Source organism: Melospiza georgiana, chromosome 2 (assembly GCF_028018845.1).
Source record: "Melospiza georgiana isolate bMelGeo1 chromosome 2, bMelGeo1.pri, whole genome shotgun sequence".
Taxonomy (NCBI): Eukaryota; Metazoa; Chordata; class Aves; order Passeriformes; family Passerellidae; genus Melospiza; species Melospiza georgiana.
The window spans coordinates 56,441,969-56,585,740 of record NC_080431.1 but is presented as its reverse complement, the minus strand read 5'-3'; the positions used below and the strand labels follow the sequence as shown (position 1 = coordinate 56,585,740).

The 143,772-nt window shown below is 41.7% G+C and overlaps 5 protein-coding genes across 9 annotated transcripts; 2 read left to right on the top strand and 3 right to left on the bottom strand.

The window, feature by feature from the left end:
• Window positions 1-409: 409 nt before the first annotated feature.
• On the top strand, window positions 410-53,237 carry LOC131080443 (complement C4-like). 4 transcript variants are annotated; one of them, XM_058018698.1, is made up of 43 exons: window positions 1,647-1,740; window positions 2,065-2,129; window positions 11,557-11,639; window positions 13,115-13,307; window positions 14,324-14,504; window positions 15,153-15,223; window positions 15,536-15,621; window positions 16,293-16,375; window positions 17,493-17,580; window positions 19,996-20,101; window positions 20,300-20,423; window positions 20,740-20,855; window positions 21,600-21,767; window positions 22,519-22,716; window positions 24,346-24,537; window positions 25,874-26,023; window positions 26,442-26,568; window positions 26,941-27,012; window positions 27,871-28,071; window positions 28,843-28,954; window positions 29,181-29,251; window positions 30,089-30,228; window positions 31,044-31,256; window positions 32,493-32,544; window positions 32,962-33,042; window positions 34,149-34,352; window positions 35,885-35,960; window positions 36,380-36,536; window positions 37,897-37,992; window positions 38,320-38,488; window positions 39,475-39,641; window positions 40,077-40,235; window positions 40,820-40,879; window positions 41,345-41,438; window positions 42,183-42,351; window positions 43,983-44,070; window positions 44,714-44,788; window positions 45,409-45,517; window positions 46,484-46,573; window positions 46,947-47,039; window positions 47,755-47,838; window positions 51,624-51,756; window positions 52,904-53,237. In XM_058018698.1, exons 3-43 carry the CDS (start codon window positions 11,575-11,577, stop codon window positions 53,040-53,042), a joined length of 5,052 nt encoding a protein of 1,683 aa, XP_057874681.1. In that variant the 5' UTR covers window positions 1,647-1,740; window positions 2,065-2,129; window positions 11,557-11,574; the 3' UTR covers window positions 53,043-53,237. The 4 variants fall into 4 exon arrangements, with proteins under 4 accessions (XP_057874678.1, XP_057874681.1, XP_057874679.1 ...); XM_058018695.1 differs by lacking the exons at window positions 1,647-1,740; window positions 2,065-2,129 and adding an exon at window positions 410-475; XM_058018696.1 differs by lacking the exon at window positions 1,647-1,740 and having other exon boundaries at window positions 2,016-2,129.
• A 1,841-nt stretch (window positions 53,238-55,078) lies between these two features.
• Window positions 55,079-63,708, bottom strand: STOML3 (stomatin like 3). Its single transcript, XM_058018527.1, has 7 exons — window positions 63,627-63,708; window positions 60,726-60,829; window positions 60,032-60,104; window positions 58,743-58,825; window positions 56,821-57,024; window positions 55,691-55,825; window positions 55,079-55,279 (listed from the first exon to the last, which is right to left on the bottom strand). The coding sequence occupies exons 1-7, from the start codon at window positions 63,706-63,708 to the stop codon at window positions 55,079-55,081; spliced, it is 882 nt and encodes a 293-aa protein (XP_057874510.1).
• A 3,079-nt stretch (window positions 63,709-66,787) lies between these two features.
• On the bottom strand, window positions 66,788-87,644 carry PROSER1 (proline and serine rich 1). Of its 2 annotated transcripts, none has more exons than XM_058045843.1 (13): window positions 87,328-87,644; window positions 84,285-84,350; window positions 83,510-83,578; window positions 82,963-83,057; window positions 80,680-80,773; window positions 80,128-80,238; window positions 79,336-79,419; window positions 78,344-78,422; window positions 76,019-76,114; window positions 75,853-75,897; window positions 71,848-73,609; window positions 71,042-71,189; window positions 66,788-67,100 (listed from the first exon to the last, which is right to left on the bottom strand). In XM_058045843.1, exons 1-13 carry the CDS (start codon window positions 87,370-87,372, stop codon window positions 67,095-67,097), a joined length of 2,700 nt encoding a protein of 899 aa, XP_057901826.1. In that variant the 5' UTR covers window positions 87,373-87,644; the 3' UTR covers window positions 66,788-67,094. The 2 variants fall into 2 exon arrangements, with proteins under 2 accessions (XP_057901826.1, XP_057901825.1); XM_058045842.1 differs by lacking the exon at window positions 66,788-67,100 and adding an exon at window positions 68,145-69,748.
• A 576-nt stretch (window positions 87,645-88,220) lies between these two features.
• Window positions 88,221-97,488, top strand: NHLRC3 (NHL repeat containing 3). The gene is made up of 7 exons (XM_058045316.1): window positions 88,221-88,282; window positions 89,313-89,462; window positions 90,353-90,500; window positions 90,973-91,173; window positions 92,313-92,404; window positions 94,238-94,350; window positions 94,826-97,488. Exons 1-7 carry the CDS (start codon window positions 88,235-88,237, stop codon window positions 95,052-95,054), a joined length of 981 nt encoding a protein of 326 aa, XP_057901299.1. The 5' UTR covers window positions 88,221-88,234; the 3' UTR covers window positions 95,055-97,488.
• Window positions 97,489-115,632: 18,144 nt separating this feature from the next.
• On the bottom strand, window positions 115,633-116,366 carry GPKOW (G-patch domain and KOW motifs). Its single transcript, XM_058045509.1, is given in 5 exon segments — window positions 115,633-115,835; window positions 115,838-116,017; window positions 116,020-116,172; window positions 116,175-116,232; window positions 116,235-116,366. Coding segments are annotated over 5 exon segments (726 nt in total).
• Window positions 116,367-143,772: the final 27,406 nt, after the last annotated feature.

Sequence of the window (143,772 nt, the reverse complement as noted above, 5' to 3'; positions counted from 1 at the left end):
CTGGAAGGGCTCCCAAAGGGGGGGAATGCAGCAGGCTCAGTGCAGAGGCTCCCTCAGTGAGCGTGTGTCCCCAGCAGCCCATGACAGGGGATGCTGCCTGCCCTGGGCCACCTGAGACCTGTCTCCCTGCTCCCTAGACATTCTAAGGGAGTCATTTTCATCTGGTGAAGGTATGAAGTTAAAAGCAAATCCACTGCCCAGGGAAGGAGGGTGCTTGGCTGCTGAACAAAGAAGGGCTGTCTGCTGTCAGACGCTGTCCAAGATTTCTCAAAGGGAACAACAAAAGTGCCGCTTTATTCCCACGGGATGTGAGCCTCAGCTCCTTGGTGGCTCCTGGCAGGAGGGGTCACTGTGGTCCTGCTCAGCCCAGCCCTCACCACCCCCCTGGAGCAGTGTGGTTCTCATTAAAGGAGCTGTGGCTATTCGTTGTGGAAGGAAGTGCAAGGAGAGCTCAAGAAGAGGAGTTTCCTACCTGGTGAGTCCCCGGCTGTACACAGGGCTTTTCCTGCTGCTGCCTCCCAGGGCACAGGGAACCTCTTGCTCCTCATAGAGGGGTGGGTCAGAAAAGAGTGTTAAATCTGTGCTTTAAAGAAAAGCAGGCAGGCCAAGAGGGTGCCCCTGCAGACTAAAAGGGACCTGCTTGTGGTAAGAGTTGCACAAAGCCTGATTAAATATTCAGAAAGGTCTTAATTTGATGACTTGCGAACACACAGTTCTATAATTTATAATTCATTTCTTTGGAGTTTTTGCTTCATAACTCTTTTAGCAAATGTAAATTAATTCTCATTTTTTCTTGGTACTATCTCCCGTGTATCTGCACTTTAAAGGGAAACTGTCAGGGCTACTTTTATCTTCCTTATATGGTTCTTGATTAACTGATCGTACTGTGTGAATTTTATTACTAAAAAAAACCAACCAAACAAACAAAAACCCAAACAAATAAAAGAACAACCCAGGAAAAAAGGCATACCTGCACTTTGCAAATTTTATAAAAATATTACAATGTTATTTTCCAAATTCTAGTAAAATCAGCCCTTATGGCACCAATGAATCACACTGCTAAAATAAGGAACAGAAATAGCCTTCAGAATCCATACAATGATTAACAGCAGAGAATTATCAAATTGAGTCTGGCTTGGGTTTAGCTGTCTTCTTTCTCCTGTATCCTTTTTCCCTTTACTGCAGCTCCTTTCAATTCCTTTACTGCACTTGCTGGATGAAAATGTTGAAAACATGCCACCTTCTGTTCTTTTCAGCTATTGCACAGCCCAAAGAAAATTTATAACCCCTGGAAACTTGTGTAAAACGTGCACACCTGTGCACAGATGCAGGCACACATGCTCATGTAAACCTACATATGCACACTTCTCTGAAATCCCTCTGAACTATCTAAATCTCTTTGCTCACAGCCTTTTCTTTAGTTACAAGGTTTGCACTCCAGCTGTTGGAGCAAATGTGCTCACTAAAGGGTTTTCAAGGAAACCAGAAATTAGGCCAATTCTGACCACTGTCACTGAAAAGTAAAGAGAGATGAGGAAAGTAAGACTTCATCCAGTCTCTTTAATGGCTGCAATGAATGAAGATCTCTATCTGCTTTTTAAAATTCTTAATTTTATCTCCTTTACCTGCAGGTACACACCCACATGTACCTATTTCCCTTCAGAGCTGCTCTGGGAAAATCTCCCTCTTCTCATTTCACTGATGCAGGAATGCTGAAGAGCTTTGGATAGAGCACCCTGGGTATGCTTACTTGCACACCACAACAAAAAAACAGTGGTGTGGGGGGGTGGAAACTGCTCCAGCCACACAGTTCTGCTTTTGTTCTTCTTGACTTTCAACACTAATTTTTGTCTGGCTGATTATTCCTTTTCTCAAAAAAATAAAACTCACAATACCCCAATTAGAAACGCCACAAGGGAATTTTCTATGCCACAACTCTTCCACAAGTTTATCCCATTCATTTAGTCTTCTGTTATTTCAAATACAGCTCAGCATTACGGGTATGAGCAGATTATTCCTCTGCATAGATTTTTTCTACCCATGTTTCTTCTATTGCCATTTAAGGAGTCTTCAGAACTAAAGACAAACTTGGACTTTGGCAAGGCCAGGCTGACTCTCCAAATTCCAAGGTATGAGAAATGCTTTATTTTCTTTTCTCTAATCACTAAGGAATATGCTTCTTTCCAAGCAGCTAGGGCTGTGTTCTGAGGTCCTAGATTGTTTTCACTCTGGAGTCTGCCGTGGAAAAACAGGAGATAATTCTGTGTTAGGTGGCAGAGGTGAGGGCAGGGGGATGCACACAGCAACATAAATGGTGTTTGTGGGCCACCTCTGCAGGCAGATGGGGGGGGAGTCAGAGTACCTCTCGAGGCTGCAGAAAAGGGAGGAATGCCTTCTGCTTTATCTGAATTTGTATGAGGACTGTTTTCCTAAGTGCATAGCTGCATTCTTCTGTATCTACCTACCCCTATTATCTTGCTTTTATATGGTGTTGCACTGCTCCATGTAGTGGATCCTGCCTGTCTGACTCCTTAGAGAGGCACTTTCAGATATCTCAGTTACAGATAGGGTTATTTATTCTTTAAGGGCATGGTAAATATAATTAACACAGTCTTCACTTTTACTCTAACTCCCACCTCAGAAGGGCTATCTGCAGACTGTAAAGAGGAATAAGCAGTAAAATAAATATCCTCAGAAAGTTTTTTTTTTTGTGTTTTCTTAACCTCAGAGATATATGTTATGACAGAGAAGCCAAAGACTCTCTCTGCCTCTTCCTTTTTGCCAGAAAGGTGTTAGCATTGCTAAGCAGCTGGTCTTTTATCACAATACCTTAAGGCACTTTAACTTCTATTAGAAGTGAAGTTAGTCCTCTGCCTGCTGTGAAATAGGGGCATCTTAAAGATGGTTTAAAGTAATCTTTCACCCTCCCTTCTAGTTCTAAGTGGAATTTAGCTGGAACAGAGAATAGGGGCCCCATGTTTTCAAGGCATCTGTTTTCCCAGATAAGCTCTTGACTCTCAGGGAGTGGGAAGAGTGTGCTGCAGTAAATCAGAAACTCCATAAGGTGTGCAGTGGGGTCAAACTTCTGAGTGCACTAATCACCCCAGAAAAGACTCAAATGAGATAAGCCTTGTACTTGGCAGCAAACTGTGGTGGTCAGCACAAACCTTTTCATCTACCTTGCACAATCTAATGCCATGAGGCTGATGCACCTGGGCAGAGCAAGGGGTTCATGACTGGCCCTGAACTGTGCTGCCAACTGAGAGCACTGATCTTGTAAAAACTTACCCTGAAAAGTTGATTTGAGCAACATTGCTTTTGCTGGTTCATTTCTTTGCAAAATGAGAGATCAAGCAAGCTGGACACAAACCTGGACTTGTATCTAAACAAGGTGGTTTCAGAGACAGGTGAGTAAAGGTTGTGATGCCAAGAGGTGGGCAACTCTCAGTATTCCAAAGTGGATCCCAGCAGAGGTGTCTCAAAAAATAACAATTGATTCTGAACTATCAGTGGGTTTCCTGGGACTTGTTTGGAGAGTGTTGTCCTATTTTCTCTTGTTTGTTTGTTTGTTTGTTTGTTTACATACAAATGTTTAGGCACTACTTGGAATGAACAAGGATGGAAACCCTCCTTTCAGTAACTCAAAATGCTTTTTAAAACACACTTAGCTGAGTTGACAGCCACAGGGCTCAGATCCACAGCCCGTGTAGGAGCATCCTGCGCTGTGGAGAGGAACCAGAGGGAGATGTTAATCGGGAGCTGACTCCCCGTTTCTCCAGGCACCAGTGTGGGAGGTGGACACCTGGGGTCTCGGAAGGCAGGGCTGGCACTTGCCCAGTCCTTCAGGAAACCTGCTCCTTGGTGCAGAGCACAGCTGCCACTGGATGGCACCAGGGCTCCGTGCGTGTGTGCTCCCCTCCAGCCTCCCCGAGCCATGCCAGCCATCGCTGGGATAAGGGATGCTTTCCAAACAGGCTCAGCAGGACTCGGGGAGCGAGCTGATGGGGGAAATTATAGATGGGAAAATGCTTGATGCTGTCACAGCTAATATTTTTAAAGGGTCAAATGATCTTTTATGGTGTAACTGAGATGGGAATGTTCTGCAGAGTACTTTATGCTCCTATCCAAACAAGCTGCTATTTCCAAATAATCACATAGAGAACAGGTGTGGAGTACACGGATAGAAGGAAAAGCTTTTTCTTTTTTTTAACTATATTGTTGCAAATCTTCCTTCTTGCTGCTTCAGGCTACAGTAGCAGCAGTATACAAATACTGCAGGATGTGCAGATTGTGGCTGCAAGATTCCATGTCCTAAAGGATATTGACATCCCAAATGTGAGCCAGGTCAGAGGCATTAATGCTGCCACTGTGAGTCAACACTTTTTGATCCCTCAGAGGAGAATGTATGCAGCAAACTTATGGCAGATATTTATAGAATAATGTACAAGTTAATACTCTTCTCCAGAGCCACTGGAGCTGGGCTTGCTGCCTAAATGTGCATCTGCAATGTACTTACTGAAGCCAAAAAGCTTTGCAGAAGTCATCAAAGAAAAGGGAGCTGTTTGGAAATTTAGGGATCCATTACATTATGTTGTAATTCTTAATGATCTCTGATGACTGCATCTTTATTTATTTATCTATCACTGCTTGGGCAGAAGTGTAAAAGCCCATGAAATAGGAGCCAGCCCCAGATATAAAGAAACTGCTGCTGGTGAGGCCGTGCTGATTTTTGCCTTTTTCTTTTGTGTGCTCTCTGTAGTTTTTCACAATATATTTGTAGCCTATAGTATTAGTGGCTAGTTTTTCCAGTAGTTTTCCATGACCTTTCCCTAGGCAGAAAGACAAAACACATTCCAAGGGCATCCATCTTATGTTGGTTCTCCCAAGAACCAAGGTCAAAAAACAGCTCTTCAAGACACATTTTCATCAACAAAGCACAGTTAGTACCAAGAAGGGGGCTCCAGAAAAGAAGGGGGAATTGATGAAAAAGGCATCCCTGGTGGCAGCAAGGGATGAGAAAAGCCTGGAAGGCAGAGCACTGCAGCCCAAGGCTGAGCTGCTTGGTAAGGGCCAGCCGTGGCAGCCCCAAGCTGGGTGTAACCTTGAGGAGAAACCTGCTTCCCCATTTAGGTGAGAGAGGCCAGTGGGCTCCAGGTGCAGGGCTAGATGGTGTCCAAGCCCAGGAACAGCATTAACAGCCAGAGAATTAGATCTTCTACCTGAGTCTTAGAGTTCCACAGGCACTGTCTCTTTCAAAGCTGCCCTTTTTTTTTTTCACTGATCCAGAGACAGATCCCACAGTCACACCCAGTGCAGGGAGAAGAAGGAAAGCGAAGAGAGATGCCCAGATGGGACCACAAGCTGAACAGAGAGGTGCAGATGTGTTTTTAGAGCACATCCTGGTGTGACTGAAAATTCATCTTCCTCATTCAGAGGTCAGGTAAAAATCAAGGATGAACAGTCTGGAAATATATCCCAGGTCATAAAGATATATATGTGTGTTTTTACCCCATGCAACAACTAAGCACAGACAACTGCTCACTCATTGCCCTTGCATCAGGATGGGGAAATAATTGTAAGACTAAAAATGGGACAGTGGGAGCACAAAGGCCATCATTCCAAGTGTCTCTGGTTTCCTCTCTTCTTCGCCCAGCTGTCATGGTATGGTCTGGAATGTCCCTCTGTTCAGCTGGAGTCTGCTGTCCTGGCTATGTCCCCTCACAGTTCCTGGTGCACCCACAGCCTGCTCTGGGTGAGAACCAAAGGCCTTGGCTCTGTGTCAGCAGTGCTCAGCAGTAACAAAAACATCCACCTTATCACCACTGCTTTCAGGCCAAGTCCAAACCGCAGCCCCACAACAGCTACTCTGAAAAAATTAACTCTGCCCCAGCCAAAACCAGCACAAAGCAGCAAGACATGTAGTCACATATTAGCAAGAGCAGATCCATGTGCCTTCCAAGATGTGTTCGCTAATACATGAAAATATCCTTCTTTTTCACATTTTTTGTAGCTTCACCATTTTTTTTATTCTGTGGATACAGCATAAGGTTAACTGTATTATCTGGGCAGGGTGTCTGACCCAAGTACCACCAGCAGGGCTTTGGGGACATCCAGTCAATCCCCTTTTGAAGGCATCAATATTCCCCTCTGCATCTAAGCCACTGAGAGGGCAGCAGAGCTGACTTCTTTTGCATTATTTTGCAGGAGGTGGTTTTCTGTAAAAGTGGGTTTGTGAGGGAAGATTCCTCCTGTGATTGCTGTGTCCAGGCTGCGTACAGTGTCTGTACAGTGTGTCTCCCAGGACAAAGAGGCACACTGTTCATCCAAAGAGCTGCCTAAAAAGCTGAGTGTCACAAAGAGCCAGAGCTCCGTGGATAAATTTCTGAGAAAGACGAGATCAGCATACATTACCTGAACAACTGTCCCACTGAGCTGCTACAAAAGTCATCCAGACTTTTCCCCTCTCCATCAGGATAGCAGATGCCAGGCCTGCCACATGGGGAGGTGCTGCAGCTCCTGACACTGAAACTGCTGTCACTGATCAGCTTCTCTTTTAAATGAACACAAAATTCTCCTGACCCTTACATCCTGTCCCTTTCCTCCTTTCTCTTTGTGTTTCATCCTTGAACATTGAAACCAAGGGATCCAAAAAGTAGGGCAGCTTCCCATCTGCCAGTGGAGCTGACCTAAACTTGCCTGAGTGTGATGGAGGTGGGAGCTGAGTTTTCTCCCAGCCTGGGGGAGGAGATGCCTTCTCCTCTCTGGTGTCCTGTGTTCCTCCAAGTTACTGGGTGAAGTGGATGTTTTACGTTTAATTTTCAGATCAGAGCAGGGCAGGCTGCCAGCGGCAGGTAGGCACAATGATAGCTGTGGTTGTACATGGCATGGGATTTACTTTCTCCTTTGCTCTGCCTGTAAAACATTTTCTGGCAAAATTGGGCAATTGTCTGAAACCTTAGAGTGTCTCCATGCAGCAAGTCAGGAAATCCTAGGAATGAGGGTCAGTTGTAAGTTACTTCTTTAGAATTTTCCTGCAAGAGACTGGCTTTACTTGATTTCACAATATGCCTCCAAATCCACAGAACTGGATATGTAACCTTTGCTTTCACTCTTCTCAGCTACTTAAAATTTCAGCTTTTTACACTGATATGCTCAAGATACCTTTTGCTTCTTTAGAATTATTCTTACCTTTTGCTCCCTTGAAAAGAAGAAGAGAATTCCCTAGAGAGACAATTTTGCTCATTACAGTCCAGAGGAATGGAGAAGTTGGGAAAGATCAGATTATTTGAAATGCATTATTTTTCTATGTAATTTACAGTTGGTAACAAGGAAGAATTTGGGTTACTTTGGGGTTTATCATGGAATTGAAAGAAAAGAAAAAGAAAACCACAAAGGATGGATTTGAGAATAAGCCTCTAGGCACAGTATCAGGATGTTTGAGTACAAGGGCAGTACTCCAAATATTCTGTATTATTTAGGCCAAGTTATTTTATTCCTCATTTCCAGCAGCTCTGGGGTGAGTCACTTGTATGCTCAGGTATCTCCTCTCCTCCTGGCCAGCTTAATGGCTTCTTAAAGGTGCCAAAAGCACTGAGATCCTTGAAAACATGGCTTTCCAAGAAAACAGGATGCATTATTACAATATGGTGAACTGTTATGTCAGTGGTGTTACGCATTTATTGCTTGAACTAAAATAATCCCTCATAGATCACTTTTGGAAGATAAGAATTTTACAGAAGCAGTGCTGGTTTGGTGTGTTTTTTCAAAAATCCCTATTTTTATTTTTTCAACACAGCACTCAGAAAATCACATAATTTAGAGAATGAGAGAGAAGGGAGGAAGAAATTCATGAGAAAAAACTAAAGCTTAATCCTCTGGAAATGCAGACTTGTTTGCGAGAGCAGAAAATGCCAGGGAAATTCTGGTTTTCCTCCTCTAAATATACTTCTTTTTTTTTTTTTTTCAGTAGATACACATAGAAGCACTAAATGCAGAACTTTTAAAGCATTTTTAGTGGCAAAAGCAGCTACAGCCTTTTCATATCATTACTTCTATTATGGTAAGAAAAAAAAGTATGGCTTTAATTTACAATTCCAATTTGTATTGACACTAAAGAGAAGCCATCCTGCTGTTAAGAGGAACTTTTCCAATTAGACCCACACTTCATGGTCAGCTGTTGAAAAAGGGATTTCAAAATCTAATTTTCAGAAATGTCAGAAGTGAAATATGGCCTTTTGTGTTTGTCACAAGTCCCTGTAACTTGGCAGAGAGGATGTCACTGCAGGGCTAATTCGTGAAATGGGTTTTGTGAAGCTGCCCTTTGTACCCCTCTGCCCGGCAGAGGTGAAAGAGCGCAGGGCGAAAGTGAAAGGAGAGTTTGGCCTCATTAGTATTTAGGCTGATTAAGGGGAAAAAGGCTTTGGGAAGCTCTTCATGCCAAAGAACAAAAACTGCTGCTGCTGCTGCTCAAAACACTGTGAAATCCCACCAAGTTCAAACAAAGGTGCTGAAAGGAGAGACAGCATATACTGAAATAAAGCAATTCTGTCTCCCCAGGTTTGGGGCTCACACACACATCAGTCCCAGGCTGTGCTTTCCACAGCCCACATGCGCCAGCTGAAGGATCAATAGGTGAAATGTGGCTGATGAGTAAACACGAAAGGACTTTGCCTTTAGAAAAAGAAATGACATTTAAGTTATTTTAGAGGGGATTTTCTGTGTTCTCTCTCTCATGAGTGTGCTGGAGACCTTCAACCAAGATTGTTTTATTTTATTTAGTTTCATTTTGTTACATTTTAATCTGGCTTTGGACTGGAATGTTTTACATTTTACTACAAATCACTGTGTGTAGAATCTGCAATACTAGAAAACCAATGATTATTTTATAAAAACCCAGAGACAAAACAATTAAGCATAAGGAATTTTAATTCTCATTATACAGGTGGTTATGCATAAGTTTGCTCTTTTATGTTTGCAAGATACAGTGAGAAAAAATTCTATTTAATTGAAGTCACAGGTTTATATTTTGGTGACAAAATAGCTTTATTAAGAGTCAGAACACCTCCTTAAATTCAAGTATAAAATTGTAATGCAGCATATTGCTATGGACAGCTGTTGTGTATTCACATATATTTATTCATTCTTCACTTAAAGAAGCAAAATTGTGCAAATCCAATTAAAGAGAAGTGAAAGCAAAATAATATCTTTTCTGAGGTTTGCTTTAGAAAGTGATCTGTGAAAATGTCTAGCTGTGAGTTCATACATGGCTGTTTGCATTGCTGTGCAAACAGACCTCGGTCCCTGACAAAAAAGCCAGCCTGGACAATGGAAATCCCATCTCCACCCCTCTGACAAAGATGGGCACAGAGCAGGATTTTGGTGTGACCTCTCACTGCAGAGGTGCCTTTCCTGTGACTTCAGAAGTAGTAAATCCCTGCTGGTTGTGTTGCAGTCTTCTGGAAATTGTTGGCTTTTCAGCTGGGAGAACTCCTTTACATCTTTTTCAAGGAATGAGCAGATGTTGTTTCTTTTCTTACTCTGTATTTGCCTGGAGAAAAGCAAAGGACCCACTCACAGTTGTCTCTTGTCCTGTTTTAGTGACTAGGATTGCTCAGTGATTGCATCAGCTCCAACTCTGGATGGCAGCAGTGCAAGATGGAGCAGCAGAACTGTCTCTGAAGAGGGCAGGAGCCTTAGCATGCTCCACAGCCACTGCTGCTCTTAATTAACTCTCCCCATTATCCTTACAAGAGTGAGAATCCTGATTTTACCAGCTGCAGGTTTAACAAGACTCTTCTGCTCCCTAGGGAGAGCACAAGCCCAGTTCCCAAAAGGACTTTTTTTCTTCCACATGTCTTTGCCTTGAATGCAGACTAGCTTTATGGTGGAAATCTCTACTCTTCCTCATCATCTCTCTTGGGTTTGGGAGGCCAGAAGCCCTGAGGAAAATTATTCTGGCATGGAAATAAATCAGTTTTGTGAGTGCAAAACTGCAGAGGGAATTAGCGGGTGGGAAAGGAGGGCAGAGAGAAAATGACTTTTTTCTTAATGGTTCCCGAGTCTGAAATCTTATAAACATCTCCCAAAGAGCATGGATTTGACTCTGAGGATCCACAGGTATCTTTCCTCAAATTTTTCCTCCCTCCTGACAGCTGAAGTGAGAGAAAAAATAAGAACAGGTGAAGGAAACTGACTGTCTCTTGGGGAACAAAAAAAGCCAAAAACCTATGCCTCGAGTAGGCAAAATGCAGCTTTTCCTGACACGAGTTTGAATCCAGCTACTGCTGCCCACCCTTTCTGTGACCACCAGTGGGCAGAGAGTATTTTCTGTCTCATTTTGTCTCAGAGGGAGTTACCAACTTGTAGCATACTAAGTGTAAAATAGTGAAATGCTTCATAGCTTCTTCTCTTTCCCTATCTCCTTGTCTTGAAGTAAGGCAGATGTCCCTTAGGCAAGTGAGGGAAGGTCCTATGACTGTGGGCAATGAACCTTTGCTGTGAGCATGAATTCACCTTGCAAATAAGGGAGTGCTGATTTAAGGCATTCATTGCTAATGATTAAAGACGCAGACTTAGCTGTGGTGTGTTAGAGGGCAGTTCATCACCAGAGCCTGGAAGTAGCCATGTGATTTCTGGGATTTGACCTGCCTGAAAATCAGATGGGCATGTTTCCATTTTCATGGGTCAACAAAATTGTGTTTGGGAGACAACGATCCAGTAAAAGTTTGCAAAAATGAGACCTGATTATGGTTTCAGTTCTTTCATTTACCTTTGATCAAAACTGGTTTTTGTACAAACAGTTATTCCTCAGATAGGCCTTTCCCCTCTGCTTATCAGTATCCTACTTTTTAAGATGAGCAGTCTGGAATGCCTTAAGCTGATGATTCATCTTACATGTTTATGGTAAGATGAGACTAATTGCCCTCTGGAAAAGCCCAATGTCTTGGGCATAAAAGAAAATTGGGCTGAATGGCTTGGGCAGAGGCATCAATTTCGTTTCCAATGAAGCAAAGGCAGATGAATCCCTCCAAGCACCACAGACTGAAACTGGGTTGTACAGGTAGATTTCCAGCAAAGCATGTTTGGTGCTGTCTAAACAGAAGGAACTTTCTCTCACCTTTGCTGGACCACAGAGATGCCTGGGGTTAAATAAAGGCTTAGAGAAGGAACCTGTCACCTGTATTTGTCCCCATTTAGAAATACTCTACAGCCACTCTGCAAGCCACAGTGTCTTGTTGGATTTTGGGATGCCTTTGCACTATTTGTGAAAACTTCTCTCTGCACTTGACTTTTAGTTGCTATCATGTGAAAACATTGAAGCTGGGAAGAGAATGCATGAACAAAAAGGTATAAATTTGTGACTTAGTCCAGAATGTTTCTCCGTAGGGTATTACTGTGTGCATCACCAGCATGTCCATCACTATTGCTTGCACAGTTTTGCAAGTTATTAATAAATAACCAGGATAGGCAACATCATTTGCTGCAATGTGCTGTCAGCCCATTTCCTACAGGCAGCACCGGGATTGATGGTGGCTCTTTGGTGCTTCTGTTTTGCAGATGTTGTAGACTTTTCCAATGGAAAGGCTGGTATTGTTGGTGAGCTTTTGTTTGCTGCTGCCCAATTCACAACAAGCACCATCGTAAGTATATTTTATTACAAATCCTTCAATCCTAACAAATCCCTTGAAAGTGAAGGTAGGAAATAGTCTCTCTCTCCCAATGGAGAATCAAAAAAGCCATGTTCTTGGACCACTGAAAATTTGTGTAACCTTAAAAAGGAAAGAAGTAAAAGGCTTAAAACTACTCTTTGAAGGAAGAAATATTCTCTCAGGAACCAATAATTAAAAATGTACACCTTGCTCACTCTCTTGTTGCTGTTCGCTCGCTTATCGTTCATGACATTTATGGGATTGAAAAATCTTGGGGAAAAAGAACCCTCTGTAATTGATTTATACATTGCAGAAAGCAAAGGTTTAACTTCTAGGAGACCTTCAGTATTCTATATTTATCCTCTGTCTCAGTGGAGATTTACATATAAGCCAGGCCTTGTGCCACCTTTTGCTAGAGCCAACAGATTCTGAGTGAATGAAATTAAATACCAGCTTTATTCCCTGATTTCTATACCTCACCTTTCATTTTATGCATTTAAGAAAGAAGAGGTGGTTTTTTTTTTTGAAAAATAAAAAAGGTAGTTCAGCCAACCCATTCTGATAATAGAAAATCTTTCACCTTTCATTTTAGAAATGTTCTGCAGAATTATAATTTTCCAAAAGCACCTGTCTTGAGCTCAGAACTGTTCTTTGTCTATGTCACATCATGGGTGAAGAGACAGGACTTGGCTCTTCACACAGTTCTCTGATTTTTGTAAAATTGTTTTGTGTAAAATAGACTTGAGAAAAATGAGAGCAAGTATAATGATCTACATTTTAAAGGTCATGAAATCAATTACTAAGAAGCACCAGAGTAAGTCAAGAATGAAAGAAAATAATAAAGAGGGAAAAAAAATCCCAACCAATTTAGCCTCCAAATCAGTCCTTCCCAGGGACGTGGTCTCACCTTCTGTGATCTCTCATTTCCAACATTTCACAGTGATATTGCAAGGAAGATAGCTACTTGTAACCCCATACATATGGTTATATAGGGAATATATACCTCCTGACACATTAAAGCATAAGCTGGCATAATGTGGGTGCTAGTACATGAAGATGCATAATTTTGTAGCACTAATTGTGTGTTTATTAATATATATTCATTGTTTTTCAATGCATGCCCTTGTTCTGTTTCAGAAATTTGAGTTTATAGAGCTTTCTCTGAGTCGCACCAGGCTATAAATTACATTGGTAGTCCCTGGGATACATTTCAGGCTTTTTCTTGTCTATGTATAGTGATTGATGTTTTACAGGACTTAAATGGGAAAGGTCAGAATCTGGAGATCAGTCAGAGAAAATTATTTTCTTTTAACCTCTACTCTGACTAACAAGGGCAATGGATTAGGTGATCTCCACAAGTCCCTCGCTCCGCTATTTTGTGAGAGCCTGTTTTGTCTTTAAAATTCATATTGTTTGGACAGTCATTGAACATACATACTGGACAATCTGTTCATCTGTTGTTTTAGATTTCTGATTACTGCCCCAAATGTGGTGCGTTTGGGCACACAGGAGACAATAACAGTTCAAGTCCACGGGGCACAGAGCCCTGTGCAGGTTACTGCGTTCTTCAAAGATGAGACGAAAAATCAGCTCATATCAGAGAAGACCTACTTTAACCTGAACCAAAACAATGGCTACCAAGAGATGAAAAAAATAATGGTGAGTCTGACATCAGAGTGATTTAATTTTTTTATTTGGTGATAAAAAGCACATAATCTCCACTTGGAATAGGCTGGAACCTAGACAACATTGATCCCAAGAGGCACTGACAAAACCAATTCCAGTGACAGCAGCAACCTATTCACCCAACCAGCTAATAAAACAATGCTAATGTAATTTCAGTGGTGGTTGTGAATATTCTTTTGCACCCATGTAACAAGCTCAAGTTTTTGTCACATTGGTGATAAATTAAATTTAATTTAAACAAATTTAATTATTTTATCACTGTTGGGTTTTTTGCCTCACTTAAACAATGCATTCAGGCCTTTGGGTTACTACTGGCCATTTTACAATACAAGAGAAACCTTTAAAAATGTGTAGTCTCTGAGACAAAAGCCTATGTTCTTCCTGCAGATTTTAAAGTTGATTAATTCTTTACATCCTATGTTGCATCATTTGCTCCTGGCACCCTTTGAAGTCTGTTAGGATTTATTTCTGTAGCGCTAGTTTGGGCTATTTGGTTGGGAAATAAAGCACACAGCAATATTCAGTTTGGCTCTGGTTGGTTACTCCCAAAGCTAACAGCAGAGCTTTCAAATCAGGTTCCTGTCAAGGGTGATGTTTAGAAGCAACGCATTAAACTGCATGAAGTAAAGCAGTAGTCTCATAACCAAGATTTTAGCATAAATAGTGATTACAGGATACGTGGTAAATGGAAATCAACAGGCATGTAGTCTGAATTCTCCCACCTGGAGTTATTGATACTGGGCAGAAAAAAGTGTATTTCTGTGGTGGAAAATGGATGATTATAGAGGATATTTCTAATTAAAAAGAAATATTCACCTAGTAAGAAAGATATGACACCCAGTAAGAAAGATATAATTGCAAATCTTATGTTGAATGGTGCTAATATGATTATTTAAGCACTTCAGCTGTTGTGGAACCTCTGCTATGTGGTCCCAAAATCACCAAGCTCATCTCTGACTCTGTGGGGTTTTCACTTTTATTCTCCTCAGATCAAGCCGGGGAGTCTGCAGCAGAGCCTGTTCAAGAAGAGCAATCTGCCATATGTTCTGCTGGTCACTGAGAGCAAGGAGCTCCCCATGACTGCCAAGAGCACTCGCATCCTCCTGTCCTCCAGGAAAGGCTACATTTTCATCCAGACAGATAAGCCCATTTACACACCGAGTTCCCAAGGTAGAAATACAAATGCTTCTCTTCGGGTGTTGAATATGGATGTTACAAGGGCAGGATTAGAAAAGTAACAACGAGCTGATTGTTCCAGCAGCCAGGGCTTCTGCAGGGACTGCTCTGCACATTGCAGCAACCCTGTGGAAATGCCTCCAGAGACAGTCACTTTTAAGGGAGACAGAAAAAATCTGCTCCTTTTTGTTCAAAATGTTAATGATGACTTTCCTTTGGAAAAAAAACTCATGAGAAACTGTCAAAAACTGAACTCCTACTGCTTCTGCGTGTAACACCAGCAATAAGTTACCTTTGCTCTTTATGGCCCCTACTGCTTTTTTACTTACCAATTAAATTAACAAAAGAGGGAAGTAAAAAAAGGGTTTGAGTTTGGTTTCAGGCCTCAACTGCAGAAGGAATACAAAAGCAAGTGAAGGTCCCTCAGTAATTTTCAGAATTTTCTTCAAAAATTTATCCAGTCATGTGACATGCAAGGGCTACAGAGGAATGCAATTATTTTCTTTAAATTTCTCATATTTCTTTTCACTAAAAGAAAGTGTTTCATCTTAAATTTGGTAACTAAGTTTACAGATTGCAATGATATGTATATAGAAAGGCCAGAAAGAAATTTGTGAACATATTTATTCTTCTGTTAAACAGTCAGATACAGGATCTTCATTCTGGACAATGCTATGAGGCCAACAGATGACACCATTACAGTTGCTGTGCTAGTAAGTATGCAAAAACACTGTTGATGAGGGCTTCTTCAGCACAGGAGATATGGAAAACTCTTACAAAATATCCAAGAGCACAGCAATAACTGGGACTCCTCTCCAGAAATCTGTATTTGCACATAGTGAGATATCTGTAGTTATTTTTGGCCCATATCAGAAACATGGAGATACGTGACATGTGGATAATGCAGTAGGAAAGTAAGCAAAGCATTTTCTCTTCCACAGCACTAGGATATGACCTTGAGCTTTTGGATGTAAATATTTGACACCTGGTGCATAATTTCATGTTTGCTTCTTCTGTCTCAACAGAATTCCAAGGGAATGGTGGTTAAAAAGTCAGACCGGAAAATAAACGCAGTGTTTGGTGAACACTTTGCTATACCTGACATTGCTGAGTATGTTACTGCTGTGCCTTCTGCATCAAAGCCTGGAGATTAAGATTTTTAACTGCTGAATTTCTTGAATTACTTTTCAAAATTGTCTGTCTTTCACCATAGGACGCATGATCAGTATCTTTTTACCTTTAAGCACCTCATCCTGGAGAGATGAGTCCAGAATTTACTGTAAATATGCTGCAATTAGCAACATGTGTCCTGGTAAAGAACAATTAAACTGCTCAAATATCTGCTGAAACGTATGGCTGCTTTGAAGGGAGCACTTCTAAAAGGGCTAGTCTGCAAAGTGTCATTTATTAAATCTGATTACAAACAGTCAAGCTTTTACTTAATATTCAAGGTCTTTTGGCATGCTAAGTTGATTTTGATATCTCAGTGAAGATGAGCTATAGGAAATATTTGATGAGTTCTCTGTTTCTGTGGGCTTTTCAAAGGTAGTGGTTTGCAAATATGTTATCTTGTACTTCCTCATACTTGTTTTGAGTGTTTCCTAAGACACTTGGAAATATATGTTGCTGGCTCCTCCCAGTAAAAATAAAACCATTAATTAATTATTTAGGGATGAGATCAAAGCAAAGCAAATATTATAATTCAGTGATAATTTATGTGTTTGCATCATAAAATATCTGAGGAATTGTAATTAACTATTTTCTGCTGAATCTGGACTTTAGGCCTGGAATTTGGAAAATCAAAGCCTGGTTTCATCAACATGAAATGTCTAATGTTTCCACTGAATTTGAAGTTAAAAGATATGGTGAGATATTATAAGATTTGCATTAAAAATATAAGGAGTTATCACAATGTGTTAAAAATACACTGCAGTAGTTAAATCTGGCTGTAGTTAGGCACTAAGGACAGCTTTCATGGTGTTTCAGTGCATCATTGCTATTTCTGATGCACAGAAGAAAATTCTAGCTTTGTGTGGTTTATATTTTATAAGGAGTTTTTATACAGATTTAGTAACTTTTCAATCACATTTTAAACATTTTATCACAAAACATTGAATGGGCTCTCCTACCACAGGAAAAAAAAAGTGTGATTAGCTCCATTTTGAAATCATTTCAATTCTGGCTAAACTTTGCAGTGAATATTGGGATGGGAAAAAGAGAAAAAAAAAACCTGCCCATTTTGTCTCAGTGAAATTCAATCTGGAAGTTTATTAGAGTTATTCCTATCCTCAAAGAATCTTTTTTATGGAAAATAAGGGTCCTTTGGATAAAGTAAAAATGTAAAAACAACAATTTGGGATAAGAAGTAGTTTGATTTATTTACACTGAAATTATACCTCCTTGTAAAATTAATGTGGGCTTGTTGTTTCATTGTTTTGATTTTTATTCCTTTAAAGAGAAAACAAAACCTTGAGGTTGCCTGAAAATCTCTGTTTAACGAAACTGATTTTGCCTTAGCTAGTGGAGGTAGCAGAATAGTGGAGATTACGGCCCCCTCTCCAAACAGCTGCAAGCAGGAGCAAATCACTCTGATATACCTGCAGAAACAAATAGGTTGGCTTTGTAGGAGCAAATTCAGAGTGACACAGCTGATGCTGAGGAGCTCAGATCACTCTCCACCCAATTCAGAGTGGGTTTAGCTCGGCCTGCTCCTAGTCCAGGGCACTTCCTGCCCATGAGCAGGCAGAGTTTTCATTGTAAATAAACAGATTTTGTGTGCTTGAAGACTGCTCCACTATGTGAAGCAGAGCAGAATAACTGAAAGTGACCAGTAGATTTGCTTCAGAAGGGCACTGCTCGCTCAAACTAAAACATCCTTCAATGCAGCTGCATTGTCTCAGTGTGTGTTGCCACAACAGGAGTTTAAGGTATGTTTGAAACTCACATGTCATGACCTTCTGTCTTTTTTCTTTTTCCATGCAGAACTTCCAAGTTTTGAAGTCAAACTCATCCCACTTCATCCATACTACCACATCTGGAATGAAAGCTTTGTGTTTGACATCGAGGCAAAGTAGGTGTGCTCAGAGCAGTCTGGTTAAGGGCCAGATAAGCAGATATGAGTTTTGTGACTTTTACCTTTTTCTTGTCATTAAGAGTTAACTAGCTTCTGGCTTGACTTAGATCTGACTTATCCTATATAATCTCTGTTTCCACCACTGACTTGAGACATCAGTGCCAAGTGCTGCCTGGGTCCAGGCCATACTGATCAAGTTGGAACAAGATTTTCTGAATATTTCTGTTTGCTGTCAAAGGTGGCTATTAGGATTCTCCTCTGTGTTCCTATGCAAGGGTCCAGGCGAATTAGTCACCTGGTTTTCTGTGTAATTTTAGTTTAAATATTTAGAAATGTTCTAAAGCCTCCACTGTGCTATGTAACATAATTCACGTAGAGCTGGATTCAAGTTTGGATATGGAATTTTCTCAAAGCACAGTGAAGTCTGTGAGTAATAAGCTAGTGCTTGTTCGAGAGTAATGATTTATGCAGAAAGGCTTCCGGGTGGATAAATACAAATGGTCAGAGGAGTTTCCATGAGCATCACTACAGCATCACATGTCCATTGCTGAACAGCAGTACTCTGGCCTGGATGTTCCACGGCTACAGAGCTCTCAGACTGGCCAGACCATGGGGCAGGGCTCAAAGGCAAATGAATTACACCTGGTCCCATACCAAATTAGAATGGCATCAAACACAGAGCAACTTAGGAAGGCAGACAATGAAAATTTAATCCATCAAAATATTTTTTGGCAGTTGAATTTTCAGTTTTCATAAGAGTAGAAATGCTAAGAAACTGCCTGTTAGGAGAATGACTAAATTAGAACTTGATACTTTTGGGTTTTTTTCTTTTTCTAAAGAGGAATAAATGTTATGAAATGAGAACAGGCAGGTGTAAGCAGCTGTTTACACAACTTTACACAACTTTCATAGTTGGGATAAATCTATTCAGTTTCAGAGGAGTGAGGACTGTTAGACTACTGCCTGCTGTCCTTGCCTGAGCTGGTCCTTCCATTCCCCAGCACAGCTTGAAAGAGCAGACAGAGCCTGTATCCACCTCCTTGTGCTTGCCTGAACAAACTCAACTCTTCCTATCTCCTTAAATTTTTATTTGGTTCTATAAAATAATTACTTGCTTTAATCATGATCACTTCATGTTGTGATATGAAATTATTTCAAATCACTGGCTTGAGTATCTTAATCCTTTCTAAATTTTTCTCTGCGCTATTGCAGCACTCTATTTTGAGTTTATGAACTTTGTATATATTTGACTTCTTATCAGCATCATAATTATTTAAGAAGAAAAATTCACCCTCCATGACTGGATACCATTCCTTTCCTTATTGGAAAAAGTCCTAGTGGTGCCACACAGGCCTGCATGACTTTCATCAAAATCAGCATATGGAATTCCTGATAATTGAACTTATTTCTCTAAACTGGCCATGCTTGTAATGAAGTTATTTGGTGTAATTGACTATTGTTTCCCATTTATTAGCTCTGGCATTTAATGCAGTTTTCATAAAACCTGTCTCTCCATTGGCTTTATTGGTATAGATCAGTGCTGCTGATCAGGTCGATTTGAAAGAGGCTTGTTTAAACAAAAATAAGCCTGAGGTGAAGTGGGATTTCCACAAGCAAAAGACAACACCATGGCCATGGCAGGTCTCATGTAGCACATTGCACACTGTGCTGCTGCACATCTGCCAGGGTTTCCTTGAGCACAGAGCCAGGTGCAGCAACATGCCCCATCCTCTCTCCCCATGACCTTTATTAAATGTTCAGGGGTTTTCTGGCCAGATGCTGATCTGGCAAATATTTCACTCACAAGAGGACTTTTCTGCCATACTGCCTAAACCTGTAGGAGTGACATGGGGCAGAGGATGTCCACTTTACCCAATGCAGGTGTGAGAATACCAGCAGGGAGAGTCTTCCTGCTGTGCATCTTCAGAGGTACCAAATATTTCATATCAGTCCCTGAAATGATTCTCTGATCCTTTATTTTCTATGCTCTGCTCATGAGTATCTCACACAAAGGAAATAGCTGTTCATCCAAGCTAAATGGGATGAGTGGTGTAAGATCTCTTGAAGTCTGACAGCAATGCAACTTAAGTTCTCATTAATTTGTTAAAAAAAAAATAAAAATTATTCTGGTGCAAATTTTACCAGATGATGTCTCCCCATTCAATTTTGCCAATGTGACTTATGCTATAAATATCTTTGCATTTGAAATCACCAGTTGGCACAATGATCAGTAAAAGTTTTCAGGTTTGAGTTATGAGCGAGTAGGACTAAATTTTGTTTTAAAGCTATTAGTTAAAAAAGGGATGCCTACAAATATTCCAATATTTTTTCAGCACAAAATGATTAGTCTGCCTTATGCTTACTTTTTTATTAAAATAATGATCCCTCTCCTCACTTTTCTTCCTTCCAAAGACATTCTTACGGGAAAGAGATTCAAGGTGCTGCATATGTGCGATTTGGCATAATTGATGAAAATGAGAACAAAATATTTATTCCAGGCCTGGAGCAACAGCTATCAGTAAGTATTCAGTGAAACTACTCTGATTTATCCTAATATTCACCTAAGTGGAATATTGTCAAAAGTTCTGGAAACTTAAAAGTCCATAATACTATAGCTGTGATATAAAGATTTTATTTCTAATGGCCACAAACCAGTAATGCTGTCTCTCTTTCCTTTTTTGTTTCTTTTTTTTTTTTTCTCCCACTTTTGTTTTAGATCCAAAATGGAAAAGGAAGAGTTACTTTAAGTACACCACTTTTGGAAGAGAAATTGAGAAAGGGCATTTCCACCCTGGAAGGTTTTCATTTATATGTGGCTGTTACCACTGTAGAAACTGCAAGTGAGTACAGTATGGCTTGGCTGATACAGTCTGGAAGATTCACACTGATCTTTCTCTGGCGTAATCTGCTATGTGGGGAATTTGGTCTCACTGGATCCATCTTTACTGTAAAGCTTGCTCATGCTGTAGGGAATTAACTAGAAGAATCTTGGATGGAAAGTGGCTGCTCAAGCTCCAAGTTGCAGATGACATTAGATAGCTAACTCTCTCCAACAGCTGAAAATGAATACAAAATATTTCAGAAGATTAGATATCCAAGGTATGCAAGTCCATAGTTAGTGCCCCCACAGCAACGCATACTGTTTGATATTAACAGGTGGTGAGATGAGGGAAGAGGAACTCAGCAGTGTGAAGTTTGTGAGATCTCCTTATGCTCTTGATCTGTCTAACACCAAAAAGTATTTTGTGCCTGGAGCCCCCTTCGCTGTTATGGTATGTAGTGTTCTGAGTGTGTCTGTCTGCCTTCATAGCACTGCATTTACACCTGCCCTCTTTCCTTGTCTGATCCACTGTGAGCTCTGTAGGACCAAGACCTTCAACAATAGGTGCAACACAGAGCTGCTGTTTGTGTGTCTGGTTTGTCCCTTTTCTGTATGCTCAGCACCTGAACAGCCAGAAAATGCTGGCTTTCTGCTCTAGAAGTCAATGTGCACTGTTGCCCTACAAAGTTTTATAAAACATAGGAGTCTCTTCCTCTCTTCCATATAAAAATATTGAAACAAGAATATTGTAATAAAATAATCCCACATTAAACTAAAATTCTTAACAGTAAAATGGGGTATTATTGCCTTTTTAAATAAATACATTTGAAACTATGTGGCTTGAAACTTCACGCCTTCAAGTTTTTCAAGTGTTTTCTATGAAGAGTTAAAGTCAGAATATTACCTTATAATAGTTAATGACAAATATCTCTGGGACCTGCTTAGATTAAATAGATGCTAAGTGAAAATCTGAGGCATTTTGTAATCTGTACTTATAGGTTTTTACTTAAACTAAAGTCTAGACTGAGTCAATTGCTATCCCCTTTTCTCAAAACTCAAATTTTTGAATGCTGGTATGCGCAGTTTTATATCTTTTTCTCAGTTCATAAAAATTATAAATTAAATTTGCTTCTTGTTTGTGTGCATTTTTTAAACATAGGATTTCCTGTAAATAACAGAACTATCTTTTCAATAGGTAACTGCCACTTTTGTTGATGGTACTCCTGCTGCCTTCCTATTTATCACTGCCACTCTTACCTTGCCTGGAAAACCCCCAGTGAAGAAGACTGCCTTCTGTAATAGAGAGGGTCTGGTCTCCATCACTTTTAACATCCCCAAAGATGCTCAAGTGCTTGAAATAAAGGTAAAGAAAATGCAAGCATCCATGTTTAAAAGTATCCCACTGAGAATTGCTCACATGACAATTATAAACAACTGTGAAGATGATCACTTTTCATGGAATTAGCGTAGATGCTGGAACATGATTTCTTATACAACCTGCAGATCCTTGTCCAGAGTGTGAAAGATTTGTTATACAGAGCAGGCGCCTGAGGGATGTCTCAAGTGAAGGACACTCCTGTAGCATCATTAGAGCCTTGGCAGTACATGCATTGGTTATAGTGATGCATTTTTGTGTTCTGGATGTGCATTTGCCTGGCATGAAGGACATGCAGAAATGGAACTGTAAGGAATATCACCATACAAAGTGATAGATAATTATCAGAGGAAAGTGAAGGAAAAGATCCTGAGCAATGCAGAGAGTCAACTACATCTGTCCACTCAGAGGGTTCAATTATGTCCACAATATAAAATGGGGGAAAAAAAATGTCTGAGTACAAAATCATTTTGTGATTTTTGACCCATTGATTCTCATTTAGAAAGAGCCAAGGTTGAAAATACCAAATGTAAATACAGCAAGAGGCAAAATGGGGTAAGAGAATAAAGTAACTAAAATCCTGGGGTTTGATGCCACGTTCTGCTAATGAGGGCTCAGCAATTATTCCTTTTATTTCACAGTATTTTCCAAATAACCTTGCACAATGTGATTATTGGTGACACTATACACTGTCTCCTGTGGGACACTTTACTCACTCTGTCCTTTTCTTCTCTGACAGGTAAAGGCTGAAGAGGGTAAAGAAAGGTTAGAAACACCTGAAGCCAGCATCAGAGCTGAAAGATACCAGTCTGCTTCCCCAAACTACCTCAGCATCAGCATCCCACACACTGTTGTGGCACCTGGAGATACCTTGCCCATCACCTTGAATGATATTCATCAACCTGGCAGAGGAAACATTGGCTATTTCTATTATATGGTAAACAGAACAGTATCATATCAGTAATTTCTTTCACAAATTATGCAGCCTGGAACATTTACCTAGTTACCAAGGGAAAACCAAGGGGGTATAGCAAAGGGTAAGTGGGATGATTGGTGTTCTGGCACTCCAGACCCACCAAGACAGGCTGAGGGAGCTGGGCTTGTTCAGTTGGGTGAAGAGCCTAAGAGTGAATTAGTAGCAACCTTAAACTACTTGAAGAGGAATTAAGGCATAGTGGAGACAAGATGTCCTAGGTGGTGCCACACAATCTAACAAGGGACCAAGGTTAAAAATTATGGCCTGGGAGATTCATTTTGGAAAAATCTATTCACTAGTAATGAGTGCAATATTGGAAGAGACTCCCCAGGGAGTTGAGAGATTTTCCAGCCTGAGAAAAATTCAACACTCAATAAAAGAAACCCTCGCCAGTCTCATCTAGTCTTACCCTGGTGATGTCTCATCTTAGAGCAAGCAGCTGGACTAGAGATCTCCATAGGTCCTTTTCAGAAATTATTTCTATGATTCTGCTGGCGTTTATACATTTGCAGTTATTTTTAGGGCATGTAAAATGGAGAGTATTTATTTTGCTGAATGAGACAAGTGTGTTTGTGGGTACATGCCAGGAGTGAATCTGTTGAATGTAAAATGTGTTTAATCCCTTTCTCACTCTCTTTGTCCTCATTTCCCTTGGCAGCCTAAATTTCATAGGATGATAAGTGCCAAGATATCAGTTCCCATTTTTTTTTTAAAGGGCTGTGACATATTGGAATAATTGTATCCCTAGGAGTTAAGTTTAGGTTTGGGGGTTTGTTTTCAATGGATGATGTACCACAGGGCTGGAACTGGTGCTGCCAATCTTTGGGAAGGTGTAGTGCTGGGCAGGCAGGATGTGTGGGAGGGATGGTGACACTGCTGAAGCTCAGCAGCGAGGGTCTCTCCCAAACTTTGGTCATTTTAACAAAGGCAGTGAGGATTTCAGGGCAGGCTGTAGCATGCCTTTGTTACTTCCTGAAACCCTGTATGTTTAGGAAAGCTTCACATATTTTGTTCTGGGAAGAGCACCATCACTCCTGCCGCTGTGCCTGTTTTTTCATTCCTCTGACCATCCATGAATAGAGTTAACATAGTGTAGGAAGGAAGGAGTTAAATAGTGAAGGATGGGCTGAAATCAGTTCAAGATGAGTCTGTGGGACTTTATCCTTAAACCTCCTGCTCCAACTCTTTCCCACCATCTGAAAGATTCAGTACTGATTACAGAGTAAATAATGCTGATATCTTCCTAGGTGTGATGACCAGTCATTGTAGAAGACAAAACTTAGTGTTTTTACTGTCTGGGTAACCCTTCTAAAGCCGTAAGACTGAGTGGAGGGTGAGAGATTTGTGTTCAAACCTGGGCCACAAGACCAGTGTAGCAGAGATCCACCACCACAGTGTACAGGTCTCCTCCAGGTTACTGATATACTGCTTTGGCAATCAAAACTGTTAATGCCATTAGAAGAAAACATATTTTAAACAGAATTTGCCTCAGGAAAAAAAAAAAAAAACCCAAACTGTAAAATTATTCATCATAATGGCCTTTCTGGGACATAGTCACAGTATTTGATTTCAATTGTTTCTGCCTTACAGGTTGTGGCAAAGGGACAAGCTGAGCTTCTGGGAAGGGTCCCATCCTCAAACAAAGTAATAAACCTTAAAATCACCGAGAAGATGGTGCCTGCCTTTCGGTTTTTAGCCTACTACTTCATTGAGAACGAGGGCCAGCAAGAGATCATCGCTGATTCTGTCTGGGTGGACGTCATGGATGTCTGCGAAGGAAAGGTGCTTTCAAAGCCCGTGGCTTCTGTTGCATTCCAAATTTTTTTTTTAAATGGGGTAGTGGCAGAGCAAGCGCAGGCCTGGGATTATAAAGTGAGACATGTCATTTTTATTGAAAAGGAGTCATCAGTAGTCATGACAAAAGGTATAACTTGGAAAGGCTCTCAGGTTGTGCTTCAAAGAGATGAGAAATAGTTTCTTACAGAAAAAATCACCCCCTGTGAGTGTCTGTATTTTAGAAATCCACAAGAAAATGCTGATAGAGTTATTGAGGGGGTGGAATCTCTTTTTAACTTTCTCTTTTGTTAGTGATGTGTGTCGCAGGAAAGAAAGTGAAGCCATTTATTGGGGGAAAAAGTATGAATTTGAAGTAATTTTTCAAACTTTTTAATTTCTTTAAAAGTAATTTTCTGAATTTTGGTAGTACTTTAAAAGCTTTTAACAATAGTTTACATTAGAAAATGAAGTGTAGACAAAATGGGAGGCCCTCTAATCCTTTCTTTCATCTTCCTTCTCCTCTTCTTCCTCCTCGCTTTGGGACCATAAGGTAAAATGAAAAAAAAATGAAGACACAGGAATTTCTACCAATAGCATGAAACCCAATTGCTGAAAATTGTCAGCTGTCTAAAATTATTTTTTCTACTGAAAATGTTTGTTTTGGTAAAAGAATATGGTAGTCCATTGGGGAAAAAAAAAATTTCAAGAAAAAATCATCTGTCTCCAACAGACAAACCAACCCTTCATTTATACATGGACAAAATTCAGTAGTGTTCACAGGGCTTTATAGTAATAATTTCCTATTATTTCATAATCACCACGGCTACTTTATCTTTAAATCACAGAAGTGTGTACATCAGAACCAGATCTGTGTTTTCTCACATATGCTAAAAATTTCAAGTGAATGATAGAAAGCAGGAATTATTATGATGGACTGGTTTAATTTGGTTAATTTTGTACATTACTGTGTAATGACAAAGACATTGTGCTCATGTGTTTCATGGTAATTTTTTTCCACTGGAAAATAACAAAATTCCATTGAAGACCCCAGTTCCAAAAACCCCTAACACAAACTTTTCATTTCCCTTGGTCCTTAAGTGTCATTGAAAGCCAACATCCAAAATTCTGCAGGACACATCTTTCAGCTCCCCATGATTTCCTTCAGTGTAAAATACCTGCACCTATGTGTTCCAAACACAGGATCCCAGGCAGAAATTCCACAAAACAGGAACATCTCACAATTTCTGACTGATGACAATCACAGCTGACAGTGTTCCTGGCCCAAAGAATCTTCACCATAATATAAAAATATTATATTTTTTTTTCAATCCTTTTTATTTAGATTAAAGTGAGAACAGAACAAGACACATATGAACCAGCAGACCAGGTTAATTTGCAGATTGAAACGGACCATGCGGGAAAAGTTGCCTTAGCTGTGGTTGATAAGGCAGTTTTTATTCTGAATAAGAAAAATAAGCTTACAGCCAAAAAGGTAAGACATTTGTAACAAAATATCACATCTACTAGTCAAGCAAGTTTTCCCATGACTAATGAGAGGATCAAAATATAATTAATGGCTATTAATTGCCTAGACAACATTTTGCTAAATTTGAAAATGTTTTTTCTTTTGCAATTTAGGATCTATTTAAGATGAATTGCATGTTTAAGATGAGTGGTATATTTAAGATGGGGATTTCCAACCTATGGCAGACAAGTTTTTAAATTTAAAAAAGCATGGCTCGAAAGCACTCCCTAACTAAAACACCCCTCAGCTTTAATCTGCTTCCAGATGCAGCTTGCACCACCGGTTTCTCTTGTTTCTGCGAATCAAAGGCCACAAGAATTGTTCTGATATATGAATAAATCCTTTACAAGCATGTACAGTCCATCTGTGCCATTTTATTTGGCAGGTATTTAATGCTATGAATTCGTATGACCTTGGCTGTTCTGTGGGTGGTGGCGCAAACAGCATTCAAGTTTTTACTGATGTTGGTCTGGCTTTTATATCAGACACAATTCAATCCAGCATTCGGGAAGGTAAGTGCAACCTGCCCTTCAGAAATTTGTGTGAGACCACTGGAGATCTGGGGAGACTGATTGCTTAAAAAAATCAGAAACATTTTTACTCTTATGATGTAAAATCTCCTTTGCCTTTGGGTTTTTCTTCTGCTCTTCCACCAGATGCTGGCAGCTCAGATATCTCAGGTGGTGGGTGCTGGTCCTTTGGTGACCACCTCAGCTGGGGCAAGCAGCAGTTGGCTAGGCTGGAAGATTTGTGGGACTCTCCCTCAAATTGTGGGTCTTCTGTCAATGAGATGGGTCCTAAGAGAGGTCTTCATGAATGATGTGAATGATCAGGCTGTTCCTGTCATACCATTGTGACCAAGCACTTCTGTTCTGCCTTCCCAGGATATAAATGCCTCCAGGGCACCAGAAGGCAGAAGCGATCTTTGGATTTTCAGAAAAAAATGTCAGGAATTGGTATGTCTGCTCCTCTGGGCGGCCTGAAAATCGTAGCGGGGGAGGCAAAGGGACGTGTCTGGGATCTAGGGGGCAAGAAGTGATGGCATAGTGAAGGATGCCAAGATACTCTTAGTTCCAGCTCTTGCATTACGTGACATAACTTAGCACAAATATGTGTACTATGCTGCATGATGCATCATTCATCAGCATAGTTCAAAAAGCAAAACCAAATAATGTCTATAAATGGAAACTAGTTTGCCTCTTTATAATCCCAAATGTAAAGCAGTTCTAGTAGATAACATGTCGTGTCATCAGTCATGACGTTGAGGTTTTCAAAATCTTTTGTATGGTCAGAAGATGTTTTATAAATCCTGTTTTTTCTTGACATTCTGCTTTGAAACTGTGCCAACTTTGGTACTTTGTGCTTCAATTAAGAGAAGAGTTAGTATAGCATTTGGTATAAAATGTCAATTTGTGAAAAATTTTTTTTTCTCATTTTCTTGCCAGAAGACATGAAGGGTTGGAGTTAGATTCTTCCTTTCTTTTGAAATCAGACTCTACTCAAGAAAGAGAACACTGATATTGCTATTTCCATTATGAATTCCAGCCTGCAAAGAGGATTTAACTTTTAATTCAGTCTGACTGGGAAGAGAGGGCTTAGAACAGAATGTCTAGGATGCCATAGAGCCTATGCTTTCCTTCTGTGTTTGTGGACTGTTTTTAGGGTGGACTGTTTTCAGGGTCCCAGGCTGAAGCTTGGCTGTTGCAATAGAAATTGAGGTTAATGGCAAAAAATTATACGATTGAGCACAATGAACACCTTTACACTAATTTCTTCTTACACAGCACTAATTCTGGGCTTTAATTCTATTGCAGCCAGCAGATACCAGAACACCGCTCTACTAAAATGCTGCCAAGATGGAATGAAATTAAATCCCATGAGGTTTCCTTGTGCAAAAAGGCTGGAAAAGGTGTCTGGCTCCCCAGAGTGCAGGGCCGCGTTCCAGGAGTGCTGCGAGAAAGCCACAGCCCTCAGGAAGCAGGCGAAGCAGAGGAACAGAGTGGGCTTGGCACGACGTGAGGAGCAGGGGCACACAGCTCTGCCACTTTCACCCCCCTCGTGGTGGCTGGGGAGGGCCAAGGGGCACCTCAGTGCTGTGGGGCTGGGGAGGAGGTTTGCACACCAGCATTTCAGAGAGCCCCGGTACAGCGCAGCAGCCGCGCAGCGTTGCGTCTTCACACCTCTGCACCGGGAGATGGGAGTGGCACGGGATAACTCCTTGGGGTCAGAAAAGGCAGGAACCACTTCGGCCACTGCTGGCCCCTCCAGACTTACAGAGGAACTGATGGGCCCTGCCCACACCCCAGAGAGGCCACAGACAGCAGAGAGGGAAGGGGGTGGATGTCGGCATTTACGGCTCTAAGCGGTCTCAGATTTCGACTCCTTAACTAGTGGTACTACTATTATATAACCAAAAAGAAAATTACTTTCCATCTAAAATGATCTCTTTCTGAGTGCAGTTTCTGCTACCATTTCTCATAGATTTCCCCTGTCTGTCACAAGTATGGGACACTGGGAACATCTTTGCTAGCCTTACTACAGAGGTCTGATTTTTCATTTGGTAGCATATAGTTATTGAAGTTGGGAAGAAGAACACTTTGTTCCGTGACAAACTATGGTCATTGCTTCTCTTTTTCCAAGATTTTTGTTTAATTCACAAGATGAAACACAGATTAAATCTTTTCATTCAGAGCATTTTTTGTGCTTTTACAAGTTGACTCTCTGCAAGACAGTGTAAGGTCAGCAGCTGAAGACTTCCAAAAAGAAACCTCACTCCTGTTTTGCAGAATACAGTGAACAGGAAGAATTGTTTGATGAAATCTCTGTCAGCTTGCGCAGTTATTTTCCTGAGAGCTGGTGGTGGAATTTTGAAGAAGTGGAAAGCCCTGGAAATCACAGGTACTCTGTTGCCTGACTAGCTGAATATGTTTAAATTTGTACTCTCAAATGTATATAAATATCAGCTTTATGTAGTATCTGATGAAGAGGACCTTGGAATATTTGCAAGTACTTTGTCTCCACAGCTGAGGGAATATGTTTTTCACTTTAAATACTCAAACTTCATCAAATGATGATGTTTACATTTTATACATGCCTTCTAATACATTTTATTTTGTGGTTTTAGTGTAAAGAACTTTGCTCCTGACTCTATAACTACCTGGGAAGTTCAAGCAATAAGTATATCTCCTGAAAAAGGTATAAGTATTGGATAATTTTTGGTTTTGTGTTTCTTTATATGAAGATGAGTAGAGAATGTGTAATTTTTAAAAGAGAGATACAATATTATGTTGACAGAATAAAACAGTTTGTACTGAAAAAATGCAGTGTTTTGATTGTAATAGCTACTTCTCTCTTTTATGCCATGTTAAAGCCCAACTAGAAGTTAAAGTATAGATTTATATTTATAAAAACAACAGGGAGTAGGGGCTCAAGGATGATGGATCATACAATCAAAATTGTCTTTTATTCTTTCCACTCTTTAAACCACCTGATTTTAGCTTCCACATGGCCAGGAAGCCACATGAGAGGTAGCAGTAGTAACATCACTTTTCTTTGAATAATTCTGGGACCAGGCTCTGGCCATCTCAAAGCATGAAAATCTGTGGCCTCTAAGGCAGAAAAGAACACCAGGAAACCAGCAAAGTTCCAGCCAGAGAGCCCATGTTCCCAGGTGCTGCCCTCTGGGAGTTCCTAGGAGTTGATGAGGACCATTACAGCAGGGACAAAGGGTCTATATTGTACTGCCTACTCCCTTTGAAAGGGGAGGGAAACTGGGTCACAGTTCACTCACAAAACATATAAACACTTCTGCCAAGTTTTAGCCATCAAAAACCATGGAAGTGACTCCAGGAGGCAAACTACAGGCAGGTCTCTAGTGCAAATGAGTTTAAACGAATTCTGAGTATGCCTGTTTTCCTCTCCTGACCTCAGGAGAACCCAGGCACTGAATTTTGATTTGACATTTAACTTCCTATCAGCTGATGTAAAGTGTGTAATTCTCAATTCTAGCTGTTTTTCATTTTCTCACCCCAGGGTTCTGTGTGGCTGACCCCCACAGCTTTGCAGTTTTCAAGGACTTTTTTGTGTCTCTGAGATTACCGTACTCGGTCAGACGACATGAGCAGCTGGAAATAAAAGCAGTGGTTTACAACTACCTGCCCAATGATCTCCAGGTATTGTGATCAACAACTGCTGCACCTTGCATGCCTAGCTAGATAGAGCTATAGTTTTGTAATAATTTAATGGGCATGTCCTGGCCACCCTACAGCCCAGACATAATGCTCCTATCTTGAGCTCTTTCCCAAGCACAAGATCCAGTTCTACTTGGTAACCAAACTTACCATATAAAGCAGATATTATTCACCGTGTTACATAGCCATATCCTTTGGTTTTGGGTACTTCTTCCCCCTCATTGAAGTAATCTGTTCTCTTTTTGCTGCCTGCTGATCTGGGCAATACCCAGATGCTGACACTGACACCTGCTAACACTTCACAAGATACACAAGGCAGAGAGGTAAATGAGTATGAGTGCACCACCCAATGTTGGCCACAAAACTCGTTGAGCGTACAACACAGGGCCACTTTTTCTCTTCATGTGACTTCTATGCAGTCCTGCGTACAGCCACAGTTGTCACTGGGCTAGGGGCCTCCATCATCCAAAGTTGATATTCTTTTTTTTTTTACTTCTTCCCATCTCCCAACCAGCTGTTCAACCAGCATCCTCTGAGCTGCATTGAACTGTGTAGAGCTGGGATGTATAAAAATGCACTATCCTTCTTACTTCACTGTGGTTCAGGGATAGGCCAAAACTCGGTTTCAAGTTCAGTGTAATGAAGAAATGTTGGCTGATTTACCTTCAGAGCCCTAATCAATATAGCTGAATATTAACAGGCCACGGGGTCACAGAACAATTTACATTGGAAGGGGCGTCCAGAGGTATTTTCCCTGTGCCCCAGGACTGCTCTTGGGCATTGCCCTGTCCCCACAGGTGACAGTGAAGATGGAGGCGGTGAAGGGGCTGTGCACGGCGGAGACGACAGCGAAGGCCGTGCAGCTGACACTGCTGGCCAAGGGGAACTCGGCAACACCAGCCTTCTTCTCAGTCGTCCCTCTGACTGTGGGAGAAATCCCGATCACCATCATTGCCTTCGACCGGGATTCTGGGCACAGTGATAGCATCAGGAAGAATCTCAAAGTGGTGGTATGTATTCTGTGGTATGTATGCCCTACTTGAGGGCAGGCACTTCACAAATTGCCCTCAAATGCAATGTTCACTATGTGTGGAGTTCTCGTGGAGGGAGTGAAATGGTACAAACACAAGGCTGGAAGCAATTCAGGAAATCTATTTTTCAGCAAGGACTGAGAGGAAAAAATTAAGCCTCTTTGTCTATTGTATATGGAAAGGTTTGTTCCCTATGGCCAAAAACATCCTTTACCCATGACAGCAACAAATTCTTCAGCAGGTGCATGTTTTAACTTCTCCCTGCTTAATCAACATGTATGAAAATTCTTTTTTCCTTGTGAAGCCAAGATTGAAGATGTCCATCTAGCAAACTTTAAGAAGGAAATGCTCTCTGCTAGTAATAAAGCTAAACCCTTCTGGTCAATGGATCAATCTTCACTCTTAACAATTACATAGCTAAAAACACATGCAAAACATTATAACAGAGATGCTGTATTGATTATTTAATACCTTATTCCTCTTTCAAAATTATAAAATTGAGGAGCCTTTTAGAAAAAAATTACTTTTCAATTGCCAACACAGAGTCATTACAATACCTAAGTCATCCATGGAGGGCTTTTTTCCATCCATACAAAAAGTTCAAAATACGAATCCTTGCCCCCCTGGTGTCAGGTATTACCATGTAGGTAAGGATAAGGCACAGGAAGCTGGGAACCTGCTGTTGTTAAATGCTATAACTTTTGTAGATATAGACACAATCTCAGAGTTCAGTGTTACGCCAAAACACTAGAAGTAGATATAAAAATATGTTTATTAAAACTGAAACTGTAGAAAGAGGGATGTGGGAATCAGAAGGAAAGCATATTTAAGTCTTACACCCAAGATGTACTCAGAAATTCATGGATTTCATACATGAGAGGTTTACTTAAATGAGTCCCTCTGTGAGCTTGACTTGATGGTTCACAAAGCTGAGAATAAACTTTGGGAGCTGGTTTTCGTTACAGGAATTTCATCCAGGGAAACGTTTCAATAGTAACACCAACAATTCAGCAAAATTTATTAGTATTTCAGTTGGGAAACTGAAATTCTGATTTAAAGTTTGAGTTTTACCTAGAGAGAAATCTCCCTTCAAAAATCACTTATTTGTGCCACCTGCTGGCCTAGTGCTTGGGTGGAGCTCACAGGTTTCTTGCAGCTTAATTTCAGGTGTGAGTGCTTGCAGGCCTTTTGACTTTTCTTTCTTTAACTGTGCAGGCTGAAGGTGTTTTACAGAGAGAAGAAGAGACCATTTGCATTAACAGCAACTGTAAGTTATCCAAAAGGATTACATACAGATGAGGTTTGGAGTAAGACTGAACAGTAAATTTATTAAATACTCCTTAATGCGCAGATGTTCCTTTGGTTAACCAGAACTTGTCAGAAATCTCTCCATCCAAAAGACTTGTGAAAGAAAAAAACCCAAGAATTCTAAATTTTTAGAATTGATTTATTTTTCTTTTCTTTTCAAAGGTATCATTCTTTATATAATAACAAGATATCTATTTAATTCACTAATGGGTCTTAAAAGGTATTAAAAGCAAGGTTTTTTCAAGTGCAAAATATTGCTAAAGATTGAAAATTAAATCATTAGAAGAAAGAGAAGTATGTTTTTTTTCTAAAATTACAGTATGTTGATTATTTTTTAAAATCTGGATGCAGATATCTATTTCTTATTTATTTACAGTGAGGTCTCAAACAGTGGACCTGAACAGACCGTCTAATATGGTACCAGGTTCTGATAGCCACGTGTTGGTTAGCCTGAAAGGTAAATGTCATCTTTTTGCCAACAACTTCTCCACAGGTGACAAGGGATGTGCCCCTCTGTGCTCATGCCTGCATGGCAAGTCTCCATTCTCTCCTGGTTTTTCTGTTATGACTCAAATGATCTGTGCTACGTGACCAGGTCATAAAACAAAACATCCTCAGGGTTGAGCCAGTACCTCTTCCTCTTTCTAATTACTCCTTCTTACTTGTGGTGAGTGAAACAGCTTTATGAGATCCAGCCTTCCTCACTGTGCTTGGACTAACATTATGGGAAAGCCAGATGTGAAGGGAAGAGTTCTTCTTCTCTAATAACTTCATACAGGGCTATAGAAATCTGCTTTGGATTCCAGAAATAAGGATGCCAGACTCTGATGTATAGGTTCTGGAGAGCTCTGTATTTCCAAAGAGGAGATATGTTCATATATTCATTTAATCTAATAGAGTTGTATGCATATAATTATATATATATAATTATATATATATATATGTAATTATATATATGTATATATATGTGTATATGTATATATATATGTATATACTCTCATGCATACATATTTTAAAACATCTATAAGCAAATATTGTAGTAGTGATAAATACTCACCCAGTGCCCTGCCCTGAAATGTAAAATATTGAATTTATGGCACAAAGGACATTGGCTTCCATTTCAAATCCCTGTTCTAAAATAAAGGGATCATTGTAAAGTTATAAAATTGTAGAGAGAAAAAAAAAGCACATAAAATGTTTATCATGATTAATGCACAACCTTTTTATTCCTCTGTGGGAGGATCAGGGCTGGTTTGACAAGACTTTTCTAGCCCAAGCCTGATAGACAATCTTTCCCCCTTCTGTTTCTCCTCTGCCTCCTGTAGCCTGAGGACTTGTTCTCTTTCATATTCCTTCACTGTGCCAGCCTCCTTTCTCCAGCTTTCCTGACACCTGGCATCTCATCCTTGCCCCTCTTCATAGAGCTTTATGAAGTCTCGGGTAGCTAAGAGCAGTGCTGAGCAGTGAGGAGCATATGGTGGAATAGTTAGGATCACCTTTCTTCATACTACAGCAATCCATTTTAATTAAGATTCATGCTACGGCTTGTATTTTTTGCAACAGGGAACATCATGGATCAGTCTGTTGAAAACTGCCTGAGTCTCAATGGAGTTGAGAGGCTGATTCAGGTGCCCACAGGCTGTGCAGAGCAAACGATGGTGAAAATGGCCCCTGCAGTCTATGCCATTGAGTACCTGGATGCCAGCGAGCAGTGGGTGAACTTCAACCCCGAACGGAAGCAGGAAGCCGTCAGTATGATTGAAAAAGGTAGGCAGGAAGAAACAAAACAAGGCAAACCAAGCAGAGGCCAAAGGATGGGATCCTTGTTATCTGTTTGCAGTGCACGCTGTCTGCAGCTGCCTCCTGAAGGAGTGCCCACTGTCTCAGCACAGCCTCACAGAAATGCCCCTGGCAGTCTGCAGACAGACATGAGACATGAGGGACATGGGAGGAGAGCTTAGGACACTAATTACCAGCATCTGGCACTGGATGGTATTGGCATTGACAGTCCATTCTCTCTCTTGCCTAATTTAGAAGTAGAAAGTAAAATCTGAGCTGATCAATGAAAATTCTTTTCAGACTAAATGGACAGCAAAGGCCAGTTGTTCATTGCCTCCAAATGTTCAAAATCAACCAAGATAAATCACATCCTAAAAATGCTTATTCTCCCCATGGTTCACAGACACTGCTTAGGATAGCCAGCTGCGATGTAGACATCTCTGTCTGTGGCAGACAAGAGGAGTATAACAAAGGAAATTCCCAGTGCTAATTATGATATTGACACCCTCCTTTGCCCACTCCTGTATTCATCATTACATAAGCTAGAAGGACTTCAGCACCCTTGGGCCAAGCCAGGTATGGAGTTTCCCTAGGGAGAGGACTGCAAGTCTGCTTCTGGAAGACTCCCCTCCAAGATATGAACCAAAACTGGTATTAAACATACAGCAAAGTCAGGACCACAGTATGTGGAAATGTTCCAGCTTACAGGAATTAACACAGGGAATTGTTAGTATTGTAGCAGGTACAGCTGATCTTTCTAAATATAGTGATGTGCTTATGGCATAAAGCAATATGATGTGCTTGTCACTGTGATCTTCAGATATGACAAACAAATTTCATCAATGATAAACAAGTGTATAAATAGAGATTAAAAGCATGCTAGCAGTTGCTGCATGGAGATTTTTGTCTATTTATCAAGCCTGCCAAAACTGACATGAGATCCTGCTAATAAGTATTTAGTATTATCTGCATCATTTAGTAGGTACTGCTATTACTACTACATTATGCTTTTATTTATTCTTATTGAAGTTCATCAGTGTAAACAAGTTCTTTGGTTGTGTGGCTATGATACAAACTTGGTCAAAATAGTAGCAGTCAAGATCTGAAGCCACAAGTCATGATTTTCCTAAGACTGTGTCTGACCCAATAGAAGATGTTTTGTATACTTTTTGATTCAATGCACCATAAAATCAACAGCTTGAAAAGTTGTCAATAATGGAAAACAATTTCCCAGTATTCATTATGCATACAGTGTTCTGTAACCATAGGTTTCTGCAGTTTTCAGGCTATTTTCTTGGCTCAATAAGTCAAACAAGACAGAGGACCTTTTAAGCCCAGCGATTTTTCTGTGTCAAATTCTGCTGACCCAGTCATTTCCTCCTTAATGCCCCAGTGAACATATCCATGAACTCTTCCACCAGTCAATACAAAACATGTCCATTATAATACAAGTGAAGTAGAAAAATGCCCAGTAAATATGGCTGTTCTCTGAATGGTTACGTGCTCTCCTGTTCATGCAGGTTACACTAGACTGCTTGAGTTTCAGAAGGACGATGGGTCCTACGGAGCATTTAAAAGAACCCCCAGTAGTGTATGGTAAGTGATTTTCTTTTCCTGGGCTTTTGGTTTTGGAGTTTTATTTTTGTTTATTTGGTTGGGATTTTTTTAATTATTATCTCTATTATCATTTGATGCATCAGAAGTTTTTCTTTGGTGATGAATTTTGAAAATCTGGTGGTTGTCTAGGTACTTTTTCCATGAATAATCACCCACCAAATTCTCTGAGTGTATTCAGTCCTTGGTGAAAGACATTTATACTGAGCCCACTGAATATTTTGCATTTGCCACAGGGTAGAAATATTCAATCTGATGGTGAACAATAACTCACTAGGTTGCAGTGAGTGCACTGTATTGAATATGAGTCTGTGCATAAAATTAGTATGTTTTTCTTCCTGTCAATATAGTCCACTATAAATATCTGTCAGCACAAGTTTGGAAAATTTTCTTTTGTGCAGGTTAACTGCATTCATTGTTAAAGTGCTCACAAGGAGCAGAGAATACTTCAGTATACAGGACAGTCACATAAGCAACTCGATTTCCTACTTGGTTACTCAACAGCAGGGAGATGGTTCGTTCCACGACCACCACCCTGTAATGGACAGGAAAATGCAGGTAGGTCATCCGTAGTTAGAATAATTTGTTGTGCATTTAGGGCTATTAGGGATTTAAAGGAATGCTGTGAGTTGTTAAATAACAAGAAATGTATTTAAAGAGAATAAATCTGTAATGTAAGTACAAAATTCAAGATTAATTCGTTAAGATGTCTGTTTTGTCAGATGCATAGCTAGTGCTTCACCACCTTTATCTTTTATACGGTCTTAGATACGTTTTTCAACTATGCCTGTGGGGAACTTTAAAAAATTATTTTGGGGAGTCGTATGTTTGGTAAAGATGTAAGCCTTTTGTTGCTTAAGGCAATAGAGTGTAGAATTGTAACTTTGTTTTGAAGGGGCATCCAGAGCTCATCTAGTCCAAATGCTGCTCAAAACAGTTCTAGTTAGATCAGGCTGTGCAGGACCATGTCCAGCTGTGTCTCGAGTATGTCCTGCTCTGTCTAGGTAACCTGTTTCAGCATTTCACCGTGCCCATGATGAAAAAAAGAAAAAATTAACACTTAATCAGAATTTCCAATTGCATATCTTGGTCTACACATTCTCTATAACTGCTCAGAAACTCAAAATTGCTATACTGTCCATTAATTTAATCTAGGAAAGTAATGCACATTTTCCAAAACTCATTGAAAATGCAATGTAATGACCATATCTATGAAAAAACAGGCATTAATATTTTTATTGATCTGTGTCAAATAAGTTGTGAGGCTTTCACACTCTGGCCTCAAAGCTAGTTTCACAGTTGATGTAACACTATTGGGGAAAAAGAAACACGTAGCTCAAGGACTGGTTCAAAGAGTTTTGAGTCTTTTTAACCTGTGTTCAAGCTGAGATTATCTTCTATCCTATATATACTTCAAGAGCTTTCAGGGGAAAAAAGTTAATGAGACCACAGTGCTTACTTTATCAAGAAGAGAGATAAGAAATGATCCAGTACTGGTGTATAAATACCTTTACAGGAGAGTTCTGTCGGCAAGGTAGAGGGCTCTTTAGTGTGTAGAAAGTAGCACAGAAATGAAAACAACCCCACCCTCCTAGTGACTGAAAATTGAAATTATGAATGTCTCAATGAGAAATTATAGATTTTTAGCTGTAAGATAAATAACTAAATATTTGATTATCAGCTGGTTCGGTGTGGTAGGTTCCTGATCTCTTACACTGCTCAATGCAACCTTTAATGCTGCCACCATAGGAGATATACTTTAGATGGGCACATATTATTGGAAAAATTTAAGGCATCAGCTACATAGTACATGGTCAGAGGGTTTGCAGAGAAGGTCCTTGATTTTATGGAAAGTAATTTTCTATATTTAATCATAAACATATGCATGCACATTTAACTTTTCCATTTCATCTTTCAGGGTGGCGTTAAGCTAGCAGAAGACGATTTGGCTATGACAGCCTTTGTAACCATAGCATTGCAACAGACCCTGCGTGTCTTCCCGTCACCTGACGTGGTAGGAAACCTGGCTCTTTAAGTCTGCAGTCTATTGCACTATGGCATATCCACCCTGCCATCTCTTGGAGAACTGCAAATAGGGTTTAAAATCTGCTTACATCTCTGGTGGATAGGAAAAGATGTCGTGGCCTATTATACAACAAGGAGTTTCGAGCTACACGCTCCATCATCAATGACTGTAATCGCTAAGCAAATATTATTATAGTTGTCTTAACAATTACTACAGGGAAGTATTCTAATTTCCAAGTGCTAGTTTCCTAGTGCTAGAAGTAACAGTTAGCAGGTCTCAGTGATCTTTACAAATGGATCTATTCTGTTTCCACAGGCGCGAGTGATTACAAGAGCAGTGGCTTACATGAAGAACCAATTTTCAAGAAATACTGACTGCTATTCTGTAGCCATCACTGCTTATGCTCTGACACTTGTACAGTCTGATAGTGAAGAAGCTCAGTTTGTGAAAGACAAATTAAGGGACTGTTCTTCTTTTGATGAAGGTACTGGTAACCATTCTTAAAAATCCCTTTAAAAAGTACTTTTCCTAATGGAAACACATTTATATGAACAAAAAAAATTGAAGTAAATGAAGAAAAATTAATTTTATACAACTGTGTATGTATATATGTAATATAAGTAAATGAAGAAACGTTAATTTTATACAGCTGTCTATATATATTTAATTATTTGAATTGCATAATTAAGTATTTTAATATTTTACATTTTAATATGTAATTTTAATAATTAATATCGCTATAAAGTGACAGCTAGTGAAGCCTGGATCATAACCTTCTCTGATTTTGAAACTGGAACAAAAATACAGTAAATATTCATTTATGTTTTCTGCTTCCCTTGAGAAGAAAAAAAAAAGTCCAAGCCAAATGAGAAAGAAGAAACTTCATATGAAAAAACAGCAACATACAGGACTAGTTCAGACTGAGTTTGTGGTCAAGAGGGAAGGTGTCTCTTCCACCCCACCTGCTTTCAAAGCCCCACACCCTTTCTGAGTGCTTTGTCCCAGCTCCCCATGGATGTCCCCACTGACCCCCATGGGGTGTGGCAGTGGTGACTGCTGAGTCAGTCAGATGTGTGGCTGCACCACCATCCTGGTTATTCCTCCCAATGCATTTGGTAAATTCAGCCCTGTTCAACAGCCCCAGTTTAAGAGTAGGGAATAGGCTTCTCCTTAATCAAGGCTGGATTTGTGGCCATGATTAATACTGTTATGTCTGAGGGACCACCAGACACAATGCTACCACTCCATCAGATGGACATCACTGTACAATGGGTTGGAGAAATCAAAATTGAAAATTGTGGGTTTTCTCTTCCATTATGTTTGCTTCCCAGCTGATCTGTTGCTCTCACAACAGCATCTGTGTCTTGTGGTTCCACAGTGCCATGACAAGAAGTATCCACTGTGTAGAGCAATAGTGATTTTTGGCAGAAGTCTCTGCCAAGGTGATTCAGGACTGAGTTGTTCTTGCAGCAAAGCAGCAGCGCTACTGGGGAAATGGCAACAACGCAGTCTCAGTGGAAACCACTGCCTATGCCCTGCTCCAAACCTTGCTCCTGGATGACATGGAATATGCAAGGCCTATTGCCACGTGGCTGACAGAGAGAAGGAACTACGGTGGAGGATACTGCTCTACACAGGTGCCTGACCACCGCTTCAGGGGGAGTCTTAAGGGGAGGGAAGGAAGTAAAAGCCTCCTAAAAACTTTTTCATTTAGATCTGAACCAGTGAATTTTCAACTTCTTTGGTATATGAAGCAATAAAGATTTTTGGATTGTTAATTAGCAATGGGCCAAAATAAAATAGTTAAAAGCCAGCAAAGAAAGTTCTTTGTTCTCATGAATAAGTAGAATAATCTAAGGTCAGGACTCCAATGTGTTTACAATTTAGTGCTATAAGAAGAAGCTGGGAAATTAAATTAATACTCTGTGCAAGTAGAAACTGACAAATGCAGGAGAACATCAAAACAGATAAAAGCATAAAACTGAACTCAAAGTGAGTGATAATGTCATCTCACATGTTGTTGAAATAACCTGGCATAACTGCTAGTTTTTTTGCTTTTCTTTCTCACCTAGGACACAGTGGTGGCCTTAGAAGCTCTGTCAGCATACAGCATACAGACACTGAACACTGCTTCCACCGACCTGACTGTCAGACTGGGAACACCTGGGAGGAGAAATTACTACAGCATTGTTCTGACTGATGCCCATGAAGAATTTCAGAAGCAGCTAGAGGTATACAACCATTGGTTGCTTTAAAGGTTTTTTTTCCCCTCAAGAAGGAGAAATCAACTCCTCTGGCCCAGGTTTTGTCATATTAAACAACCATGATGCAGCTGATTTATTATACTTTTAAATAATTTGATCTGTAAAACAACAGAATCTTTTTAAAGTTAAAAAACCCAAACCCATCAGGTGCTTAGCAGCATACTTTAGAGGTGATTTTCTGCCTCTGAGGACTTTGGTGGCATGAATATCTCCCAAAAGTAAAGAGCTGCCAGGAACCTAAGTCCTTCTAGGGAATGAGGAGGAAGGGGAATAATTTGATCTTCACTGTGCCTGAAACTGTGAAAATGTGAAATCCGGGATACTGAAGTTGATAAAATGCATCTACTGGCCTAAAACAGCAGAGTAAGATTCATTAGCTCAGTTAATTTAAAATCTTGAGACATGAGGTCTCATAATTTCTTCCATAGCTGAAAGTTTTCCCTACCCAGGTCTGGGGGGTAAAGGCATAGAAGACTGTCAAGACGTCAGGAAAACAATAGACCAAATTCCAAGCACAAACTAAACATCTTCTCTTTTCCCTTGGTTTGCAGTTTGAACTTGGGAGGAAACTTGAAATATCTGTGAACGGCAAAGGAAATGGGACAATGAGTGTAAGCTGTAATTTCAAAATCCAGAGTCCAGCTGGACTTCTTTAATCTCTTTTTGAAACCCCAGTGAAAATTTACTTGACATGGCCCCAACCTTTGAGTTCCTACCTCCAAAATTTTAAAATTTGGGACCTAAATCCTGCCCTTATGGACTGTAAATTTTTCCTGTCTTTAACTTTATTAAATACATAAAATGTCAAGGGTGATAGAGGTGGCTGGAGTTTGAAAGACCTCTTTGTGGTTGGGAATGGAGAGTTATCTCAAAGGAGTCCCATATAATTTGTGAATTGCACATGGGACCTGCTTATATCTGTGACACTCCTCTGTGATCAGCCTGTGCCACTGGGGGGCTGGCCATTCTCTCCACGTTCCCATGTCCCATCCCCATGTGTTGGAGTCCTGGATGGGTAAATTCCATGTCATTTAAATGATATTTTTAGTGGCTTGCTGTTTGTGTGTTCATCTTAGATATTAAAAATGTACTGGTCACCTGAGCTGAAGAACAACACCTGCAATGATTTGGTTTTGACAGTGGAAGTGGAAGGGAGCCTTAAGTACTCTGGTGAGTGGAGGGGCAGGGGCTGGGTCTCAAAGGGGACAGGTTTGGCCAGCTGCTAATGATACTTCATTTCCAGCCTTGGAAAGTGGGAACTAATGAATGAAACAAGGGAAAGGAGAAGTCCCTGAATTCTACCCAGTCATTGTTTCATTTAGTTTATTATTCTTATCCTTAAATAGTGTAACAACTACAAGTGACTGTAGGTGCGGCAGGTGCTTAGCAGTTACGCAGATACCATTAGAAACTCTTCTTGAGAAAGGGGAGATGAGCTCCCTTCACAGAGGGGAAAGCCCTGCTCAGTTCCCTGGCTAATGAGGGACCCACCATGTGGGCTTAAAATTCTTTGAGGCAGATCTGTCATGGGTCTTTCCTATAAGCAAGAATGTGTTTTGCATCTCCTGAAGTGTGTAGTCATCATCACCTCTGCCTATGTTTGCATTGGTCTTTTTTCTGTTTGAATTGTTAACTTTTGGAGGGAGGGAATTGTCCTTTAAATATTTATGCACAGCCTAAACTCCATTCTTAGCCTGTTAATTATTCTTACTATGGTTATCCCTAGAATTCTAACTCTGAATGAATTGGAAACACTGAGACAGCGTACAGAGAACTGTTACAAAACTCACAGTGATGTGAGTTTGGAATTTATGATTGTACCAATAATAAATTCACTGGAATTTATCATTATACCAAAAAGGAGCCAAACTGCAGGCAAATTTGTTCATGGCTGACCCTGTCTCTCACCTCCAGAAGCTGAATACTCTGATGAAGACTATGCTTATGAGGACTTGACTACAGGAGGAAACAGCACTTTAGAGACGCTGTCTGAAATTGATTGGTTTGATATCCGCAGCAGAAGAAAAAGGGATCTGACCACTCGCAGCAAAACAGAATCCTTGCAATACAAAGTCTGTGTCAGGTAGGTCTGCAAGATCAGCTCCTCATTTGCTTGTAATTCTCCTTTGTCACCCTCTTCATATCCACAAACTCAGCATCCAATCTAGTAATCTCAGAGTCTGCATACACTGTAAGTGTGTGTTCTCTCTCCCATGGCAGGAGAAAAGGTTTCCAAACAATGGATGAGATTTATTTACATGGTTTATGTAGACTTCAAATGTCACTGCAGATTCTTCCCCATCAGATTCTGGGGAGACTCCAAAGCATTTGGCAGACTAAAAATTTGAAATAAATATTTTATTTAAAAAGGTAAATACAGCTGGAATGCATTAGCAACATATTTACAGAATTTCATCACTTTCTGGAGAGAGGCTGTTACTTTCTTTGTGGTCACACTGGCCTCATTAAAAAAAAAGGATGGCTAATACTATCTGGGAGAGGAGACAGATGGGATATTCTGTTGTGACAAGAAGTTGGCAAGGGCAAAGGTAGGAAAAAATAAACCCTCCTATGCAGCATAACACTGAAATACCTGTCTTTTTTCCCATTTACAGTCTGGCATTGGTCTCAGAACCACAAATTTGTGTCTTTCCTGTCTATTCTAGAGAGGAGCAGGATGGAAGAAGCTTGCTCCCCAGTAGAATTTTGGTTTTCCACTGACTTTTGTCAAAGCCTTGAAGATGGTGGTTTTATCTCCTCTTTAAAACAGTGGCATGAACAATAGCAGGGAGGACTGAAGTCACCCTAATTCCCAATTTTCACTCTCCCTCATTAAACACATATTCAGTGAATTTTTACTGGCCAAAGCATCTTCTTCCCCATTAATTGCTATGTAACATTCATCAGCTACCAGATCCACTGTTGTGCATCACTGTGCTGCTGAGTGTTAGGCTGAGGCTTAGACAGTAATGTGAAATTCCTTGTGGTTAAGACATGGGAGAAAACTGAAGGCAAGATTTACATCATCATTCCTCTTCCCTACTCTGTGGTGCATCCTTTATGGGAAATGGAGAGTGCCAAGATAAAAAGTTCTGAAGCTCCACCAAGTGAATGTAAAATATCTCATGTCAAGGCACCTGGTGTGAGTGCAGAACCACTTCATTTTCCAGCAATGACACCACTTCCTGATTTTTGAGATGGTGAAAGCTGAAAGATTGGAAATCCAATACAGATATTTAGTGGATAATTACACCAATGAGGATTTTTGCCTCGGACAGCAAAGGTGATGTAAATTTGACTTAGGAAATTAATTTATCCAAATTTTTCACAGACTATCTCTACTTTCTAAGTAATAGAGAACACATACTTTGTCAGTGCTGTTTACCTCCCTGGCTTCAACAATGCTTTTAAGGTGGGATGAACTGTCATATACAGGTGAATTTTTTCTGCCTATCAGCTCCAAGGAAAGCCTCTATGAAAATCTAAGGCAAGGCACCTGGGGTTTGGATGACCATTTGACTTGTTTAGATTACTCATTTTACCTCCTGACTCTTAATGGATTAGGCAGTTTATTTTCAAATTAAAATCCACTTGGGAAAGTTAAATGGAGCAGAAAGTTTTGCTTCACCTTTAGCAAGCTTGGAAAGCCAGACTCTTCAAAGCAACCTGGCTGTTCAGTGCAGCTGTTCACTGCTGACCATGTCCCTTATAAAGGTCCACAGGTCCCAAAGCACCAAAGATGTCCCTGGTTGATCTCACTCTGCTCAGTGGGTTGGAGCCTGACACAAGGGAGCTCGAACAGGTTAGAAGCACACTTTTCTATGCAACATTTTATAGAACCTTTAGAAAATTTTTCTTTCAAAATCTTTCCAAAAATCTACAGAAGAGACATGGGAAAACAGATAGATAGATAGATAGATAGATAGATAGATAGATAGATAGATAGATAGATAGATAGATAGATAGATTGATTTCCACTACTCTCATTCTAATAAAAATATTTGCTGAATATATAAAATAAATGCAAAGCTTGTGGTGAACAGAGTTCAGATTTCCTAGTCCCTTGTAAAAGAAATTAGGGTGAGGCTTAGCAGGGTAATAATGTGCCCTTATCATATCCTGCTGTCCCGTGGCATGCCGGGACAGGGCATCCTGGGCTTGCAGAGCAGAAGGCAAGTAGTCTTTCAGTGGTGCTTGGTGGCAGGGCACCACTGTGGCAAGGAGATGGGCACAGTGCTCTGACAATGCAGCTTCAGAGTTTGGGGTTCTGGAGCCAGCTTGGTTGAGGGAAGTTTGCTCAGTTTTGTGCTTTCAGGGACAGTCTCCTTTAGGGAGGAAGAAAGAGGGCTGAACAAAGCAAACTAGAATATGGAAGGTGGCAGCAAAGATATTCTTATTCTGCTAGGGGTTTACTCTGATTTGTTTGTTTCTTTGTTTTCCTGCAGCTGGTGACAGCTTCAGACAGGTACATTCAGCACTTTGAGTATAAGGAAGGGAAGGTTTTGCTCTACTTTGGTGAGGTAAGCAAACCCAATGATTTTCTAATCCCTGCCACTTCAGATAGCATTAGACTTTTTAGAAATCACTGCATTTTTCACTCTCCTTTACCTTTCTGTAATTTTTGTCATTTATTATTATTGAATAGCTCAGTGAAAAGACCAGGAGGATGGGAACAGAGAAAGGGAAGAAGGGAAACACACACCTTCATCTTCCACCATTCTATGTCCAAGAAGATATAGTTCATATTCAAGATTTGGCCTTTGGCCCAAGAAAAAAGAGAAATCCTCTCCCTCTCTAGCCAGAAGGGATGCTTTTCATACATGATAACAAAAGTGTTAACTGGTGGTCCTGTAATTTCCACATGGACATGACATGGCATGTCAAGGCCAAAATCCAGATAGTGATTAACAAATGTAAGCATCAGGACCCCTAGTCTCTGTATTTTTCCCAATATTTTGGATAATGACTCCACCCTACATCCACTTAAATTGCTTCACCTCTGCAGCCAAAGCAGATATCAGCATTAACTCATCTACACCACGAGAACAAGTGTTCCATAACTAGCACAGACACAAACATTGAGGAATTGACTGAGGAGAGAGAGTTTTCTCATCAAAACTGTTCTTCCTTTTTCCTCCAGCTCCCAAGTGGACCAGACCCAGATTGTGTATCATTTGGGGCAAAGCAAATCAATCCCATGGGCTTGGTTCAGCCTGCAAATGCCATCCTTTATGATTTTTACAACCCTGGTAAGGGCACAGAAAAATTATACATAACTGGTTAAAGGAGAGTGTCTCAAAAAAACCCTGAAGTCCATAGAAAGTTGATTTTTATGTAGTGTGTGAAACCATGTAATTTTGTTTAGTGATTAAAAAAAACAGCTTTGCATAACTGTCTTCCAGTTACTTCCGATAATCTAAACAGAGATCTTCTTAGGAATGGCCTAGTATTGCAAAGGTACTGAAAATGGGAACTTTAACACTCAGGAATTTTTAAATCAGATTTTCTGAGTTCCTGTTTCACATGGCGCTTTTAAGCATATTTCACTCACATTTTGTTTTGACAGACTGTGTCTTTATACATTTAAGACAGACCATGTTGGAGGGTTGACTTTTGTAGTGTGCTTGCCAGGGAAAGCAGTCTTCTTCCTCATTCAAAGAAAGGTTAAATGCAAATCATCCCCATTTGCCAAAGTTATGCAAACAATATTTGAAAATTAGGTCAAATCTCTACTTTGCCTTGACAGAGGGATCCAAGACAGTTTACACTGGGTTTAAACCACTAACTGAATATTGGTTGGTCCAATCTTCTTCTTCTGAAACAGTGCAGTGTTCACTGTTGTTCTATGGTATAAAGAGGTTTTTAAGATGGATGGTTTACAGAGGGAACAAAAAAAAAAAAGGGGAGGGTGCAGGGAGGGAAGAGTACAACTAAAAGAAATAAATACAAACAAATAAAAAAACCCTGACAACAACAACAAAATGCCCTAACAAAAATTATCCAAACTGAATGAAAATAACCAGCTGAAAGGCAGCCCTGTACTCCAGGTCCCTTAGCTGTAGGTCTTTGGGAATTGCTGATGTGCATCTGATTCCTCAGAGCTCTGCTTTCTCTGGACCAGGGAAAAGTTGGGCTGCAAACGCAGTTTGTGCTGCACTGTCCAGGCTTTTCCACCTGAGCTGTCCCCTACAAGCTGCTTTGTTCCTTGCCCACAGACAGGAGCTGCAGTGTGTTCTACAGCGCTCCCAAGCACAGTGCCATGCTCTCAAAGCTGTGCCACGCCGACGTCTGCCAGTGCGCAGAAGGTAAGGAATGGCTGCAGGGGCTGGTCTAAAAGATAGATAGTTACTTCTAGGAACAATATACATGGGAATTGTTAAGCCCAGAAAGGAGCATTAGAATTATCCTAATGTGTAATACAGTACCCATTCATCCTCTAGGATTTTCAGTATCAAGTTGATTTTTTTTTTCTCAGATATCCAGGATTTTTTGAAAGCTAAATCCAATATTTATATACACGCATGTGCATGTGTATGTAAAAACCTTCTATCGCAGCACTAAGGAAGTTGTTCTGCCATTTTATTCTCTGTTATATTGTTGTGGGAATATGGAGGTGTAAACTGAATCTGTCTACATATCCATGCCTATTGTGGTGTATCACTTTTTTCTTCCTTCCAGGTCCCTGCCCAAAACAAAAATCAACTTTCAGTAAATCATTAACACAAACCACACGCGTTAATTTTGTCTGCTACCAGCCTACTGCAGATTATGGTAAGGCGTGAAAGACAGCTGTTAATTTCAGCATCATTCATTTTAATAAATATAAACTTATTAAACTTAAACTGTGCCCAGACTTCTCCTGAACTGAGTAGGGTTTCTGTATGTGGCCAAGAGGCTGAGGAGAAATAAATGAAGGCATGTGCAGTTGTAGTCATCAGGGCAGAGAAGTGGGAAGTAAAGGCCTTGGAAAGATGCAGCAGGATGCTGGGGGCAGGAGGGGTGGGCATTATGTTACATTATGTTATTATGTTTAAAAAAAAACCATGGTGCAGTACCCCAGTCCATCACATCCCTCATGTTACAGAATGTAATAAAAGAATAGGGTTTCCATGGCATGCCATAGTTCAGTAGCTCCTTCTGCAGAGCTAGATGTATATTTTTCCCTCTGTTAATTTGCCATTCTGGCCTCTTCTTTGGATACAAAGTTGGATAAACTACTGAAGGAAAACTAGTTGTGCACCATTGGTAAGTTAGATGCTAACAGAAGGACAGGAAAGAGTGAAAACCTAACCACAGAGGAGCTTCCTTGAAAACATACAAAGAAAGGAATACAAATCTAGAGTCTCTTGATTAATAATTCCATGGTTTGTGAGTAGATGGTACACTGGCCTCTGTTCAGACACTTGGTAGAAGCACACCTGTTACTCAGTCTTTGGATGCAATTCCATGTTGCCACCTGGCATCACAGAGCTGTTGTCTGTTGCAGCATACGAGGTGGAGATCCTCAGCAGTACAAAGAAGAATGTTTTTGATTACTATGAGGCCAAAATCCACAAGATCCTTAAAGCATGTAAGTATCAAAATGTTTTACTCCTTTCATTCACCTGTAGAAACACTGGGTTGACTAAATGTTAGCCAGCATGAGCCATGCAGATGCCTTTTTCTGCCATTGAAAAGTGGGGTCAGATATATTTCTACAGCAAGCTTTCAAGAAGGCTTATTTATTGCAAGGCTTGTTTGGGGCAGCTGCCTCACTGTGCAGTTAAGCCCCAGGGTAGTTTTTTGGGTTCACGTTGTGCAGTCCCAGAGCACACAAGCTTCAAACATTTCAGATGAAAATAAACCAGAAGACACATTCCAGACTCGTTGAGTCCATGGTTACAAACTGGAGCTAGTCTAAGAAAAACCCCTCCAAACACATGCATAGTGGGGGTATTATGTCTTCTGCATCAACTATTTTGTTTTATAGACTGTTGATAGATTCTTAATTTTTGTTATGTGGACACTGCCACTGACATCTCTTCTGATACTAAATAAAGATTTGAAGTGCTTATTACTCAATTAATTATTGAGCAATTGCAGCCCTTGTGGAACAGACTAGGAGTTGTCCACAGTGACTTGCCTGAGGTCAATAAAACCAGGAAAACTTCTGGAACTTCAATTTAATAACTGTGCTAAAGAAATAGAAAGGCTTCTTTGTTGCTAGGTGCAGTGTAAAGGTTTTCACAGTTCTCAGACAATGTCCTTTTGCGAGCCTGCCATCCCAGCTGTCCCCATGTGAACTTAATCAGCAGCATCAGAGAGCACTGCTACTCTTCAGAGTCATTTCTGGGGAAGCTGTCAGGTGACACACCAGACTTCAGCTGCTGGGGTATCATGTAGTCACCAGTTTTGAGTTTGGCCGCCAGAGATTGCCTTTAAAAAGGAACTTCAAAGGTTTTGAAATCTTCCCTCTCTGGAGCAGAATAATTAATTCACTCCATCAATCTTTGCCCAGGGGCCTGGCAATGTCACACAGTATTTTATGGCACACAACTTGTGATCTGTGCCCAATGTTCAGTAAAATAAGGTCCATGCTTCCTGATTCCAGAGAGAGCATCTGACATACCCAGGGCTTTCCATATGGAGGGAAATAGTAATGTAACTAGTGGTCAAAATACTGACTATAGGAGATTATGGTATCCCAGTGGAAAGTTTTATTAATCTCTTGAGAATACCTACAGCATTTAAAGGCTTTAGGGCTCTGGGTCCAAATGTGTTTGTGCTCACAACTTGCAGGAAAGCACTGGAGCAATTCTGGGGTTTGGTAGCTGAGAGAAACATCCTTTGAATGTGAAGTTGAAGGGAAAGGATGTCTTCTATTCCCACATACTTGATAATTCCTTTTGGTTTATGCTGTCAGATGCAGCTTCTGAGCATCAGAAAGCTTTCAGCAGCTTTGGGAAGGGCTGGCAGGAGGCATAAAGACATATGGGGATGAAGAAAAGGCTAGGTGTTGCACCCAAATCAGCCTGTGACTGAACCAGTGTTATTACCTCTTGTATTCTCTGCAGCTCTTCTGAGTGAGGTTGGCCTCTATTGCCATCACCAAGTTTAGATGGTAAAATCTCAAGTTTAGTAGGGTAAAATCTCATTCTCTGGACCCTGCCATTATTTCCTTAACAACCTTTGAAGTAAAGGGTTGGTGCAGATGACAGATGGAAACACTTATTTGTGTTTGGGAGTCAGCAAAAGAGAATATTGCAGGTGTGCTTCTCAGATTACTTTGGTTATTGACAGAATTAGTGTATATGTTTTGGATGGCTAATATTTGTGCCATCCTATGAGCCCTCCAGGAGTCCTTTAGGGGAACAGTATAGCCCATACAAAGTAGCACAGAATCTTTCTTTTCCCTCTTCTTCCTCCCCTGCTGCCCTTTTTAAACTTTATTTCCCATTACAGATTCTAAAACTCTAAGAAAATATTTACCTTAAATTCCACTTGGATGCTTTGAAACACAAAATTTCAACTTTTTTTTTTTTAATTGGAGATCTTAAATTGGAAATTACATAATAACCACTCAGGGTAATGACACAAATGCTTATGATCCCATGGTCTGAATTGTATTAGGTCATTTGTGGAATATATGAACCGAGAAACACCTTGGTAATTTAAGCCAAATGAGGCATAACATCATCATTTTCTCAAGTAGTTCTAACCCATCTCTGCATTCCATGAACAAAATGAAAATTCAGGACACCATGTAGCATAGGAACAACAAAAAGGTCTTGGGTTATGTAAGAAAACCTACAGGGCTTATATTCTCACTAAAAATGCAGATGTATAAGTAACATATATTAAACTGATGCAAGTTGTACCTGGGTGTTAGATAAGGTTCTCAAAGCTAGGTTTCACAGATCAGTAGTCTATGCCAAATTCTCTGAAATCGAATTACTATTAGAATATTCTACTTCAATTTTCATTCTACTTTTAGGATTTTGATGACTAGCCTTTCCATACTTGTAATATAATAGTCTATAGTAGAGCAGATGATGCACAAGATCTGTTAACTGATAAAAAAGACTGTGGTGCAATTTATGTGTAATTTAAACTGGTTTAATATTGAATTTTTACAGGAGCTTTCAAATTATAGTTAGAAAGAGAGTAAGAAATTAGAATATTGCTGTTATTTGCTTTTTTTTTTTTCAAATGGACTTTGAAAACTGTTGTTCTAGTTAAACAACATAGTGTCCTCATGACCTGAGACTGGTCAGATGAATAAGCATCTTTTCAGCTCTCCTGTCATTGCAGGGTCTGAGCAGCCACCTCATCTGCCTTGGATGCCCACTTCTGTATTTGGCAGTGCAATTCTGAATTAATAAATTTCTGGGCCAGAATCCAGAATCTAAGTTACTTGAGCATGGAAATCACCAGGAGATTGTCCTGTGTATCAGATTCAGAAGGAAGAGCATAAAGGCTGCATTAGCAAAGTTCTGGTCAGGTGTACTAAGGAGAGTGAGATTTTAATACTGTCTGCCGCATTGTTGAGCCTCAAAATGTTTGAATTTAGTTTGTTTTAGTTTGCTATCTCTTAAGAGCACCCTGAACCTGAGCATTCTGAAATGGAAAACAGCATGTTTTCTATTTTCCTTGGCTTTTCTCTGAGACTCAAGCAAACTCCATAATGTCTAAAAGGTCCTAAGGTCTATAGGAAAACATCTCCTTCAATAATTACTGCAAACACCAAGAAAATTAAGTCAAAAGTGGCTTACTTTCTTTCTATCAGGTCACACTAAGGGAAATGTATCCTACCATAGCAGGGCCATTTATTCACTTGACTGTGGTGGTGTTCGCAGGGATCCCAGAACAAGGGAAGAGATGAGAATCTTGACTCCATGTTTCAGAAGGCTGATTTATTATTATTTATTATTATATATGAGATATATTATATTAAAAGAAAATTATATACTAAAACTATACTAAAAGAATAGAGAGAAAAGGATTTAATCAGAAGACTAGCAAAGGAAAGGAATGGAATGATAAAATCTTGTGACTGCTCACAGCCTCAACACAGGTGGCTGTCATTGGTCATCAAGTAAAAACAATTTCACATGCTGGGTAAAAAATTCTCCAAATCACATTCCAAAGCAGCAAAACATCGAGAAGCTGAAGCTTCCCAGCTTCTCAGAAGAAAAAGATCCTAACAAAAGGATTTTTCAGAAAATATGTCTGTGACACCTGACAAGCCCAATTCCAAAGCGGAACATCACCTTGGCTTAGCAGTGTAGCAAATGACCACAGGGGGTTGTGTCCTGTGGGTTACAGTTCTTCTCTCTGTTAGAAAAGTTCATGGGGTTTTCTGTTCTTGTCCCACAGCTGCAGATGAAAGCATCCAAGTGGGTGAGCACCGACAGTTCCTATCACGCTCCATGTGCCAGTTAAACATTGTCCCTGGCAAACGCTACCTCCTCATGGGCAGAGATGGGCAAACTGTGGATTGCAACAACAAGTAAGTGCAAAACGGTCCCTGGGCAGCAGCAGCTGCTATCCTGGACCATAAACCCAGAGGATACTCAGTTTATTAGAATACCTCCAGAAAGTAAAGGCAAAAAAAAGCATCAAATTTCTCAGGGGATGATTCTGCTGCATTTACTAAAATGCAAAGTGTTCCACTCTATAGGCAAAAGCAGAGCTCTGGGGAGGAGCTGAGCCATCCAATTCTATTGGCTCATGGATCTGTGGTTCCCAGACCTCTCAGGATCAAATCTGGCCCTGGTTCCCCTGGGTTAAAAACTCACAGCTGGAAAAGGGCAATGGGATAAGCTACCCAGTCCATCTGTTGCAGATGCCTTAAACAGCTCCTGTGTTTGCAGAAGAAATGTGTGGGACCATGACTAAGAGCAGCTCCCAAGGTTGCTGTTACACCATGCATGTGGGTAGCATATTCTTGTCATTTCTCACTGTCACACTTTAATGAATAAAAGGGAATTTATCTGAGTGGGAATTTAGTATGACATTCTCAAATATTCAGGGAGGAAGACTTCATAAATGTTTCCTTTCCCTGCACAGAACTAGACAAAGGTAATGCCTCTGAAAGCTTCTAGGGAGGAGATCTCCATCAAGGTGTGAGCACCACTTCCTAAAAACCTTAAAAACTCCCATTCCCATCTCTATATGATGCCAAATTGAGTGCCTGGGTCAGTGGCCTGCTTCAAAAAAAAGCCTGATAGATACTGGGGTGTCCTTGCAGAGGTTTAATCTCCAACATCTTCTCCAGTTCAGGCATGAAATACTGGAAGTTACACAGCTTCTAATGGGTACACTCTGTTGGAACTAAACTTCCCTTCACTGTCCCACTGGTGTGCACTTGGGCTTTTTGTGTCATTCTGGAAACTCTAACAGAAACTCAGCTCAAGCTTACCTGACATACTCAACACACAAGTACAGCCAGGTCTGTCCTAGCTTGGCACTGACACATACCAGATTTTCATCGAAGCTCAGTTAACCTGCTGGTGAAGACAAGTTTCTTGGCTAGTATAACTCTTGATTTCAGAGATGCCTCTCTGGAGGGATGAGTAGATCAGGGATTAAACTTTCCCATTGCTCCATGTCAGGAATAATGACTAACCTTCTTTACCTGTCCCATTTTTCCTCAGGATGCAATACTTACTTGATGCACAAGCCTGGGTGGAGAAAATCCCGGAGGGCAGCGAGTGCCGCAGCACTCTGCGCCGACAGAGCTGTGCTCACCTGCAGGACTTCCTGAGCACCTCTGACAGCCTGTGCCATATCTGAACAACGGCTCTGACCCCCACATCTCTCTGGGGCTGCAGCTCACCTTCTGCCAGAATTCCTCCTGCAAAGCCTGTGCATACCAGTGGCACCTGAAACATGGCAGGGCTGCTTGCATTGCTGTTTCATTGATTGGGGTGTGAAGCATCCTCTTGTGGGTGTGTGTGTGGGTAATATAATAAAAATGCAGTTCCTCTACTAGATACTGTGCTTATTGTACCTGACACTGGGGAAGAGAGAGCATGAGTTTGTCTCTGTGAGCTATTCTACAACAGTGCAATTTTCCTGCAGAGAGTCAAAAGAAAAACACATTGTGCATTGTCTGAATAATTCCTGCAGTCCTGGGCAAAGAAAAAAATATTTTAAAAAAGACAAAGACATTTTTCATGGGTCAAAAAGAAAACTGGGTCTTCATGGGCTTACCTGTGTTACACTGCTGCTGAAAGAGTAGAGATATCAACACTCATGCTTAACACAGCAGCTGGTTTCTGGCTGTAATTGTGAGTCCTGCTGAACCCATGGCTGTATTCCATACACTTTTAAAGCTGCAACTAGGAGTGGTATGCTGTGCCTGCCCTGTGCTGGACTCTTCCACAGGCAGTCTTCCACAGGCTTGTTAGGCTGGTAGCTCACTGAGGGCACAGAATTGCTTTTAATTGCTCTCTGTACCCACATGTCTTTTAAGCTTTTCTTTTTCTTGAGTTTAACTCAAAACTGCTCTTTTCTTGGGATAAGAAAAAGTCTGTGGAAAATGTTTTGGTAACACTAATAAGCAGATGACTTTCAAGCACAGGTTTTGCTTCTTTAGCTTGCCAGCAAAATGCCATTTGGCAGTCATGTCTGAAGCAGAGAAGAACTGTGTAGGTCACCATCCTCACATGCTCATACCACTATTTGTGCCAGCAGCTACTGAGCACAAACATTTGCCACCTGGACTGCTTGTGCTACACTGCAGTAAAAATAAGAAGGGCCTGTGTCAATGATATGATGATTAGTAGATCCATGCTGAGGTGGTTAATTTGGAGTCAAATGATGTTACTGATAGAAAGGGCAACAGTGATGCTCATGTGGCCAAGACATTACACTGCAGCAGTACCCACCAAAACAGCTCCATCACCAGAAATTTCAGATTCACAGAAGGCAGTTCATTGCCTTGTGCCTGAACTGAGAACTGAACAGCTATCTTTGAATGCTGCGAACTCAAACTTAGCATCAGCAACATCTGGATATCAGCAACATCTTCCTCTCAGATGCCAAGCATTACATGGATGGAGGGTAGGGAAGGCTCATTTCAGGAAAAACCTCAATGATTGCTTCATGACATATGTAAAGGAAGATAAGAAACGTACTGAAGGTGTAAGACAGACACTTAAATTGACAGAGGACCTTGAGGTTTGCCCAAGCTTTCACATTTATGAAATTTGATTGTAATGCCTGGTCATACATTCTCTTTATTACACAGCTTATATAAATGTCAGTGATATGGCAAAATACAGCTGAGGTCAGTAAAGCAAGTACTAATTTCTATTAATATAAGATAAAGAATAGGTTGTTGCACTGACATACCCATTATCCAGTAATTCTGCCAATATTTATGAAAGAATACCTCTAAGGTTAAGAGCCAAATCCTTCCTTTCCACTCCACAAGGCTTGAGTTAAAACCAGTGTCTGACCCTTCTGCTGTGTGGAGTATATCAACAGCTCAGAAGTTCTTGCCTGGCAAACAAATCACCAAATAATTGCAACACTCAAGACTCTGTAAACTCGTGGTGAAAACATCTTTAAAATTTTATATCAGATCTAACATACATTTTACATATTTTCTTCCATTTTACTTGCAGGTGAGTCTAGGCTGGAACTGCTTAGTGTCTGAACGTTGCAAATGCAGTCTCAATGTGGGAGCTGTGTGTGACTATTAAAGTTATTTTGGGGGCAGAGGTAATAAACATGATTCTACCTCAACTTTGCCAATTGGGTCCCCTTTGCTTCCTAGGAAAACCTTTAAATATCTTGGCCTAGGATCTAGCATAGAGCAATCTCTATCCCCCTGTACGTTTCTGCCCCAAACTCCCAAACATATTCATAGGGAGAGGGAAGACAATAGTGGAGTTATTCTGTGCTGCCACAGCTGTTAATGTTTGCAGGTAACGCAGGGGCAGAGCTGCTGGAGACTCAGACAGCACCATGGAGGCCCTCTGGAGAGCTTTGGAAGCATTCATTTCCCCTTCAGCTGCCACAACCTGCAAAGGAACAGAGATGGAAATGGCATGGAAATGCTGCCTATAGTGGTGAAAATCCAGCTTTATAATGAGGAGAAAACCAACTAGCTTGGATACCTGGAATCATAAGACAAGAGGAAATGGCCTTTAAGTTGCTAAGGGGAGGTTCTTATTGGATATTAGGAAAAAAATTTGGTTGTCAAGCATTGGAAGAGGATGCCCAGGGAAGCGGTGGAGTCACTAATCCTGGGGTCATTTAAAGGGTATGTAGATGTGGTGCTTGGGGACATAGTTTAGTGGTGGACTCGGCAATGCTGGGTTTAAGGGTTGGATTTGGTGATCTGAGAGGTCTTGTCCATCCTAAACAATTCTGTGGTTCTCTGACAAGAAGATGAAAGCCTGGAGGTGGGTGTCACCTGTCACGGGTCTCACCTTAGCTTTTTTCTCTCGAGCAGCCTCTGCTTCAGCTGCCATTGCCCTCTGCATGGGCATGGGGATGCGAATGTCTTTGATCTCCACACGGGCCACTTTGACTCCCCACTGCTCCGTGGCACTGTCGAGGGTGGCCTTGGGGACAAACAACATGCCAGAAAGAGCACAGTGCTGGCAGAGGGAATGCCGTGTGGTGTGCCCTGCTTGGACAGAAGGACAGGGCAAACCACACAGCAGAAAGAGGGATGCTCCAGGGGCACCAGCACCCAGCATGGTGTGTGCACAGTGGGTACCACAGCCTCAGGAAACACCTGCTGGGCAACACCAGTGTCTCCTGTGGGGCTTCTCTCCTGCCTCCTAAATTATGATCCCCCATCCTCTCCTTAGGTGGTGGGCAGTTACTGAACTTCTCCCTTTAACAAAGAAATACTACAGCAAGTTCCTTAAATAGCACTACACAGTAAAAGCACACTAAGGGTGAGACACAAGACAGCCCTGCAGCACTGGCAAACTCATCTGGGCTCTGGCTCCTGGGCTCTTCTGCAATCCACACCATGACCCTGTCTCTCTGCATGGCCACTCTCCTGGCTGCAGAGGGTACAGTCTCTCTTTGGTCTGACCGTGCCTTGTCTCTGACTGAAATTAACAAATTGGGTACTGGATTTTTCCTCTGCTCTCTGCCTGGCTGCCAAATCAAAAAAGAAACCAGATGGCATTTAAAAGCATACAGCAACTCAGTTTTGTGCTCTTAGTTGTAATGACAAGATATACAAGTCTTGCCTCAATGAAGGGTCTGCTCAAGACAGCACTTCCTCTGAGCAGATTTCTTTCTCTATGTTTGCAGCTGCCTCTGTGCAAGGGCTAAGCTGATTTTTTTTAATCACTGGATAATTTCAGAATTATAATTGCTTTTTGATAGAGATAACTCTGCTACAAGGGGCTGGGAAAATACCTTTAGAATAACTCTTTCTGACTCTATGCAATCAGATGTATAATTGAAAAAAAAAAAACAAAAAAAAATTAAGGGAGATTCTGTTATTCTTGTTGAAGAAAAAACAGAGAGATTATTTCTAATTTGCTACTCCCCAGAAGACATCTCCGTGCTTGCGAATTTTGAGTGCCGGATTTACCTGGATACTGTGTGCAATCTCCTGACGACCTGCCAGCAGCTGAGCCAAGCTCTGTGTACCCAGAACGTTTCTCAGGGCTGTCTGTGCCAGAAGCAAGGTGGCAGAGTGGACATCAGTGACATTGGCAACAGCACTGACAGCGCTGTGGATCCTGTAGTGCACCACCCCATCCACCTGGGCAGTAACAGCATCCCTCGTGAGAATCTGCATTGGAGAAATGCACACAGTCACAGAAAGATCCAACAACACATCCTTGCCTTAGGAAGGTTTGGTTTTTTTTTTTTAACCCTTAGTGAGTAAAAGGCATTGATAATTCAAATAAACTAAGAATTTCTCTTGATTTCTTTGTCATTCCCCCAAGAAATTACATCAAGAGAGCTGTCCAGCATCAACAAAGTTTAAGCTGGAGGAAAATGCTTTACATATCCTCTAAATAACTGCTTCAATTGTAAGTGAATCTCATAATTTGAATTAGTTTGTTTTGCAACTATAAATGATGGCTATTCTCTTCCTTTCTTTTAGAAAGGTCCATTAATGAGTTAATACATTTCATGCAGCTTGGAAGATCTGTGCTACTTCCCCTAAACAACGTATTTCTAAGAAATATCAACACACTAAAATAAAAAGTACAAGAAATTGTGAGAAGAAACTGAATGAAATATTTAACCATTCATGGAAGAGTTGTCACTTTTTGCCAGACAAGCTTCTTTGCCTCAGAAGGCAGCTGGCCTCAGTGGAGAACTGATGATGCTCCACTATCACTTTCCCTCCTCAGCATCTTTTGCCTGCAAGAGGATGCTTCACAAAAACCCTGCCAAATGCTGCAGAAGCCTGGCCAAAAGCTGCTAAGCCTTATACATTACAAGTTCTGCAACCATCTTCTTTCTAGCCTCACATTTTGCAGGAGCCATTTTTCATTTCACATCACACACCCCTGCACCCTGTGCTCTGAGAAAAGGCTCTTTCTGTTTACAAAAAGATAATAGTCCAAAAAGCATCTCCTAGGGAGCACAGTAGGAAAGGGGGGCCCAAAGGGTCTTGGGGCTGCCTCTTCTCCCTCTGCTCTTTGTTTAAAGAAGGGGACAGAAGTGCCAACTCCATAACAGAAGAATTTTTCTACCATGGGACTGAGGACACACAGAACCAAAACTTGATCAGAAGAGGATTGCTCAACAACTTATCCTTCAGATTAAATTTTTCAGTCAAAATTTGCCAACAAATGCCAGAAAATATATCCTACTTGGATGTATTTTCCTTCCTCCATCCATTCCTGCTTGGACCTGAGTTTTGTGAAACGTTGTCTGATAATTTCTGTTAATTTCATGGGATTTGTTACCTATGTTTAATTTGCCTCTCTAGACATATTTAGAAGGCTCTTTTGAATGGTGAGCTACACGTCAGATCCAATTTTATTAGGACATTAATTTGCAACTGGGAATTTTGTAGCCCACTTCTGTCTTGTCCTCCCTGTCTCACATTCATGCTTGTAACTCCCTTCCCTTATTTTTGACATCACAGTTCTGAGCACCAGCTTGACTTGCAGGGATGCACCTGCAGATTTTCACTAGGAGAATCACAGAATGGTTTGGGTTGGAAGGGACCTTAAAGATGACTCAGTTCCAACCTGCCTCCCATGGGCAGGGACACCTTCCCCTAGACCAGGTTTTTCAGAGCCCCATCCAACCTGGCTTTGAACACTTCCCAGGGATGGCACACCTATAATTTCTCTGGGCAAGAAGTTGCGTTGTAAGCAGCTTGAAATGCAGAAGATACAGCTGAAAAGCTAAGTTCCATATGGTAGCTAAATTCCATATGGTAGCTCAGTGTGGCAAAATTACAAAACATGCATTACTTTTATGTTATTATTACATTAATCTGCTGCATCTTTTGTTCCTGTCTTAGATGGCTGCTAGAGAAGTTACCTCTTGTGGAGGAATCTTACAGGCAACCGTCCTCAGATCAACCTTGGTAAATGTATCTGTACATGGAAGTACAAGGATCATTCCTGAAAAATAAAAATTATTAGATGAAACACCTCTGAAAATAAAGTCCAGATCCAGGTATCCTAGAGATAAACAGATGGATTCGGAATAACACTCTGCCTTATCTCTGCAGCTGTCCTTTCTGCTTACAAGACATGACAACAGTGATGTTTTGTATTTTCAAATGACAGAGGGAAGTGCAGATACCTGCAAATAATGTGAACTCATTAGAGCTTAATGACCTAGGACTCTTGTGTGGAAATGGGCAGCTTGAAGCTCTTGTCTGAAGTCTGCCATGAGACTTTTGGCAAAAATTCCTTCCATGCCTTAAATTTTCCCTTTTTAAATCACAAGCCATGTGTGGTTCAGTATGTGTCCTCAGGAAAGACATCACACAGGTTATTCCTGCGCACATGAGGAACATTGTCCCAAGATGTGACAAATCCTGTGAAGGAGTCTCCACTCTCCTTCACAGGAGAGGGAGACAGGACAAAACTTCCAATCTTCTGTTGTAACCTCAGCACCTTATTTGGTGCCCAGAGCCACACAGAAGAGCCCTGTACAGGCCTAGCTGCTCTTTGGACCACATGACTACTATTCAAGAGGAAGGACAGTACCTGAGAAAGTCTTTTTCCTGTTATTTCAATTTCCAGTTTGCCCTTTTCATTGCCCAGAGGTGCTAACTGCACCAATGCAGACTCCTCATGCAGCTGGGTTTGGTTTGTGATTTGTAAGCTGGTCCTAGGGAACAGCCTTGGTGCAGCTGCTGAGTGTCCCTGCCCTGACACATTTACCATTTTCAGGGCAGAGGACAGCTAAGCAGCTGGCAGCAACAAGCTGTCTCGGAAGCAAGGTGCAGGGAAAGAGGCCACGGTCACCCAAAAAAGACCATGGCAGACCTGAATCCTGCATTTAAACCTCCCTGCAGTCCCCTGACAGTGCGTGCAGCATGAACTCATCCTTCTGTTGCCCAGATTGCTCAGCAGCAAAGTCACACCTGGTATCAAGGCACTCAAACTTCTGTGCTAGGACAGGAGGGGGGCTGTATCTTCTCTCAAGAAAAGTAAACATTCTGCAGGTAAAGGAACTGCAGAGGGGACCTTCTCATTCCCCTCTACTCTATGAAGAAGGATTTCATGGAACCTCTGCAGTTCTCTATGTGGTCTGAGTGCATTGTAATAACAAACAAGTCCAGAGGGCTTTACCAGAGAAAAACTGCATGCACTCACCTGGTCCCTTCGCTTTCTTAGACAGGATGCGTCCCAGGCGAAATACAACAGCACGCTCATATTCTCTGACAACCTAGGAAAATATTTTAAATTTAGAATTTTACAACTAATTCTATTTTCATTCCCTGGTCCTTTAATTTTTGGCACCCATATTAAATGTGAAGAAAGTACAAATTATATAGGAAACAACAAAGCTGCAAATCACTTTCTTCATGTCTTCTACTTGACTCATGATTTGCTGGAAAAACTCAGCCCCTGCCCATGGAAACAGGTTACAAAACAGATCACATATTAAAATATTAATAATGATCTAAAAAGAACACACCCCAGAGCTCTCTCAACATCAGCAGCACACTCAGGGAAGTTGTAAGCAAAGGGGCTCTGACCTCAGGTAATCTATACCATCACTTAGTGCATCACAACTACTGAAGGCCTGGCATCCAACTGATGTTTAGCTGGAAATTTAACTGATGATGAATGTTTGGACTGGAAGAAATTAGTGAGGAAGTTGTGGAAATACAGAACATTTGTGGAAGAACCTGTGTGGATGTCATTTCCAGAGCACATCTTTGCTACAAACCCTTATGATTCCCAAACTGTGAGTGAGAGGTGCCTTGTCTAAACTAAATCAGTAAAAAAGTAACAGCATTGATAATAGAGCATTCTTCATGTGCTTCAAATCCTGCTAGCTTACCTTGACACATGCCCAGATGGAAATAGGAAAGGTAATAAGCACCAGGAGGCATGAAAGTGAAACCAGGATCCAGCCACAGATGCCAATTCCTTCCTGCCTGTCAGCTGTAAAAAATATAATGAAGAAGAGCAATGAATGTAAAATTTGTGAAGTCATCCCAGGGATGTACATCTAGCCCAGCTGCAATTATATGGGACCACAAAGTCCACAGAAACTCACTCCCTCTTCCTCTTTCCAAAAGAGCCATAAAGCCATAAAAAACAAAACCAAACATTCAGCTTTGTGGCCTGTCAGCACAGAAAATTAGAAAAGACTCAGAAAATACTTTTTTGCCACAGGAAAAAAAAAGAGGAAAATTAAATATATTACCAAAGCTGGGGGCTGTGAAGGAGAAATAAATGAACGGGTGAAACCATGAGTATGAAACTGTTGGGTGGGGCAAAGGGTTTAGTTTGTGTGAAACAAGAAGCAAGGTAAATGAGAGGAAATCCTGTTTTCTTTAGATGGACATTTTGAGGAATATTCATGGACCAGTCTATCCACTGGACCATAAACTTCAAAATTAGTTCTTGTCAAAATGCACGCCCAAGCATTTTAAGCAGTTATATTGGTACGTTCAGCTCATCTCATTCCAAAATTTCATTCTAATGAAATAAAACAAATATAAAACTAATTTCATTGTTTTAGTGCCTGAAGGGAAGGCAGTTTTAAAGTAAGTTATTTCAAAGGTGTAGGGCAGGACTGGAAATTTCTAATACCAAATAAAACTCACATGCAGACAGAAATGAGAAATAGGAAACAATTCAATTTATACTTTGTAAGAAAAAACCAGCTTGTCAGGACCCTGAAACAGCAGGAGGCTCCCTGATCCGTAAGGCAGGAGCTGGCAGAGCAGGACTGACAGGTTTGTCAGAACATTCCCAGCCGGGCTGTGCCTGCTGCAGTGGTGGCTGCACACCTGCGTGGGACATGGGACAAGTGACATCCACCCTTGGCTGCTCTGGTGGCTGCACACCTGGGTGTGATGTGTGACATGTGACATCCAGCCCCTGGCTGCACTGGTGGCTGCACACCTGGGTGTGACGTGTGACATGTGACATCCAGCCCCTGGCTGCTCCCAACTTTGCCCATTCTGCTTGTGAGGCCCCCGATGCAGACTGAATTACTCACAAATGAACATATTTGCATTCACAAGGGCCCTGGTTCAGGTCTCCCTGAGAGCTGGGCACAGAACTGGTGCATCAGGAGCCCAGCTTTCCTCCTCACCCTTCCCAAAAAACCAGCAATCTTAAATCCCTGGTTATTTTATGAGGTATCATCAGGCACTTTGCAGTCAGTGGCAAAATTGATTTAAGGAGCTTCCCTAAGCAAATTACTGTGCAAACCTTAAGGGCATAGGTATAAAAACAGGATTATTAGCATTCACTGTGAATATCTTTAACCCTTTAACTGTTATCTGTTCTCCTTACATTGCATTACACTAGTGGTGTAGGCTACAACAGGTACATAAAATACCAACAGTCAGGTGTCTTTCAATCAGTGGAAAGAGATCACAGAAAGTCACAGAATAGGCATCATTCATAATTCTTAATCTGAAATTTGAGCAAATTAATCATGAAGGGATGTTTTGTTCAGCAGAACTAAGCTTTTTAACTCTCTCTTAATATCACATAAATTACCAGCTTACAGAAAATATCTGAAGATATTTTTCTCCAGTGATAAATTTGATTATGAATAACCTCCTCAAAAGCAATTTTGGGTTGTAGCATCATCTACCATCATCCACCTGAGCCCACTGTGAAGATGCCTGGTGAGAATGGCACAATCCACAGACAGGGGAATAGATGGGAAGAAATGCCAGCACTCAGCAGATCGATGCTCAAGCAGCTGAGAAGAGTTAGGGGTCAAGATATTGCTCCTAACCACCATGGACAAAAAACATGCATCCAAAACTTGACAAAGTACAATTGAATCCTTCTCCACAAGAACTGTCCTAGAGATCCGGATGTCAGCTAATAATGTAGGTTACAATCAGAAAAGGAGAACAGGAAAATATTTCATTCTTTGAATGAAACTCCTAGCTCCCCCCAAGCCACCACAGATCTCTGAATACCCCAAAGTTTCAAACCATTTAACCACACAACAAATTAAAGACTCTGGGAAAAAAACAATAGTTAAGAACCAGTATATCCCGTGTATAATTGACCTGGGTTTGCCATGCCTGTATATGGATTATAATACTCATAACCAGAGAAAAACCTCATTTGACTCTTTAGTCCAGAGCAAATCAGGAGCTGCAATGCACCACAAAATGTGAGAGCTCATCACTCAGCAGTTGTGGAAAAACTCCAAGGTGATGGAATAAGATTCACTTCATTTTATCTTAATGCACTCATTAGGGTACATCACAAACAGACCTGGTAAACAAACTCATTATGTGGGTTTAACACTTGGAAAGCAAATGAAAAACTCAGTGTGGGCAAAAATCTCCCAGGCCTCCTGCAGCAACAAAAAGATGGAGTAGATTCAGCCTCTTTAACCACCACGCTTTCTACTCTAACCTTTCTGCTTTCTCCTAAGGGCTGAAAAATTCTTCTGTCTCCCCTAACTAGATCCTATTTTCCTCTCTCCAGTCCATCCTCCATACAGAAGTGTATCAATAGCTGAATCAGTCTTTCTCATGCATGGTGTCACGTTGGCAGAAGGTAGATGCTGATGCATCCTGGCAGGGCAGCGTGAGGCAACTTGCTCTGTCACTTACAGTGGCACATTCTGAGTTTTCATCTACAGCCTATGTCAGACATCAAGTGTAAAACAAATGTACTTTTTTGTTTGGTTAGTTTTGCTCCTTTTTAATATTATTGAGAAAAAACCCACTCACACACACAAAACAAGGCTTACCAATTAGATGTTCTGTGTTCATTTTCTTGGGTCTCTCTGTCTGGGGATCCATCCCCTTAGAGGGAAGCTCTGATCCCCTCATAGATGAGACAGCAGCAAACCTTGAAACTGCAGGGCTTGTGCAAGATGCAGAAGAGAGAGGCAGGATGAGAGAAGGAGAAATCCCTTGTGTTGGTGTCTTCTGGGAGTTGGTTACCCTGGTGAGGAGAGGATGTTCCCAAACACCAAGTCTTGTGTCTCTGGTGTAGCTGGATGTATTCTGTGGCTGTCCTCTGTTTGGGGTGCACTTGTCCCAGCTGGTCTTAGACCCCACAAAATACAAGCTGGAAATAATTTCTATGAATCCATCACTAGAGATTAAAACACCCACAAAAAAGCCAGGAAGATAAAGTGAGTCCTGTGAGCAGCAGCTGAGGTACAGCCTTAAGAAAATGAGGCTCAGGGGAGATCTCAACGCTCTCTACACCTGCCTGAAAGGAAAAGGATGTTGTAGCAAAGTGAGGATTGGTCTCTTCTATCAAGAAACAATAATAAGAATAAAAGGCTTCAAGGTGTGCCAGGGGAGGCTTAGATTAAATATGAGAAATACCTTACATCACCAAAAGAGTTGCCAAAGACTGGAACAGGCTACCCAGAGAAGTGGTAGGGTCCCCCTCCCTGGTGGCATTTAAAGCACATGTAGCTGTGGCACTTAAGGCTGTGGCTTAGCAGTGGACTTGGCAGTGCTGGGTTAATGGTTGGACTCAATGCTAAGTGGTCTTTTCCAACCTATGATGCCATAAAGCTAGAAGGCAGATTGCATGCTGCTCCTCTGCTGTTTTGGGGCCCAGCTGCTGTTCAGATCTCAAACACAAGCATAATAAACAATCAAAAGTCCAGGTGAGGTTTCCAAACTGTATAAAATAGCTCACCACACCCTTCTTCACACGGTCCATCAGTACAGGCTGAGCCCTGTTGATCTGGATAACCTCAAAACCACGGCAGAAGCATTTCAGTTCCCAAGCTTTAAAATTGTCCCCCAAGTAAGAATATTTTTCACAAAATATTTTGACAATCAAATTAAGCACAGCATTTCAGACTAAGCCATTTCTGAAGGCTGCAGCAGCAGAGGGCAACCCTCTCAAAGGACAAGGCTGTTGCTTGTTATTTTAATAAAATACAAGAGGTGGGGTTTTTTATATGTAATTTATGAGTTTGATATATAGCTGCATTAATTATAGGCCTGGTTTTTGTGGGCATCTGTTATCTAGAATATCTCTGAAGATCTGGCTCCAGCTTCATTTCACCCAAGTCCTCCTTCCTGCCCGTAATCACCTTGGCCCCAGATGGGTCATTCAAAGCTGACTGTTCCCCAGAGAATCCTTTTTCAGTCTCACAGAGAGGAAACTACACCCCCAAACTGACATTTCAAATTCCACTGAAAGAGATAAGCACAGCCTGAAAAATCAGGATTGACATGCTTTTTAAAATATGCTCCCAAAAATGTGACAATATTAATTTTAGGCCATTTGTAGCATTTTCATCATTATTTGACTTCTAAACACTGATGGTATGATCACATCTCTTCAGGACAGATGCTTGCTAGCAGGGCAGCATGTGCAGTGATAAGAGAAATGTGGTTTAATTATTTCAGAAACAAAAACATAATATACAAAACTATCCCAACAATTTTTTTTTCATTTTAGAGCAAAACTAAAATTATTGAAATTGATTAATTCTGAACCATTTCAATGCCACAATTTAAACAGCTGTTTATACCATCAGACTAATGAGCAGCACATGCTAGAAGTTAATAGACATAATTGCTCCCTGTTTATTGACAACTTCCTGAGGTGACTGTAAATAGTAAGGTGAGTAAAGCAGATGGTGTTTTGTGTTTGTGTTCAGGAACATCACAATATTAGGGGTTTTTTTTCATTTTAATATTATTTTTCATTTTAATGTTAGCTGCACTTTTTCCCTCTTTTCAAAACTTTGAAATCTAAGTCAGGGCAATCTTAACACTTTCTCCTTGGGGCTGTACTGGGGCATGTGGATAACTCATGTCCCAGATTACTATAAACCACTCAGAGATTAAAACACATGAGAGTTTTGGGGCAAAGCAGTTTACAAGCTGAAAGTTCGCTGGGTGCTGAACAGCCTGGTGCACTCCTGTGACACAGGGCACAGCCGCAAAGACTGAGCTCAAAGCTGCTTCAGCAGAACTTACTCACTTAGAAGCCACATCAGATGACTGGTTCAGGCTGATCTCAGTTCAGCTTTTTCTGCAGAGTTTTATGTTTGTGATACAGCTAAAGCCTTCAACTTCTACTCCAAAAGCAGCCTGAGGGCTCAGGTCAGGCACGATCAGATGGTTACCTGTGAGTACCATATTCTCCAACAGCTACATTTACAAACTGCACCAGTCCTTGACAATGTCTCTACCATGTCAACTTTCTCTCACTTACCTCAGAATCCGGTTGTAGAGACTTAATCCACAGCCATTTGTAAACAGCACCAATCCCAAAAATGCAAAGAATTGTCAGGCAGTCCTCACATGAGATTTGTAAACAAAATTTGCCTTTTTCTGACCTTCTTAGTCCCATACTACTTTTTTTCCCATGCACTGGGCTTTGGCCAGTCCCTATAGATTTCTCAGCCTAGTCTTTTCCTGGCCCCAAGTTCTGCCTACTTGTTTCAGGCTCAGCATTCCCTTTCCCCAGATCAAAATTAAGGAGACAGGACACGACAGAGCAGATTAACAGTACTGTCCTTTTGCTTGTAGGAACATTCCCATATGGCTGCTCCTCCTCATGAAAATGGCATCAGCTTTCAACAGCTGAAGGTCTGGAGATGACAGAAGGTCCCTCTTGGTCCACTAGAGGAAATATGAGAGAGAGACAAAGGCATTGCTCCTCTATCAAAACAGAAAGGCAGGCAAGTCACAAGAAATCCTTTCTTCTATTCTTTTAGTATAGTTTTAATGTAATATATACAATAAAATAATAAATCAAGCCTTCTGAAACATGGAGTCAGATCCTCGTCTCTTCCCTCATCCAAAGACCCCTGTGAACACTGTCACACTGTTTCTCTCCTATTCACTGCAGCTGCAATTAAAGCACTTGAAAGAGACACTGAAACTTGCTTGCAAACACAATCCCAGTATGTTCTTAGTTGTTGCAAAAAAGGTTTTATTTCAAGGAACACTTCACCACACCGTATCTATGCAGGCCATCAGTACACACAAAATAGAGCAATAATAGACAACTTGAACAGTGAAAAAAATCAGTTAGTCCAGAATTAAAGTCATGCAGGAAGAGCCCTTTCCTGGCACAGGCTCAGTTTAAGGTGGTTTGCCTCAGAGCAGACATTTCCTTGGCCGTCTAAAACCAGTGCTCAAGTAAGCATGAAGGAATGCAGGACAAATCACTCCTCTCAGAAATTCCAAGGTTGGGTCACAACACTTTGCTGCAATGCAGAACACAGACTCTATTCCTGAAGAGGAAAAAATTAATAAAAAACAATTTTACATCAGGAGAAATATTGAAAAAATTGAATTTTAATCCTAACCAGTGGAGAGTTGCTTTACAAAACCCAGCTCAGTAAGAACCAGAGAGCCCATTCCAGACATAAGAACTTTACAACTAAACACTTCTTAACCTATTCACTTGTCTAACACTGATGGAAGCATCAAACACTCTTCTCTGGTAAAGTGGCTGCACAACACCCAGTAACTACACTGCTTCAGGAGAAGAGCATTTAACACAGTGGATTTCACTACTTCTCACCTGTTTTCATTTGGAGAAACAAGGCTTGAGTCTCTTCAGCATCTCTGAGTTGTCCAGTGCTCAGACAGGAACCCCATACCCCATGACCATTCAACAAATATTTTTACAAACAGAGGCACAAAGTGCTTACATTCTGACAAAACAGTATTATTTGCTTTTGACTACAAGGTGACGTGAATCAGTTCAAACTTTAATTGCTTGATGGGGAAACTGGGATTAAAATAGGATGTCATACTCAGCACCTCAGTAATGTTACTGAGCAATTTGCTGTTGATAAGATACCTGTATCTTTATTTTCTCCAACTCATCTGCAAATCTACAAAGAACAAGTTACGGAAAGAATGACAAGCAGAATAAAGTGAAAGATGGTAGAGACCTCTTCCACAGATTTCTTAAGTCAAGATATCAATATCCAAGATATCAATTTTAAGAGCAATTCAGAGTGGAGAATCATGAGAATTTAACAGGTTTCACAAAATAAAAAAATGTAAGAACACAATATTTTTTTTTTAGATTTAATGTAATATGTAAGTTTGATTATTAAAATGTCAAAAAATTTAAGTTTTTAACCTACAAATTAAATAGGATATTTCTAATGACACTCCTTAGGAGGTAAATTTTATAATTTTGGACAGAATTCTGCATCAAAAAGAAACGTCATAAAGCAAGATCAAGATCAGTAGAAGTATCTTAATAAAAACAAGTTTATTCATTCATATTTTAGGTAAATATTCAAATAGTCATCCAAGTCTTTTTGCCATGACTGTAAACTTTTTATTTTAAAAAATTATGTTAAAAACCAATACAACAATTTCCATTAATGTTCTAAAAAAGTTTGTTCACATCTTGAAAGAAAATACATTAGCAACATCTCCCAGCATCATCAATCTTTAAAAAAGTAAAACTCTAGGTGCAGAACATTTCTACAGTGTAGTATCTCTACATTTTAATTTAGTCACATGATTGAATATCATTCATCTCTATTGTCTCTAGACCATGATCAAGAGCATACCTTAAATAGAAGATATTCAATGATGTGTTACACATTGCCACAGATACTAACATTATTAGAAGAGTGCACAACTCAATTTCACTAACAAAGCAAGACTTTTCTATATGCTGCATTGTAACAGTTAATTTAGCTATATGCCTTTAAAATCATGTATGTTTTCCAAGGAAAAATACTAAAAAAATCCATGGTCCAAATTCTTCTCCCACTTATATTCACAGGATAAGATAAGCACCATGAAGTTGTAGTTTATAGCTGAAAAGCATATAGAGAACCAGTTTGTTTGTGAGTATAAGGGAGAGGAGAACTTGCCCCATGTCTGTAAACATTCACATAAGTCTGCAGTCAAAAGTGCCAGATAGGCAGCCTATCCGCAGTACAATTATTTAATTCATTCAGAGGGGTGCTGGAGGCAAGGAGAATATTATGGAACCTTATTTTAGAGGCAAGTTAAAATGGTTTTATATACTTTGGAAAGACATATTGTCAGCTAGCTAAACCATACTCCAGTAAAACATAATCCACTTCTACCAAATACAGTACAGCATCATTTCCTATCTTTCTTGTTCAGACAAAGGAGTACTCAATTCAGCAGCAAGCCCATGACAGTATTTTGAAGCACAAGAAAAACCCCCACATACCTCTGACCTACCCTCCCCTTAACATACTGCTGATGCTAACAGGAGATCCTCATACATAGGAAGAAAACATCTGAAAAGACCATAAACTGACCTTGATTTGTACACACACAGGAAGTGTGCTTCTAGACAAAAGGTCATCTACAGCTTTAATTGTCTAGTTTCAATCTAGATCTCAGTCTCTATTAACCACATATACCATACAAAACATAACAGGATAGGTGCTTATTCACACTATTAAGTATACTTGGTCTTCCTACTCAGCTTGACAGTCAATTGCCCTTTTTACACAAACACCTATTTGAATGTTCCTGATCCTGTAAGAAACCAAACACTGAACTCTTAAAATTAAAGGAGCGTCAAGGATGCTCAGCAATTCACAGGATCAGACCCTGAATCAAATTGAATGCAATTCACAAATTAAGTTTGACATCTGACACAGCCTCCTGGAAACATTATACCCTCATGTTTTCCCTTTCCTTCCCCAGCTCAGACCATGCTCCCACTATCGCAGAGGCAGCCTTCAAAGTGAATAGGATCAGGCTCTGTCAAGCAAACACTGCAGTCTTTAGAAATGCCTGGTATTTACTGCCATCCACTCTGGGGCAGACTTGTCTGCAATGAAAATGGTGTTCCTGGTGTTGATGGATAGTTAGCAAAACCTTCAGGCTGAGCTGTATAGTTGTCCAGAGCAGAAGCAGAATGCGCCTTCAAGGAAGATAAGAAGTTAGGAAACAGCACTGACAAAATCAAGGAAACAAAAATCTAAATTAAGCAAAATTTCAGCCACAATACCAGTCCTGCTCAAGCAAAAACAAGTGGATTATATTCTGAAGTGTGCAAAGAATAGAGATGAGCAAGGCATCTATACAAAGATGTTAATCTGTAGTGCAACTATTGCTCTGAAATACCAGAGAATGAAGAAAGCAGTTGGATTAAGGGGGAAAACAAAGAAGTGTTAATGGCACCAGCTGATTTGGAAGACACAGCTTAATCAGGAGCTGTAATATTTTAGCGACTCAACTTTCCTTCTCTTCATTGCTCAGGTAAATAAGTGTTAATTTTAGTAACTAGATCTTATAAATAAGAATAATTACATTCCCTCAATGCAATCTGCATACATTTCTATAGAATCAGAATAGACTCTGAACTGCAAAGGCATGGTCTAGATGAAGTAACTTGCTTCTTCCAATCCCCTGATATTCAGAAGATACCTGACAATATGCTGCACTCTGAACAGTATTTAGACACATGTTCCATTTCAACAACTGATGTGTCACAGAAGAGAGAAAACATTAAGTCAAGACACTCAGCTCTCTCTTTCAGTATTATGAAGAGAAGGTCAAATTTCTTACAAGAGTCTGTACAGAGGCTGTTTTTAACAAAAGACAAACTAAACATATAAACATAGTCTGATGATAGTTTCAGTTAACTTATGTAGGTTGATGGGTCAAACAAGCTGTTTCATGGACAAGAGATGATGAAGCTACACATCACCCAAAGCCACTTCAAACTTATATTACAATTCTGTTTGTGGGAACTATCAAGAAAAAGGCACAACCAGAACAGACACAATTTCAAGACAATCTCATTACATATGCAGTGGCACATAACACACAGCAAATGGTCTATAGAAATCTGTAAGTTATTCAAATATCAGACTGGAACTGAGCACAAATTTTGCAATGGTACGGCCAGCTCGTTAGATTTAACACAAACCCTAAAATTAATTTACCCAAAATTAACTTGCATTATCTTTTCTTTTATTTCTCCCCATTTTACAAAGAGTTTTAGATAATGTTTTAATCTCACTTATAAAGCATTGTACACTGGCCTTGAGTAAAAAGTTAGTAGAAGTTGTTTTTTATCATCATCCTTTTAATCAGTTCTCACACAATTTTAATCATTTACTGATGTAAACTAATCCCAAGGAGTTAACAGGCAAGTAGGTGCTCAAGAGACCACTGGAAGCAGAACAGTACTAACAAATAGGCACATTACCTGTAGTAGTGCTGACTGTGCAGCTGCACTGTGCTGCAATTCTTGTAAGGAAGATTGTGCGGCACTTTGGGGAAAGCCAGGGATACCGGGGAGAGATAAAAGACCAGGAAAAACTGCATTTCCTGGAGTCTGTAGTCCAGAAGTCAAGCTGAAAGAATGTGAAAATGAGGCTATTATTAGGAACATCTGCACCATGTTTTATTCTGTTTCCCTCTATATAAGCTTATGTCTATATAAATCACAGAAGCAGTTCTTTTCCTAAATCTCATAAAGGCCAGAATTTCTAAACTGAATTCCTGTCTTTACCCATCTAAAAATCATTCATACATACACAAACCAAGATTGTCTGGAACACACCTAAGAGCACTCAAAATGTTTTGTACCTCAACTGTGTTGACAGTTCACACACAAAAAAAAACCACCTTAAAGACGAGAATTTATACTGATGACTTCCTTAAAATATCTAAGCTATTGTCTGCTATTACCTGTGTGTGTTAATGGATGCCCACGTGGAATCCATTCTTGTAAAAGCCTAGGAGGTGTCAAGTATCCTCATCTGGGAAATAAAATTACTGAGCACCTCACTGGATTAGATTGTCATAACAGGGACTATTGAGGCCAACCTATTTAATCACTACCCTATCAGCTTCTGATGGCAGGTGGAAATCTAGTAGTGAAGTAACTTTAAAAATTACCTGCAATTAGTCACTATGAGTGAAAATATTGCCTACACACCAAAAATAAAATCAGTGTTTGCTGAAGAGAAAAAGAAGTGGTTCTGACCTCCTCCAAAAACAGTAACCTACCCAGCCTGTGCCACAAGTGCAGAGTTGAAGTTTGAGCTAAAGGCCGAGGCAAACCCTGGCAGGACTGGAGCTGGAGATGGGGCTGTGGCAGCTGCCGGCAACGGTGCAACTGCTGCTACTGCAGAAGATGCCTGGAGGCCAGGGAAAGAAGGGAGAGCAGGAGTGACAGAGGGTGTGTTAGAGACAGGAAAACCAGGGAAGGATGGGTTTGATGATCCCAGAGGTCCCTGGGCAACAGAAAAAAGGGAAGGGACAGCACTGGACAAGTTAAGCGAGAAGGGTGGAGCGGAGACTGCTGCGGAGGCGGCGAGTCCTGAGAGCACGGCGGCGGTGGAACTCGCGTGGGGGGCGGGCACGGCTGCAGCGCTCGTAGCCGGGGTGGCCAGCAGAGACCCCGGGAGGGTGACGGGCGGGGTCAGTGCTGGGTTACCAGTAAAGGCAAAGTTACTGGTTAGAGACGTGAAAGGAGGAAGTCCATTGAACACGGGGGCAATGGGAGCAGAGGAGCCGTGTGGGGCGAGGGAAATGGAAGCCAGAGAACTGGAGTTGTTCAGAGGAGCACTCAAAGAGGAGAGCCCTGACAGCGCTGGGTTCAGGGAACTGGGCAAGCTGACGGGCACTGAAGCTGCTGAGGTGTACGCACGCCCGAGCCCTGAGAGTCCTAGGGTGCCATGAGAAGGGCTGGCTGAATGAGAAGGACCTTTGAAGGCCGACAGGGTAGGACTCATGGGTTCTGTTTTGACCAGAACTGGGATACTTGTGGCAGCTGGGGCTGATGAGAGCTGCTGGTCGGGATTAGTAGGACTTGTGCCATGCAAGAGGGAGGCTGATGAGCCACAGTTGACTGGCATAATCGATGGTGAAGTGGTTAAAGGTGACTGTGCAGGCAATGTGGGAGGAGTGGAACTAGAATTGGCTACAGATGGGGATGGAAGACCTGGAAAAATAGCCAGCCCAGGTGTGGAGGAACGCTGTGTGTTGGGGGTGGCTGATGGAGTGTAACATTTGTTGACAGAGGAAGTGGGAGGATCAGAGCTTTGATTAGCAAGAGCAGATAAAGAAGCAAGCTCACTTGTCACAGCAGAAGGTAAAGCAGATGAATTGATTAATGAAGTGTCATTTGATGTCAGAAATCCCTTTAAGACAGACAAAATTGGGTTAGGCAAGCTAAGCGAGCCAGGAATGGTGGTGGCAGGAGAATTAGCAATTGTAGATGGAACAGGACTAGAAATCCCTTGGGCATTGGGCGGCAAGGACAAAGGGAGGCCAGCAAAGACTGATGACAATGGAGCAGGATTATTAGCAGAAGCAACTGAAGAGGCTGCAGAGAAAGGGAGGCCAGCAAATGGTGTAGCAGCAGATGCAAAAGCTTCACTGGGTGCAGGTGTGGCACATGGAGTGGAAGAACCCTGCGGAGTGGGCATAGCAGCAGGGATAGAAGCCAGCCCAGAAAAAACTGAGGGGATAGGGGTAGAGGTTGCACTGTGAACAGATGTGACAGGAACACCAGGCAATGAAAGGGATTTGATGACAGTAGGGGTTGGGGTGGATGGCTGAGATGCATGGATGGAAGAGGAGACCTGTCCTGGGAAAACAGGAAGGACAGGGGTAGACATGTTCATCCCAGAGATGAGTGGAGTTGCAGGTGCTAATGGATGGCTTATTGCCTTGACAGGTGATGGGGTAGGGACTGGAGTAGCAGCAGGTGTTGAAGGATTAGAACCATGAGGAGTAAAGAGCTGATTCGCTTGTGCAGAAAAAGCTGCAAAGAAACAAAACCAGTAAGAATACTTGAAACTGTCAGAAAGGTTTGAAATCAACACAAAAACATTTCATACAGCATTTCAAAATATGATACACAAGCAACACCTAACACACAATGTCTACATATAAACAATGAACAGCGGGGCCTATGAAAACAAACCAAAAAGGTACACACAAATACATCACACAAATCATACACCATGTGGGCTTACACTCCTTTTTAAAATGCTCTGTGACATCTGCTACCTCTTCATGATCTCATGCAAAACAGTTAGAAACTCCAATACACTCTGTAAGAACATCTAAGTGATACAAGTAAACACCCTCCCTCTGGTCCCTAACATTTGGCAGTACCCAAACCAGATCTAATATTCCATCAGCATCAGATCACCTGGGTTCCTCTGCATCCACTCTCACTGAAGGTCAGAATTTCCTTCAGACCAGTTAATTCAAAGTATCATGATTTCAGAGAAGTTTAGTCAACAACTGAAGAAAGCTGATTTCAGGTGCTGGTAGTTTTCTTTCCTTCAAAATCAGGTCATTGTCTTCACTGTGCTTCCTTCAGATTTTGATTCTAAGAAGGTACACTCTGAAATTCATGTATCACACTACAGTATTAAACTAATATTGGCACTTGACTTTTGCAACAAGTATTTCTAGGAGTCTTTAGTCAGGTGTCTGCAATAAAGGCAAGCACCTGCCACTAAAAGTACCAGCTTGTGTCAATCCTACAAAGTAAGTTAGAGACATCAGTCAAGCTGCAGGAAAACAGGCAGGCACATGTGAATGTGGAGGTTAATGGAAAGGAGCTGCATTTATGAACACTGGCATGTCATGACTCTCAATATGCCTGCCTCTAGTCTCCTGTGGAATGTGAATATGTTAATAAATCATTGCTCTCAAACAACCCTCATGCTTTATTTTACTTTTGGAATAATCTGTTCAAATGCAAGAAAGACACTCATCCAACCAGTCAAACTCACCACCCAAAACTCTCTAGCAGCCTACATGTCTCTCTTGCCTGATTTCTACATGTAATTCTACACACAAATCCAGAAAATTATTCTTTAAAATCTTGGACCTAAGTTGACATGACAAACTTCAATTTAGTGTATGTTGAAACTCTAAAATGTGTAAATCTGAAAAAAACCTATTTCCTTTTACATACTCTTTTCAAAAAAAATAAAAACCCAGACTACCCAGCCCTGGATTGTGTTCTTTTCTCATTCTATTTCCAAGCTGAAGACTCTCAAAGATTACAGTTATTTAATCCTGACAGCCAAGGTAATCACAAATGAAATACAGCTGTACTAGAAGCCAGAGCTGAACTTTTCTTCCTAAGAGAATATTTCATTTCTTACACTGTATTCATTTAGCTGCATGAACTAACTTAGTAAAAATACATGCATATTTAAAGAGGGGTATACAAGAATTAGGTCATTCTTCAAAACATTTCTGTAGACCCATCCCTGGACACAGAGGAAGAAAGACAAAACACAACTTTTTTTTTTGGTCCCTAGGAATGTTTACAGTAGCTAAACTTATCACAGTCATTTCATCTATTTGCAGTATTTGTTAATATGCCTGACTCAATGGTCAGTAAATTCTCAGTTTGTCAAATTTAATAACATTATCGAAACCTTTTTATAAGTAGTTCCTAATGGGATTTATTATTATGCTTTGTACCAAGCGTACAAGCATCACACAAAAACAATTAAAAAATACACAACTGTCTTGGTAAAAAGAACAGGATCTTACAGGGTAAGACAAAAGTGCAGGCAGACACATTCTGGGATAAGACATTCAAAAATCTCTAAATGTCTCTTGCATTCCTACCTTCTTATTGCAACTAATCTATGAAATTAAAATGTCAATGAGTTTTCCAACAGATGTCCAGAATTTTGAAAACTGCAAATATTTACTGAAGTATTCAAGTGCATGAACATTGCAAAGGGTATTTTGATTTAGTTTTTAGCATTATTTCTCACATGCTTATATAATGAAGAGTACAAAAAAGTTTGATAAACTAACACAAAAGAATGAATTTTAGTGTTTCAGTGCTTCTAAGTACAAATGTCTGATGATTTTTTTTCTCCACTCTCAAGAGGTTCTATTCCACATACTTAGTGGCTGCATACTTAGAAGTTTATGAAGATCCCACTAAACAAGTTGTTAACATTTTCTGAACAAGTAACAAAAATACAATGAACACAAAAGTCCCCCTGAGGATTTGCAGTTTACCTTGATTTTGGGAAGGTTTTGCCTGGCTGGAAAGGTCCTCATTTTCTAAACAGAGAAGAGCAGCTTGTTATTGAAAGGCAAATTAAACTCCAGCAGTGAAAGATCCACTCCCAGCAATGAGCCAGGAAAAACAGCATGAATATTTTTAAGGATATGCATGCTTTACCTGATACCACTTGATTAGCAGTGTATGGTGGAGGAGCTGGTAAGCCTGGAGCTATGACATTGGCCATTGGAACTAAGCCAGCATTGTTGTAAGCACCTAAAATAACAAAGGCAATACACATCCCTGTTGTGAGAACAACCTGTATCTAGATGAACCAGTAAGCATCTTCACCTTTTAAAAAATATTTTCAAGACTGTAAGACATTCCTTCATCAAAAAGCTAGACCAGTTAACTATACAGACTGGATGCTGGCTTTTGCCAATGTCTGCCTGAAGGGCATGCATTGTGATCCAAATTTTACTAAGGGCAATTGTCTTAAGAGAGCCTGAAAAAGTCAGGTTTCAATTCCTTTCAGTTTCATTTTGCCTGAAAAAACTCAAAGGGGACGAGTGATACAGTGTCCGCAGCATCACTGGTTCCTTTCCTATTCTTAATTAAAGGCTGTTGCAACTCCTTCTTCAGCATTAAAGCTGGACAAACAAAGGAGCCAAACACAGATCAGTAACCATGACCCTTTAACATTAGCCAGAAAATTCTGAGAAAAAAAATCCTTCTCAAATACTTAATCTAGTATTCTTCAATATTTCTTTAAATGTTAAGAAATTCAAGCGGGTTAGCAAAGTATTTTAATATAAAATTCTTACAGCAATTAACAAATTAAATATACCTTTTTTTCTCTGTTATTTTTTGAAGCAACTGAAACTGTTGTATTGCTGTGGTACAGAGTTCTGATGGAACACATCTGAATTTAAATTGCAGGAACACACACATATTTCACAGTGGCCCTGAATTAATAGTTTAAGAGCAAAAGAACTTGGGCTTCATGGGAAAAGGTAGCACTTGAATAATACTGAAAGTGCACCAATTTCTCATATAGAAGTCCTTTCTGATTTCATACTTTCATAGAAATTCCACCTGATGTTAAGATTTCTTGCACAAGAAAATCAGAAAAGCAACTAAAAATCACTGAATCACTCAGGAAGGAAATGGTCAAGAAGCAGAAAACAATTAATCATTCTAATCACACTGAAAACAGTCCCATTCAATAGTTTCAGGTCAGCATCTGCAATCTCATTAAACACATACACATATATATAATTTTGCCAGTTATGAGTTCTGTTGTCACAAGAGCTTTCTCAAAACACATGTTGCAGCCTAGTAAGGCCTTGAAACCTCAAAAGCTCTTTCATATACTAAAACTGTACTAACATTTCTATCCTGCCACAGGTCAAATTTTGTGCTTTAAGGTACTTTGGATAGGATTTATTCAATATAAATCCAAATTAGTCTGCAAGTTTCCTACATAGTTTCTTCAGAAAAAGTAATTTCTAGAGCATAAATAATAAATCATTCTTATTTTAGCCACTAGTAGTGCCCATTTTTCTAAAATGGCTACAAAAAGTCTTGCAGACATCAAGCTGATTAGATGACTCAGCTTTCAGCATGCTTCCTAGGAGTTCTGCTTCACTTTCTTATCAACTCCCTGAAATCCCCAGCATCAGTGAAAAGCAAGTGTTGTAACCAGAGCACTTCTTGTATTGCAGTACAGAATTTCAAGATTAGAAAAGGCTTTCAACTGCCTGCCAGACCTGCATCTGACTACTTTAAGTATTCTAAGCTTTCTTCCAAAGAAAGGGCAATTGCCTTGCCCCCTTCCAAAAATGTCTGGAGTCTAACAATTGATGCAGCAGAGCAAAGAGAGGAGCTTATGAATAAAGGCTCAATCTTACTTGAGGCACTAAGAAATAGTGCCATTGCTAAAAATAGAACAATGGCAGGAAGAAGCAATCACTGTTTCCCTTCTGAAACCGAAATATACTTTTCTTTTAGGAAACTGTTTACTCTCCATTATGATGGCAGAAGATAAAGCTGAAGGCAAGTGAGAAACAGATTACAGCCCATCAGCAAGTTCCTACATAGTTCCACCCAATTCAGGGCCATGGCTGACCATATTCCAAGTTGGGTTCTACAGCAACAAGTCAGACTTGTCAAGCCAAAGCCCAAGCCTTGGCCAAACATTACAACAAAGCCAAAGCCCTTGTCTTGTCTAACATACTCAACACCTCCCACAAATTTAAATATTTTGTCATCAGAACAGGATTGTGAATTTTGCTTATGGATACTGGAAAAAGAAGTCAATATATCCCTCTCTTTATCAATTCTGCTGTTATGAAAGAAAAGGTAGAAACCAGTACCCAGAGCATGCTCAGGGAGTAGAAGCCAACTTCAGATATGACCCTGGTCAGAGAAACCAACGCTTGACACAGTGCTTAAAAGGCAAATGCATGAACAATAGCATCAAGCTAGAACACACAGAAACCTTACTTGGTGCAATAGTTGCATGTGGCCGACATGGTGGGATGGGGTATGGAACTGGTTTGTGTGGATTGTACGTTGATGGAGCCTACATAAACAAAAAACAAATGGAAAAAGCAAGAGTGAAAGCATTAGGTAATGTCTCTCAGACAAAAAGCTAACGTTCTACTACTACAGACAGGCATTCTTTTCTACAAATATAGGTGATACGAAATTTTTTCATAATATCCATAGTGACTGCAAGTATTTCACTCTTTCTGAAAAGAGTGAAACAAACATCACTAGTACACCTTTAGATTTTAATAGAAAACTGAGCAGAAGTGGGAAAGGGAGCTCCTTTCTGCCTTGCAGTTCTCATACTCTGCAGTCTTGGACTGACTTCTCATTTTAGAGGTTTAGCATATTTAAAACTAGCAAATATTTCTGAAGGTTCCTACATTTTTAAAATAATACAGCTTTGTGGGAAACACCTCATAATAGAAGTGATAACAAAAAATTTGGACAATACCTCAGGTTGCAGGTTCACTGAAAGCTTGTCCCACGTGCTCAAAAATTTTGAAATACAGATCAGCTGTGTTAAGAAACAAGAACCTCTTTCTAAGGCACTGCTGTAATTCAAGTTTCAAAGATGGAGGCATTTTCTGTGCTCATGTGGGAAATCCTCAGAGAGCAGCTCATGATGGAATACCAAAAATGCTTTTAGTTTTCTCTTCTGCTACTGTAATTTAAATTCTGTCTTCAAGAGCACATACATTGTATCCAGTAGAGAATATTCCCCCTCTACAGATAAAAACTAGAGCTCATTTTCAAGTTAAATAAAACCATACTAGGTCATATTCATTACAGAAGTTTAGTTTCAATTAAATTGCTGCTCTACAGTCTTCTTGCAACATAACAGCATTTTATAACAAAGCCTTGTTGAATTGGCTGGTAGTTGCCTTGGGGATTTTTAAAGCGTCATTTATTTATTAATGACACTTATTATTTATTTTTAGACATACTGGTTTGGATGGTCCAAGTATACGGGCTGCTATTCCCTTTCCTTCATTAGTACATTCTTCTGTATCCTTTTTGATAGGGGTTCCCTGAAAGAAAAGAAAATTAAACCAAGCATTAATTTAGAACTACTTGTTGTACAATTTTGCCATATCTTATTTTTTTTCTACATTTGAGCTTTTGAATATTCTGAAAGCAAACATGATTGTGAGGAAAAAAACCCAAGTCAACTGTTTTAGGCTTGTAAAGTAATGAGTAAGAGCATTCCAACAGCCTGGCTTGTAACACTAAGCTTTTGTAAAGAGAGGCATTTAAACAGTGCATGTTGATGATATAATTCTGCATTTTGACTTGTGAATGGGATAATATTATTTCAGTTAATTTTGCTGTCCCTTAGGTGTTCACAGGAAATGCTTAACATGCTTAAGAGGCACACTAAGATTAGCAGTAGTTCTGTAGTGCCCATATCAGGTCACTTATCAACCTACCAGCAAGCTCCTTGACACCTCTCCTGATTCTGCGAAATACTGCTGGATATGAACAGTGTCTTATTTATGATACTGTTCAGGTAATCTTTACCTGAAGCAGCAGAGAAAGAATGAGCCAATAAAAATAATGCAAGTTTCCTGTAAATGTGGAATGGGGTAAAACAAGCAAGCAAACAAACAAATCAACCAAACAAACACACTTTGGTTTTGATTCCACTCCTCCTTCCATGTATATGAATTCTGGGTTTGGTTATACTACAATAAATCAAGGTTCATTTGTGAAAAGCAAAAGCATAGGATGATGCTTACTGGAAAAATTCCATTTATGCGGCTTGGCTTGCCCTTGGGATAAGGATTGCCAGGAATCATGCCACAGGATGATATCATAGCATGAGGAGCCTTACAACCTGTTTTTGAAGCCTGCAAAATAATCAAGAAAGAACATTATTTGTTATCAAATTCAATGCTCTTAAGATATAAGTTACTACTTCATGACATTTAGACTGCACGAATCAACCTACATGGAACAACTGAAGTCTGTGTCTCAAGTCTTATTCCAAATAATCCAAATAGCGTAAACTTCAGTCAAAGTCCCTCTCTGCTTACACTGACTTGGGCTTAAGCACTTGGTGCTCTCTAAAACCAACACAAACTGTTTCTTCCACCATTGATTCCAATTCTGTGTCTCTTTTTCCTAATGCCTGACAAAAACTTCTCCTTCTCTTGTACATGCTGTTTTCTTTTGAGTTACTTGTTTCAGCTGGTCTTACACCAGGAGCTCCCAGAAGTCCTCATGCTAAGCCCTGACCCCACAATGACACAATCATAACAGAACCAAAGATATTAGTTTATGTTGATTACCTGTTCGAGAATTCGTCTGCATCTTTTCTTCTCTGACATATTAATTCTGAACAGATCTTCAATCAGGCGATAATTCTGAGCATCAACAATGTTGCTGTAAAGACAGTGACAGACAATTACTGCCATTCCATCTGCATAAGCTGAAAATGCTGAAAAGTCACCCACAGTTAGACACTACCCAAAAGCATATTAAAAAAACATAACTAGTTCAGGTCATAATATTACTATTATTAAAAATCCTAGGCTTAAATATGGACTTCATACCTGTACGTAAAACAATATATTAGAACTAAAGATCAATACAGAGTAACGGATGATGATGGCTAAACTTTATTTCAAGAGTAAGTATGTAGAATAAATGAATTTTGCATCACAACAGTGATGCCTTGAGACTTAAGGCATCAACAGTTCACCAGAAAGCTTTAATTACTACTAACACACAATTCCTAGCACAGCAGAAAACCAGCAGCTACTCAATTTGCCACAATTTCTTGTCAGTCTGGTGGAAAAACAAGTTTTCATCTAATTTCATTTAGAATTAAAAAGATAATGTCTGGTAAATCTCTGTAAATTTTGCAGAGCTAGTGGAAGCCTTAATATAGTTCCAAAAGGTAATCCTTCTTTCTCTTTTTCCCCAAACAACACTAGACACACCAGAGAACAAAATATGTGACTTCAGGAAGACCAATGCCTGCTTCTTCCTATCTTATTCAAAATCCTGACCAACTATTTACCAGCACTTCTCTGTCAAATATTACCCATGTCATCCAAACTACTGGAAATACAGCACCAAAAAGAAGGACTCCTCAAAGGAGGATATTAGACAGAAATGAAATCAGCAGAACATTGAATGATGCCATGAAAAACACCTCAAAGAACAGTATTAAAATGTGAATGAGCTTTCAGCTTTGTTCAATATTCCTGATCAATGAAGTAAGCAGCAAAAGATTTGGGTTAGGATTTGTAATCATGACTCCCTTACTTTGCTCTAGTACTGTAGAAATTCAACAGCTAAGAAGTTATTGTGCTTTTGCCCTATGTCAGCTGAAGTGTAAAACTTGAACAGTCAAAGGGCTCCAGTCTCCTGAGTAGGTAACATGTTAGTTTTGTGTGCCACTAACTAACTTTCTTTTGGCTACTCTGTTTTGGTTTGGTCTGAAATAGACTTGGAGCACTGACATGGCTTCCTTAAGCTCAACTACTGCAGCAAAACCACGTCTGTATCCTGGGTCTTTGTACCATGAATTTACATGCCCCAGGAAGTTCAAGCAGCTGGCAGTACACCATTCACAGGGAAGACAGATATGCTTACAGCAAAAAACCCCTCAACAACCAAAAAAAGAACAATACTTTATAAAATAAATCCCCTGAACCAAGCAGAAGATTTCCATTTTAAATATGTGTAATAGATGATTTGAAGTAGCTCTGTTCACTAGGAATATTCCAACTTTCTCTGTAAACAAAAATTTAGAATATCAATTTTTTTTATAGACAGTAGATTTGTCAGTTTAAGAGATCCATTTACTTAACTCATCTCTACATATTAATTACTTAGAGGACTTTTCAAAAAAGGGTCAATGTCCAGAATTTCCTGTCTCAAGTCCTCCAGATTTCAGAGAGCAGAGAAACAAGCTTAAGGCCCTCTTTGTTCTCTACAAAATTTGAAGACCACAGTAAAAGCACCACCAAAAGTACCAGTCTTCCAGCAGGCAGAAGCTCACATAGCAGTAAGGACAAGACTCAAAGGAAGTATGGAATTTTCCACAATCATATAATCATTGGTTGGAAGGACCTTAAAAATCATCTAGCTCCAGAGCCCCTTCAGGTGAGCAGAGGGACCTTGTATAGAGCAGGTTGCTCAGAGCCCCATCCAGCCTGGCCTTGAACATTTCCAGGCATGGAAACATCTCCAGACAACCTGTGCTAGTGCCTCACCATCCTCACAGCACAGAATTTTCTCCTAATATCCACTTCAAATCTACTCTTTTTCAGCATGAAGCCATTCCCCTTGTCCTGTCACTACACTCCAGCCCTCTTACAGGCTCCCTTCAGGTTGAAATTAGGTCACTCCTACTTGTTCCAGGCAGAACAAACCCAGTTCTCTCAGTCTTATGTCTACTTCTACAACATCTGCTTCTAATTATTACTTTAAACAGCCCCATCAGCAATGGAATTCTGCTTAACCTTAACCACGCACAGTGCTTCCTTCTAGGAGATCTAAAGTTTTATATCCTCAAACATGAGCTAATACAAGTTAAGGAACACAGCAGAAGAGATACTTACGAAGCTAAGATTTCAAGGGCAATAAGTTTATCTTTACTGAAGGTGAAGCAGTTGAGAATATTAACCATTTTTGATGCTGGAACTGCCACTATTTTCTGATAGAGAAAGAAAAAAAAGTGTGTAAAAAATAAAACAGTACAAGTATTTTAAACTCAGAACACAATTCAGTAACAGCTTCATATGGTATATTTCAGTAAACTTTTAATAGCCTCTTCCTCCCATTGGGAAGAAGACTCTATAGGCTAAATTATGAACAAACACATCCAAAAACCACTCACCAAAAGCAAACAGTAGAGTTAACAAGAGTTAGAAAGGGCTACATCTCCTTCTGTGATACACAGGAGAGTAAAAGTCACTTTAGTCAGAAAAGACACCCCAATTCAGAAGTATGAAATTTCACAGCTTGGTACCACTGAAGGAGATGAAGAAGAAGCTTTGAAGATTTTGAAGGGTATACTGACTCATCAGTTGAAAAGTAGGTGTCATAAAATTAAAATGACATTAAGAGAGCAAATTTATTCCACAAGATCATGTCACAAGAACTTACATGTTGTAAAGCCTTTATTGCCTTAAGCTGTGGTTCTGCCCAGGAGAAGTATCTCAGTAATTCAACAACCTGCAACAGTAAGGCCTCCCATTAATCTTTCAGATATATTAAAAATGTATGCTAACAGACTCAATATAACCTTTACACTTTTGTAGCACATTGGTATACTGCTACAAAACATCTGTGATGGCTGATTGTCATTGCCTATCAGCATCTAACATTCTATTTATTTCTAAGTAAGCATCTAAAAATTCTATTTTATGAGATGAAGCTTTTCCATGGAAATATTAAAACACTTACCTTTTTGCATATATTTGCATATATGAATAAGTAAAAAACCCCCAAGTATCAAGTATTAAATCAAGTATCTCTGAAAAAGCTTATCAACTATCAGGATCCCAAACAGTATATTCCCAAACATACACCAAACAAAGCCAGCAGGAAAAGGAGGAGGACAAAGAGAATCTAGAAATTATCATGTTATACATTATCTCTATTTAGACAATACACACAAAACAATTCTAAATTCCATTATGATAAATTTATACAACTTTCCAGACACAAAAAGAATGAAAATGTACTGATTTTGATGACAAAGCAACCTGGAACTCTTTTTAATAGTGTCATGCTAATATAGTAACAAGGAATTAAATCTCCTCAATAAATATGAAAAGCTAATATGATCAGCCTCAGTATGACTGAAGACAATCACTGTGTATTACTGAATACACAAAAACAATAACTCCCATTAAACCCATAAGAGCATTGACTTTACCTGTTCACTGGAAAAGTATCCATGAACATATTCAATAGCTTTTAATTTGTACTCCGTCAATACAGCCTAAAAGATACAGAAAAAAAAAGGATGCATAATTAGTGACTCAAAAATTATAATTACAGCACAACCATCTGCTAATCTATTAATCTAAAATCTGCCCCTACAAAGTGACATTTGTATTAATTACATTGCAGCATTTTGAAGTAACAGTGCACTTCTTAGGTAACTGAGAACAGTGAAAAACAGGAAGATGCGATTTAATTCTTCTGTCAAAAAAATACTCCTTTTTTTATGTACTTGATTTTGCTTTTTTGTTGTTGCTTATAACTGTGCTGAGAGAACATCATCACTCTTCTTTTTCTTCCAATAATTTACATCAACTTAAAGTTAAACAAGATAATGCTGATTATTCACAACAGTTGATTATTCAGGCAATTTCATTCTATGGCCCCTGTAAAGTAACTGACAAAGTATCTCACTTCAGTGAATTTAAGAAGAAATTGGATAATGAGTCTATACAGACAAAATTAAATACACAACAAAGCTTGCTCCAGAGATGGATACTGTCTTATCATTATCCTTATGCGTTCCAAATTTTAACAGGCAGTCACACCATACAAACAATGCACAGTACTTTAATGCAGCACTGGCCTTTTGACTTTGTGGCAGGACAGCTGTGTGGATAAGCACGTGAGCTGTCTAACAGCCAGGACTTCCTCCCTCCCCGGTACCCAACCCTCTGTGACAGGTACAAGATTTAAAGACAGCTAACAGCTGAATTCCTGCCCCAAGCCAATGAAAACACCGTTCTTCCACAGTTTCCAAGTCCCCCCTCTAATGCTTGATCTCATGTATTCTCAAACCACCTTCAGCTTTACCCACACACTCACTTCTATTTTCCTCCCAACAACCCTCTTCCTTTTTGTACCTCATTAAGAGACAAACTACCAGACACACTGAAGTCACAGGAGCAGAAAAAATTTCTGCCTTTATGCTCATTTTTTCTTCTATTCCTTCCTCCTCTTCATGTGTTTTGGAAAAAAGCAGGGTATGTATTTTATTTTTACTGAAACAAACATTACTTTCCCTTCTTAAATCAACAAATGAATGACTTTATACAAGAGTACAAACAGAAAGCACTGCTATGCATATTTATGGGAGGAACAAACAAACAAACAAACCCCCCAAAGTCTATTTTGCTAGTACTTGTAAATACATACAGGGGAAAAGAGTAAGCTACACATGAAGACATTTAAATAATTGTTCCTGCTAACTGTAGGACTGAATGGAACATGCCAACACAACAAACTTGTAAACCACATAATACAGAAGGTGCTATCACAGAGCTAGAAATGAAGCTTAAACAAAAACATAGCAGCAAAGACACAAAACCAGCATTTGGACAATGAACATTACACCACAACAGCACTACTATTATTAACACAGCACAGCACTGACCCTTAGATCAACAGTGAGGAGTTGGAATACAGAAATACAAGCAGATAGCATAGAGGAAACATAAGTGCCTAAAATCACATGTCTAAACCCTTTTGTCTGAAGTCTTTAGTAATCACAGAGCGTATTCTGAAGGACCGCACTGCAGTAATATAACTGAAACATTGCTCCCTCCCACCATCAATCATCAGAGAAAGCGTTCCTGTGCTAGTCATTCCTTGACCTTTTTTTTTGTGGTTCTCAGATTTTCCACACAAATTCGTAAGTTGGTAGGAAAGTCCACACCCTGAAATATCTCAGACTGTCATGTTCTTAGCTGTTTTATGAGAGAGACCTTAGGACCATGACCTTATGCAAAAATGTAGTTGTGATAAGAAAGACACCCCTGGGGCTTCTGGTGAACAGTTTTATACAACAATATGGTTTTATACCTCGATATGGGTTTATACCTCGATAGAGTGCAAAATAATAATACTGCAATTGCAGCCATCACTGCCTCACACCGAAAAGAAACTGAACTGAAACTCAACTCCAGAACCCAAGTCCAAATAAAGGAAATTTACCTCCACTAGAAAAACCAACACAACAAAAAATTCTGCTTAATACAAAAATGCTATGGACTACTGTTGTGCCACAAGGAAATCCCATTTGAAACAAGCCCTTCATTGTCACACCAAGACACCTTCGGCAGGTAAACTGTTCTACTGTGACACTTAACCTCTGCTTAACTGCAACAAAATACATTGTCACAGGTTTCTGCTTCCCAGGCAAAACAAGAAACATTAATCTCAAAGGTTCTGATTTTTCCTCTGCTTTTCTCCTTCTAGCGTTCAGGGAAGTGTGCCAAGCACTAACCTCAAGCTTTCCTCTTAAAATCAGTCCCCTGTGCAGAGAGAAACCAGAGCCCTGCCAGACACGAGGAAGCCCAGGTTTGTATCTCTGCTCCCCACAACCTGCAGTATTTTGTTCAGAGAGTTTTAAAACAGAAAATGAAGAAGCACAGCTCAGAGCAATCATCAAAACGCAGGACTGACATCCCAGAGGAAGAAGGTGTGCACACAGTCACTCCTGAGCTGTGGGAGACGTGATTTCCAAGAAGGACAACAGAATGCAGCTCAGAAATCAGTGTTCCACTGTCCTATTTGTGCATTGTACCTCCTAAACAAGAGTATAGAGGCGGGTACTTCTCACTGTCTCCGGACAGGCCAAGCAACCAAAGCACTTTCCCCAAAAAGACACGCTTTTTGGTTTTCTCCCTCATCTTCCTTGAAAGTAAAAATGCTGCAGCAAATTTATCCAAGTGCTTATTTACAATGAGGGCTCAAGATCATCCAGACCCAACCACGCCTGCTATGAGCAGGGACGTCTCCCACTAGACCAGGTTGCCTTATCTAACGTGGCCCTGAACACCGCCAGGATTGGAGCATCCCTGGGCAACCTGTTCCACTGCCTCACCACTCCACAGTAAAGAATTTCTTGTTAATATCTAAGCTAAATGTCCCCCTCCTTTCGATTTGTAGCCAGTACTCCTTGCCCTACAGTCCATCACCAAATTATTAAACTAACACACAAAACGAGAATTTACCTTCCTAATTTCATCCAGCACGGTTTCAAATGATTTCTTATCCATCTTGATTATTGCCGACACTTAAACGTGGAGGAAATAATAGTAGTGATAAAAAAAAGTCTTTGAGCATACAGGGAAAAAAAAGTATTTAAAAAAACAAATAAATAAAAAACGCCAGGCGCGGAAGGCGGCCGGGGCTGTGCTCGGCCCCGGGGATGGAGCGCTGCCGCCTCTGCGGTGGCGGACACGGAGACAAAAGCGCCCTCCGGGAGCTGCCCGGTGCTCCCGCTCCCCGCGCGTCCCGCGGGCGCTCCGGCGGGCGCAGGGGTCGCGGCGGCGGCAGGGAGGGAAAGGAAGGGAAAGGAAAGGGAGGAGAAGGGAAGGGCGGCAGCGGCCCCGCTCAGCACGCGGCACCGCGGCCCGGCCGGCCCGGGGCGCCCCCGCAGAGCATCGTTCGCGGCGCCGCCGCCCTGCGATCCCGGCGGGCAGAACCGGGGCGGACGCGGGCGGCCCCCGGGGCAGGCGGGCTAGGGAGGCCCGGGAGCGGCGTGAGCCCACAGACAGCGCACCCCCTCCGCCGGTCCCGCCTCCGTGCCGTCGCGCCCTTATGGCATCACGGCGCTGAGCAAAGGCCCTTTTCCGCGCTGGGCGACGACAGCGATGCCTGCGCAGGAGCTGCGAGAACTCGGGGCGGACTCGCCCCTCGCCCAGCTCCCGGCGCCACTCCGGAGCGCTGAGCGCTGCCCCAGGGCACCAGCGCGCCCGCCCCGCGCCGCCGCCGCGCCACAGCCCGCGGTCCCGGTCCCGGCACGGCGCGGGGAGCAGCGGCCGCCGGGGCCGTGTGGGAGGGGCGGCGGCCACGTGGCTGCCATGGCAACCGGCCCGGCCCCCGGGAGGCGGGAGCGGCGGCGGGGCCGGGGCTGCCATGGCCGGGACTCTGCTGGCGCTGCTGGCCCTGCTCGGCGTCTCCCAGGTGCGCGGCGACCGCCCGGGGCTTCGTGCCAGGGCCTCCGGTTAGGGTGGGCAGCGGGGAGGGCCCGGCGGGGCCGCTGCGAGGGGCGCGCCCAGGGCGGGGGGTGCGGGCGGCGCCCCGGGACCCGCCCGCTCTCGGTGCCTCCCGCGCCGCCTATGGCGTGTGGGTTCCGGGCGGAGGCTGCGGCACCGGGCGGCTTCGCAGCCCCGCCGAGGTAGTGCCTGCGCGGGGCGGCCCCTTGCAGGGGTTCAGGCGGCGTGCTGCGCCCCAGCGGGGAGACGGGAGTTTGTGGGTCACTGACTTCCCGCTGGAGGCTGGCAGGTGTTCTCCTTGCTTGACTGCTCGCGGTTTTCCTTCGTGTCAGGCCGGCCTGTCCGTCCGCAGCTCTGTGCCATCAGGGTGTCTGTCCCCTGGTCCCGGCAGGGCGAGCGGCACAGGTGTCAGCTGGCCTGGGCCTTCAGGGTCGCCCGCGTTAATTCTTAGCTCTGTGCTGAGTGCTCCGTTTCAGTGCCTAGCTTCCCCTCTTCTGCTGGAAAAATAGAACAAGAAGGTGGGGAATTATTTTTTTTCCGTTATTGTTTAAAATGTATACATTGACCCGAATCTGACTGTTCCTGGCATTTTACAATTCTCCATTTCCAAGGTGTCGTGTTCATTCTTGACCTGTATTATTTTTCTTTTTCTGATTTTCACATCCTGAAGTGGCTACTGAATTTGGTGCATTTTGAACCTTCTGTACTATCTTCCTCATTTTGGAGAGTGATTTGCAGATATTAACAGCAGCTCTGGTGTACGAAATTTCAGGGTGTGTGTTTTGCCTTCTAATTCCAGAGTTCCCCAATCCAAAGAACTTGATTCGCTAGTTTTGAGATTGTTGAAGCTTTCCAAACCCCTGGCCGCAAGCCTGCTTCTATTTATCTGTCTTTAAATTGAGTAAATGAATTTATGATGCTTTTACTTTCACCTGCTATTTCCTTTGATCCCACCCTCAATGGAATTTAACTACTGTATATTTATTTTGTATTCTCAGGTTTTAAAAGCTAAGAACTTCTCTCATTGGAAGGGAGAGCAACAGATGTACAAGCTGGACATAGGCTGGCCTAAAGCTCCCGAATACTTCACTGGCCAAACATTTTGTGTTGCTGTTGACTCTCTCCATGGTTTGGTCTATGTAGGACAAGTGAGTGGAAATACCATATTTCTCTCTGTGTTGTTTTTGTAGTTTTTTTGCCTTTAAAACGTCTGGTTAAGATTAGGATATATATGTGTATGTTTAATTACATATATGTACATATATATATATAAATATGAATAATGATTTTATCAAACTCAGAGAAAATATAAATGGAGATGTCTCTGCTAAATCTATTTTTGAAAGCAGTTCTGGCACAACATTTTTTTGTGGGGTTTTTTTAAAGCATTACATTTCTGTGGTATGAATGCATGATCCAACTTCACTGAGTTACAGCAGCTTGTTCCCTCAGCTGTAAGATAAAATGTGATTCTGGAGCAACTGAATCTCCGTTCTTTGAGGCCTCGTGCCATGAAATCAAAACCACACAGCTCTTTCAACCAGCTAGAGTAACTGGAGGTAAATTATTTCCTCTACCCAGGTTCATGTGTGAGTATCTCTAGGCCCTGGATAAGTCATTCTCTCCATGGGATGTGGTGGGAATGTCGTGTAAAGCACAGTATGAGTACTTGAGTGCCATGCAGCTGATGAGTACTGTTGCAGTTTGTCACGCCCATTACATTGGGCACACTTTTCAGCAGGAACACAAAATCACAATTCAAGCTGAAGACCGGGATAGCTGCAGCACTTGGCTGCTCTGAAGGCTGGACTCAGTGTGATATAAGGTGACAGTCTAGACTGACTGGAAGGTTTTTCATACTAAATTTAAACCCATATTTCTTTTTCCTTTTCTTGCTGGAAAAAGAGTTCCAGCAAACAATCATATCAGGAGATTCTTTCAATTTGTGAAACATTGCAAAAACTTCACAAAGAGGAATTTTAAACTATAAAATTAGTTACTTAATATGTTTTCCTTAGAACTTTTTTTACCTTTTCAGCGGGGAGACAATGTGCCAAAGGTACTTGTATTCTCAGAAGAAGGCTATTTTCTTCACTCCTGGAATGATACTGTTGAAATGCCTCATGGTATCTTTGTATGGAACACTGAAACAGGAAGTTCAGTATGGCTCACAGATGTTGGAACAGGTATGCATCATAGTGATATGAGAAATATTCAGGGGAAGAAAATGTAATATAAAAAACTCACTTATTTAAGTCTCTCACACAATTCTGAGATAAATTTGTGCTTTACTTGCCATGAACCAACTTCCCATGTGCTGCACAAAATAGTCTGAAGTTTCATGAGTTGTGCTGTGTCTGCTTACAGCTGCTGAGCTTGGTCAGACCTCCTCCCTACCACCCAGAAGTATCAGGGAAAAAAGCCTGATAGACATAAGTTTAGCCTGGCTAGACCTAGGTTTAGTGATCCTAATACAGTAGAGGAATAGTGTCAGAGCCTGTGAATTTACTCACCCACTGTCATATAGAATTTTAGAATTTGTTGTAGAATTTTGTATGTTATATTAATATCACTTATCAGATCTTCAGTCTTTGAAGTTTTAATTCTTACATTTTGTTTTGTTAAGATGTTTTTGCATTTTCTTTTTCCTTGATTCAGGGAAATATGGACACACGGTGAAGCAGTATAGCCCTTTGGGTAAACTTTTGCAGGTCTTGGGCACACCTGGTAATGCTGGTTCAAGTTTGATTCCCCTGCAGTTTGATCAACCAGCAGATATCTTTGTGGAGGCAACTGGAGAAATGTATGTTGTTGATGGAGATGGAGGAATGAACAACAGATTGCTCAAACTATCAGATGGTATGGAAAAAAGGAACTCTTGCAGTAAAACTGGATTTTAAATAACATGGCTTGGGAATATTTTTAGGCGAGTACTAGACAGAACTGTCATTTAACTTTAGTTTGAAGACCTTATAGAATCAGAACCTGTTTTATTGCTTGCTACTTCAGGAGAAATCTCCTAGTCATTCATGAGAAGAGACTGATAGAATGGCTATGTTCAGTGGTTACCCCAGGACATTCATTCTCCAAGAAAGAAAGCTAAGGGGGATTCTTATTGCTGTCTTTAGTCACTAAAAGGAGGCCATAGAGAAGACAGAGGCACATTTGTTTTGAGATATACAGTGAAGAATGAGGAACACAGAGCAAAAGATTCAAGAGGGGTGAATTTCTGTTTGATTTTTGTTGGAAAGCATTCAGAGTTAGGGTGGTCAGACAGTGAATGACAGGGTTGTCCAAAGATGGTTTGCACTCTCCATTCCTGTAGATTCTCAAAAACTGATGAGTTATGGGCAATTTGATCTAACTTAAGAGTTGGATTTTTTATCAAGGCTAGTCCTGCTTTGAGGAGCAGGTTGGACCAGGCAGTGTCTGGAAGACTTTTATACTTTAATTGTTCTGTGGTTCTAATTAGCTCACTCATACTCCTCAGTTCAGGCAGTGACTAAAGAGTCCACAGGTGGAATAAGTGGAGGAGATACTGTTTCTCCATTTTCCTTTCAAAAACCAGATACTTTCCTATTACTTAGTTTGCCAAATGGTAAATTGTTAAAAGTGAAAACTTCCAGGTAACAAGTTTTAAAAATCAGTTTAGGAAATAAATGAATAGCATAATTGGCCAACTTCTTTTTTTACCTTTTTGTATTTTTTTTTTAATTCAGTGTTTAACAGAACCTTGGATTATGGCTCTTGTATATTACTGACTACATTTTTGTAACCATAATCATGAAACCACTAATAACAATTTAGGCATCACTGTAGTAGCCATGTTTTCTCTGAGATTTATGTATTGGGAGTACTGTGTTTAAACAGTTTAGAAATCTCACCTTTTACAAACTACCCAAGGTAACTTTGCAAGAGGTTGACTTAAAAACTGGTTTATTTGTTGTTTTCTCACTGTGATTTTTTAACTTTTATTTTTCATGGTGCTCACTGTTCAGACTACAAAGAGTTATGGCTGACTGGAACAAATGGGAGTGGCATTGGTCAGTTCAAGATTCCTCACAGTGTGACAGTGGATGCTTTTGGACGGGTAAAGAATTGAGGAAATTTTTTAATTTCATCTTCTAACAGACTTGTTTATATGTATTTGAACAAAACAAAACATATTTTTTTGTTTAAGCTGTGTCACTTTATGGGGTTACAGTTTCCAAGCTGAAATTTCATAGTGCAGGTTCTGTGGAAGCAGCTGACTCCAATGTTAATACCAGGATCCTGATCACTTATACTGTCAATGTCCATGCAACAACAGAGTTTGTAACAGATTGCCATTGTGAGACTACAGGAGAATTGTGTTCTGTAATACATAAAAACACTTCTGTTTCTTCATGGAGAAGCAGCAGCCTGCTGGGGCCATCCTGACCTTGATTAACAGCTCTTCTCCCATGGGAAAGTGCATACCAAAGGATCGAGTCCAGCCATAAATATCTGTGCTTTGATGTAAAACCCAGAAAACTGGGCTATGAATGTGTGGGATGAATGATAAGAGCTAGAAACATTGGCTCTGCTCTTTCTGGTTTTTTGTGGTCACTTTCTCTCTCCTGCTGGCTGGCTGTGTAGTTGATCTTAAAACTTGTTTACAGAAGAAGCATAGAAATACTCAAGTGTGTTTATTAAAGACGATCCTGCTAGATGACAAAGTGGTGGTCCATTACCCTCAGTTGCTACGCTTCAAGAGGCTTTAATTTCATATTTTGAAATTCCAAATAACATTTAGGTGATAGTGAGACTCTAGCTAGGTTGTGGACATTATTATCTTTTACATGCAGCTCAAGGCATTCCAAGAGTCTGCTTCTGCCAGGCATTAATTGTAAGTCTGGCTTTTGGTCTTCTGGTCCTAGAGAGGAGTTATGCAGTCACTTCCTAATCTGTTTCAGGGAAAATAAGATTGCTTCACTAAAACACCACTGGTTGAAGCTAATTCTGCTGATGCAGTCTGAATCAGAATAAGAAATGTATATAAAATGAATTCTCTGCCAAAACTAGCAGAGTGGGAGAAAAAACAGGAGGAGCATGGTCACTTTATGCTGCAGAATAACTGTGAGTTTATTCATTCAAAGACAGTGACCGGGATAAGCTATGATTTTACTGCCAACATAGTGTGGATCATCATTTTAAGTTGAGAATTAATTGTTAATTCGTAAGAAATCTAAGACAATGCTTTAATAGTGCTTCATTTAAAAACAGTGATGAAAGGTCTAAGGTTATGTTTATTGCTCCCTTTTTGGTGATACTCCAGAAAAGTCATGAAGTTTACTTACCAGACTTATGACTTGTCAGCAGCTAAAACTTCAGTGATTGTTGTACAAAAAATGCCTTCATTGGAACTGTCTAGTGGTATTGCTGGCTTGCAGTGTTTGTGAACCCAGTTAACACAGGGTGGGACAGAGACAAAACTGGTTAGACAAAACCAGCTAAACATGCTCTAAGTGTTTAAATGGCTAAATATTTGTACTAGTATTAGGCATGTCAGGAGTGTTTGCAGATCATGATCATGAAATGAGACTACCACTGGAAAAAAATGCAGGTGACAGACCTTAAGACAGATCTTCTGAATTTAATAGGCGGAAATATGTCCTCATTGTGGGGATAAAAATCCTACCAAATACGTCATATAGCCACAAAAAAAGAAGAGAAGGTGATGATTTCTCTGTTAAAGTAGTATAAAATAATTTGTGTGTGTTAACTTGTAGGTCAGTTTTGGTATATATCTGGCAATCTGATCTATTGATTTAGTTTTGAATGGCAAGGTATGCATTCTTCCAGGGTACAGTCTTCCATTTTTACTACAGGGAACTTTGCTCTCATAGGAAACAAATGTATTTAATTTTTTCTCTTTGTTGACCATGATTTTTCTTTTTGATAGGTATGGGTTGCAGACAGAGGCAACAAGAGAATCCAAGTTTTTGATAAAGTCACAGGAGAATGGCTTGGGTCTTGGAACGGATGTTTTTCAGAAGATGGACCCTATTCTGTCAGGTATTGTTGAACAGTTCTAGTAGCACACAATTATGTAAATAAGGTGTACTCTTACTGGTGAATTAAAATGTTGACATTTAATGCATGCTGACAAGGAGTTAACCAGTGAAATTAGGTGCTGGATGTCCTAACGTATGCAAAGATCTGCACAGTTGCATCTTGACAGAGAAATGCTGGCTTTATAGCAAGCCCTGTAGACTTGAGTGCAGGATTGGGAGCTTCACTTTAAAGTTGTTATGTTAATAATCTTACTCTGTTGCAGCTTTTACAGGAAGAAAGATTTTCTTGAACAAGTTTTCTGTAGCATAATGTGTCTTGGTAAGCAGCCATATGAAGAGCAAGGCTTACAACTTAATTCTCAATGTTACATTGCATTTTGTTTTGGTCGTAGCTTTCAAAATTGTGATTGTTAAAGAGATTTTGTTTGTGTTAAAATGAGGAGTTCATAGTTCAAAAATATGTTTATCTTTCACAGGTTTACTGCCGATTACAAATACCTGATTGTAGCTCAGCTGAATATCAACCGGTTGGCAATCTTGGCAGCACCTCCAGTTGGCTCCATTGGGGACTGTGCCATAGTCCACAGTGTCCAGCTGGCTGATGAAACCAAACCACACCTTGTGGATGTGGACATGAAGAGTGGAGCAGTCTATGTTGCAGAGATTGGAGCCCAGCAAGTACAAAAATATGTACCCTTAAGCTGATGGTTTCTCACAACTGCTGTGGCACAAGCTGTGTGACATTTAAGACCTATGACCACATTTCCTTGAGTTCTTTGTGGATTGTGTTTCCTTAGACAAGCACAGAACTGCACAAGTGCTCCCAGAACTGTAGAACTAAGAGTCTCTCCTAGCTGTTTTGGAGTTCTGAAGAAGTACTTGGTGTTGAGCTGTTACTTGTTTAAGTAATGATATGGTGGCTTTTACTTTTGTTCCAATTATAAAATGATAAGCATTTTAATTTTATTATATAAAACTTTAGAAACACAACTCTTCATCTTAAATGTATAGAGCCAACTTGGGGCTCTGCTTAGCCTGTGTTTGTTGTTAAATGGTCAGAAATGTCTGAAAGAAGTTCTATAAATTATTTCCTGAGAGAAGAGCACTTCATTTCAATGTTCCTTCACTTTGTTTTCTGAATGGTTGTGCTGATACTGTCCAACAGAGAATATAAGGATGTGTCACAATGTTAAATTAGATGCTGCTGGATATTGGTGTCAGTACTGGCATCTGCCTTAGGTGGTTAATGACATAAGTATTGAAATCTGTTTTCAGCTCTAGCTAAAGCCATAAAGTCTGTAATAAGCTTAAGCTAAATTGATATTAGACACTTCAAACTAAATTAAAAGCATCTCCACAGCAGCCAAGTACTGATTCTTAACTAAATTAGTTCTTAACCTTATTTGATTTATATCAGCATGAGTTTTCAGTTCCGTAAGATTTCATAGTAGAACATATTGAGGTTCAAGTCGTGTAAGTTCCTCAAGAAAAACAAATTGCAATTTGCTATGAAAGTTTTAATCAGCAGTAGAGACTGGGAGACATATGATTTTCTTCTGATTTAATTGAAGCTCTGTCAGTTAACAGCAAAGCATCTGTTTTAATTTATTTCCACAACTCAGACTTCATCAGCTTCATTAATGTGTAGAGTTAAGTTTCTTACACTATATTATAGCAGATGTCTCTAAGCTCTGTCCTAAAAAATCCTGCTTCTCCATTCCCAGAACAAAGTGGTTCTCCTTTCTTTGCATGTTGCTACAAGATTTTAAGTTCACTTTATAGCATAGAGGGAACCAGGTATGGGAAAAATGGGATGGGGAAAATGGCATGGCAGAAATGAAACCATGTATAACTGATTACCATGGTAAAACTGTGGATCCACATTCCATATTTTCTAGCTCTTGGAAAAAATATCAGAGGATTTTTGCTGTTTCCACACATTTATTCTACTGTGTGGATTATTTTAATGCTAATTACCAGCTAAGAGAGGTTGTTTTTTTCTACTTTCTTAGAAAGGGAATATGAAAATGGAATTGTACTGATGGGAAATAACTACTTCAGTGAATATTGTCAAAAGCAAATGCTACTTAATTTGGTAGGTTTCAACCTATGATCACAAACTTGTGAGTCAGCAGATGAAAAAGCTGTTCAAAAAAGTCAGATTCATATTTTCTCTGAAAAGTAATTCAGCTATGGAGCCTGACTGCCTGATTTCAGCATTATGTGAGATTAATGCCCTAAATGTGAAAGCTTTGTTGTTGGCTACATCCACAACAATAAGACCAGATCCTATCTGGGGCTGCCCTCACTCAAGCCTTAAAAGCAGAACTTCAAGGTTATACACTAGCCAATATGGCCCATCACTCATGTGGTCTTGAATGGGAGCTAGTAAGCAATATTTATTTGCTGACAAAGTAGCAGTACTTCCTCTAGACCAATGTGAATATGTCCACACAGTGTGTTGTGTGGCTTTTCTAACTAGTTTTTGACTAGCTCAGGGATCTCTGCTCTGTGTGCAATTTAGCTATTTCTTGTCTACACAAGGTGGGTTTATTTTATAAAATTTTACTATAAAATCATGATTTGAGCATATATTGATGTGTAGGGGGTCCAGGCATACCCATCTTTCTTCACTACATCCTGTCCTTATTTATTTTTCCTTTGTCACATCCATTTGAAAATAGAACTCCAAGCTCTCTGGGAACATGTTTTTGTATTCAGTAAAGCAAAGAAGTGCACTTTTGGATGTTGGCAAATAACTTACTTGTACAAGTTTCTGCTTGCTGCATGGATCTGCTCTCAGCTCTTTCTCATGAGCTTTTGGCTCCAAGAAGTGGAGAGCATCCATCCAGTTTTGTGTGGATTTACTGAAATACATCAAGGTGCCAAAATGTGCCTTGCCACTAGGCATTTGGGTATCTGTGATAACAAGGGTCAAGGGATGCTTATTATTAATAATTATGAGATGCTTAGACTCTATTTTATCTCTGTGTTTCTGGCTAGACTGAGAAAATGATTTTGTGCACTAACTTGCTAATTATCTGAATTTTTTTCTTATGTATCATCTTGAAACCAATTTCTGAAGAAATGCATAGCAGGAGAATTTGATAAAATAAATTGAGAGATTCGCATTAATAAACTCTTGGGTGTTTTATTTCTGTACAAATATAAATACACTCAATTGTAATGGATTGCCCTTCTAAATACAGGGCCTTCAGCACTTAAAAAAGATATTTAATAATTTCTGATAGCAAGATTTGAATGTAATCTAAAATTCCATGTTATCTTTATGCATCACTATTTCTGTGGCCAATCTCTTTTGCATTCTAATTTATGTATCAACACAGAGACATAAATATCTCTCATATGTTTCCCTCTGAGTAATTAGTAAAATACAATGATGAGTTACATAAGTGCCAAGTTTTTTAAAAAAAGCATTTAAACTGTATACCCTTATGATGCTAATTGGGAAATTAAAAAGAAACTAACAAAACACTTCTTATACCAAATCAGGTTTTATTTTCAGAAAAGATTTACTTAGCAGTCTGTCTTGTTTTTAAAAGAACTAGAAGGATTTTCTATGGATTAGAAATACTTGCACAAGAAAAAAAGTAACGTACTGCAGTGTTAACTAGATAAGAGAGGAACCTAAGGTGATTGCTAAAACCATGCAGAAATCTAATTTCAGGTAATCAGTGCCTGCTTTTACATGTGAACAGTAATCACTGGAGTATTCAACTAATGGAAATAGAAATACCCTCTATTTTAATTTCTCCAATTTTGCAGCCTTTTTTTTTTTTGGGTAAGTATCCAGGTTGTTAACTGGATGTGGTTACAGGAGATCACATAGGCCTCTCCCTGCACAGAATCATAGAATGGTTTGGACTGGAAAAGACCTTCAAGGTCATCTGGTTCCAGCCCCTCTGCCATGGGCAGGGAACTTTGCACTATATCAGGTGGCTCAGATATCCAACCCCACCTTGAACACTTCCAGAGATGGAGCATCCACAACTTGATTGGCAAACCTGTGAAAGTGCCCCATTATTCATGATTGATTTGTGATGCTCAACAGCCTTTTTGTGTGTGTGTGTGTTCTCACAGTCAGAAATGTATTACCTATATTTGGCCAGAACAGAAAAAGCCTGAGTGAGGTTTGTGCTATGCAAGTTCAGGTCAGTGAGGCTGAGCACCTCAATAAAAGCTGAAGGGGAGGGTACAAAAGTATGTTTGCGGGTCTGTTCATTGCTGGGAGTTCACTGCCTCTGTGGGTAAGTTTTCTGCCTTACAGAGGTTATTAACCTTTTAGAAGCATCAGTAGTCACTTATCTCAGTTAGCACTTACTTTCCTAACAATTTGTATCCCGAGAAGCTTTCTCAAGCAATCCATCAGCCACAAGTGTGTTTGCAGTCACTCAGATTGCGTGTACCCAACGTAAGAGGGCACCAAACCCCTGCTAATGCTTGGGGCACTCCGTGTGAGGACAGACCTAACTCCTGGCGCTTCCTGAACGCTTTCAGTAAGTCAACAAAGATAATGAAGTGCTCCAGACTTCCTTTCTCTTTTCAAAATAGACTGCTTGAAGCATAAGCTGATCATAGAATCATAGTAATTTTGCCCTGTTATTACTGGATTTATGTCCATCTTTTATTTCCTTGGTTTTCCTAGGGAAAAAAAATCAGTAATTCAGTGTCCAGAGACAACTGGATATTGTGAATTGATTCTTGTAGTGCTTCTATCCTTGGTTTCAATTGAATTAATAGTGATAGGTTGCTTTGGAAACATAGCTGTTTATAACAGTATAACTGTAGCAGAATAATTATACCAAGAGAGTGATGCCAGTATGTTTCTGTACAGAGGTGACCCTGAGTAAGATTAGAGCTAAATTTACTTAATCTCATTCACCAATTTTACTGTACCCCTCCTTCCTCAGCCTTTGTTTTAAAAAATCTTGCTCTGGTTTTGTATTACTATTTTATCCCACTCCTTTGGGAAAATGCATCCACAAAAATTGTATTTTCCAGTAGCTGCCATAAAAAGGATAGAACACAGGCTTTTCTTCAGGTAAATGATTTAATATTGTTGAATCATTCAGTCTTTCAGTGTTCATAAATCATTAAATTCATGTTGCTTATATGAAATTTTAAAAGTAGGAGCATATGAATTGATGCGCACAGGATGATTTGTTACTGTATTAAAGCCAAAGTAACACTGATACAAATGAGATATTGAACAGACATTCTTTATCATAGTATCACATGTTTCAAGTCTTAGGAAACCACATGTAATTGTATAACTGGATCTGCAAAACAGGTGAAAAATACTGCCCATTTACCACAGGAATAAGCCTGATAATTCAGTCTCAGCTGTGGAGGAATCTCTTACAAACAGATAAAGACTTCAGAAATCTCTTTAATCTCTTGAAGAGTCTGTACAGTTAAATTTTTCCTACCAGTCAATAAATATTAGGAAGGGCATGCTTTATATTTAATCTGGGTTAATTTGTTTTCAACACGCTGTCTTCTGTTTCCAGGTAGTTTAGAGATGTAATATGGCTTTTTTTTTTTTCTTATCACCCATGGAATCATTTATAGATGAGTACTGAGTCATCTCTTCCTCTACTCCTTATCTAAACCATATAGTTTGGAAAACTTGACTTGCAATGGATAACTGATAAGACTATAATTTCAAAACATTTTTGTACCACTTTTTAATAAAAACAAACAAATGCTTTTAGTGGTGAAGGTACTTCATTAATAGGACATAGAGTCACAAAGTCAGTTATTTTGTCTTACTGAAAGTCAAAAGTTTCAGCAAAGGGATCAGAGTTGCCCTCATTTCAATCTGATCACCTTTGATGTTCCTCCCAAGGGTCATGCTCTGGGTGCCTGTGCCATGTGTCCATCATCCCATAGACAAAAAGCACTATACTCTCTGCATCAGGTACTAAAATATAAAAAAATAATTTTTTTGAGGGAACACATCTCCCACAGTCTAACACAAACACAAGGTAGCACAAGCTAATTTTTGTTGAAAGATTGGAGCCCTTGAAAAATGTTGGCATTCAAATGAAGGTGCTCTTTCAATGTTTTAATGATTTCCAGCCAAGACACAATGCTGATGGTTGTGCTGGTTTATCTCATGTGCAGTGGTGTAGCTGGAAGAAGCAGGCAGAAGATGACTCTTGGCTCCCAAATGAGGCCTCTCACTGCAATGTTCATGCAGTGGGTGACTGGTCTGCAAGCAAATACCCATAATTGTCTCTACAGGAATGCTGTAAAAGAGAAAGGAATCATACTAGGCATGTGCTTCAAAATGTGTATAAATCTTACAGTGGAAAAATGTCTTTAATCAATTAAGGAGGAGACCTGGATGTCAGGGGGAAGGAGAGGGGAGGGGTCTCCCTAGCAGAGTCCACACTAGCTCTGTAATAAGGCTTGCCCCATCTTGCTTAATGCCCAGTCTAATTTCAGAGCTTTTAGTAATGAAAACTAGAAAATTGTTATAAGAGCAGGAGATTTAATTATAAATAAGAATTGCCATGATTAGCCTCAAAGCTGTTGCCTTAACAAGGGTTTGTGATGGATGATGCTACCAGATAAAACAGAAAGAAAGTCTGAACCATATTTAAGAAAATTAGCTAAAGGAGTTAAAAATATTTGGGATGACTTTAGAGGTGGTACCTTGCAATTGATTTGAAAATGCTTGCCAGTGTTCTAACAGGGACGCATGGTGCAGCAGACAGCTCCTGATTTTCATTTTGCCCAATTTTCTTGTCACAGATGTCCTTCTTTCTCATAGAGTCAGGAGGAAATACAGGCCACAAAAAATATTTACCAAACATTTTTTATGAATTAAACTATTACTATTAATAGATTCAATTTACTATTTTCTTTACTGTTAAGTCTAATGGTCTGACCCATGAAGACCTACCTCCAGAGCTCACCCAGCTGCAAAGGGCTGCCACAGACAGCTCCCACCATGTACTTACCTTCTCTTTGTCCTGCTGCTTTCCAGTCACAATTCCTCCATCCTCACACAGATGTCGGCAGTGCACAAGTCTTCTTCCCTGCACAACTCCCCAGCAATGCACAGAACAGAAGGACGGATTGCGCACCAGGAAGCCCTGGAGGGGCTTATGTTTAAAAAGTCTATTTCTTTTTAAATCAAGCATTGCAAAGAAAGGCACAGATTACCTAAAAAGGGAGATTTGCTGACACTCTAGAAGAGTCCACCTCTAAAGCAGAGCTGGCCACCAGGAGTCCACCAAAAGGTTGCCAGGTACTGTGAAACCCATGCAGCTCTGCAGAGCAGCCATGTAAGGTCTGGTGTGTCCCAGCTGCTTCTCCCTGTGCCCTTCCTGTCTTGCATGGAACCAGAGGGCCCTTCAGTCACCATGGCTGCTCTCTGAGCAGCACCTTCCTTCTCCAACACAGCAAGCAATCACGCTCCCTATGTAAAACCTATAATGATCTGCAGACACAACTTTTGCAAGGAGAAATATTATCTCTCGTTAGCCCATTTGTGGCAGTTGAAAAGCCTTTGGGTATGCAAGGCCTTATGCAACTTCTTTTTTTTTTTTTCAACTTTCTCACTAGGTATATTAAAGGACACCACCTTCCCCAGCAAATTTCAACTTGCTCAAGATGCTGTAACAAATTTCAGATTGTACAGATTGCATACTGTATGTATCCTTAACACAAACACACACACACACTCAGGTATACAGATAATATATCAGGAGAGTTGTGCAGCAGGTGCAGTATGTATAATCTAACATTCATACAGATGTATGCTATTTTAATTTAATTTTTATTGATCTAGTCTGGGTCCAAGGCATGCTGGGAGAGGAGAGTGGTAGCAAATGCTTCTATAATGAAACTTCCTAAGCCACCCAACATCAGCAGTGGTTCCCTGCTGTGCTTGCTCTGAACAGAGACAGTCCTTGCCCTTGAGGTCTTCCCCAAGGAAATGGGCTGGTGTTAAAGAAAAGCAATATATAATTCAGTAAGACAATCTGAAACTTCCATCCTTTCAAAAAGAGGTCTTGTTTGGTGTGAGGGATCCATTAGACCAGCTCAGGTGTCCCAAGGAATTCTATTGTGCCAATCTAACTCACTGCAGTAATTATGGTGTATGAGTTTGAATGGATTTTATTAAACCTTAGTTCTCACTCTTTTGCTTGAGAGAAATTTTAGCTAGGATAAGAAAGGAATAATAGCTGCTTGACCCAAAATCTTTATCAGAGAAGAAACATTTGCAGTTTGATCTAAAAATCTCAAACCCTGTGTAATTTCAGAAGAAAAAGAAACAGCACTTGGCACTACACAATACATGAGATAAAAGCCCACACATTGCCAAGAGGGCATGACATAAGAACTCTGCAGAAAATGAAGCAGTGGGAAAATTAATAGAGAGGAAATTATGAGCACCTTCTAAAAAGTTTTATTATAAACATACCTCTTAGCCCATGGAAGAATTTCTTTTTCACTGCAATGTGGTTAGAGGTGAATCCAAGTAAACAGAACATTCAAAACTTAAGTGGAACACAGTGGCATTTCACTCAAGTACAAATCAATGACACAGGCTGGAAATGTATCCTTTTTGTTTGGCAAAGATTTATGCAAGCCTAGTCAAATTGATGTGGTTCCTGGTGCACACATTTAAAGAGCTAGCACCAGGATAGAGCTATCCCTAGGATAGCAGTCTCGAATCTGAAGTGTAAATTAGACTCCAAATCAGGAGTGGCAATTGGTAACATTTCAATAAACACCAGCAGGCTGAGTGACTGATAATCCCACTGCCCATCCCTCGCTAGCCCGTGCCTCCTCACTGAGGGTGAGTGACAAAACCAGGTACATCCTCTGAAGTGAAATAATTAAATGAGCTGAATCCTCCACGGCAGGGTGTTCAAATTGCAAATACTGCTGCTTTTTGAAATTCAGTAGAGAATTTATTAGCCTTTTATACAGATAATCAGATGCAGTGGGGGAGGGATGAACGGTAAAATTGAAGCAATACTGGCAACCCAGAAACTGTGGGACAAATGGGATTGGGTTGCTTCATTCCCGTTCTGGGATAAGACTATTTTAGCTGCTGCAGTTAGCTTAATTGCCTGGCCTTAGTTTTTTTTAAGTGGGTGAAAGTAAACCTGAAGCCTTGTGTTGGTCCCTTATGTTTTGCTTTCTTGCTTGCTCTGTAAAGAAAGGGAATGAAACAAAAGGGGAAGCTGACCACTCCTCCTCCAGGCTGGAGAGGTCTCCAGGTGCCCATCAAGGGGTGCTCTGCAGCAATGCCCTCCCCTACAGACCCCCCTGAGGAGATAGAAGGGAAGAGAGAACAGAACCAGCCCTGGACACTTCTCCCATTTTCTCTGCAGATGTTTTACTCGGAGCCCAGTGTCAGACCCCAACCTCTGGTGTCCTGTTCCTCTTCTTCAACAAGGCTCTTGAGGAAACTCCCAGGACTGCAGTGGGCTTATCAAAATATGAGCTGAATGATCAATAAAGCAAGTAATGTCACCCAGCCAAAACCTTCCAACATTCACCTTTATTAGACATTGGTTTTGTTTACTTTTGACCTCTGAAGTTAAACTATTCAGGCTGAAGTCACCCATGCAATAGATTTCTTTATCTTTGGCTTAAATCAGTGACTTCTAAGAAAGTATATTGTTTTCCACTTATTCAGAAGAATTTTAAAGCAGGCAGAAGCTCTAATACCTTCCTACTAAATATGGCTTTAAATTAAGCAAAGGTCATGTCCTCTGCACGAGATATTTCCACTTGTTATTCCTGTGGAAAATATGTGGATGAATGACTGTGCAGTGGGCCTGGAGATGTCAGAGGAAAGGGAAGCTGGAGGAGACCACCCAGGAGAGAACACTGAATAAGACAGGAGCCCCTGGGGAGAAAATAAATTGGTAATCATGTCATTAAAGATTGTAGCCATGATGCATGTGGGGAAAGGGCAGATTTAAAGTTGCACAGATGGCATTATCTCTGACACTTGCTAGGTTTTTGCCTGCTTGAGTTAGTAGATTTAACAAGGTATTAAATGTGCATATGTACATGTACAGTATTGTTTTCTGACAACGTGCCTTTGACTGGGTAAACCTGTTTGCAATTGACAATACCTTGACACACAATGCCAGTGATCCCTAAGACATATCTGAGGAGAATGGAAAATTACAGTGTGAAGTGGGCTTTCAGTGTTACTGAGAAAGAAAATAATCTGTGTCACCAGAGGTGGGCTGCTGCTTTGGATCTCACTCTCTCATCACAGTTTTCCTTACAGCTGTGTCCGATGGTGTTTACAGTGCATGTGTCTAAGTGGAGGGGAGAAAACTGTTTGCCAGAAGCCTCAAGAATGCACAACAAAACATTCTTCTTGGTTTTGTCGGTTACTTGTTTTTCTTACTTCTGTAATCAGCTCTTTTACTCCTTCTTAGCTTTAAATTTTATTTAGCTGACCTTGCCTGTACACAGATCCACAAATAGAACAAGCAAGTCTCCCCTCTCAAAGTGTAAGATTCAAAAATTAGTTTGTAATGGAAGATGCTTTCAATCTTTTTAAAAGAAATACTAATTTGAGTTACAACAAGGACTATTAAACAATTTCCTCTACTGAGCTACAATAGATGTTTTCATCTCTACACCTCTTCTCATTGCTCACTATAATTCTTACTGCTTATATATCTTGATGGGTTTTAATATGCTTAAAATGCTTCTCCAGAGTATTTTCCTAGATTATCAGGAGCAGAGTTGTTATATGGTTGGTCCTTTCATGTTCTGAGCATCATATTACTTTATCAATTAAGATTTTCTGAATAGTCCAATCTTGCTAAAATTTGCAAATCAAATAACTTTTAATTTAAAAGAGAATGATTTGATGGTAGTGTCTACTGAGTTTTAGCTAAAGTAAATCAAAACACACTCAGCTGAAATTGTCTTGAAAGCAGAAAGGCAGTTCCACTGTGAATCTGTGGGGGTGGAGGTGATGAATTACACTGTGAAAGAAAATGAAAACCAGATGGCACTTGCCAAACACCAACACAGGGCAGTTATGCATAGTGGAGGCACAGCCACATAGCACTTGCTCAAACCTGTTACCTAGATCCTCACCAGGCTGCTGAGCACAGTGAAGCCCGAGGTGCCTGGTGACATCGGGGTTTTGTGAGACAAAGACAAAGCAGCAGCTCGGGCTGAACGAGCCCAGGCTGCAGATAAGATGAGGGACAGGCACTTTGCCAGGACCTCCCCAGCACTGGTGACTTTGCCCAGAACTTCTGCACTGTTTGGAACCCCGACCAGTGCCTGCAGGGCAGGGAGCTGCTGGCTGCTCTGATAACGGGGAATGAGGGGGGATTTGAAGGCTGAGCCTGAACAGAGAGTTTTTTCCCTTACACAACAGCTCAGGCATCAGTTTGGTGGCCACAAATAGTTTTAAACTTACAACTTCAGTTGCATTATGAATCTTAGCTTGGTGTAGGTGGAACTCAGATTTTATATAGGAGGAGATAAAACTTGTAGGAAAAGGTTAAAACACTGACTGCACTGCAACCAGGAATAAAATTGTCACTGACAGCTACAGCAAAAACAGGATTTTCCCCTATGCAAATAGATCACATATTTTGTTGTTGCTAATATGACCCCACTCACTAGGACCAGAGCGAACAGAAGATACTAGCTGGTGATGAGGGATTGACATCAGAATTGGGATGGTTCTGCTCCTCCAAAGCATCCACAGTTTACTGACTGGGGAGTGCAGCTGTAAGTGAACAGAAGTTTTTTCTCAGTGAGTTACTGCTTATTAAATGTTGTTGTTTGAATTTCTTTGCAACTTTAAAGTAGATTTTCCAATCAGCAGATGAGTCATTCCCCTAATCCGCTTTATTTTGCCAACAGACAAGTAAGAAAACTCAGCTGATATACACCTTGGCATATTGCCATTTTATGATTCAGTCTACTATCATAATTGTTTGTTGTTCTGCTTTGTTTCAGTGAAAATGATGGATTATAATAATTATTTTGCATATTTGTACTTCTTTTTTAGTCCTTAGATCTAGAAAGGGGTTTGGACCAATTTTCCTGCAAGAGAATCACAACAGAGGCATGCCATTTTTATTTAGAGATACCTAGGCTAATTTCTATTATCAACATCTCTTATTAGCAACATTAAAGAGGAAAATCAATCCCCAAGAAAATCCTTATGGGCACTTTCCCATCAGTAAAAGGTTATGGCACTGCAGAGTTAAAGCCTCATCATCTCTGCATGACTGTTGTTGCTGGGTTTGTTCCAGTTAAAGTATCTTGTGAAATGGTCACATGAGTGCTTTATGATTGAATTCAGCAATTTATAGAAGATTCCCTTTGGCTAGAATTTTCCAGCCAGCAGCTGAGATGCAGTAACTGACAGCATGCCTGGAGCAAAGAAAGGAACAAATTTTAACTGGAGATCCTAACAGCTTGTGTAGGGACACATTTTTAGGGGTTCTGCCATGCTGTGGCACCATGCATGGAGCTCAAGGTGAAAATGTTTTGATCCATTAAAGCTGCAAAACTGACCCCTCCTTCAGCTCGGGTGAATGTTGCACGTCACAATATAGAAAGCTTCTCTGGGACGGTTTCCGGAGAAGATTTCTCATCCACCACATTGTGAAGGCAAGAATCCAATAGATCTGTTAGCTGTTTTTCTTGCAATTCTACCTGCAAGCTGACCTGAGACGTGCAGCCTCTGGCCATAGCCCTGATTTACACATGCTTAATGCTCTCCATGGGGAAAAAAAATTTCTCTTTTCCCTGAACAGTTGGAGGAGGGTCTGAACTCCTGTATCTCAGGTTGAAAGGCTGGATGGCAAACACTATGTCCACTCTATTAAAAATAACAAAAAAGAGGGTTTGGTCCCTAACCCTGAATGACATGGACTGTCTCACATCCACACAGCCCAGGACATGTTCCTCTTGTAGCACTTCCACCCCATCCTCTCTCTGGATGTCCTCTGGCACCCTTGTTGGTGTCCCTTCAGCAACAGAACTATGATTTAGAGGGCTGGGGAACCTCACCTTGTTTTCTTTTTATGAAATAATATAGTGTTTGCTCTGCAACTCTGAACTTCAAGAAGCTGTAAGTGGATGTTTTATTCACATCAGTGTGGCATGAGGACATACCTCAATGATGGAGGGCCAGGCCCACTCATGGTGCCTTCTGACAAGAGTTGCTGAGAAAAGACTCTCCCCAGAAGCACTTCTGGGCTGTCTCTTGGAAAACATTCATTGGAGTGGCCTGGTCAGCCCTTGAGCAAACTAAAAATTCAGCAGAGAAGAGTTGGGGACCAGTTCTCAGCCCCACCCCCTGCCTCACATTTGTTTAGCTGTACTAACAAACCAGGAGTCAGCACCTTATTCCACCAAAACAGTATTACCAAATCACCAGAAAAGGAATTACCTGAGTCAAATTCAACATTGCACACACTCTTCTCCCTGCCAGGGAGCAAGCATTCCCATCAAATAGTTTAATCCAGATTAGAAATATATATATATATATATATATATATATATATATATATATATACACAAATCTGACAGAGAAGGAATCTTAAATGTCTCAAGTCAAACTGCCTCCTGGGAAAGTCAGCGCATGCCCGACTTCCACTCAAGGTCCCATCAAGAATTATGGTTTCATCTTATGCAAAACACCCAAAGTTTTTTGGCAGAATATTTGAAAATTAATACTGCAGCACAATCATAAGAATTCCTCTCTTTTTAATGGGATTTTCTGCCTGGTTAATAAACAAATTGTCTTTTAAATGAAAGCTGCCTCTGAGTTTGTTCTCCTGCTGGATTCCAGCCCAGCTGACTAAGAAGGAAACTCCAGAGAAGTTCTGTTCTCTCTGACAATGATCATGCCATGAAGTGATATGTAATGGTTATTCATTTATTTATTTGCTTACTGACTTGCCATAGTTAATCTCTGTTGCATTGCTGCCTGCTGTCTCTCCCATTGTTTTAAAAGGAATGTTGCACCTTGGGTTGTTTTTTTTGCTCACAGTACTTTAGCCACCTAAATCTCTTGGTGGTGGTGTGTCCTGTCTTCTAGCCCTGGGGATTTTCTGTCATAATCATCCTTTATCTATCTTAGGGTTAACTCTGCAGTTCTTTTTCCCTAGAGATGGGAGAATGGATAGACAAATTGAGCCAACAATGAATGAAAGCAGCAGGGCTGCACACCCTAGCAGGGTAAAATGCTTGACTTAACCAGCACTGCTTTAGACAAACAGAGTTTCTTCCCAGTTAGCTTACTGGTCACAATCTCTACAATTGCTATGCTCTGTAGTCATAGGCTTCTCAGACAAAGAGTTATACATTTTAATTTATCTGTGAGGCAACCAGCACAGCATCAGTGCTTCTGAATGTAGACAATAATTCATTCTGGCACTGTGCTGTGCTGTGTTAATATGAAAATGCAGGGCTGATTTTGTTTATTTGTTTTGTGTAAGGAGATTGATGCTAAATTTACACCTGCAAATCCAAAAGGATCATTGCAGTTTAAGATAATTGCATAGCTTAGCATAGTTGTAAAAGTGCAGTTGATTCTGGCACTGGGAGCCTGCCTTTGATGTGTCTCAGGTTCACCTCCTGGAATGGAGTGCCAGTTCGTCCCACAATCCATCATTTATTTATTTAAATCTAAAATAATCAAGATTGGTTCCCAAGGCCCTATGGAACTGCCATAATAAATTATGCAAAAATACTGTCAAGTTAAGCCTCAGCAGTTCAGCAGTTCAGCTATCTACCTCCACTGTCAGCTGGAATGCATGTCTCTGCCTCCTCTGAAAACCCTCTTACATAAACGCCTTTTGCAATGTGCCTGGAAAGTCAGCAAATTTGGAATCTTTAAAAGAAGCAGAGGAAAACTTTCCACAACCATCAAATATAACACTTTGCAAGTGCTGTGCTTTTCCCAGTTACTGGGAACTTCTGAGGAAAGGCCATTTCTTGGTTTTGCAGACCCAGTCCACAGGTGACTTTACTGTGCACACAAAACTGAGTGTGTCAGAGGACAAGACACTCTTAATCCAAACAGAGACTGTAAGGAAAACTGCAAGGGATGACCACAGATACATTTCTGCTTTCCCAGGAAAACACCACAAACTCCAAAGAGACTCTGAAGCACTGATCACAGCTCCTGAGATACCAGTATCTTATCTCTGCATTGGGTCTGTGTGGCAAGGTTTTGTTGGGGGTGCTACTCAGATGGTGGCTGTGAGAAGCTGCCAGGCACTTCCCCATGCCCCACAGAGCCAATGCCAGCTGGCTCCAAGACAGACCCACTGCTGGCCAAGGCCAAGGCCATCAGATAGTGCCTCTGGAATAACAGAGTTAAGAAAGGAAAATAAAACCACAGCAACTTCAGCTGGAGAGAGAAGTGAGGATATGGGAGAGAAACAGCCCTGTAGACACCAGGGTCAGTGGAGAAGGAGGGGCAGGAGGTGCTCCAGGTGCCAGAGCTGGGATTCCTCTGAGAGCTGTGAATAAGACCGTGGTGAGGTAGCTCTGGCCCTACAGCCCACAGAGGTCCACAGTGGAGCAGCCATCCCCCTGCTGCCCATAGAGATGTGTGATGAACTGTCTGTAACCCCCATTCCCTGTCTTCCTGGGGGAAAAAGGCAGAGTTCAGGAGGGAAATTAAACCCAGGAAGAAGGGAGGGGTGGGGAGAAGTTGTCATAAGACTTGGTTCTATTTCTCACTATCCCACACAGATTTAATTGGCAATAAACTGAACTAATTTCCCCAAGTTGAGCCTTTTTAGCCTGTGATAGTTCTTGGTATTGGTAACATAATCGTCTTTATCTCAACCTGTTTTTTTGTATTTTCTCTCCCCGGCCCAGCTCAGTAGGAGAGTGACTGAGCAGTTTTAGTGGGCACCTGGCACCCAGCCAGGGTTAAGCCACCACATACTCCCAAGTATTCTGTCTGGATTTCAGTTGTTGAGCTGCATGAGGCATGTTTGCCAGCATCTAACCCTGAGAGAGCCATCACGTGGATCACGTTGTCAGTGTTTGTGCCCAAGAGGGAAGGCTGTGTGTGTCTCATGAGACACATATTATGAAAACTGGCTCAGAGGAATGCTAGCAAAGGAAGAAGAAAATGATAAATAAAGTAGGCTTAAAATAGTGAAAATATTTAAACTATTATTTTTACTGTAGAAGCTCTATACTCTCACTTTTTTTCCCTAAAGCCCATGTCCCTGGTATCTCCGGAATAACTTCCCAGTATATCCTATTTCTTCCTACTCTTGTCAGAACTGTGGCAAAAAGGTCAACTGTCACAAAATACCATTAAATTCCTTTAGCCTCCAAAATGCTTGGCTGCATCTAGTCTGCCTGTTGGCATTGCTCTTTGTTATGTAGTAACTCCTGTGCTCGTGAATTGTCTGGAAAAATGCTTGTGGGCCCATTTCAAAATCACACCAAGAGCTTTTTGTAAAAATGCAACACAGTTTTGGCAATCTCAGTTGCATGAAGCACCTTCTGCAATCAACAGAGATAAACAGACTGTGTCCAGCCAAGGATGCTGCCCATCCAAAAAAAGCTCTTGACTCAGGGGACTTGAGATTTGCAGCTGCATCTCAGCCTGTTGTCCATGTGCATTTTTGGTCTCCACAATGTCTGTGACTTGGGATGGATTCTATGAAAAGTCCAGGTTAACTATGGGCCTGCTACTAGGTAGAAATAAAGCACCTTTCTGAAATCTGGTTCCTAAACACAAACAAGGGAACTGTAATGGAAGCTTGAGTGAATGGAGACTTTAGCTAGATCACTAAGTCCCATTTCTCCAGATCTCATCTCTTTAGAGATGAGATCTCTTAGACCTTACAATAACAAATAGAGCCATGTGCAAACACTTTCAATTATAGAGTGAAGTACAAACACTTTCAATTATAAAGGAGTTACACTCTCTTTGAAAATCATCCTTAGCCAAGGCCACATCCCAAATGGGCTCTGTTTTTCAGTGCTTCAGTACAGAAGCAGCCTCATGGGAATGCTAAACACACTGGGACCAGTAGTAAATATTGTGTGATATTGGAAGGTCACTTACCCTCAGTGTTTTCTGAATGAAAGACTACTTAGAATGGGGAAAAGTAAAAGGCTTTAAAAAAAAAAGACATCCTATTAACTGAGGCTGTATATTGAGTTTTTCTAACATGGCATTGCTGAAGTCTCCAAAGCAACTCAGCTTTCAAAACTTGCAAGACCACTAAAAGATCAGGGAGCACAATCCAGGAACTGAAGTGGAAGAGTTGTATTTAGTTTTGATGCAATTACCAGGATGCATATTTAAATCATACATGTACATGCTGTATGCTACCCCAAAGTTGTGTTTAAACTTCTTTTCTTATTGAAAGGCAATGACTGGCCTGCCTTTTGCACAGGTGAATGCAATTTAGATATGTTCATAGGTAAAGCAGACACAGCAGCTGGAGCATTAATTAAACGTTTGCCTAACTACATAAACAGACAGTGATATATCTTCATAGCATCTGGCAGTTTAACCATTCACTAGTCATCCTATAATTAGCATGCTGATGAATTTAATAGAATACTGTTCTAATGTACTGCCAGATGGTCCTTCTGACTTACAAGGGGAATGACAATCTCTGTCATGTTTACTTCAAGGGTAGCAGAACAGCCAAAAAGATCCTTCATAGACTAAACACTGGTGATATAAGAGGTTACATTTGCTGCCCTCAGAAAGCTTTAAGTGTTGCTATATGAAGGAAGCACCACAGCTCAAGAACTTCACATGAAGAGTATGCTTGACTTCCCTTGTTTATTTCTGCTATTTGATAAGGACATTAGCTTGCTTGTTGTGTTTGCAGATGAACTTTGTGTAAGAGAAATAAGCACCAAGCCCAAGGTGCTGTGGAACAGGAGGAGGTGGATGATATTGACTAGCGCTTAGAGAGGTCTGCTCTTCAGCAAGGCCTGTGAGATGATCCCTGGCCACCTCAGTGGAGCTTTAAGTTAGTCCAAACATTACACAAGTGAGTCTTTGCTGTAGCTCCATTCATTAGAAAATTACATTTACAAAGCAACTAGTGAAATGGCAAGGATAATAAAATGAGGAATATCCATAGAAGAGAAACTAAAAGACAGAGATGGTGACATACTTGGTGTCAATAAGTAAAGACAATTATTATGTAGCCAGCAGAGAATTTCAATAACCTTCAGTATCATTCTGGAGTTTATAACAGACTTCAGTGGAATTAGTAGTCAAACTACAGCAATCTTATTATCAAAGAATGTCTTTTAGCTAAGAACCTCTGGGAGAAGATATCGTGCATGACAGATAAATCTCAGTGGTTCTTTCATTCTGAAGCTGGATGCAGCCTGCTAGGCCAAAGTCTCCTTCATGACAACTATTGATTATGTCCCAGCTGAGCTCCAGCTAACATTCTGAACATTAAAACTTGCTGACTGGTTTTTACTCAGCCTTTCTGTACAATCCTCTTCTCTTAAATAACAAATTATACTGCCAAAATATCAGTGAAGAGACTCTGTATAGACTTCTACCTCATCAGCATAAACAACATGCTCCACACTAATATCCTAAATTCCCTGCTACAGAGAACAATTGCTTTTAACTTCAGGATCTTTCAAACCATTTCTAGAATGACAAAGATCTCAAACTACTTTTATGGGCTCCTGCAGTGATTCTGACCTAAAGGGCATTGCACAGTGAGGATTGGTGATCCACTTAGCAGTGACTCTGCGAAGGCACAAAGCCATGCTGTGCTGTGCACCAACAGCATCACCTTCAGGCCTGTGCCATGCTTGCACTTCTGCCTTGGTACAGGGCAGATTTGGTCGGGTGATGATAACAGTGGAGCAGCTCCCACTCCAAACCAGTGATTACACACCTGCCTGGCCTTGCCTTTATCTCACAGCAACCAAAAAGTTCTTATGTGAACGTCCTCTCTGTTTGACAGTAGAAATGATGAATGGAGTTGTTTTCTTGTAAGAAAATCCTACAAAAGCTTGAATGACCAGAACAAACCAATCCTTGCATCTGATGGGATCTGTAGGGCATGCTGCTACTCTCCAGTGCCACACAACACGGAGTTCCAGCATCTAAAGGGAGATGTAAGTTTAACTCTACACTTTTCCTTCTTTATGCTGTTAGCTTGTTAAAGTCTTATATTTAAATGATGCTTTACAGAATCCAGGTGCCTTTCTTTCTGGGATCATAACCCCGGTGTGCAAACCCCTTGTCGCAGCCGGCAGGTTCCAGTCAGGAACGCCTCTCTGGAGAAAGGATCCTGAGGGAAAGGGGACCCTGGGAGGGTGCGTGCGTGACTGCCCAGGCCGCAAGGCGCGTCGCCCCGCTGGCTCCCGTGGCGGCCAGGGAGAGCAAGAAGGGGCCGTCTGGACGCGTTCCCTGGCCGAATACTGGGTGTCCCATGAGGGATGGGGCAGGGGAAGGGAAAGCCGGGGGACGCTTGCCCTGCATTTGCCCGGGTGTGAAGCGGGGCCTTCCCGCGCAGCCGGCGGGCAGCAAGCGGGGCGGCCCGGCCCGGCCCGGCCCGGGCACCGCGGCGGCTCCGGGGGCCAAGAGGAGGCGGAGGGGTCCGGCCCTGGTGACGGCCGGGGCGAGGGCTGCCCGCACCCTCCCCTCCAGGAAGATGCTCCCGGGCCACCACTGCCTCTGCCACCGGCTGGGTCGGTTCGGAGCGACCCCCGCCCGCTCGGCGTACGAGGAGAGGGGCGGCGAGGGGACTGGCGCTCACAGGCTCCGCTCCTGATACCCCGGGGATGGGGCAGGATACGCGACGGGTTATTGCAGTGCCAGGGTTGTTGCTGTGCCAGGGTTATTGCGGCGCCAGGGTTATTGCTGAGCTAGGCGGCGGGGCAAGGGGGAGCCCCCGTGCGTGGAACTCCACCGCGCTACCCCAAGAATGAGCCGACAAATACGAACGTGTTGGGTGGGGCTGGCACGGCCGTATGCAAGGATGTCATGCTGGACGCTCTGCATACATCCAGGCGGACGATGCCCGTTGCTCTGCCCCAACGCTGTGGCCCCGACACAGAAGGTCACCAAATTGTTCAGGGCATGATTTGTCCCCAGTAAAGCCGCGGCAGCTGTTACCAATCACTTCTTTGTTTTCCATATGCCTTAGGATAATTTCGAGGAGAATCTGCTCCATGATCTTGCCTGGCACAGACGTGAAACTGACTGGTCTGTAGTTCTCTGGGTTTTTGGCTTTCCCGTTTTTAAAAATGGGGGTTATATTTCCCTTTTCCCCGTCATTGGTGTCTTGGTTTCAGACAATTTAAAGGAGAACACTCTGGAATGAGTTGTCTCCCTTTATAGGAGAATATATATGAATATATCTGAATTGCATTCACCTTTGGGAAAGCTGGTCAAGTTGTTGTCATCTTCAAGCTAGTTTGTGATAACTTCCAAGATCCCAGGGCAATTTGCATTTCCTATTTGAGCTCGTTGCATAATGAGGGCAATCCACATACTCCAGGTAGCACTGGTGGTGTGACATACTGCAGGGACCTTTCCTTTAAACATCCAGCCCAGCACTGGTAGTCAGGGTGCCAGAAGAAGCTGTGCTTCAGTGCCAATCACTTCTGAGGCAGCTCAAGCCCCTTCGTAGGCTGCAAGAATCTCTTCTGCAGTTGGAGTACAGCTGGCTCAGATCCTCTGTATCTGACTCCACAACCCAAGAGGTCATCCTCGAGTGTCTCCAGGTACCTTCTGCCAGAGGCTCCAGGCTGTGGTGTACAGCATTTAATTCATATCCTGTCCTGCCTGGCCCAAAGGCTGTGTGAGTAATTTCTTGTTTGATCTCTTCAAAGGCTTGCTGTTGTTCAGGGCCACACTTTAAACAGTTTTTCCTCTGTGTCACAAGGCAGAGAGGGCTTACAATCTGGTTGTATTCTGAGATGTGCATCCTCCAAAAACCCACAGCGCCTAGGAAAACCTGTGTTTTTTTTCTTTATGGTCAGTGAGGACATGGCAGCTATCTCTGCAGATTCCTGTAGAGTTCCTGTGGGCACTCTGCAGGAATCTTTTGACAGCCATCTTGACACTACACTCCTAGGAGCTGGATTTCCTGGGCAGGTCCCTTGACCTTATTTTGTTTAATGACAAAAACAGCTTTCCAGGGAATCTGAATTATTTTTTCCTGTTTCTCAGAAACATCTTCTGCTGTGTTGCCCTATACAATGAGGTCATTGATAGTGTTCCAGAGCTTCACCCTTTTCAGTGCAGTCTGGATCAGTCTATAGAAAGTGGTGGGACTGTGCTTCCACCTCTGATGCAGTCAATTCCAATTGTACTGCATGTCCCTCCAGATGACAGCAAACTGTCAAGAGTGGGGTCCCATTTTGCTGCCTCGCATGCCAGTTCATACTGAAGTTCCAGCGTGTCTGTCACAGCAGCACTCCAGCACATACCCTGCAGCATGGCCAGCCCGAACTGCCCATGGGCATGGCCTCGTAGTCCTGGGGGGTCGGCAGCAGCCCTGTGGCAACATCTTTGTCGGGCAGCTGGAGGGGGATAACAATGAGGGATCCAGAGCCCCTCTCAGGCTTCTCCTGGCTGTGCCCTGCCTTCTACAGGAGCTCCTGCACCGCCTGAGCCTCCACCCAGGGGAGATCCAGGCAGCCCCAGCCTGGTGGGGTCCATGCTGGGGGTGTCACAGCAGCGGGGGTGGAATGTGTGTGGGCACAGGGCGCTCCGGGTTCCTCAAGTGGGGATGGGGCAGCAGGGGGATCACCAGCTACTTTGGGCGCAGCAGGGCTGGCCGGGCACTGGCAGCTCCCGGTCTTCTGCTGCTGTCAAGAAGTCACTGTCGGTCTCGGTGTCGCTGTCATGCCGGGCACTACGCAGGGTCCCACGGGCAGCGGCCACCGCTGCTCCGCCCTGTGGCTAAGCACAAACGACACTGGCCCCGGCCCCAAGGTTCCCCTGGTCCCCTTGGCTGCCCCCGCACCCCTGCCTGCCATCATCTTCCTCTGCAGAGCCCTGTGCAATAAATATGCTGATACAAAAAAATGCGTTTTTAACATACAAAGGCAGTGTATTGTTGGAATCCATAAAGTTAGAGGGTTTTTAGGAAATGGTTAAAAAAGTATAGGCCTCAGACTGAAGTTTTGTTAGCATTGCAAATACAGCAGAAAAGTTTCCCAAGCAGTAGAGCATACATGACAAATAACAATAGGCCTCTGTAGAATTGGCTTATGGATGGCAACAAGGTTATTTAATGTATATCTTTAGAAGGTTAGCATGAATAGAGCTCTGTTCTTTGTCTCTCATGAACCAGTCTTTGTTTTAACTACCATTACGTGTGTTTTATAAGATGGGATAGAATGCTTGTCAATATGTGTTGTTCTATGTATGATTGGCTGAAATCTAGACTGAGATGGTTTTATGTCATTCTGTAATACTCCACCTTCCCTGACATTCCCTGTGGATCAGCGAGCTGTTAACATCCTGTCTCCATTGTCTTAACAATGACCTGAGACTAATGTGCTGAAAATAAAAAAAGCTCTTCACTGGTCTGGTTTGTCCAGTGTTGTCCATATCTGGACGTAGTCACAGTGGCCCATGGTTTCCTCAGTAATGCGTGGGTTCCTGACACAATTGGACATATATTTTCCCATATATTCCTGACCCTTGCAGCAACCCTCAGATATTTCTCTTTCTCAGATGGGTTCTAAGTTTATTCAAGGGGAAAATTCCAATTTGGGGCAGAGTATTTCTTCAGGGCGTGGACTACATCATTCCACGTGCCACACCACGCAGGATTTTCCACCACAGGGGCAAGTCTCCCTGGAAATCCCATCCGTGATTCTAAACATGCTGTAGGCCATATAGAGGAGAGTTAACAGAATAAACAACAACAATGTGGCATCTTTAACATCCAGAGGGAAGTGAACTTTCTCTAAAGGTGACTGTCAGACCTGAAGGGGGAAAGGGAGGTAAAAGGCTGGGGAAAATAATTTCCTACTGGTTTCCCAACAGGGTAGGTTTGATTAAATAGTAAACCCTCAAAAGTAGCAGCTGAGACCAGGACAGGCAAACAGCAATAATACACAACAAACAGCAATAATCCCAAATAATTCTAATTGCCTCTGATATTATCTTTATATAAGCTATTATCATACATTAAATCAACACAACAATTGTGGTTTGTGTCCTTGATCCAAAAAAAGATCCACATCTTGGGCAAAATGACCCATGTACATGGAGAGGTATACATGCCTAGGTGCCGCAGCCCCATGATTAAACCAGGCAGCATGGTGACCAGTGAGTTCTGAACCCAACACAAAATGTTCAGGGCAAAATTGTTATTTTTTCCAATTTGTCTTTCATGTCCCTGAAAGTTGGGAGGCAAATTGTCTTGGTTTGAGACAATTTAGGGAGAAAAACTCTGGAATGGGTTGCTTCCACTGATGCCTTAGAATTTTAGCTTGCACATTGTCATGTATTTGTAAAACTGTTATTCTTTAGTGTATAGCCCTAAACTCCATATACTATGATAGCTCATGTCTTCACATTTTGGTCAGACAAAACAATTCCTCTCTAGGCCTAGGAATCAAGGACACCTTACTGTCTCAGGCCCCAAGAAGTATAAACAAAAGTGAGTTGGGGTGGAGCAAACTGGGGGTAAAATGTCTTCATTACCTGAAGCTATAATTGTAAGATTAAACCAAATATGCAAATGGACCAAACTTATAAAAGCGTGAAAATTCATGAACCATCATCCATTTTGGGTATAGCCCCTGGGGGTGCTTCATCTGCCCGAAATATACCAGCTTTTATTCTCTTAATTTTGTCTGCCCTCTGTTTCAGGTAGCCCCAAAAATGTTGACACCAGCCCAAGGGTGGGCAGTGTGCCTTGGACTGACCTGCTGAACAGCCCTCAGCAGGCCAGAGAAAGAATGTCTTAGATAAGAGAAAATTAACAACCTTGAAAATCACAGCTGAAGAATCCTCACTCCTTCAACTGCCAGGCTGGGAAAAGAGAGTGACACATCTCAGGGTCATTCTGACCTGCAGAGATTCCAAGACCTGGCGTCCCTGAGTGGGCACTTGGTGAGCAGCCACACCACCAGATATCAGACGCTGAATCCCAGCCCAAGAAGAGACACACCACGGGAGAAAAATTCCAGAATGAGCAGCTTGACCTCTGCCGAGACAAGTCACTTCATGCTTGAACCAGAAGAGTGGATGACCATGGTTCCTGGGAATCCTCACCTGCGAGCTGCTGGCCAGTGACCAGGACAACCTCTGGTCCAACCTTGCAGACAATTCAGCTTTTGGCAAGAACCATCAAAATTGAGAACATGGGGGTAACATACTCCGAGGAGCAGGTCAACATCTTATCAGCCCTACAGGACATGGCAGCCACACATCCTGTGGAAATTGCTGAAGAGGAATTTAGGGATCTTTTGCTACGGGTGCCGTGTAATTATCCACACTCAGAGTGCCATTTGTTGTTTGAGCCAAGCTTTTGGAAACAGATCAACAGACACTTTTATCTTTTGGCCACAAGAAAAGATAAAAGGGCAGCGAAGCTTTTACCTTCAGCAAGGGTAATGCTGAAGGCAATTTCGCAGAACAGCAGGAAGGCTGCCGGTCAGCAGCAGGCAACACAGACTCCTACAGAGGTTGAGGGGGGGAAGTCAACCTGCCATCAGCAGGAAGATTGGGATTTCACCTATTTTGAGGCTTGTTATCCCAAATTAAGAAAGCCAAAGAGGAGCCTCACTGCAGAAGCAGCGGTGGGACAGGTGTGGAGGGGTGCGGATGAGATGGCGGGGCCTGAAGGGGAGGGGGAGCTGCCTTTTGGCGACTGGCAGAGCCATGCCACAGGGGCACCGGACAGCCAGCAGCAGCCTGGGGCGGCAGCAGGGGCAGCCGGGAGGGCCACGGGAGCGGTGGGAAGCATGGGAGTGGTGGTTGCACGTGGGGCGGTGCCAAAGATGCACATGAAGGGAACAACTCGCGCAACTGCAATGGCGAGCAATCAGCAGCCATCCGAGTCATGGGTCGCAGGAACTGTGTCAAGCAGGACCGGGCCAGTTGGGATGGGGCACAGAATTGCGGGAGCCAAATACACAGCAGCGACATGCACAGTGCCAGCGATGGCAAAACACAGAAGTCAGAGTGGGGAAGGTTTTTCCTGTTTCACAGATGTGTCACAGGCACCGGCAGGGCGGGAACCACGTGCGCCAGTTGTGGGTGTTGGCACAGAGCCAGGGGAGGTGAATCCCAGTGGGGATCAGAGCAGCCAAGCTCAGCAGCTCTCACAGTCTCAGCCTCAGTCAAAATCTCAGATTAGAGGTCTTTTGCAAATATAGAAGATACCATGTGAGGCACTCAAAAACCAGTCAGATTTTTCAGTCAATGCAAGGCACAGATTTTCAGTCATGCTTTTTCTTCAATAGCAAATACTTTTCTTTCAGTCATGAATGTTTGGTTTTAATCTTCACAAAATTTGCAAGCATTGCACAGGAATTTCAAATCCCTGTTCGCCATCCAGGATCAAGGGCAATGGCCACAGCTCAGCAGGGGGTGCAGATGCCACTGATGCTGGTGAGTCCCAAGATGGGAGAGGCTGCAGCACGGCAGCAGCCACAACAGATGACTTCACTTTACAAGCAAGTGCCCGTGGAGATGCAGGTACACACAGCACAAACAATTCCAATGATAGATTGGGCAGGTATTAGGATGAAATTAGCTAAAGAAAGAATTTTATTATGAGGCACAGGAGTCTTCTTGGTTCCAGTGAATTATGATGCACAGGGCCAAAAACAAAGATGGGAACGAATAAATCATGAAGTAGTCAAAGATCTAGCAGAGGCCATCAGAGATAATGGACTGGGATCTTCACATTTTAAACAGCTTTTAAAACTCGCTTTCAATATATATGACTTAACACCATATGATCTCAGATGTCTTGCATCAATGATCTTTACAAGTCCTCATGTGGGACATGAGATGGAGAAGAGCTCCTGCTGAGATGCGAGCCAGATATCAGGGCAGAAAAAATGCAAACCTCACCATGGCACAGTTGACAGGTGATCCTCCTGAGGACAACCCGATGCAGCAAGCGGAGAGACTTCCACGAGAGGTGTTGAGCGATATCAAAAAGCAGCACGAAAGGCAATTCTAAAAATTGCACGAGCAGGAGTTCAAGACACCATTTACATGGAAATCAGGCAAGGTCCTTCGGAGTCTTTCTCTTCATTCACAGATCGTCTCATGCAAGCAGTGGATCGACAAGTGACATATGAGGTGGTGAAACCACATCTACTAAAGGGCTTTGCGTTTGCTAATGCAAACGAGGAGTGCAAACAAATCATCAGTGCATTGCCACATCAGACCTCTCTGGCAGAGATGGTGGAAGCGTGCAGCAAGGTGGGAACTCCTCAACACATGGCGTCCATCATGGAGGAACGGTTGGGGGAACAGTTAGAGGGACAGTTGGAGGAACGGATAGAGAAAATGTTCCAAGCGCAAAATGAAAGATTAGATAGGGTTTTGGCAAACTTTGAAAAGAACAGCAGTTCTCCTGGAGGACAATGTTACAAATGTGGGCCATTTGGACACTTTAAGAGAAACTGCCCACAAATGCCAAGGACTGAAAAGCCATTGGACATTTGTCCAAGGTCCAGGAGAGGAAAACACCTTGCAAGTGAGTGCCGCTCTCAGACAGATATGGATGGAAAACCTCTACCGCATCCAGGAAACTCAAAAAGGAGCGTGCATCACCAGTGCATGACGACTTTTTAATAATTGGCAAGGACCGAAGCAGTATCCTTGGACTTGTCATTTACCCCTCGATCATCTTGGCAAATCATAGTGAAGAGCTGACAGTTCTAGCCAAAGCTCTTCAACCACCACTGATTGTTCCAGAAAATACCCCGGTAGCCAAAGCTATCATTTTGCCCCCATGTGCAGTAGAACAAGTCATGCCGGTGTTTGATCAGCAGGAATTTTCCTCTGGTGACCACGTGGAAGAACACACTTCCTGGATAAAACACATAGGTAGGGATCAACCCACCATCACCTGTCAGTTGATGTGCGGCAAAAAGTTGATCACCATCAGAGGGAGGCTTGACACAGGGGCTGATGTCACAGTCATATCATACATATTTTGGCCCCAGGAATGGAAGTTCCCTGTGTCTGCAGAGTGAGAACGCGGTTGTTGTCACAGGAACAGGAGACAAAACAGCAATCATTCATTGTGCAAAAGCACATCACTGTATGGAGAAGGGACCTTTTAGCAAAACGGGGCATGAAATTGGAAGTGGATTTTTAGTGCAGGTCACTGCAGCACTCACCACTCTGAAACTTATTTGGAAAACAGACAATCCTGTCTGGGTGGAACGAAAGAAATTGAGTGCTCTGAAGAGCCTGGTCAAAGAACAACTGCAAAAGGGACACATGAAATCAATGAACAGCCCATGGAATTCTCCAGTGTTTGTCATTCAGAAGAAAATCCCAGGCTCATGGAGACTGCTACATGATCTCAGAAAAATCAGCAAGGTCATTGAGAACATGGGACTGCTTCAACTGGGACTACATTCTCTCTCAATGATTCCAAGAGATTGGCCACTTGTGACCATTGATCTCAAGGACTGTTTCTTCAGCATTCTGCTTCATCCAGATGATGCTCTTCGACTTGCATTCTCCATGCCAAGCATCAACAAGGAGGAGCCTCTGCAAAGGTACCATTGGGTGGTTCTTCCACAAAGCCTGAAGAACTTGCCAACTATCTGCCAATGGTATGTGGCGCGAGCTTTGTCTCCGTCACGGAAAAAACACCCGGGGGTAAAAATCATTTATTACATGGATGATCTGCTCATCACAGCACCAACACAACAGGAGCTGCAAGAAGCTCGTGACTGTGTGATTGCCGAAGTGCAAAAATGAAATGTTGAGCAGACCCCCTCAGCAAAGCAATCTGCGGAATCAGCGTTTTTAAAATTCAGGAGACCGCACCATGGAAATACCTGGGGTGGAAGAATTTGGAGCGAACAATAAGATCACAGAAAATGGAAGTCAGCTCAAAAGCCAGCAATTTGCATGACCTGCAACAGCTTCTAGGAGAAATTAGCTGGATGAAGCCAATCTTGGGGATCACAAATGATGATATCCCATCATTACTTGATCTTTCGAGAAGGGACAATGTGGAGGGCTTTGTTCAAATGTGGCTTATAATAAGAGGCCATGAACATATACAGCTGGTTAAAAAATAAAAGGCAGCTGTAAGCAGCAAGTTCTTAGGCTTTTCCCTTAACAACAGTAAACACCACGTCCTTGAGGAAGTGGTGAGAAAGGCATGGTGGAAAACATGGAGGCCTTGAATGATAAATAACAAGTCAACAACAGGATGAGAAAACAAGTATTAGTCTCAACAAGAAAACCACAGGTTTCGGCAACAAAGGAGGGGTTGGTGTGTAATCTGTGGCCAATGATGAGCTCGGGTTTTGTAATATATATAAGCTTAATTAACACCACTATAAAAGTGTGTAAGTGGGATCAATAAATCGGAGTTCGATGCTCATCAATTGGATGGTTGCCTCCCTTCACTTCGTCAAATGGTGACCCTGACGTGATACAGCAACGCACCACGGAGGAGTGAAGACACGGCTCCTGAGAAGCAGCCAGGATGGCAGAAAACGCGGAGAACAGAAAAAAAAAAAGGGATAAAAAAGAAGCTGAGACGCATTGTGCCTTGGGTGTTGTACAGGCGAGCCCGACCAATATTGCTGCACGGACCTTGAAGAGCTGCAATCAGCGCTGACGATTTTAGGTATGGAAAAGGCAAGAAGAACATGATTTATTTACTGCCTTTTTACAGAAAAGGCAGGTTAAGGGGACAGATTTGCAAAAGGATTTACCAGGGCTATTGGCTTATGGCTACAATAGGGGAGTTTTTATTACCTCCATACGGTTCACGAGTTAACAGAGTGGCGTAAATTCGGTGATTTATTATGGGAGACTACTTTAGAGGACGATGAAACTACCAAGAAGTTAGGTAAATTAGGGTGGGTCGTTCACAACAAATTGCTGCATTTTCAGGCTGAGAAAAAGGCTGCCCAGCAGGCTACTGCCACTCATAGGCGTAATAAAGATTACGATCAGGACAGGGGATACGATGAGGACAGGGGAATACCATTAGCCCCTGCAATGAGGATGGTCTTATTACCTGCTTCGCCGCCCTCTTCTGCTTCAAGCCAGGCTACACGGAGCGCTTCTGAGGCTTCCATACCCCCTGAACAACATGAACTATGGCCAAGACCACCCGATAATCTCCTGAAAATCAATGAGCCGATCCCTGGGGCGGAAAACGACCTAGCGGGGGCTATTGCAAGGGAACGGAGGTTGGCCTGGGCTGCGCTTGCCAGAGATGCTATGGAAAAGGGGGACGAGGAAGTTATTAGCGCTGCTACCAAGCTGGCTTGTCCTGTTGTATTCAATCCACAGGAGGGAGGGGGCATGCAGGCTACTATTACAGCTCTTGATTGGAAATTGCTGTTTAAATGAGGTCTACTGTTAGTCAGTTTGGAGTGAAAAGTGAGCCAGCCAAACAGATGTTAGATTATATTTTTGATACCAATCTCCTTCTGGTGAATGATTGTCGTGGATTAGCTAAATTGATCTTTACTCAACATCAGCAGTTGTTATTTAATGCGCATTGGCAGGGGCTTGTGAACGAGTGTGTGGCGGTCGAGAGGCAGCCCGGAGACCTTCTCCATGGCATAACTGTTAATGAGCTTATGGGTCTGGGACCTTTTCTTCGTACTGAGGCGCAAGCCTTGTTAGGGCAAGAGAAGTGCCGGGAGGCCATGAGGTTGGTCAGACTCGCTATAGAGAGGGTAAAAGAGCCGGGGGGGGACCCATGTATGTGGGAATCAAGCAAGGCAGAGAAGAATCATTCAGTTCATTTATTGATAAAGCTGCTGCTGCAATTGAAAGGGCTGGGGTGCCAGAATATATGAGAGGGGCATTACTTAAACAGTGTGCTCTTCAAAATTGTAATTCTGCTACTAGGAGCGTGCTTCATACCCTAGGTGCCAATTGGACTATAGAGGAGGCATTAGAGACGATGGCTTTGATGCCAACAGGACCACAGGCTTTTGTGGTAGATGCGATCAAACAATTAGGAATAGGCTTACAAGAACAGGCAAAGTCCTCTCAAAGTCAGGTGTTAGCTGCTCTTGTACCGGTCCAAGCGTCAGCTGCACTGGCACCAGCAAATAGAGGCAACCGCATGAAATGTTACCGATGCGGAGGCATGGGTCATCTGCACCGGGAATGCCAGCCCACAGGACTCTGATGCCCAAAGATGCCATTCGGATACTCATAATACAGGCGCTTGCAGATGGAAATCGAGAAACTTCCCCAAGAACACAAACCTCAGCAACCGTGCCCAGACACAAGTCGTCGCTGCAGCAGCAACAGCACCCCCTCCTGCCTCCAACCTGCCACAGCAGGGAGCCTCAGCATGGACCTGGCAGCTGCAGTAGATGTTGTGTTGATGACCCCGCACCCGCAAAAAATCCTGACAGGGATTCAGGGACCTATCATCATACAGGATAAAGCGGTGGGTGCTCTGTTCTTCGGAAGATCATCTGCGTCTATGTTGGGATTATTTGTTTTGCCTGGAGTCATTGATGCGGATTACACGGGAGAGATTATGGTGATGACATATACCCCTTTTCCCCCACTTCAAATCAATAAGGGACAGAGGATCGCTCAGCTAGTGCCACTTGAGCAAATGACTAAGGGAATGCAGCCCATAAGAGGACAAGAGATGTGGGATCTCAGCACAGAGAGAGCAGGACACGGACGGGGGCGGACCAGGTCCCCTGTGACGTCTCGGGCGAGGAGGGGCCGTGCTCGGGATTCTATGTCTCGAGGCTCCACACCCTCTCCAGACTTGGTGCCTTTAGTTGAAACCCTTTATATGAGCCTTTAGATGAGTCCAAGTCTCATCCCTTCAAGGGAGACGTTCTGGTGTTCGAGCTCCATTTTCAGCTGAATTAAAAGCCAGGCAGACTCGGTCTCAAATGAGATCGCAGACGCGGCAGTCGACTGGAAGAGCAGTCGAGCTCACTCTGTCATCCGAGCTGGGGAGGCCGGTGACAGCGCCACTTAGTGGGAGGAGGACAGAAGTGCACGACATGCCGGATATGTTCGGTGGAGCCACATCGCCATCTCGTGGCGAGACTGCAACAATGCAGCAATTTTGCCCAACATTATACAAAAGAAAGAGTACTTCAAAGAAGACAATGATGACGCAACAAAGGGATTATCCATCGACTTCAGGATATCGTAAAGACGATGAAAGTTCAGATGAAGCACAGCAACAAGGAGAAGATGTCATAAGGATCACAGCATCGGAAGGTGTTCCGGCATGGATGCTGTCAGCAGCAGAAGCAGCAAAAAGCTTCTTGCATTCATTTGATACAGCAAAAAAGAAATATCAACGAGATCCTCGAGTTTCCTTTTCGGATTTAGGAGCGAGGCCAAAAACCTCAAGGCAAAAAAGGAGGTACGATGAATCACCGATGACATCGACAACACCATTATTCATGCAAATCCCAATGGAGTCTCAAGAAGAGGAATTTCAAGAGCTGGTGAAGACGATGGATTGGAAGCGAATCAGAAAAGCATTGGCAAAAGAAAAGCATTTATTTCCGGGATCAGGAGATCTGACAATGCCGGTGACATATGATGCCCAGGGACAGAATCCAAGGTGGGAAAGGATGGGTCATGAGACACTCAAAGACTTAGGGAAGGCGGCTCAAACTTTTGGGCTGAACTCACAATATTTCAAACAGCTACTAAGAGGGACTTTCACCACGTATGACCTCATGCCGTATGATATTCGAAGTATTGTGGCAATGATTCTCACTGACACACAGAGTCTCGTCTGGGAAAAAAGGTGGAGAAAATATCTTTCTGACTTGCAGAATAGATATCAAGGTGGGCCAAACGCGAACCTCACAGAAGGGCAGTTAGCAGGAGATCCTCCAGACGACAACCCAGGGGAACAAGCAGTGCGGCTTCCACGAAGAGTGTTAAGCGACATCAAAGAAGCAGAACGAATGGCAATCATGCAAATTACACCAACAGGAGCTCCGGATGTCCCGTTCACTTGCATCAGGCAAGGTCCCACAGAGCCATTCATGTCGTTCATCGATCAACTCACACAAGCCGTGGATCGACAGGTGATGATCGAAGAAGCGAAGAGGCCTCTCTTAGAGAGCTTGGCTTTCGGCAATGCCAACTCGGATTGTCAACGGGTCATTAGCACCATGCCAGGACGGCCATCCTTGGCAGAGATGGTGGGGGCCTGCAGCAAGGTGGGAACATCTCAGCATGTCGCAGCAATTGTGAAGAATGAATTAAGAGAGGAATGGGAAGAACAGTTAAAGGGACATTCAGAAAGGCAATCAGAGGACAAGACATTAGAGAAGATGCTCGAAAAAATACTCCATCAACAGGACGAGAACATCAACAAAGTTCTTGCAACGATGCAGAAAAAGAACAATCCCCCAAGAGGACAGTGCTACAAATGTGGGGAGTTTGGGCACATGAAAAGGAATTGTCCACGAACACATACGCCAGTGCCAGCACAGAAAGCGGAAAGGCCAATTTGTGCGCGGTGCGGAAGAGGAAGACACTCTGTGAAAGAATGTTATTCCCAGACAGACATGGACGGAAATCCGTTACCGCATCCGGGAAATGGAAAGCGCAGCGCGGCCGTAACTCGCCAGCGCGCTCAGACACAAGTACTGGCGGTGTCACAAGAACAGACAGGGGAATCATCAGTGAGCGACAAGCAGATGCCCTCAGCAAAACCCTCAGTCAATTCCACAGTGACCCAGACCTTCTCCCACCAGGGTCACAGTGTGCATTGGCAGCTTCAAAACTAGTATGCTTTCTAGATGAAAGTCATGCGGAGATACCAACAGGTATCCGCGGGGATTCATACAAGAAACAAGATTTCTTGATAGTTGGACAAGATAAATGCAGTATTCTTGGACTCATTGTTTATCCAACGGTTGTCTCAGCGGACAAAAATACTGAATTAACAGTTTTGGCAAGAGCGCTTCGTCCACCATTGACTGTACCGGAAAATACTGTGGTTGCGAGAGCTTTCGCATTGCCGCCACACGCAGTTGGAGAGGTCATGTCAATCTTCGACAAAGAAGGTTTCCCTATGAAAGAACATGTTGAAGTACATACAACATGGGTGAAGCACATAGGTCGAGACCGACCCACGCTCACATGCCAATTGACATGTGGGGATAGGACAATAGCAATCAGAGGTATGCTCGACACAGGGGCGGATGTAACAGTAATATCGTACATCTTTTGGCCACGCAGTTGGAGCTTGGTCGCGCCAATAGGTTCTCTCTCAGGCATAGGGGGAGCATCTCTGTGTCTGCAAAGTGAGAATTCTGCCGTTGTCACGGGACCAGGAGACAAGACGGCGATCATTCGTCCTTTTGTAGTCCAAAAGCCGATCACAGTCTGGGGTCGGGACCTTTTGGCACAATGGGGCGCGAAGATCGAAGTGGATTTTTAATAGGGGTCACTGCGGCACTTGCCACATTGAAGTTGACATGGAAAACAGATGATCCGGTTTGGGTGGATCAGTGGCCCCTTGAGCAGAAAAAATTGAGTGCTTTGAAAGACCTGGTCCAAGAACAATTGCAGAAGGGACGCATCAAGCCAACAGACAGCCCTTGGAATTCTCCAGTGTTTGTCATCAAGAAAAAGCTATCGGGGAAATGGAGGTTGTTACATGATCTCAGGAAGATCAATGAAGTCATAGAAGACATGGGACCACTTCAGCTGGGACTTCCATCTGTCTCAATGATTCCCAGAGATTGGCAGCTTGTGGTCATTGACCTCAAGGATTGTTTTTTCATGATTCCACTCCATCCAGATAATGCTCCGAGATTTGCCTTTTCAGTTCCGAGTATCAACAAGGAAACGCCTCTGCAGCGGTACCACTGGGTCGTTCTTCCACAAGGCCTCAAAAATTCTCCGACGATCTGTCAATGGTACGTGGCACGAGCTTTGGCACCAGCGCGGAAGAAATTTCCGAAGGTGAAGATCATTCATTACATGGATGATTTGCTCATTGCAGCATCAACACAACAGGAGCTGCGAAAAGCTCGTGACTGTGTGATTGCAGAGGTGCAAAAGGCAGGTCTGGAAATCAGCATTTCGAAGATTCAGGAGGTTGCGCCTTGGAAATATCTAGGGTGGAAAATTTCAGAGAGAACAATAAAACCTCAAAAAATGGAGATCAGCACTAAGATCAGCAATTTGCATGATTTGCAACAGCTTTTGGGAGAAATCAACTGGATGAGGCCAGTTTTGGGAATCACAAACAGCGACATCCCAGCGTTGCTTGATCTTTTGAGAGGGGACACAGACATTTGATCTCCCAGGACACTCATGCCAGAAGCGAAAAAGGAGTTGGAGAAAGTCACGGACGCGATACAGAAAAGGCAGGCACTTAGGTTTGTTCCAACGTTGCCTTTTCAGTTGGCAGTGCTGGGGAAGAAAACGCAGTTCCATGGCTTGATCTTCCAATGGGACGAATCACAAAAGGACTCTTTGATAATAATAGAGTGGATTTTCCTACCACACAGGCCCGCAAAAACAATTCTCACAGATTTAGAGATGGCAGCACAAATCATCATAAAGGCGAGAACAAGGTTGCTGACAATGGCAGGAAGAGAATTCTCAGTCATCAGATTACCTCTGAAGCGAGACTATTTCGATTGGGCAATGCAACAATCGAAAGACCTGTTAATCGCGTTGTTAGCGTTCCCAGGAACTTTCACAGTCCACTTTCCACAACATAGAATACTGCAATCGCAAATATGTTACAGAGCAAAACCAAGAATAAGTGAAGAATCTTTGGACGGGATCACAGTGTTCTCAGACGGCTCAGGGAAGACACACAAGTCAGTGATCACGTGGAGAGACTCAACGACAGGGGATTGGGAATCAGATGTGAGGATGGTTCAGGGCTCTCCACAAATTGTGGAGTTGGCAGCCGTTGTCCGAGCATTTCAGTTGTTCGAACAACCTCCCAATCTGGTGACAGATTCCGCATATGTCGCGGGTGTGGTCAAGAGATTGGAAGGTTCGCTCTTGAAAGAAGTCAGTAATGAGGTTTTATACTCATATCTGACAAGCTTGAAAACACTGCTAGAGAGCAGGGAAAGAGAATATTTTATCACACACATTAGAGCGCACACAACACTTCCGGGATTTTTAGCGGAAGGGAATGCTCGGGCGGACAGGTTGACAATGCCCATTTCGCAAACACTGCCAGACATTTTTGAGCAGGCAAGACTAAGTCATGCGCTCTTTCATCAGAATGCGCAAGCGCTGATGGAGTCCTTTGGTCTCACAAATAGTCAGGCGAGGGAGATCATTAGTGCTTGTCCAGACTGTCAGCTTGTGCAGCCACCTTCTTCTACCGGAGCAATCAATCCGCAGGGGCTGCAAAGTCTGCAGTTGTGGCAAGCTGATGTCACGAAGTATCCATCTTTTGGGAGGCTCAAAAATGTTCATGTTTCTGTAGATACATTCTCAGGTGCAGTCTTTGCTTCAGCACATGCAGGGGAAACAGCAGACCATGCTTGTCGACATTTTCTGCAAGCATTCGCATCATTAGGTGTGCCTCAGGAGATAAAAACAGATAATGGTCCAACGTATACAGGCAGGGTGCTTGACTGATTCCTGAAAAGATGGGGTGTCAAGCACACATTTGGTATTCCACATTCGCCCACAGGTCAGGCGATCATTGAAAGAACACATCACACCCTGAAATCCCTTCTGGACAGGCAGAGAAGGGGTGAACCAGAGGCAACACCTCGCATGAAATTAAATAAGGCACTGTATGTGCTGAATTTTCTAAATAGCTCATCCTCAGAACCTAATCCACCAATCGTGAGACATTTTCTAAACAGCACACAGGCAAAGCTAAGGGAAAATCCTTTAGTTTTGATCAGAAACCCAGAAGACAGGACAAATAGAGGGTCCTTTCAAACTAATCACTTGGGGCAAGGGTTTCGCTTCTGTTTCCACAGATCGAGGTCTGAAGTGGGTGTCAGCGCGACACGTGAAGCCATTTCGAACGCGAGAACACGAGAACGCTGATCCAAGAAACAAAGAGACGAGTACTCAGACAGAAGTCGAGACTCAGACTGCAAAGAGCGACTCAGCAGAGAAATAAAAGGAAACTAAGGACTTTGGGGAATTTTCTTTAGGGTCTTGAATGAAAAGCAAAACAATGATTTCACACAAAAGCGAAGTAATGAGTTTCATGATGCTTATGTCCATCATTCTTTCATTCATTGCAATAAGCAATGGTAGAATTCTTTGACATCTCTCCCATTTGGAGAGGAATTTTAAGGGTAGGGTTCTATGTTTTGATAGTTCTCCTAGTCCTCATACTTGTCGTCCCATGCATATTTGCATGTTTAAAACGTGCCATGAATCAGATAGCAAAAGAGGTTTTCTTGGTGCAAACAGAAAGGGGAGATGTGGGATCTCAGCACCTTAGGACAGATGTGCAGAGTGACCGAGACCACCCTTGGGGGGCTCAGGAGTCCTGGAATGTTGCCAGAAGTGTCTGGTGGCTGGACTTTGATCCTACATGGGAGACGACAACTGTATGAGGATAGGAGGATTTAACTGGGTAAATGGTGAAGGGATAAGTTAATTAGAGTGTGAAACACAGGGTTTAAGATTTCTGTACAGGGGGGTCTAAAGAAGTAAGATGGAGGAATTGGGGCGTGTCCTCTTCTTCTTCTTCTTTTTCTTCTTGGCCTCCATCTTCTGTGGTGATGTTGGCACTTTGGGATTGGTTATTACTAAAAGTGCACTGGTTAATAAGGGTAAAAGGTATTGGGGAAAATTGATAAATATTGTATACGTAATTTTGAGTATAAAGATAGGTGACTGCCCCGGGGGCTCTCAGTGTGCTCATGACTGGCTTGCTGTGCAGACCTCTGTTGGGCCAAGAGAAAATCTTTTAGATAAACAATTAATAAACACCGAGACGGAGAAAAAACCCTGAAGCCTATTCTCGTCCTTTGAAGCGCGGGCTGTCCAAGGCCACCCCGGGCCTTTCCAGGTCTTTAAAACAGCCGAGAAACCGACAAAGAGAGGGGGGAAAGTGCTTTTGGTTCCACTGGAGGCCTTACTTTGTTGACTTTAAGCCTTTCTGAGAGACCAAAGAAAAGGATGGAAGTAGAGTTCAGAGGACAAAAAAGGTCATTCTCAGGTCTACTGGATACTGGAGCAGATTCCAGCATCATTAGCCCTAGCTGTTGGCCTCAACACTGGCCTTTGCAGCCAGCAGCCACTACAGTGACCGGGTCGGAGGATTTACCCTGGCTAGCCGTTCACCTCCTCTCCGAGTTCGCATAGATGGGAAACAGCTAACCGCTATTTTTTCAGTAGTCTAGTTACCGCCTACTGTGCAATGCCTTATAGGGCAGGACATTATGGCTCAGTTGGGGGTGGTTTTAACTAATGAACACCCTTTGGAGTAAAAGCCATTGCTTGGACTTTCCCAATTCCCATCACCTGGACTGTTGACACCCCGGTACGGGTTAAGCAATGGCCCTTAAAAGAGGAAAGTCTTCAACATGCACATCAGCTGGTATCAGAAAAATTTCAACAGGGACACTTGTGGTTATCTACCAGCCCCTGGAAAACTCCAATTTTTGTAATAAAGAAAAAGTCGGGAAAGGATAGGTTGCTCCACGATGTGCGTGCTGTTAATGATCAAATGGAGCCTATGGGCGCATTACAACCTGGATTACCTAACCCTGCCATGATTCCAATAGATTGGCCTCTGCTAATCATTGACCTAAAAGATTGGTTTTTTACTATTGCCCTTCATCCACAGGATATGCGACAGTTTGCTTTTACATTGCCTGCAATTAACAGGGAAGGGCCTGATCAAAGGTTCGAGTGGACCGTACTTCCATAGGGAATGCGCAACAGCCCCACCTTGTTTCAGCTTTATGTTAATGCAGCATTGCAGCCATTAAGAAAACAATGGCCTAATACAGTGATATATCATTACATGGATGATGTATTGTTTGCTCAGCCTGTGCCTTTTCCTGTGGGACTCAGCGCAACAATCCTGATGTGCAGAGTCACTGAGACAACCCTTGGGGGGCTTGGAGGTCCTGGAACGTTGCCAGAAGTGTTTGGTGGTTAGACTTTGATCCTGCACAGGACATAACAGCTGTATGAGGATGGGAGGATCACATGGGGATAAATGGTGAAGAGATAGATTAATTATAGTCTGAAACACAGGTTTTGGAATCTCGCTACAGGGGGGTTCTAAGGGGACAAGATGGAGGAATTAGGGCGTGTCCTGTCCTTCTTCTTCTTCTTCTTGTCATCCATCTTCAGTGGTGATGGTGGCACTTTGAGATTGGTTCTTACTGAATGTGCACTTGTCAATAAGGGTGAAAGGTATTGGGGGGAAAAGGTAAATATCTTATACGTAGTTTTTGGTATAAAGATAAGTGACCGCCCCGAGGGCAGTCAGTGTGCTCATGGCTGGCTTGCTGTGCGGACCTCTGTCAGGCTGGAAGAAAATATTGTAGATAAAAATTAATAAACAACACTGAAGACTGAAAAACCTGAAGACTCCTTTTGTCCTTTGGAGCACGGGCTGCCCCAAGGCCATCCCAAGCCTTTCCAGGCCATTAGAGAACAGTTGAGGAACGGGACATTTTACAGAACAGCAAATCGAGAAAATAAGGACCACACTGGCGCAGTATTCTTTAGTGATAGCTCCTGAGAAAATTCAAACAACAGCCCTCTGGAAATATCTGGGATGGTCCATGTCAAAGCAAACCGTAAAACCTCAGAAATTGCAGTTGAAAATAAACATGGCAACTTTAAATGATGCTCAAAAACTTTTGGGTGATTTGCAGTGGTTAAAACCAATAGTGGGAATACCCAACGAACTACTAAATGAGTTGCGCCCGCTGCTAAAGGGAACTGACCCAATCTGCCCAGTGCGAATGATTGACAAACAACAGCAGGTCATTCAGCAAATTTTGGACCGTGTTACACATGGACACGTTTATAGAAGGGATCCAGACCTACCCATAGACTTGACCATTTGGAATGGTCCACAATATCTTCTTGGAGCACTAACACAATTTAAAAAGAAAACGGGGAAGACATGGATACTAGAATGGATCTCCCCTCCGCTACAGCAAACTAAAACTCTTCTTCAAAAAGTTGAAATGTTAGCAGATCTAATAAAGAGGGGCCGAGAAAGGATGTTACAGGTGGCTGGGGCAGAACCAGCTATCATCAGGATGCCAATGAAAAAGGACACTTTGGATTGGTATTTGAGTAATTCGAAAGAACTGCAGGAAGCTCTCTTAGGTGCATGTTGCCCCATTGAAACAGACAACCTTCGAACAGCTTTGCTTCAGTGGATAGGGGACTGGGACTGGATAACTCACCCAAAGAGAGAAAACTCCCCTATACCAGATGCCATTACTGCATTTACAGATGCTGGTAGGAAGTCAAGAACTGCTGCAATAACTTGGCAAGAAAAGGGAGTATGGAAATATCACATTCTGCAAGCAGAGGCAATGGACAGCCTACAAACCATGGAACTGTTACCAGTGGTATGGGCAATGGCACAGCTTAAGGAACCTTTGAATATTGTTACAGACTCTTTGTATGTTGCAGGAGTTGTAGCAAGAATTGAAGATGCCTCCATAAAGGAGGTACAAAATCAGAGACTGTATGAACTATTCATGCAACTGAAGACGGCTACAAGATCAAGGGAGCACGCTTATGCTGTAATTCATGTTAGAAGCCACAAATGGAATGTCGATTTAGGAGAAGGGAATGATAGGGCAGATAGATTGGTCACCATAACCCAAAACACACCCCCGTCAAATGATCAATTGGCACGAGAAGCTCACTCTATGTTTCATCAAAATGCAAAAGGCTTAAGTAGAGAATTTAAGGTAACACTCACAGAAGCAAAAGCCATTGTGAGGGCCTGCCCAACTTGTAGTCATATGGGGGTAGTGGTTTAGGCCTAGGAGTAAACCCACAAGGCAAATAAACGAATTATGGCAAATGGATGTCACACACGTTCCTAGTTTTGGTAGGCTAAAATATGTACATGTGTCTATTGATAGTTAGAGCAAATATATTTGGGCAACGGCTCAGACCGGAGAAAGAGCTATACATGTGGAAAGGCATTTGTACAGTTGCTTTGCAGTGATGGGTACACCAAAAAGAATTAAAACGGATAATGGTTCTGCCTATATCAGCCAGAGGATAGGGAGATTCTTAAGAAATTGGGCAATCAAACATGTTACAGGTATCCCAAATTCCCCAACAGGGCAAGCTATCATCGAAAGGGCACATGGTACCTTGAAAAGGTATTTAGCCAAGCATGAGGGAATAACTGACCCCCAGACGAGATTGCTAAAAAGTTTATTTGTGATTAATCACCTGTGTGTATTTGGGGATGCAGGGCAACCCCCGGCAGAACTACATTATAAGCCACAAGAGGCTGCTGAGCAGAAAAAGGAAATATGGGTGAGATACCGGGACCCCAAGAGGAGTTGTGGAAGGATCCTGCTAAGGTCCTGTTCTGGGGAAGGGGATATCTCTGTATTTCCACCCCTACAGGAGCACTGTGGGTACCTGCCAAGTGGACTAAACCTGTTCTTGATGCAGCAATTTGTGGACCACCTCACGGAAGGGGACAAGGAACGTCTGGAGAAGAAACTGCCCCTGATCCTGCAACCACTACGGCTACAGCTGAAGGGACACTCGAAAGCGATCGTCAGGGCAGTAACACGCCACTGCCGGATGGCCAGGGACCTGATTGACACCATCGAATCATTATCATCTTTCCACATAAGGGGACCGGGCAAGAGAGAACTGCCTTAAATGCCACAGCCCGGATTGTGCCGCTTGGGTGGCACTATATTGTGGGGGTTGTGGTAGGACTTTTTGGGTGGAACAGTCATTGCTTTGGAGTTTGTGGTGTAACACCTGTAACCATAAACACACATGGGACCATAACTGGGAGCGGGAACTACGGAGTCAGACAGGGCTAAATACAGCTTCAGCTTTAGATCTTTATGAGTCTCACAAGCAGAAAATCTTGGCTTACCATCGGTGGGAGGTTCAGTGTATTCTGAAAAGAGTTAAGGCTCAAAGTGAGTCATACATAGCCTCCGCAAGGTGTAGAAAATTGGTGCCCTTAACACAGTGTTCTGTCGTAGGACCCATTAGAGATCCCAATATGGCATTAGATCACTGCATTAAGAGATTACAGGGGTGGAGACTACAAGTGTCAGGGACAGTAAGGTTAAAGACTGATAAGAAAAAGAAAGCAAGAAAGAAAACAGAGAAATGAGGCTTATTTTTGTTATACTGCTTAGTGCAGTGGTGGCTGGAGAGGTAAAGGTAACACACTTTAATGAACCTAGAGATAATACATGGATAACGCTTGCTAAACAAATTAACCAATCATCGCTTTGTCTCAGCCTTGGAGGGGTTACTAACCCATTTTGAACATGCTTGGTGGGACTCCAGTATGGTCTTCTCGAGAATTTTGCAGTCTGGTCAATAACCAAACTCTATGCATGCGTAATATGACAAACATTAAATTGCCCGCACAACAAGGGTATACTGCAAGTCAAAGTGATGGCTACCGCCAATGCTTACTAATCCAATCACTTAATACTCCTTTGCGCTCTCCTCCAGAGGAATTGTATCTTTTCGGAAGTGCAAACGCCAGTATGACAAACACCTCAAATGGCGGATGGTTCAGCTTTGATCCTTTAAATCTTCAAAAATTGAATTAGCATAAAGGAACATGGGCTACTCTAGATTCATCTCTGAGTCTGGGCACAGTGTCCCAGCAACTTTACAGACAATGTAAAGGCACTAAGAACGTGACACCGATGAAATTACCCACAGGGATATTTTTAATTTGTGGGGACAGAGCCTGGAATGGTATACCAGCCCGGCCACAGGGTGGACCTTGTTATTTGGGTAAATTGTCATTATTTCACCCCAATGTATCTATACTAATGCAATTAAGCCAAAATGCAAGCAGACAGAGGCGTAGCCTACATGACTTAGACTGTAGTCAGATAGGAGATCCACGGTTCTGGAGTGAGCTGAAACAAGTAGTGGTTTCAACTATCTTGCCAGGAAGTGCTGCAAACAAAGCTATGAACTTAGCTAAACAACTAGGGTGCTGGGCTAAGGGTGAATTAAATAAGACGTCACAAATTTTAGATATGTTAACTGCAGATGTACAAAGTGTTAATCATGCTGTTTTGCAAAATAGAGCCGCTATAGAATTTTTGCTTTTAGCACAAGGCCATGGGTGTGAAGAGTTTGAAAGGATGTGCTGCATGAATTTGTCTGATCACTCTGTATCTATTCATGCTAAGATAAAAGAGTTGCAGCAAGGACTTCACAATCTCAAAGAAGAAGGAGGACTGGGAATTGATGAATGGCTTAAAAGTTTGGGACTTGGGCCGTGGCTAAGGAACCTTGTGACATACGCTATAGGGATATTAGGCGTGCTTTTAATGCTTTTACTTATTTTACCTTGTCTTTTTAATTGTACTCAAAATATGGTTAGTAGAATGATAGAGAAAACTTGGGAGACTAGCCTCCTTGCACAAAAAGAAAAAAATGGGGGAAGTGTGGAGGGCTTTGTTCAAATGTGGCTTATAATAAGAGGCCATGAACATATACAGCTGGTTAAAAAATAAAAGGCAGCTGTAAGCAGCAAGTTCTCAGGCTTTTCCCTTAACAACAGTAAACACCACGTCCTCGAGGAAGTGGTGAGAAAGGCATGATGGAAAACATGGAGGCCTTGAATGATAAATAACAAGTCAATAACAGGATGAGAAAAAAAGTATTAGTCTCAACAAGAAAACCACAGGTTTCGGCAACAAAGGAGGGGTTGGTGTGTAATCTGTGGCCAGTGATGAGCTCGGGTTTTGTAATATGTATAAGCTTAATTAACACCACTATAAAAGTGTGTAAGTGGGATCAATAAATCGGAGTTCGATGCTCATCAATCGGATGGTCATCTCCCTTCACTTCGTCAGGACAATAACATCAAATCTCCCAGAACTCTCACACCTGAGGCACAAAAAGAACTTGAGAAAGTTACAGAGATCATTCATCAGAAACAGGCACACCATTTTGTGGAATCACTGCCCTTCCAGTTGGCAGTGTTGGGGGACAAAATACAGTTTCATGGCCTGATTTTTCAATGGGATTCATCTCAAAGAGACCCTCTCTTAATCATAGAGTGGATTTTTTTATCTTACAGGTCTCCAAAGACAATCCTCATGACCTGGAGATGGCATCTCAAATTATTATAAAAGCAAGGACAAGGTTGCTGACAATGTCAGGCAAAGATTTTTCAACAATTTACTTACCACTGAAAAACAATATTTTGATTGAGCAATGCAGAAATCAAAAAAATTTGTTAATTGCATTGTTAGAGTATCCTGGTGTCAGCACAATTCATTTTCCAAGCCATAGATTGCTGAAAGCAAAAATTTTAGGGAAAAGTCAAAAATAAGTGAGGAACCATTGGATGGAATGACGGTATTTACTGATGGTTCAGGGAAGACTCATAAATCAGTAATCACGTGGCAAAATTCGGTTACAGAAGCGTGGGACTCAGACATAAAGATAGTGCAAGGTTCACCACAAATTGTGGAGTTAGCAGCACAGGTCAGAGTTTTTCAATTGTTCCAGCAACTCCTCAATTTGATCACAGATTCAGCATACACTGGGAATATTGTCAAATGATTGGAAGGATCACTTTTAAAAGAGACAAACAATGACATTTTATATTCATACTTATCATGTATGAGAACATTGCTGAAAAACATGAAACCCAAATATTTTGTTGCCCACACCAGAGTACATTCTTCTATTGCAGGACTTCTAGCAGAAGGGAATGCCCATGCAGACAAATTAACCATGTCCATTTCACAAATTTTACCAGACATTTTTGAGCAAGCAAGATAGAGTCATATATTTTTTCATCAAAATGCACAGGCATTGATGGAATCCTTTCGCATTTCCAAAAGCCAAGCAAGGGAAATCATTAGTGCTTGCCCAGACTGTCAGCGTGTCCAACCACCTGCATCCACAGGAGCAGTCAATCTGAGAGGATTGCAGAGTCTCCAATTGTGGCAAGCTGATGTCACAAAATATCCATCTTTTGGGAAACTCAAAAATATTCATGTCTCAGTTGATACTTTTTCAGGAGCAATTTTTGCATCCATGCACACAGAATAAACGGAGCAGTCAATCCGAGAGTATTGCAGAGTCTCCAGTTGTGGTAAGCTGATGTCACAAAATATCCATCTTTTGGGAAACTCAAAAATGTTCATGTCTCAGTTGATACTTTTTCAGGAGCAATTTTTGCACCCTTTCACACAGGAGAAACTGCACAACATGCCTGTCAACATTTTTTGCAAGATTTTGCATCATTAGGGGTGCCACAAGAAATAAATACAGACAATGGTTCAACTTACGTAGGAAAAGTGCTTCACAAATATCCGAAAAAGTGGGGTGTCAGACATACCTTTGGTATTCCCCACTTTCCCACAGGTCAAGCAATCATTGGAAGAACTCATCATACCCTGAAATCCCTTTTGGATAAACAAAAAAGGGGGGAGGCAGAAGCAACACCTTACATGCGGTTGAACAAATATTTGTATCTGTTGAATTTTTAAAACGGTTCTTTTTCAGAGCCCACTCCACCAATTATCCGACATTTCTCCAAGAGCACACAAGCAAAACTAAGGGGGAATCCTTTAGTTTTGATCCAAAATCCAGACACAGGACAAATTGAAGGTTCTTTCAAACTAATTACTTGGGGCAAGGGTTTTGCTTGTGTTTCCACAGGGCGAGGACTGAAGTGGGCAAGACATGTGAAGCCCTACCAGACCCAGACACAAGCAGACACAGATCCCGGAAACAAAGAGGCAAGCATGCAGAGAGAAGCAGATGACAAGACCATGAACATCTCCTCAATCAATATATAAGGAGTCCAAGGACTTGGGGTTTCTTTTGGGGCTTGGGTGTCATTGCATTGCAAAGCTTCTCACAGGGAATGAAGCCATGAACTTGAGGTTCAATCAGGTGTTTTTAATGTGCCTCATTCTCTCACTTGTTACCTTGGGCAGTGGGGCAAATTTGTCTATGAACAAACCAAAGAAAATATTCAGGAAGCTTTGGCCAATGCAGCAGGTTTGGACAGCATCTGTTTGACACATTCAAGGCTGAGGAAACCATTTTCAACATGCTTGGTGTGCTTGTTTTGCAGAGAAAAGAAGAAACCTCACAACTTTGTAAAAGTTGTAAAGCTTGGTAAGTTTATTACAGCACTGGATGCATGCGGAGATTGCTCTCCTCAAAAGGCATCCGCCCCTCTGAGGATTTCAGGTCTCCTTTTATCTCCCCTTCCAAATACATATGCATACAGTTTCACAATAGGTTCATACGTATTCATTCCACGTGACATTTATCGCCAGTTCCCCTTTATCAAAAGACTTCCTAGGTCAGGGCAGATTGACCTTGTGGTCATTTCTGGTTTTCTTTCTGTCTCCTCACTATCTCTGTCCTGCAGTTTTTCCCTTCAGCTTTGGCCTTACAGACTTTTCACCTCTCCTAGACATTTTACCTAATTCAAAATGGATTTTTACTCTGTCTCATGTTTGCCAGTGAATGAGTGGCCAATTCCAAAGAACATCCCTCCAAAGGTGTCACAGGTCATCTTGAATCCTGTGGATGGATGGCGTGCTTGGTTACAGTTTCTTCCTGTGGCTCCTTTTGAACCTCAGGAACTGGAAATTCTTGGTTCAGCAAAAATGAATTTTTGTATAAAATTCAGTTTTTCAGAAGTGACACAAAAAAGAACAAAATGATAGATGTCACCCCAAATCATCTCATTTATAGAAATGTTTCCTCTTGGTGCAAATACACCAAGGTGTCAAGCAAACCATCCATCCAAGTTCCAGCACAATTGCTGCAAGGACTCTTTTTTTCACCATTGTGGAACTTTTGAAAACAGCTTTTTACATTTTAGTAGGGCTTGTAATTCTTCTGCTCCTTTTGCCATGCCTTTTTCAGTGCATGCGACGCGTCATGAACAGGGCTGCAAGAGAGGTGTTCTTGGTCCAAATAGGAGGGGGAGATGTCAGGACCCAGGACATTCCTCTGGCTGCCCTGGGTGGTTCGAGACCCTGGCAAGGGGCTCAGAGACTTGACATGGAGTCAGAAACACCTGTGCCTTCCATTTTAGCCCATGGAAAAAACTACCAGCTTTGTGTGAAGATTTACAAGCCACAAGAGTTTGAGTAGAATGATAGTTAATTTGTCACACAGTGAAAAAGTAGAATATTGGGGATTTTAGAATGGGAGTTCAAGAGGCAAGATGGAGGAATCTGGGCATGTCCTGTCTTTCCTCTTCTTGTCCTTCATCTTCTGCTGTGATGGTGACGCTTTTTGATTGGTTTAGAGTAGAGACAGACTGTCTAACATAGGTGATAGGTATTGGAAAATTATTGTAAATAAAGTATACGTAGTTCTTAGTATAAAAAACATATGTAATAAAGGGTAAAAAATTATGGAAGAGAGGAGTGAGCAAGTGTGAGAGAAATGGCAATGCACAAACACTGAAGTGACAACACTCAGTGAATGAGAGAAATCCTCCAGGCACCAGTCCAGAGATTTCCCTTTCTCTGAAGGATACACCACTTGAAAGGGACCTGCAGAGCAGCAGTTCAGGAAGGACTGCAGACCATGGGAAACACCCATGTTGGAGAAGTTCATGAAGGATTGTCTTCTGTGGGTGAAACCCCATGCTGGATCTGGGCAAGAGTGTGAGCAGGAAGGAACATCGGAGACAAATTATTTTGAACTAAACACAGCCCTCCTTCCTGCATACCCCTGCACTGCTTATGAGAAGGAGGTAGATGAGTTGGGAGCCTAGGAAGTAGGGAGGGATAGGGGGGAAAGGTGTTTTCAGGTTTGTTCTTATTTTGCAGTGCCCTAATTTATTTTATTTGCAATAAATTAAATTAATTTCCCCAAACTGAGTCTGTTTTGCCCATAACTGTAATCAGTAAGTCATCTCCCTTTTTCTGCCTCAACTCATGAGCTTTTCATTTTTTTGTTTTTTCCTCTTTCGGTCCCATTGAGCAGTTGAAGTGATAGAATGGCTTGATAGGTGGGCACGTGATGTCCTGCCAAGGACAACCCACCACACCTGTCCTGCTGCCAGGCTAGATTTTGGCCTTTCCACTGAGAAGCAGTGTCCTCCTGGGATGCTGCAGCTGGCACTCTGTACATCATAGGGTCCTCAACTGACTGAAGAGTAATAATTGATACCAACACACTCCTGTCACAAATGGGTCTTAAGCAGGCAGAGACTAATTTGTTTCCCTCCCTTTTGAATTGTAAAAGGGAAGAAGCCTAAATGAAATCCCTGTGTGGATTTGGATAGAGGAAAGGGTTTGTCTAACAAGAAAAGAGGTGTGAGTGAAGTCTGGATGTGTTCAGTCATATCTTCACAGATTTTTACAACTAATTTTTCATTATGAATATAAAATAGATATTTCCCAAGGTAGTAGATCACTGGCAGTTTTTTCTGCATGGCCTTTAAGTGCTGATGTCAAATGAGTTGCACCATTAAAAACTGAACTGCACATCAGCAGTCCACAATCCTTGACCTTCTCTGACCAGAGACCCCCAAAAGTCTGCCTCAGTGATTTCCAGCATGCTGCTCTCCTGACTGTGGAGCTACAGCCTCAAAAGCTCCTTATTGCTCAAGGGTAGAGAGGACTGAAGTGCAGCCTGTGAACATGGGGTGTGAAGGGTTGACAACTAGCAGTAACAGCAGGGAGAAACTGCAACAGTGGTGATTCTGAGAGAGAAGATAACAACAAAAGAAATAGTAAGGATTTTCTGGAGATGTGGAACAAGGGCAGAGCACTACATGAGCTAAAGGAAAGCAATCTTTCACCAAAATTGTGCTAGCAAACTTGCAGGCATGAGAGAGGTTTGAGAGAGAAAGTAGAAGAAATAAGCAGTAAGAGCACATTGAAGCGCTGAAGTAAGGTGGGGAATGGCGTTATGTTAGATATTGGTGCAGTCATTCAGAAGACTGCTTCTGATTCTGAAACCTCTTCCAGAAGGTATTCAGCTGCAAACTGACTCCTTGATTCAATAATGTCTTAAGGAAAAATACCAAAAAGTACCTGAAAGGCAGTATCTGATCCTCTTCCATCCTTAGTTTTTTCACAGATAAAAGAAACAGAGTCTAGGAAGGGACAAAATTCACATGAGCCAAATAATTTTTCTTTTTCGCTCTTCATGAAAAAAGGAAAATATTTTTTGAAAATAGCTGGCTGAGAGAATATACTTTCACAGGATGAACAATTCCATGTAACAGTCACAGTCTATATCTCCACTAGCCCAGGTCCCAGTAAACAAGTTATTAATCTGTTAAAAGCAGTCCTGTCTTAAGTTAGCTCAGGGAAAGAGCTAGAACAAAGGAATAGAGCCAAGACATGGCTGTGAAATTTTTATTTCTGGCTTTCTGCCCTTCTAGGACTCTCTCACAACCCTGATTTACTCAAAAAAGCGTTTTGACAGAGGGGATGCTCTCAGAGCCTGGGATATGAACTGTGTGGGCTGTAGCCAAGAGTCTCTCCATGTGGCTTCCTGAGCCTTGCCTTATTTTACGTACTCTTATACTACTTATCTCTCCCACTCTCCCTGCCCTTGGGATGGCCTCAGGGTGCTGTTGATAGATTTAGGAGTCCAACTAGTTTGCACACTCACAGCATTTTTCATCTGAACAGCAAGTTGTTAATAGCATCATCAGTTATCTCCGCAATCATTGTGAAGAACACACTAACAAAAATCTGGTAAGCATTTGGAAATATCTCTAATTATTTCAAAGATTTTCAAAAGGACTCGTAGGGAATCTGGGCTGATGCCATTCCCCTACCCCATCACCTTGAATTGATCATTCCCATGGTGGGTATTTGCCACTTAATTTGCAAATGTCTAGTGCTGAGTAATGGAAGTTACTGAAGACAGTTAAGTTATTAAACATTGGTAGAACATTAGGCATTAAGACTCTGTGTAGTACAAAATGGCTTGTTTTTTCATTGAGATTTTAAATTTCAACTGGTACTTTTAAACATCTGTGTATTAGTCCAATTTAACTCATAATTCTATTGCATACTGTGTAAGAAGCATCCATACAATAGAATTAATTTA

Bases quoted from the DNA above. Each gene is read 5' to 3' on its own strand.
- PROSER1 (XM_058045842.1), bottom strand. From the start codon at position 87,372: ATGGATAAGAAATCATTTGAAACCGTGCTGGATGAAATTAGGAAG. The intron at 83,579-84,284 runs GTAAAGTCAATG...TTACTGTTGCAG, and splicing joins GATACTTTTCCAGTGAACAG to GTTGTTGAATTACTGAGATA. The intron at 75,898-76,018 runs GTAAAGCATGCA...TTCTCTGTTTAG, and splicing joins TGCTAATCAAGTGGTATCAG to AAAATGAGGACCTTTCCAGC.
- NHLRC3 (XM_058045316.1), top strand. From the start codon at position 88,235: ATGGCCGGGACTCTGCTGGCGCTGCTGGCCCTGCTCGGCGTCTCCCAG. The intron at 88,283-89,312 runs GTGCGCGGCGAC...TTGTATTCTCAG, and splicing joins CCCTGCTCGGCGTCTCCCAG to GTTTTAAAAGCTAAGAACTT. The intron at 92,405-94,237 runs GTAAAGAATTGA...TCTTTTTGATAG, and splicing joins CAGTGGATGCTTTTGGACGG to GTATGGGTTGCAGACAGAGG.
- LOC131080443 (XM_058018695.1), top strand. From the start codon at position 11,575: ATGGAAAGGCTGGTATTGTTGGTGAGCTTTTGTTTGCTGCTGCCCAAT. The intron at 38,489-39,474 runs GTACTGGTAACC...TTGTTCTTGCAG, and splicing joins CTGTTCTTCTTTTGATGAAG to CAAAGCAGCAGCGCTACTGG. The intron at 45,518-46,483 runs GTAAGGGCACAG...CCTTGCCCACAG, and splicing joins TTATGATTTTTACAACCCTG to ACAGGAGCTGCAGTGTGTTC.
- STOML3 (XM_058018527.1), bottom strand. From the start codon at position 63,708: ATGAGGGGATCAGAGCTTCCCTCTAAGGGGATGGATCCCCAGACAGAG. The intron at 60,105-60,725 runs GTAAGCTAGCAG...ATATTTTCCTAG, and splicing joins CCATCTGGGCATGTGTCAAG to GTTGTCAGAGAATATGAGCG. The intron at 55,280-55,690 runs GTGAGACCCGTG...GTTCCTTTGCAG, and splicing joins CTCGAGAGAAAAAAGCTAAG to GTTGTGGCAGCTGAAGGGGA.